The sequence below is a fragment of the Oryctolagus cuniculus genome, chromosome 5, assembly GCF_051225735.1.
Source record: "Oryctolagus cuniculus isolate XC-2025 breed Fujian yellow rabbit chromosome 5, ASM5122573v1, whole genome shotgun sequence".
NCBI classification, from domain to species: Eukaryota; Metazoa; Chordata; class Mammalia; order Lagomorpha; family Leporidae; genus Oryctolagus; species Oryctolagus cuniculus.
Window position 1 is genome coordinate 158,926,638 of NC_142871.1, and position 144,179 is coordinate 159,070,816.

General features: G+C 45.1%; 1 protein-coding gene, 1 long non-coding RNA gene, 1 other non-coding gene and 1 pseudogene across 11 annotated transcripts; 1 reads left to right on the plus strand and 3 right to left on the minus strand.

Moving 5' to 3' along the window:
- Nucleotides 1-33,536: 33,536 nt before the first annotated feature.
- Nucleotides 33,537-33,640, minus strand: LOC127493312 (U6 spliceosomal RNA). The gene has a single exon (XR_007923371.2). It is a non-coding gene; the product is annotated as a U6 spliceosomal RNA (small nuclear RNA).
- A 2,364-nt stretch (nt 33,641-36,004) lies between these two features.
- On the plus strand, nt 36,005-106,368 carry ADTRP (androgen dependent TFPI regulating protein). Of its 9 annotated transcripts, XM_017344905.4 has the most exons (8): nt 36,005-36,168; nt 36,798-37,030; nt 52,371-52,505; nt 54,340-54,441; nt 85,174-85,289; nt 97,705-97,856; nt 100,208-100,386; nt 105,136-106,368. In XM_017344905.4, the coding sequence occupies exons 2-7, from the start codon at nt 36,887-36,889 to the stop codon at nt 100,291-100,293; spliced, it is 735 nt and encodes a 244-aa protein (XP_017200394.2). In that variant the 5' UTR covers nt 36,005-36,168; nt 36,798-36,886; the 3' UTR covers nt 100,294-100,386; nt 105,136-106,368. The 9 variants fall into 9 exon arrangements, with proteins under 9 accessions (XP_017200394.2, XP_002714223.2, XP_089189510.1 ...); XM_002714177.6 differs by lacking the exon at nt 100,208-100,386; XM_070074407.2 differs by lacking the exons at nt 36,005-36,168; nt 36,798-37,030 and adding an exon at nt 48,953-49,138.
- LOC108177308 (large ribosomal subunit protein eL31 pseudogene) lies at nt 45,343-46,297 on the minus strand (annotated as a pseudogene).
- Nucleotides 70,112-76,547, minus strand: LOC149126826 (uncharacterized). The gene is made up of 3 exons (XR_016234279.1): nt 76,129-76,547; nt 71,173-71,254; nt 70,112-70,935 (listed from the first exon to the last, which is right to left on the minus strand). It is a non-coding gene; the product is annotated as an uncharacterized LOC149126826 (long non-coding RNA).
- Nucleotides 106,369-144,179: the final 37,811 nt, after the last annotated feature.

Below are 144,179 nucleotides of genomic sequence, written 5' to 3' on the forward strand. Positions count from 1 at the left end.
TTTAGAGACTGCATTAGCAAATCTCAAGATGATCATGAGTCTAAGAAGCATGGAAGCCCTATGCAGAATCTGCAAGCATCTAACATTATCTTTTGCAAATAATGCTCATCATATGACATTTAAATATATAAGCAAATACGTTTTTACTTTAAAAAATAAATTCTGTATTAGAGTACACCCTTCCTTACTTAAGGTTTCACTTTGTGGGTCTTCAGTTACCCAGAGCCAACTGTGCTCTGAAAATATTAAGTGGGAACATTCCAGAAATTAAAAATTCTTTAGTTTTAAATTATAGCATGAAGAAATCTTGCACTGTCCTGCTCTGCCACTTCTTGGCCATAAATCATCCCTTTGTTCCATGTGTCAATGCCATATATGCTACCTGCCTGGTATTCACTTAGTAGCTGTCTTTGTTATTATGATCGTCACACATCGAGGTACTCCTGCTCAAGTAACTCGTTTTACTCAATAACGGCCCCAGCGTGCCAGAGCAGTGGTGTGAACAATTCAGATCTGCCAAAGAGAAGCCATGCGTTTCTCCCTTTAGGTGAAAAAGGGGAAGTTTACCATGGGTACGTTTGTAGAAGGAGAAAAGTATTTTCTTTTTCATAGTGCTCTCTGTGGTTTCAGACACCCACGGGGTTGAGGAACACATACCTAGCAGATCTGGGGTTCTGGAACACATTTCCAGCAGGTAAGAGAGGACTGCTACACCCAGCAGATGAGACACACTGTTGTGTCTTACCCCACTGAAGTGTCCCGATTCCCATAGAGAGTGCTCAACTCCTGTCTTCCAGGAGTTCCTTGTAGGAAGCGTTCTCCTTGAACTGAATGGTCACCCTGGTGATCCCAGCTTGCCCAGGACCAGCAAGCACATAGTAGGCATTTGGCAGCTACTTGTTGAATGGATGAGCACAGGGTTAGAAGGGCCGGGACAGGCAGGTTAATTGGATTTCCCTGGTCCCCCCCAGCTGTCCCTATCTCCCACCTCACATGCACATACCTGCTACCATGTGAATTGCTCCAGATTCTGCAAAGCTTCAGACCAAAAGCCTAGTAAATATTTCCTAAATACAAACCACACAGGCTGCGTCCATTCAGCCTAGTACTTGAGAGCATTGCTGTCTGTAGTGAGAGTCAGCAGTTGTTAAGAAATGGGTCTCGAGTGGAAACTATTTGTAAAGGGAACAAAGGCAAAGCGTGTCATGTTTGCCAATGACATCCTGGAGAACCAGTGGGTATTAAAAGAGGGATCGCAAAGAGGCCTGATTTTATAATGTGCTTTTTTTTTTCTCAAGTGCACAAATACACACACCAAAATCAAGCAAGTCACTTTGAAGGGAAACCTTTCTGGCAGAAATAATTACTCCATACTTACTGCTGCTGGAGTTGTGGCCCAACAGGAAAATGGGGAGTAAAGGCAAGGAGGTTGAGCTGCTAGGAGGAAACCAATGGGCACTGAGCAATTTACAAAGAGCTCAGTTTGCTCTACCTGGAGAGGGGAGTGTGTGTTATAAAATATTACATTTAATTAACACTTGAAGAGGGGAATGAAACGGCTCACACCAGTGATTCCAGGCAGCTTTTGTATGAAACAGATGAAGGGGAAAGAAATCTGATTAAACACTGGCCTTAAGTACAGTTTCCTTGGATTTCCTCTTTCCTCCTTACCATATAATAACATGGCTTAAAATTAGTTCTGACAGCTAATCAGAATGAGTGGCTCTTTCTTTTCCTGGAGTGGTTAACAGAACTGTGCATTGTGCCAACCACCACACTGCTGAATGGACGTAGGAAGCAAGAACTGATTCGTTATTTCATTGCAGGCCGTTCTGTATCTCGCTTTAGTTGAATCAGTGGGATGTTGCTGTCCCGGGGCCTGTTCTGCATCTGGGGGAAGCTCCTCCTGCTCCCCTTACTGGTCCTGATGCCCCCCGTCCCTTGCCTATGCCTCCTGCTCACCAGTACCACTGCTCCTGATAGTGCATTGGAAACATGTACTGCAAAGATGGAGTGTTGAACTAAATTTAGGCAGTTGAGTGAGAAACCAGGAAGCAGCTCAAGACAGAGATATAAAATCAAATCAAAGTCTCTCTTTAAAAGGGGAGCTGAGGACCCAGGAGATTGAGTATGGGACAAGCATCTGTGTGTAACAGGCAGAAATGAGGAAAAGTCACCCAGGTGACTCGGGTGCCCCCTCCCCAAGGGCTGTCATTTCCTTGGCTGAAGGATGCTTGTTTGCCTCCCCAGGGGTTTTGTTTTTTTGCTCTGGAATGCAAGAGAGTGTTGCTGAAACGGATGTGACAGAAGGGAGTGGAGGCAAAGAGGTTTCAGATTTCTCAGTTGAAAGACGTACAGAATGGTAGAACAACTGCTTCACTATTTAAAAATAACAGCAATAGCAAAGGTGACCAAAGAGGTAGCATCTGGGCCAAATACAGCACACAGGATTCCGAAACCTGTTCTAAGATACACTGTGTTTAAAATCCCAAGTATTTGGCCAGCCCCGTGGCTCACTTGGTTGATCCTCCACCTGCAGTGCCGGCATCTCATATGGGCACCGGGTTCTGGTCCCGGTTGCTCCTCTTCCAGTCCAACTCTCTGGTGTGGCCCGGGAGGGCAAGTGGAGGATGGCCCAAGTGCTTGGGCCCTGCACCCGCATGGGAGACCAGGAGGAAGCACCTGGCTCCTGGTTTCGGATTGGTGTAGCTCTGGCCATGGTGGCCATTCCATTTCCAACAGAAAGGAAGACCTTTCTCTCTGTCTCTTTCTCACTGTCTAACTATGCCTGCCAAATAAAAAGAAAAATCCCAAGTATTCTTGAGTCGACAGCTCTCAACACGTCCTTCTCTGAGAGGAGCTAGGAGAAGGGGTTCAGGGCTTAACAGTGAAAGCTAGCAAGCTGAGGCCTAAGCTGTGGGCAGACCTTGTAATGCAGGAGGAGCCAGTCCATGCCAATGAGCTGGGCAGCTTTGTCATGCCCAATCGGTTCTTGGCTGGGCTCCTGAAAAGAGTCCCTATAAGGTTGCCCTGTGAGCGAGGGGTAGGTTCAAGCCCTGTTTCTTTGGCCTTCCAGATGAAAACAAGCCCTTGACACAAGAGTGAGAAGACTTCCTTTAGTTTTGAAATGTTGTTAACTCATCCATTGATTCGTTTGAAAGGCAGAGTGACAGAGAGAGGAGACAGCTCTTTCATCTGCTGGTTTACTCCCCAAATGGCTGCAACAGCCAGGGATGGGCCCGGCTGAAGCCAGTGTCTAGGAATTTCACCCGAGTCTCCCATGTGGGTGGCAGGGGCTCAATGCTTGGGCCATCACCTGTTTCCCCCTAGGCCTTGAGTAGGAAGCTGGATTGGAAGCAGAGTAGCTGAGGCAAGCTGTCACTCTAATAAGGAATGCCAGCACATCAAGTGGTGGCTCAACCCACTGTGCCACAACACTGACCTGCAGAATGAGACATTTTTGGCACAAGTGTCCTGGCATCTCAGGGCTATGTTTTGCTGTATCTATGCAATAAAGTCAAGGAAAAAAAGAAAATCCAAGCCTTCAAAATCACCTTAAAACATGCAACAGGGTGTACTTTAGCTAGATGAATATATGTTCTGCCTTCTCTTAGAGTTGTAGGGAAATACCCATAGTGAAAAACATATTTTAATAATTTTAAAGCGTGCAACTCTGTGACACCAGTAACATTGGACAAGCATTACCACAGCCTGGCTCTAGAATGTTTCCATCACCCTCAAAGGGAACTTGGATGCACTAGCAGTCACTGACTCTTCCCAGCACTCCGTGGCTGCTGACTGCCACTGGTCTGCTGTCTGTCTCAATGGATTTCTGGGCATGAAATCATATGGTATGCATCCTTTGTGTCTCACTTCTTTCACTTAGCATAATGTTTTAAAGCCTTATTGATATTGTGGCTTGCATCACTTCTTTTTATGGATGAATACTATTTTGATGTATATAGATGTTCTGTTTTGATTATCAACATATCAGTCACTGGACTTCTGGGTTGTTTCTACCTCTTGGACATTGCAGGTAGTGTTGTTACAACTATTTGTGTATAATTTTTTTCTGAACACCTGTTTTCTATTCTTTTTGGTGTATGCCTAGGTAGTGGAATTGCTGGTCATGTGTTAACTTTATGTCTGACTTATGAATGGACTCTCAGACTGTTTCCCACAGAGGTTCTGCCATTCGACATCCTCAGCAAAGACATAGCAGGCTTCACGTTTTTCTATATCCTCACCCACACCTGCTATTTTAGTTTTATTGTTACTGCCAGCCTAGTAGATATGACGTGATGTCTCATTGTGAGTTCAGTTTGAATGTTCCTAGTGACAGAGGGTGCTGGGAATATTTGTATGTGCTTGTTGGTCATTTGTATGCCTTCTTTGGAGAAATGGCTTTTCAAATCCTTTGCCGATTCTTACATTTGAACTGTTTTGATTTTTTTGTTGTTGAGTAGTGAGACTTTTTTATACATTGTAGGTATTAGGCTCTTATTGGAATAATCTCTCCGATTCTGTGGGTCATCTATTTATTGTCCTGCTTTTAAAGAGAAGGCTATCAGGAAAGGGATGCCAGATAGTGTGGTATCAACCTCAGAAGTTTTGAGGGGCGGGGCTGGTGTTGTGGTGCAGAGAGTTAAGCCCCCATTTGTGACAGCAGCTCCCACATTAGTGCCGGTTCAGGTCCTGGCTGCTTCACTTCTGACCCAGTTCCCCGCTAATGCACCTGGGAAAGTAGCAGAAGGTGGTTCAAGTTGTTGGTCCCCTGCCACCCATGTGGGAGACCAGGATGGTGTTCCAGGCTCCTGGCCATTTGGGGATTGAACCAGTGGTTGGAATATCTTACTCTCTGTGTGTGTCTCTCTCTGTAACTCTGCCTTTCAAACAAATAAAATAAATAAATCTTTAAAAAACAAAGTTGGAGGGGGTGCGGAGGGACCTCTATATGGGTGCATCTGGGGCCTTCCTGGCTATAGACCTGAGCATCAGCAGAGGGCTTGAAAGCCTGGGGCCAGCACACAGTGGAACCAGAGTAGCACAACGAGGATCTCCTCTATAATTTTGGGTTCTCCTATTTTTTGTTTGTAAGAAAAGGGGACTTTTAGTGCTTTCAAAAAGTTTGAAAGCTGTTATTATATCCTGCTGCTTCACAAAAGAAAACCCCAAAGCTCTTATAACCTCTTGTAAAACAGGTTTCAGTAAAAGCAAACCAGTTCTAAGCTTCATGGATAGAAAGCTGGTGTTGCATTGACACACACACGCTCAGGTGTACATGCTCACACACACACACACACACACACACACTTGTACACCTTCCCAGCATCTCACAATTCCTGCAGCTTCCTACTCCATGTGGGCAATGCCAGCTCTGAAGACAGTTGCCTCTGAACTCCCACTCACCAAAAAAAAAAAATTGTAGCTCCCACCAGGGACCACACCCTCCTCTTGCCCCCAGCAGACGCCAGTCATCAGTCAGGTGTACTGCCTGCTCATCTTTGACAGTGACTCCGCCACCAGCCTGAAAGAAGCCAAGTCAGCAAAACGAGTTACCAGCAAGCCACAAGGGAAACGGGCTGTTTGTCGGGAGCAGCAATCACAATGGTTGTTCCGAGGAAGCCACATGAGGTGAAGCCAGATCTCAAGAGACACAGCTTGCAGGTGCCTATCCTCCCCCTGCCTGGTGACTGGCTTGGATGGAGAGGTGGCTGTATGGCCAGGTGAAGGGGCAATGGGGCCACTTCCAGGCAGGGCAGGGCAGGTCTCAGCAGGTGCGGATCTGAACTCAGATTTTCCCCCAGCGCACCAGAAATCAAGTGCGGTCCCGGGCAACCTGCGATTGCCTGGTCAGGAGATTCGCACAGCAGGGCTGACTTCCACGCGGTCCGTCTCAGGTGTCTGAGGTTCATCACTTGTCCCCAAGGTGAGGGGCTTTGAGGTAGGTGCTTGGGGAGCTGGATTTGTGTAGCTTCTTAGAATCAAAACTTGCTTTCCTGAACATAAATGGTTTCTCTGATGCAGTTCCAGTTCCTAGTATGAAATCACATGAAGGGGGTTGATGCTATTAACTGGTCAGAGATAAGGAAAGGATGCTGGGGAGATCTCCTGCCCACTGGATTAGTTGGGACCCAACAACACAATCCCTTTTTAGCCTCCATTCTTAGTTTTCTCCGACTTAACATTAGTTGGGACATCTTACTCCCTTTTGATCTGGAAAGTTACCCTACTGACTTTGGGTAGTTATCACCAAACTCCTAGGGTGCATGGTGCTTCCTGGCCAGTGTAGGCCCTGACTGTGACAAATGAGGCCGCTCAGTTTGCAGATAGAAACTGCAGAGCCAGCAGGTGTCGGCAGAGTGGGTTCTCCAAGCCTTTTCCAACGGTCTGCCCCGGTACCACTCACTCTTCTCTAATCAAGCTTCCCTATCCTCGACTTCCAACCACTGAAGTCACTAGTAGATTAGCCAAGCACTGTGGGGCTGTTGTTGCCAGAAAGACCCTGATAAAATCCACACGGCTCCACAGGCTCAGTTGCTGTGTGTCCTCTCTCTGGAAGACCTGGCTAACATGAGTCCAATGAGGGCCAAGTCAGAGCAAGCCGGCTAGGTCCTGCCTCCTGCTGTCTTGGTGCACACCCATACCGGCTGTGCCCAAGCTGCCCTCCCAGATAAGCAGTAGCAGTTCCCAGGCACTTGTCATGTACACACCTGTGCGTGAGCCCTGCAATGCTGAACACTGGAATGTTGAGGAAGTGCTCCTTTGCCCCATCTTTCTGTCTTTCAAAGCCCAAGAGTCTGGCTGTAATGTGTTCCCTTCTTTCCCATCAAGGGAAGTCTTCCCTACCAGCTGAGAAAGAATAAAAGTCAGGGGAGCTTGCTACGGCTCAGCCTGTGTGACTTCCCAGCCTCTCGGATATTTTTCCTGTCATGGTGCCTAGTCTCTTGCTGGCACATGATCCTGCCAGGAAGGGAAGAAGGGAGGGAAGTGGGAAGGGCATTGTGGTATAGCACATTAAGCCCCTGCTCGCAAAGCCAGCATCTCTTATCAGAGCACTAGCTTGAGTCTCAGCTCCACTTCCAATCCAGCTCCTGCAATGCACCTGGGAAGGTAATGGCAGACAGCCCAAGTATTGGGGCCCCTGCCACACACAGGGTACTAGAACTCACTGATGAAGTTCTAGCTCCTATCAGCCTGCACCAGCACTGGCTGTTGAGGCCAACTGGGGAGTGAATCACTGGATGAAGGTTTCTCTCTCTCTCTCTCTCTCTCTCTCCAATAAATAAATCAATCTTTAAAAAAAAGAAGAAAGGAATCCTCAGTGCACTTAAAGTTGACGAGGAAAACCCTGGCTGCTCTGCCAATCCATTCAATCATCCTGACGTCTATCTACTACATCCTTAGCAATTCTTTCGATTCTCCATCCTCCAGGGATAGAATCAGCCAAGAGATATCTGGCAGACACTGAAGACAATGCTAAAGGCATAAGAGAGAGGGGAGCTGATGTTTTGTGGGCCCGTGGCTGCCCCAGAAGAAAGGAGGCAGCAGGGGAGATGGAGAAGCAGCCAATGGCGAGGACAAGATGCTGACTGGAAGCATCTCCAGCGTGAGTTTTCAAGGAGTGCCCTTGCTGCTAGAGCTTCCTCTTGCAGTGAAGCAGCTAATCTCAGGGATCCTGGGTGAGAAATCCCACAGATTAGACGTAGAGTGATCTCCGGGACATCGAGGGCCATCAGGATTTCAATGAGTAGCAAATAACGGATTTACACTCGAGTGCATGCCTGAGATGAGACCAGGAAATGCCTTTGTCACATCCTAGGGGTCTCATCAAAGCCCTACCTGCAACTCTCACCTCTTGTGACGTATGCTTTAGGCAGCATTTAGAGTGCTCACAGCGTGCAACAGTGTGCGCCATGTTCAATATCATGCAAATATGCTTGCTAAATTAACTGCAGTTTGCTAAAATAATTTATATAAGAAAAGCAAAGAAAATTAATCCATAAACTGTACTTTGGAAAATTATATTTACTAAATAAAAGTTTTTAAAAAAATTTTCAGACCAGTTATCCTGATTGATTTTTCAAGGTCATGCATCGACACAAAGAAATGAAAATCTTGAAAGTTATAAAATTTCCATAGGACTTTATGAAGATACTCTATCTGAAATATTGTATTTCTATTTTAACAACACCTATCGCTCTCTATATCAATGAGTATGTCCAGAGTCCTACCTTGAGAAGTGTGCCCAGTATTCAGACTGGAGTTACAGACAGCCTTGGTATGACCAGGATCTGCAGAGTTGGCTCAACTATTTGGGGTATATTTGCTAGAACTTAAGAGCTTTCTAGGAAATAAATTGCCTAAGACCATCCCTCTCACCCAAATTAAATAATTTACCTGGAGCAACTAGCAAAACATACACTTGGATGTCATATTATACATATTTTACCGTATTATACCTGTACTTCTATTAAATATTTATTTATTTTATTTGAAAGTTAGAGGGAGGGAGGGAGGGAGGGAGAGAGAGAGAGAGAGAGAGAGTTCTTCCATCTGCTGGTTTAATCCCTGGATGGCTGCAATGGTCATGGCTGGGCCAGGCAGAAGACAGGAGCCAGGAGTTTCATCCAGATCTCCCAGTTGGGTAGAAGGGGTCCAAACATTTGGGAATCTTCCATTGCTTTTCCCAGGCCACTAGCAGGGAGCTGCATTGGAAGTGGAACAGCTGGGACTCAAACCAGTATGCATATGGGATACTGGCATCACGGGTGTTGGTTTTACCTATTATGTTGCAATGCTGGCCCTATATTTGTGCTCTCTTGTTGCCCTAGGTGTAAGGCTACCTTGGAATCAAGAGTCACAGCTGACCAAGTCTTATCATTAAGCATGAATTAAGATACCCGATTTAAACACTTTTTTAGTTGAGAGAGCAAAAACCACACATCTGTTTGTGAAACAGGGAGGCATCTGATTCTAAAAGTGTAATTTCTGAAGAATATTTATATATATCCAAAGTAAGTTTCCTCTTTGAGATGGAAAAGGGAAACCAAAATTAAATGTTTAGTTGCATGGATAGGAACCCAGGGTTGCCTGTGCACAGCCTAAGCCGCCCTCACACAGTTTCCCTCTCCATTCTCCCAATTCTGTGACAAAGTCATGTTGCTGCTCGGTGGTCACCATGTAATAAATCTGGATTGTTCTATCCAATGCTGATGTTACTCTGAAGACTACCTGTTCCCATTCCTCCAGTACTGCTGGGGTTGTGACCAAAGCCTGACCTTTGGGCTGCCCCCTCTCCGACCACTGCTCAGAGGCGTGACCTTTGTCACAGAACTAAGAGGAATGGGCAATGAAAGGAGGGGGTGTGTTGTTGTGTGTGTGGGCAACCACAACCCCGGGTATCTACCTGTGAGCGGGAGGTCTTACTACCAATTCTGGTTCTTGACCTTTCCCCAGATCTACTGAAGCAGAATATCTTGGAGAAGGATCAGGAAACTTGTTTTTAAGAAGATCTCCAAGTAGTCTTATGGACAATGAAGTTTGGTAACCATAGCCAGGAAGTTGGCAAATAAATTGGTTCATAAAAGAAGAGACCCAAGGCTTTGACCTCGGTCTCCTACATGTGCTTATCTCAGAACTGTGACTCTAGTCCCTACCATTGTCCTCCAAAAAAAAAACACCAACGGCAAGGAAATGACTGTCTACAAATGATCAAATGCAAAACAACAGAAAAATCTAAGTAATAAATACTAGCATGCTGCTTTCAACCCTCCTCAGTGACTCAAAGACACTCAAGATGATGTTACTTACACAGCCAGTGTAATTCAGGTAACCAATACTATTGGCATGCATACATTCAACATGGATACTGATGTAGGCCAAATGAATCACAGATGTGAGAATAGCAAAGTAAAGCAAAATAAATTAAAATGGAAGGTAACAGTGGGGTTCTTTTTCAAAATATAGAAAATATGCTTAAAGGGTGGGTTGATAGTAATGACAAATAAATATACAATGAAGAAGTCTTCATAAAGTGCATGCAAAACATATCATATGAAAAAATTATTCATGGGTTTCAAAACTATTTTGCATTAAGATAAACTTATCTTTTAATTCTGTTTTCCCACAAACTTTGAAAATTTAAAAAAAAAAACATTTTTTCTTAAAACATATTAAACTCTCTATTGCCATGGTTAAGCAAAAGCTCTGAGTTAGTCTGCCTGACTCTGACCTTGTCTGCTACTTCTTAATGATAATTTTAAAAAAAATTAAATTTATTTAAAAGGCATAGTAACAGAGAGAGGGAGAGACAGAGAGTTCTCCCATCTGCTGGTTCACTCCCCAAATGGCTGCAACAGCGGGAGCTGGGCCAGACAAAGCCAGGAGCCAGGAGCTTCATCAAGGTCTCCTACACAGGTGCAGGGATCCAATTACTTGGGCCATTCTCCACTGCTTTCCCAGGCACATTAGCAGGGAGCTAGATCAAAAGTAGAGCAGCCAAAACTTGAACTGGCACCCAATGGGGTTCCGGCCTCTCAAGCCGCAGTTTTATCTGCTATGACACAATGCTGGCCCCTTAAATTTTTTTTTAATTTATTTGAAGGTGGAGGGGCAGAAAGGGAGAAAAAGAAAGTTTTCATCTGGCTTGCTCCCAGAATGCCTACAATGTCCCTGGAGATCTGGCCAGTCCAAAGCTAGAAGCTAGGAACTAAATTCAGATCTCCCACATAGGTGGTAAGAATCCAATTACTTGAACCATCCCAACTGCCTTCCATGGTCTGTGCTAACAAGGAGTTGAAGTCAGGAGCCAGGGATGGGTAGTGAATCTAGGTAGGCATCTTAATCAAAAAAGCAATGTCTGCCCCTCCACAAAGTTTTGGAATTTCCCTGTTTGTGGGTGACGCAGTGCAAAACTTTTTGCCGATAAGTATACATAATCATCAGTGTTTGGAAACCAAAGCTCTATATTATTCCTTCAGGATCTTGAGAGTTGGGATCAATTTTAAAATTAAAAAAAAAATGACAATATGGTATGGTCAAATGTCTTGAAGATTGTAACTTAACAAAGGAAATCCCTAATTGGAAGGAATCCATTTCTAGTGGTGAGTTTCAGGCACTCGCGTTGGCAAGTAGAAAAGGTTTTTCTGGGAGAAGTATATCTGATAAAATCCATGGGCTGGAGTTGCTGTGTAGTGGGTAAAGCCACTGCCTGGACCCTGGCATCCCATATGGGAGCCGATTCGAGTCCTCGCTGCTCCACTTCTGATCCTGCTTCCTGCTAATGTCCTGAGAAAAGCAGCAGAAGATGCCCTAGGTCCTTAGATCTCTATACCCATGTTGGAGACCTAGAAGAACCTCCTGGCTCCCGGCTTTGGCCTGGCCCAGCCTTAACCATTGCAGCCATCTGGGGAGTGAATCAGCAGAGGAAAAATCTCCCCCCGCCCCTTTCTCTGTAACTCTTTCAAAAAAAAAAAAAAAAAACAAATAAATCTTAAAAATTAATTAATTAATCAAAAAAGAAACTTCTAGTAGTTCTTAGCCACACCCCTGGGCGTAATCAGGAATTCAAGAAGGCATGATTTTTGGTGATGTCAGCAGTTGCTTTTCACTATTCCATGGGATTTAAAATACAGTCAAGTTGGTTATTGGTGAGTTCTGCAAGTGATTTGAGTATGAGTGTCTTGTTTGTGTGTGTGTGTGTGTGTGCGTGTGTGTTTTAAAGATTTATTTATTGATTTGAAAGAGTTACAGAAAGAAGGAGAGATGGGGGGAGGAGGGACAGAGAGAGAGAGAGAAAGAGAGAGATCTCCCATCTGTTGAGTTCACTCCCTAGATGACTGCAATGGCCAGGGCTGGGCCATGTCGAAGCTAGGAGCCAAGAGCTTCATCCAGGTGTCCCGTGTGGGTGGCAGGGACCCAAACACTTGGGCCATCTTCTGCTGTTTTTCCCAGGCCATTAGCAGGAAGCGGGATCAGAAGTGGAGCAGCCAGGTCTTGAACCAGTGCCCATTTGGGATGTTGGCAGCGCCAGCAGCAGCTTTACCCACTACATTACAACGTTGACCTGAGTGTTTTTTGTATTCATAATTTTGTCGAGGTTTTACACAATGTACTTCAGTTATAAGGCTCAACCTTGTGGCCTCATCACTTTCTTCATTTTTATGAAGCCATTATTTATATTTTGCTCAGGAAAGAAAACTTAGTTCTTGAATTGTCACTGTATTTCTTGACCTTTTATTCTACACTGCAGCTAGCACTTGTCTAACTCTCACTTCCAAAAATGCCAAATAAATTTTGGAAAGGGATCCTCTTGGGGTGAATAGTTATCCTTCTTTGTCTAGAACTTTCTTGGTTTTAGAATCAAAATTCCAACATCCCAGGAAACAATTCAATCCCAGACAGACCAGGAAGATTGGCCATCCTCACTATTGGGTATTGTACTACCCAATACAGCAGTCACTGGGCACATGGGGCTATTTATACATAATTAAATTAAAATGGAATAAAATAGAGAATTCAGTTTCTCAGTTGCACTGGCCACATTTCAAGGGCTCCGTGACTACATCGGTCTAGTGACTCCCCGACTGGACAACAGGAGAGAGAAATTTCCAGGAGTGCAGAAAGTTCTGTTGGATAGTGCTGAGCCAGAGGGTAGTTCCTGCACTTGCCTAGGACTAGCATCCGTTCAGTGTTGAGCAAGCTCACGTGATGGCTGCCACGTCAGTCAACACACAGAGTAAGCTCGGTCAGCAAAGACTCAGCAAAACCTTTTTCTTTTTCCCAGACAACATTTCCTGATGCAGCAGGCTCGTGGGTCTGTGCTCGATCTTCTCGGATCTCAGGAATTTATGATCGGTTGTTGGCGTTTAGTGGAAACGAGGGTATCACAGAGGAAAGGTTGAACATAACATCAGGAAAGATGAGTTGGCCTCTCTTAAATTGTGTCCAAAGGCATAGGGTGGTCACACTAGTTTTGTTCCCACGTATAGCCCTTCCCTGCATGCAAAGTCCCTCAGAGAGCTGCATCTACCTGAGTCAGAGCTGGGGGAAGACATGCACGGGGAAAACCGCCTTTGGAATGGGCAGCTTGTCCGTCCGTGGCATCCCTGTCCCCAGCATCAGGGGGACGGAGGCTGCAAAGGACCAAGGGTCACAGAGAGGACAGCACCTTGGCAACCTCTCTCCTCCCAGGGCGAAGGCGGATCAGAAGCAGTAGCAGGGACTGACTGATTCCTGCGGAAAGATCTAGTCGTGGACACAGGGATTTAATCAATCCAGAAAATGCTACTGAATGCCAGCTGCCGTCCTGCCTCAAGCCTTTCTGTCCAGTGGTGAATCTAGATTCTAGTTCGTTGATGTTAAAAGTACGATGTAAGAAGTGATTTGTGAAAGTGGTGATGATGACTAACATTTATTAAGAACTTCCTGGAAAGCAAGCTCTATTCTAAATGCTTTACAGGAAGACATACAAGATAATACTTAGGGAATACAGGTGCTGGAAGGGTGCTCAGGTAGATACACAACATTCTCCAAGAAATTTAGCATCTGAACAAAGCAAAAGCCTCTTATAAGCTATTTGGAGAATTAGCACATTACACAGGTTTAGATAATGGATTTTTTAAAATACAACTTCTTAATTTGGAGAAGTTTTAGACTTGCGGAACAGTTACAAAGATAGTACAGACAGTCCCCATGGGATGACAGACTTCTGAGTCAGATGACAACGGCTTCAGGTCTCAGATCTGCCGTCTGTTCACTGTGTGTCCTTGAACAAGTTATTGAACTGCTTATTTCTCCAGATGTGGATCCCTCAATTGTGCAATGGCCTAAGAGTATTTGCTTTCCAGGGCCGAGAACAGAAAGGAAAATGAATATATGTAAAGTGCTTGACACATGGCTGGGCCATGAACATGCTTAATAAATATCAGAACTTATTTGTACGTATAACATATTTGTTTTACTAACTGAGTGCAAATCTTACATGACAATGATTTTAAATGGATGATATCTAATAATTACAATTTTAATTTTTCAAAGGACATATTCCATTTCCTTCCTGATCCTGCTCTTTTTCTCAGACAGTTGAGGGGGCTCTGAATGCCAACCATCATTACTCAGGTCCAGTTTGCACCTGACCAAATAGATCCATTATCCTTTTCGTCTCATGTCATCAACAAGTCTCTTCCCACCTCAAGAAATGGAAAGAGGGATAAAGTGGAGTTCTTACACTCATTGTCTTGTCTAGCTCGTGTCTGTAATGAAATTACCCTGGACCGGGTAGCTTAAACCACAGAAATCGTTTCTTACTCTCCTGCAGGCTGTGAAGCCCAAGGTGAAGCTGCCAACTGACTCAGGGTCTGGATGTGATGGAGAGAGAGGAGGCCAACTCTAGGGTGTCTCTCCTCAGAGGCACATCTACCCCATCGTGAGGGCTCCACCCTGGTGACCTGATCACCTCCTCTTGTTCCCAACCCCCAAACCATCACAATGGGGAGTAGGATTTCAACATATGAATTTGGAAGAGAAGGGCAGACACAGACATTCCGTTCATAGCACCATCCAGGGTGGGATGCTGAGGTGCTCTGTTCTTGGGGCTCATGTGGCACCCCTCAGAAGCTCTGGGAATAGGTTCAGGGGCTCCCTCTGCTGCGGGGCTGATTAGTGATCCACAGCCCAGGTTTCCATTGTCTCCTCGCTGAGTTGGGGATGGAGACAGAGGGGCAGAGGAACTGGGCTACCAAGCAATTTACACAGCACCCCCTTTGCTGCCTGTCCTGTGATCTCCAAAGTAATAAGAGGGGTAGTTCCCGCTTCCTGCCAAAATTCTCCAGGTCTCTGTGGCATCCATTTAGTTCACGCACAGTTCCCCCCAACATTGCCTAACATTCACTCCTACTAGCTAATTTTTGGAGAATCAAACATGTCTAACTAGAAAATATTTGGTCTATGAACTCAAAATGAGTTTTCTGGGGCTTGAACATTTGATAAAGAATTGAACGTGGTTGAGTTGTTCTGCAGTTCTTTCTTTTACCCAGAAGACACTAACAATTCTCATTTGGACTCCACTTAAGCAAGAACACCAGAGAAGACATCTGGAGCAGCAGTTAAAATAGCACCTGGGACACTCATATTCCATATTGGAGTGACTAGATTCAAGTCCTAACTCCGTTCTGAATTCGAACTTCTTCCTAGTGCACACCTGGAGGCAGCAGTTGATGGCTCAAGTAGTTAGGTACCTGCCACTCATGTGGGAGACACAGTTGGAGTGCTGGGCTCCTGGCTTTGGCCTAGCCCAGCACTTGCTGTTGTGGACATTTGAGGAGTCAATCAGCTGACGAAAGATCTCTGTCTGTCGATCTCTCTGTCTTCCAAATACAAACAAAACAGACCAAAGCAAAAGACAAAGACACCAACTCAACATTGTTTTTCTTCCTACCTCCCATTTATGGACTTGCCCTCCCAATGTGTGCTGAGCCTTTCTGCCTCTTTCTCTGAGAGTTGGTAACTCACAAACCTTGGATTAAGGTCAATTTCAGTTGCAATTTTCGTTTCCTAAAAAACTTAGCAGGGGATAGAGGGAAATTTTGGATCATTACAGTCAATGGAAAGCCCCAGATCATGAGTAAAGATTATTTCTTCCTTCCTTCCTTTTTTTTTTCTCTCTCTCTCTCTCTCTCTTTCTTTACTTCTAAAAATTTGGAAGCTAGTGTTGACTTTAAGGCAACTGTAAGATATGTTTGTAAATTTTTTCCCATACAATGCTTTCTGGGAAAAAAAAATCAGGTTCCTAGCAGTGGAGATCCAAGTGCCAACTTTAGCACTTTCACCGTGCTATTCACTGAGGATGCGCAGTGAATGTTGCTCCTGCATACTCACTTCCTAGTGATGGGAGACTTGTGGGCCATGTAGGCATTCTTAAGAGGTGGTGGCTATGATGGAAGCATTCTGCAGCACTTCCCATCAAAACACCTAATGCTTTTTCAACATTAATAACCTTCATAGGTACCAATCACAGCACCTCAATGTCTTATCTCATTCAGTCTACATAGCCATGTTATGAGGTTGAGTTAGGTCTTTTTAGTGTTCCCATTTTACATTTGTTCCTCAGCAAGACTCAGAGAAAATTTTACTAACTCACCTTCCTATGGTGGGAAGAAGTGCAGCTAGGATCTGAAGTAGGGAGTTCTGAAATTGAAGCTCACCCTGTTGGCCAATGTGAAAACGTTTTCCCTCATTTCATGTTGGAGTCCACCTTTTTTTTTTTTAAATTTTTTCCACCCTTCTTTGGAAACCAATATTTAACTGCAGGCCTGCAGCCTCCCTCAAATAACAGAAAACAATTTTATAGCCTTTGAAATCATCCAGCAACTTGCAAATATTTCCTTTCGTTCTCTTACTCTTCGCCACTTGTGCTAGACAGCAGGCCCAAGCAACAGCAGCACCAGGGCTGACAGACTTTGCAGTCTGATTCAATATTCTCTCTTACATTCTGAGCCTGTGTTCTTTCTGAAAGTGACAGCCAGAATGATGGAAACAGGAATGTGACCATGAACTCCACTAAAAACTAAGGATTGTGCAGAAACCATGGTTTCTATGTGACTACAACGGTGGGGAGGGTGCCCTTGGTAACAGAGTCCTGAGATGGTGTTGCTGGATGCAGTGGAGTAGATATTGCTTCTTAGAACAGGAAAAACTGTCAGCTCCTTAGCAACTCGGATAAGCTCATGGACAAAGAGGCTCAAAACAAGTGTCTGCCCTACATCCACTCCCTACATAGGTCTTTTCTAAGTGATTTTATCACAGCTACTTCTGAATTTTAGGAGATAGAGAAGTGGAAATGGCAGAACGCCATGTTAAAAAGTTTTGACAACTTTCAAGACAAAGTATACAGGGTCAGACTACCAGATTTGAAGACTGGGTGACAACTGCTCTCATCAGCTGATACTCAGCTCTCTACTCCTGTCCCAGAAGCTCACTGTCTAGAAAGCACTTGTATCGTCAGTAGTCTGAGCTTTAGAAGAAATCTACTTTTGTTGATGGCAAGAGACTAAGGCTGACATATTTTTATTTTCATGTGGGATTGATTTTGGGCACCAATAAAACAAATTAGAATCACTCAGTAGCTCAGAAGACCATGAACATTCTAGAGGAGATTGATGGAGCATGCTTAGTGACCATGAACGTGCCCCAACCACCCAGATAATGGGAAGCACTCTCAGATGAATCATTGCTATGCAAGAGTTAGACTTGCTTGCAGGCAGAAAATGCCAAGGAGGTCAACAGGTGTGACCTTCAACTTGAGCCATTTTGTAAACAAGTGTTGTATGAGGTTTCATTTCATTTTCATGCCGTGTGAGGATGGCATTTCTATTCACGGGGCAGTGAATGATTAACCAAAACACTTCCTTTTGAGCAAATGAGGGTGAACAACTCTGCAATGAACAATCTGGCATATATTTTTTTTTTCACAATAAGGGGATTTTTAAAAGCATAGCAACCTTTTCCTTGTTTTTTATGAAACATTGCCCTATATTTCAAGGCAGAAAGGCAAAATCTTTCTAAAGGTCATGTGACATCATTTCAGCAATGTAGGAATAAGAAGAAAACCAAAAAAAAAAAAAAACCAACAACAAAAGATGTATCTGATAATAATCTTTGGCAGTCTGTCTGAAAGCAGAATATAAGTATGCATTGTGCATGTTTGTGTGTGTGTGTGTGTGTGTGTGTATGTAATTCTGAAAGAATTTCACTTTGAAATTTAATAACTTTAATTCCTTAATAAAGGCCACTTGTTTGTCCGGGGCTAGAGGGAGTTATACAGGAAATCAAATCCTGCTCCTCCATGAGCACAAAGGTGGACAGATATAAAGATGCAAACAAAGCCTTTTCTCCTCTCTGGGAAAAGACCCGGAGCCTAAAAGAACAAGGTGAGACCCTGAAATGCTTCCATAAGGCTTCGTGGGAGAATACATCCCTTCCCCGCACAGGGTCATGCCCTGTTCTGAGCTGGGGATGCTGGATTCTTCTGGTGTCTAGAGGGCAATGGTCATCAACTAGAGAGAGCTTTCCCCAGAGGAGTTGTGGTGGTGTCTGAAGATCCTTTTCATCCTCACATTGACAGCCTTGGTGGTACCAGCTAAACCATACCAATGAAAATAGTCCCATGAAGGTTCACAAAACTAGATTCTCATCAGAACCATCATCTACAAAAGTCAGGCCAGGACCCATGTGTCAAACCCAAGCTGGGAGACTAATCGAAAAGTAAAAGATTTAAATAGGACTTAGAGTCAAGTAATATAATAGCTCAAATGCCCAGGAAAATTATAACTTTAATGAAAAAAAGACTGAGCTGACACCTACAAGAAATGAATTAGATACCTGGAGGATCCGATAAAGACTTCAAGACAGTTATTTTAAAAATGCATCAATGAGCAATTATGAATTTTCTTGAAGCATGTGAAAAAAAATAGCAGCAGAGAAGCTACAAAAATCCAATTGAAATTATAGAACTGAAAAATATAGTTACTGGATGAGCTCAACAGTAGAGTAGAGATGGGGGTAGAATCCAAGACCTTTAAGACAAAGCAATAGATCTTCCAGATGGACAGTAGAAAAAAGGATGGGGTTAGAAGACTGGTTGGAATAGTTGAAAAAAAAAAATGATGATTTAAAACTTCTCAAATTTGGTGAAAGACATAAATGTATACATTTAAGAAACTGAAAAATGTTCAACTACAAAATGTCTGTAGAAATCCATACCTCGTACACCAGAATTAAACTCCTGACAACAAACAGTGAAGTCTTGAAAGCAAAGAAAAACAAGACTCGAACCACAGCGAAAGATGAATTCGATCAAAAGCAGGATTCTCCTCTGAAACCATGGAGGTAGAAGGAAAGCGACACGTTGCAGAACAATGCCAGAAGCTCTGCCAGCAGTGAAATCTACGTCCTATAAAACTGTTATTCAGGAAGGAGAGGTAAAGAAAGGCGTCTTAGATACAGACAATTGTAAGGGACTTGGTGCTCCAAGACCTACCCTGGAAGACTAGCTAAAAGAAGAAATTCAAACTGAAAGACAGTGGTAAGAGAAGGAAACAAAAACTATCAGGGAAGACTCAAGAGTATCCTAATGACCGGCAATATCGCACCTATGATAGACTAACCCTTCTGAGTTCTGCAGGTCATGTTTGGTAATTAGAAAAAGCAGCACCATCTGAGACTAAGACCATGATATTTAAAAGGGAGAAAGGTAAAAGGGTTAAAATGAAAGGAGATCATATTCCACATGAAACGGTAAAATATGAATACCAATAGATGGTTAGAGCCCATGTTGTCATACTCAGAGAACCTGCTAAGAAAATGATACAAAGAGATGCAATCAAAATCACTATAGGTAGATCAAGATAGAATCTTAAAAAGTGTTCCAATAGCACACAAGAAGGTATAGAGGATGAGAGGTATAAGAGACAGGAAACAAATAGAAGACAAATAATTATATAGAAAATTTAAGCTCTAACATATCCACAACTACCTTAAAGAAAATGGCCTAAATGCACCTATTGAAAGGCACATATTGGCATTGTAATTAAAAAACAAAGCAAGAAAAACCCATGAGAGCCTGTCAGGCATGGAAAGCTAAAACACTGTCGCAGAAAGTATCAGAGACCCCAGCAGAAAGAAGTGGTCATCAAAGAAGGATGGACTTTACTCTGAAGGGAGGAGAGAACTCCCACTAGGCCCATAGCCTTGTCTGAATACTGATGGAGTTTGTGGATTCAAAAGGCTTCCACAGCCTAGGCAGCTCATGTCAAGAGCCTCGGGAGATCACTGACATCACACTTAAGAATGTTAATTGTTAAATTAACAAGAGGAGTCACTGTGTGCTAACTTTCCATGCGGGACCTCTGTCCTCAACGAGTTGGATTATGAGAGTTAATAGTAAAACTTGATCACAAAGATTTACTTCATTTTAATGTATTAAGTGGAGGACATTATCTATGTCTCACAAGCTGTAAGAATGTGTCAGTGCTCACAAAAGACACACTATTCTTGGGTTCTCTGCCAAATCCACTCTAAACAAATAAACAAACAAACAAACATACATACATAGATAGATATATGGATCAAACCTCAGAAAGGTTTACTTCTATTGAATTAAAAAGTACTTTCTTTACTCATTATAAAAACAATCCTGTTGGTGTTCTATTGCACAGTAGGGTAATAATAGTTAACAATAACATGCTGTACTTTTCTAAATAGCTAGAAGAAACACTTCTGAATGTTCACATTACAAAGAAACATTGGGGGTCAGCGCCATGGCACACTTGGCTAATCCTCTGCCTATGGTGCCAGCATCCCATATGGGCGCCGGATTCTGTCCCGGTTGCCCCTCTTCCAGTCCAGCTCTCTGCTGTGGCCCAGGAGGGCAGTGGAGGATGGCCCAAGTGCTTGGGCCCTGCACCCACGTGGGAGACCAGGAAGAGGCACTTGGCTCCTGGCTTCGTATCGGCGTGGCACCAGCCATAGCAGCCATTTCAGGGCTGAACCAACAGAAGGAAGACCTTTCTCTCTCTCTCTCTCTCTCACTGTCTAACTCTGTCAAATAAATTAAAAAATAAAAATAAAAAATAAAACCTTGAATAGATGAAGTGATGGATGTTAATTATCCTAATATCATTAAAATATATGCATTTATCAAAATAGTACATGTACCTCATAAGTATGTACAATTATTGTCAATAAATAAAAAAAGAAAATAAAAAAAACAAAGCAAAAAAAACAATAATCCATGACCTGACTAAATGCTGCATACTAGAAACTATCATTAATTTCAATGAAAAAGGAGAGATTGACAGCAAAAGGAATGAAAAAAATATGCTATTATTAATTTTTATAGAAACATGAGGAATTGTTATATTAATATCAGATAAAGTGGACTATCTGAACAAAGAGACAAAGAGGGACATTACATAATAATTCCTGGAACAATCCATCAAGATGATATAGTAATACTAAAGATGTATGCACCAAACAACAGAACTTCAAAATATATAAAGCAAAATTTGATAGAATAGAAAAGGGAAAAGAATAATTCTCTATTTATTGTTAGCAACTCCAATATCCCTCAACGAACTGATGATAAAAGTGCTAGATAAGAAATTAACAAAACACAGTGTAGTTCATGCATATGAGTATAGATGACACATATATTTCTCTATAGATTGCTAAAACAAAACAACCAAAGCTTGACCGCTGTTCTTTTTGTGATGAATTTTCCAGAAAAGCAGGAATTCACACAACACAAACGTGTTCTACTCCTCTGAAACTAGAATAATTTGAGAGACCAGCATTAAATATGCTTTTTAAGTTTGATGATTAATTCAGGATATAAAAATTTACATGAAATATCTCAGTACTTTTTTTTCAAAAGATTTATTTATTTATTTGAAAGTCAGAGCTACAGAAAGGCAGAGAGAGAGAAAGGTCTTCCATCCAGTGGTTCACTCCCCAAATGGCTGCAATGGCTGGAGCTGGGCCAATCCAAAGCCAGGAGCCTGGAGCTTCTTCTGGGTGTCCCATGTGGGCTCAGGGGCCCAAGGAGTTGGGCCATCTTCCACTGCTTTCCCAGGCCATCAGAGAGAGCTGGGTTGGAAGTTGAGTAGCCGGGATTAAAACTGGCACCCATATGGGATGCCAGCACTGCAGGCGGTGGCTTTACCACTACAGCACAGAACACATTCCCTGCATTCTTTTATAAGAAGCTTCATGATTTTCTGATGAGCATGTTATGTCAAAATAGGTTAAATCTGACATGGTCTAATAAAGAGATTTTTAATCTGATAGTTTCACTTTAATAACTTTATCAGACCTCACATAATCAAATTAATTCATGAAAGAGATTCACTTGAAAATTCTAGAACTTGAGTACAAAAAGGTATAATCAATAAATAATACAAGTATGCACTACTGCTTGTTAACAAGCCTAAGTTCTGGTCATTGCTCTTGCATGAGCCACTGTTTTACTTTGAATAAATTCCTCGGCCTTTCTGAGTTTTAATTTTCTCATCAGAAACACTAAGAGATGGAACTAGTTGATTTCAAACCATTCTTTCCTACTGTAACTCTTAAAACCATGGGAGTCAACTTCATGCTTCTAAATAAGAATTCTTTGGCCTTTCAACTGAAAATGGATCTTCAGAACTTCTGACATAGAATCTGAGTAGTCTGAGACCACCACAGAGCACTGTGTTCCAAAGCAAAGCAGGAGAGCAAAGAGGAAGACTGGTCTGAATCAGGTTTCCCAGGAGAGCAACAAAGTAGCAGGTGAAGAAAGTTGCCTTAGACAAAAAGGAAACAGAACAAAAGCCAGAAACAGGCGAGTTCCAGTTCCAGGGCCTTTCAGCATTGATTAAGCAGCTGAAAACCCACACATGTCCTCACCAAACACACATCAGACAGAAGACCCTCACCAACAGCTCTAGCTTTCAAAAAAGCAGGACAATTAGAGTGGCTCCTGGAAAAACAAGTAATCTTGGATGTAAAAGTAACCCAATGGGTGAAATATTTAACTCTCAGCTCTTAGCCACACATACAACAAATGGACACGTTTCCTGGAGATACAAAGTTCATTGGAAGGAAGCTCCTAGTTCCCCTGCTCTCAGCTTCAACCGGATACCACACACATTTAATTATTTCCAAAAGTATCCACCTGCTGTTGGAGAGCTGTTCTTCAAGTCAATGAAGGTGATATTGGTTCAGAGGCTCCAGGTATTTCAGGCAAATACAACCAGCATTAGGTGATGAGAATAGCAATTGTGGGGAGCAGCCCGGACTGGACTGAGTTACTGGAATTAAGACTTATTCTATGCATCTGCTCTCCCACAATATGGCGCTGGGAGAGAAGTAAACAGCTCCCGCACAGCTGCCTCCAGTTCAACCAATAAACTGTAGGACTTACTCCTGATTGGAGGAGAGCAGCATACTCGGCGTGTGGGCAGCCGAGTTAGGATTGGACTATAAAGGAGGAGAGAGACGGCATGCACCAGGAACATCTAAGGGGAACATCTAAGGGGAACACCTGTGCAGCCCCCGAGAAAGCCGGCCGGCGGTGTGCCGCTCCCCTGCGGAAGTGGGGAATGTGGCCAGGGGGAACCGCCCTTCCACGGAGGTGGAAGGGATAGTAGCCAACCCGGGAAGAACCAGCAGCAAACCCGGGGAGGGCCGAGCAGACGAAAGAACAGCGCAGGGTCCTGTGTCGTTCCTCCACGAAGAGGGGGAGCGACATAATGGTGCCGTGACTCGGATAGGAAACCTAGGAGGGAAAAACCGGGAAGAAGTGGGAAATTACCGGAGAGTTAGACTAGCAAAGAGCCTAGGGAAAAGCCGGACGAAAAGGGTGCCGGAAGAAGCTATTGAAAGCCTAGGCATAGATTCGGATACGGACTACGGGGGGAAGCTGGGAGAAATCTCTAAGGTCGAAAGCGAAAGTGAAAGCTAGAACAAACAGACTCGGATGCGGACTGTGGGGAGAGGCCAGGAGAAATGAGGGAGGAGTATTGTTGGAGGAAAGCTTGGGGAAACATACCGGGTAGAGAAAAATGTTAGGGAAATTGAAGCCGCGGGGGGCAGGCCGAGGCGGAAACGAAAGCCACTTTGGGATTCTCAAGTTAGCCCGGGAATAGGGGGCGAAAAGTTAAAACCAGAAGCGGAAACGTAAGCCTGGTTGGGATCCGTCTGATTAGCCCGGGGAGCAAAGGACGGGAAGCCAAACCGTGGGGCGGAGACGTAAGCTGGGTTGAATTCGCCAGGCTGGCCCGGGGAACTTGGATTGAATGCTAGTGGTGGAGACGCAAGCTACGCTGTGTGACTCGCGGAAGCCGCCGTGTGCAGAGAGAGCACGGGGCGTGAATAGATAGGGAACGCGGGGCTGGCGCGAGGCCGTGGTTCAGACGCGAAGGGGCATGGAGACCGTGGAGTGTGCGCGCAAAGCCGAGCCGCGCAGATGAGAGAGGCACGGGCTGAAGCGGCTCAGAGCCGGAAAGCCGCCGAGAAGCAGCCTCGGGGCGGGCACCGGAAAGCCGCGGGGATAAGAGAAACGGAAGTTTAGAAGTAAAATGAGAGAAATAGAGAAATAGGAATGCTGGAAGATAGAAGTAAAATGGGAGAAATAGGAATGCCCGGAGATAGAGAAATAGAGAAATAGAAAGGCCTCCCCTCAACACTGCAATGTGAGAGCTTGGATTCAGTCTGCCCGATTAGGGAGGCGGTGAGCACCTGCGGGCGGCTAGCAGCTTATGCGCCGCAGGTCACCGAAGACAGGCACAAATTAACATCAATAAGGCCTCCCCACAACACTGCAATGTGAGAGCTTGGATTCGGTCTGCCTGATTAAGTGAGGCGATGAGCACCTGCGGGCGGCTAGCAGCTTATGCGCCGCAGGTCACCGAAGACAGGCACGAATTAACATCAGTAAGGCCTCCCCACAATACAGCAATTAGGAGGCTTGGATTCGGTCTGCCTGATTAAGGCGGTAAGCGCCAGCAGGCGGCTCGACCAAAGTATGAGCCGCAGGTCACCGAACACAGGCACGCATCAGCGCCTAAAAACCTCCTCACAACATGGCGAAGAGAGGACCCGGATTCGGTTTGCCTGATTGATAGGACTTGTAAGAACCTGTGGCAACTCTAGCAAGTAGAGCAGAGTGTGTGCCGCGGGACACCGAAGACAGGCACGTATCAACGCCAAAAAATAAAAAGAAAGGGGGATCTGTGGGGAGCAGCCCGGACTGGACTGAGTTACTGGAATTAAGACTTATTCTATGCATCTGCTCTCCCACAATATGGCACTGGGAGAGAAGTAAACAGCTCCTGCACAGCTGCCTCCAGTTCAACCAATAAACTGTAGGACTTACTCCTGATTGGAGGAGAGCAGCGTACTCGGCGTGTGGGCAGCCGAGTTAGGATTGGCGGAGGAGGACTATAAAGGAGGAGAGAGACGGCATGCACCAGGAACATCTAAGGGGAACATCTAAGGGGAACACCTGTGCAGCCCCCGAGAAAGCCGGCCGGCGGTGTGCCGCTCCCCTGCGGAAGTGGGGAATGTGGCCAGGGGGAACCGCCCTTCCACGGAGGTGGAAGGGATAGTAGCCAACCCGGGAAGAACCAGCAGCAAACCCGGGGAGGGCCGAGCAGACGAAAGAACAGCACAGGGTCCTGTGTCGTTCCTCCACGAAGAGGGGGAGCGACAGCAATAATCAGGAAATTTCAGGGTAAGAAACCCCCTTGGTAGATACTAAGAATACCACAATACCAGAATTGATTCATGCAAGCCACAAATCCTTATTAACATCTGGACTTTACCTGTTACCCTGAATAGTGCTGAGGGCGCAGAGGCAAATCAGACAGCCTGGGAGAAGCTGAGATTCTGGTTGGCAGCATCAGCTGGGCTTGCAGCAGCAAAAGGTATCCCCTCAGCTGGAGGGTTGTTGATGGAACTTCTTTCCCATGGACGAGTGGGAAAAGCTGATCACGCCCATAAGGACTGTGGGGTATAGAATAGCTTTAAAGAGAATGAGCCATTCCAGAGAATTCTGTGCAGGTTAAGAGGGCAAGTGAAATAAGGAAGTCTTCCCAACTTGCCTTGTCTTGAAGATCAGAATTACTGCATTTTATTGGCTGTTAATTTAGCACTGGCAGCTGGAGAGTCTCCCTTGTGACACAATGAAGCCACCCTCCCACAGATTGTTCACAATAACCTCAAGGACTCTGTGCCCTACTAGTCCTATTTCCTTCTTACCAGTGTGCTACCTGCATCCTTGTCATGGAGCATCTTCCAACACTTCCCGCCATGGTTGGTGCCACGGAATGTGTGGGTAGGCTTGGAGCTTCCGGCCAGTCTCTTCAGATGTCAGGGCTCATCAGTTGCCCCTGGAGCTCCGTTGATATCCTGGCTTTGGGAGATTAGAGAGTCACCATTCGAGATTCCTTGAGCCCTGTTTCACAACTGGGGAAATTAACTCCCAGGGAGGCAGATGGTTGAGTAGCCCCAGGTCACGCAGGTGTACAGGCTCCTACTAGAGCCCAAGTCAGGAACTCTGGGCTCTTTGCACCTCAACCCTCAATGATTAGCTCAGGAACTGGTTATATCTCTACCAAGCAGAACTGTGATTCACGCTGGTGGCCATGACTGCCTTATTCAATGAGATTCCTTTAAACCTTATCTTCTACATGATGTCTGGAGTTCGCCATGGTTTACTCAATGCATTCGTCTTAAGCTCAATCTTCTGTATATTCAGAATGACAGAATGATGTGCAGGATAATGTAGGCTCCATTAGTACTTTATGCATACCTCTATTATAGTACTTATCACATCATGCAGTAATTTTTTGTTTACATATCTGTCTCCGCCACTTGCCTGTTAGTTTCTCCAGGGGTTAGGCTGTGTCTTACTCGCTTAGCATCCTACACCCTTCCCTGAAGACAACAGCTGAACATTTAGAACAAGGTAGGCTTTTCATGAATGAGCCAGCTTTATAGTAAAACTCAGCAGAGTTCTGTCTGATATCCACATATTCATTTATTCTACAGATGATTTTATCACTATTATTTATTTTTAACTGACAATAAAAATTGCATTTGTGGTGTGCAACAAAGTGCTTTGAAATATGAGAGGGGCTTCAAAAAGTTTATGGAATATAAGATAATGCAGATTTTTCATATACTTTTTGAAGCTCCCTTCCAAGTAGACATTGTATAATAGCTAAATCAACCTAATTAACATATGCATTACTTCTTTATGGTGATAACACTTAAGATCTAGTCTTTTAGCAATTTTCAAGTATACAATAGATTCTTATGAACTTCAGTCACTGTGTCATGTGATCTCTTGAATTTATTTAAAGGTTCACAGTCAAGTAGCAGAGACAAAATGCACACAAAACATTACAGCATGATATGATAAATACTATAATAGAATGTGCATAAACTCACTTAAAGTTCTTCCAATGTGTATCTAGATGGTATTTTCTTCATCCTTCATCCACCAATGGACACTTAGGTTTTTTTTTTTTTTTTTTTCACAACTTGGTTATGGTGAATAATGCTGAAATGAATGTGAGGGAGTAACTATCTCTTCAAAATACTGATTGCATTTTCTTGGGATTAAACAGCCAGTAGTGGGATTGCAAGATCACTAGAAACTCCATGCTGTTTTCCATAATGGCTGCCCCAATCTAAATTCCCACCAACAGATTTTAAGTTTACATTTTCTTTCTATCGTTACCAATGCTGGTTTTCTTTTGTCAATTTGAAAAAAGCCACTGCCAGGGGGCCGGTGCTTAAAGCCACTGCCTGCAGTGCCAGCATCCCATATGGACACCGGTTCAAGACCTAGCTGCTCCACTTCCAATCCAGCTCTCTACTATGGCCTGGAAAGACAGTGGAGGATGGCCCAAGTCCTTGGGCCCATGCACTTAAGTGGGAGACCTGGAAGAAGCTCCTGGCTTTGATATGGCATAGCTCTGGCCACTGTGGCCAAATGGGAAGTGAACCAGGGGGTGGAAGATCTCTCTCTTCCTCTTTCTATAACTCTGCCTTTCAAATAAACAAATAAATCTTAAAACAAAAACAAAAACAAAAAATCCCCCCCACCTCTCCTTCTCTGTGTAACTCTGATTTTCAAATAAATAAGTAAGTCTTTAAAGAAGAAAAAAAGCCACTCTGACAGGTATGAGTGATATCCCATTAATTTGCATTTTTCTGAGCGTTAGTGATGGTGAACTTTGTTTTTAAACTTTGTTTTCAAGCTTTGTTGGCCATTTGTATAAATTTTTTGAGAAGTGTTTCTTCAGGTCTTTTGCCCATTTTAGCTTCTACTTTTTAAAAATATTTATTTATTTATTTATTTATTTATTTTGAAAGTCAGAGTTACAGAGAGAGTTGAAGAGAGAGAGAGGGAGAGAGAGAGAATCTTCCATCTGCTGCTTCACTCCCCAGATGGCTGCAATGGCCAGCACTGGGTCAGGCGGAAGCCAGGAGCCTGGAGCATCATTCAGGTCTCCCAGTGGATGGCAGGGGCCCAAACGCTTGGGCTATCCTCCACTGCTTAATAGAGAGCTGGATCTGAAATAGGGCAGCCAGAACAGGAACTGGCACCCAGAAGGGTTGCCAGCATCACAGGCGGTGACTTTACCTGCTATACCACAATGCCGGGCCCTTTGCCCTCTTATTCAATAGGTATTTATTATGTATTTATTGTGTATCTAGCATTAAGCTCTTGGAATTCAAGTACACTGCCTAGGATCTCTGAGAGAGAACAGCATATGGAAAAGATTCATTCCCAGTGTCAATGTGGATTGCAGGGATGAGAGAGACACAAGGGGCTGTTCAATTTGCCCTGGTTGAGGAGAGAGGTTCGGGGAAGGGTTCCTGGGGCCAGGGGAGCCCTGAGCTGCATTTGTGGCTATGCAACAACCTTTTACAGATGTGTTCAGCAGAGGCCATCAGGGAGAGGAGACAGCAAGGGTGAAGGCACCGGGGTGCCAGGTGGGGACATGCAGCCCTGTCACGTTGCTGTGGTTACAAGAACATCCAGTACAAGGCTGGAGAGAGTAGCAAAGCTGCTGAGAGGCTGAGAGCGAGCAGTTGATTAGAAGTCCTGGAAGCTGGATGTGATGCCACAGGTGATTTTAGTGAAGTAAAAGACAAACTGGGCAGGGATGGGGTTTTCCAGAAAGAATAGCTCCCTGGCCTTAGGAACAAAAGCCTTAGCCTTTAGGATAACACTAGGATCAGGAAAATGTGTTTGGAGCCAGGCGCCACAGGCAATGAAGACCTGAACTAGGAAAGTTACAGAAGAAGTGGAGAGAAGGGGGCTGACTTGAGCCTGACTTGGGAGGTGAACTTGGCATGTTTTGGAAGTTCACTGGCTTTGGGAAGCAAAGAATAGAGAAGAGACAAGGCAACTTCCCAGGTGAATGATGGAGTAGGTGAGAAAGACAAGGTTTGGGGGAAGGTATTGAGTTCCTTTAGACATAGAGGTTTTGAGGTGAGCCTGGCTTATCCAGGAGATGTCCAGTTACAGATAGTCAGAGATACGTCTGAATCATGGAGGGATTGGGAAAGGACCTGGATTAGAGGTCTAAAATGTGTGGTCATAAATGTGAATGAAAACACAAGTGTGGGCATGCTGTGTGAGACTGGCAGTCAGCTGGACCAGCGCCAGAGAAGTCACAGCACACAAGCAGCTGGCGGAGAAAGGGGCTTGCTACAGTGGCTGGGAGGAAGAGAAGAGCATCTTGGGAATCTTGGGAGGACCAGTTTGGCTCACATACAACTTCCTCACGGGACTGACTCCCATCACCTCCAAGGCACCCCACTGCTAATATTGCTACCCCTCTAACAAGTCCACTGGGTTTGTCCTTACTAGAAGTTACCACAGTTGTAATCAGCATGTGACTTTGTGGCTGTTGAATATGGTTTCCCCATCTACAATAAAAATTCTATGCAGGTAGGGTTGTATCTATTTTTATTGCTCAGGAAATCCCAAACTGGCAAATAGTTGTTGCTCCATAAGTCTTTGTGAAATGAACGAACAGTGTTTCAGAGTCCCAGAATGCCACTTTGAGTGATCATGTTATCTGTGCAATGTTCAAATCAGAATAGGAAATGTGGCCAGCACCGCGGCTCACTAGGCCAATCCTCCACCTGCAGCGCTGGCACCCCAGGTTCTAGTCCCAGTTGGGGTGCCAGATTCTGTCCCGGTTGCCCCTCTTCCAGGCCAGCTCTCTGCTGTGACCGGGAGTGCAGTGGAGGATTGGCCCAAGTGCTTGGGCCCTGCACCCGCATGGGAGACCAGGAGAGGCACCTGGCTCCTGGCTTCAGATCAGCACGGTGCACCGGCCACAGCGCACCTGCCACAGTGGCCATTGTGGGGTGAACCAATGGAAAAGGAAGACCTTTCTCTCTGTCTCTCTCTCTCACTGTCCACTCTGCCTGTCAAAAAATTTAAAAAAAGAATAGGAAATGTGCTTATTTTTGCACTTTTAATTTTCCTGTGGAAAACAATTTTGTATCAAGTGCTTTTTAAAGTCAGTGAATGGTTCTCTCCTGTTCTCTTGGATATGACATGAGGTCTCCAAATACTTATAGAGAGGAAAAAGGCAAATAGACTTAATATATATTAATGTTTAATATTAGGTAACTAGTGGCCACATTCATCATTCCCCAAAGAAAAAGCCTGGTCTTGTGATAGAGGACAGCTGATGAAATTGTTTCATGAAAATGTATCTGGTTATTCAACCAGGAATACAAATTATGATGTGAATATGGTCACAGTGTAAAGTTTCTTCTTGGCAACATTTTAGTAGGCAGCTGTATAAGAATAGATATTGAACCAAGAAATCGTATAGTTTTTATATATAATCACTCATTTACATAGAAGAGAGAACTTCAAATAAGGTTGTGGAAACTAAAAGATAAAAATAAAATATAATCTATTTCTTGACACAAGCTCCATGAAGTTCAAGACACTTTTGTAAATGATGAAACTAGTCATTTAGACTATGCCTAAAGACTTGGGTGTCCTGAGAATTTAGCCATATCAATGCAGCAGTTTTTTCCCCATTATTCATGAAATGAAAATGGATTCTCTTTAAAGGTTGTTTTAACATTGGGAAACCACAAGAAGTCAGAAGGAACCAAATCAGAATACTTGTGCAGCTGCTTAATGATGCACCACTGAAAGTCTTGCAAAATTGCTCTTTTGAAGAGAGGACTAAGCAGGAGCATTGGCACCATGAAGAAAAACTATCCATTGAAGATTTCCTGGGTGTTTATTTTTTTGGCTGCACTTTTGCTCATCTTCTCAAAACATTCTCAATAATAATCAAATATTACTGTTCTTTGGCCCTCCAGAAAGTCAACAGAGTGCCTTGAGCATTCCCAAAAGCTATTGCCAAGACATTTGCTCTTGACCCATCTGCTTCTGCTTTGACTGGACCCCTCCCTCTTCTTGGTAACCATTGTTTGTTTTCACTGTGCTTTGTCTTAAGAATCACACTGGTAAGCAAATTTTTCATCACCTGTTACAATTCTTCCAAGAAATGTTTTTGAATTTCGATACCACTTGTTTAAAATTTCTGTTGAAAGTTCTGCTCTTGTCAGAAGCTGACCTGGTGGAACAATTTTGATACCCTTTGGGTAGAAAGTTTGCTCTATTGTAATTTGTCATTCAGAATTGTGCAAGCTGAGTCAATGGTATTAACTATTGTTTCTGCTGTTAATCATTGGTCCTCCTCAATTAAGGTGTCAACAGATGAAATTTTTCTTTCCAAATCAGTGTGGTTGGTCTGACACTGCAAACTCTATCTTCAACATCATTCCGTCCCTTTCTGAAATGAGCTATCTGAGGTGAGTGTTTAGCCTAACAGTTATGACTTTGGTTAAGACATCTGCATCCCACAGTCGTGTGCCTGAGTTCCAGCTCCTGCCTCCATCTTCCTGCTGTTGCAGACCCTGGGAGGCAGTGGTGACAGCTCAAGTAACTGAGTCCCTGCCACCCATGTGGGAGGCCTGGATTGAGTTCATGGCTCCCAGCTTAAGCCCCAAACAAGGACTGCTATGGGCATTTGGGAAATGAAGCTTGGGCAGGAGCGTTCTCTCTCTCTCTGTGTCTCTGTGTCTCTGTGCCTGTCTCTTTGTCTCTGTCTCTGTCTCTGTCTCTCTTTATCTTTGCCTCACATAAACAAATTTTTTAAAATGTGTTACCCATTTGTAAACTGCTTTGAGGCCTTGTTTCTATAAATTTTTTATGAAGTGTGAATGATTTAACCATTTTTCTATCCAAACTTCACCATCAATTTGCTGTTTATTCTTGTAGAATTCATCTTGCTCTGATAACAATCTTTTCAAACTTGTGTCTTACCCTTTTAGCCCTGCAAACTAGATGCTGTTCAGATATGTTAAAATAGTTGGTATGGAGCCAGCGCTGTGGCACAGCAGGTTAACACCCTGGCATGAAGTGCAGGCATCCCCTGGCCTGAAGCGCCGGCATCCCATGTGGACGCCGGTTCAAAACCCGGCTGCTCCACTTCCAATTCAGCTTTCTGCTATGGCCTGGGAAAGCAGTAGAAGATGGCCCAAGTCCTTTGGCCCCTGCACCTGTGTGAGAGACCTGGAATAAGCTCCTGGCTCCTGGCTTCGGATTGGTGCAGCTCTGGCCGTTGTGGCCAACTGGGGAGTGAACCATTGGATGGAAGACCTCTCTCTCTCTCTCTCTCTCTCTCTCTCTCTCTCTGCCTCTCCTCTCTCTGTGTAACTCTGACTTGCAAATAAATAAAATAGATATTTTTTAAAAAAACAGCTGGTACGTGATGATTATAGTGTTCTAACATTTTTTTAAAATTTTATTTAATGAATATAGATTTCCAAAGTACAGCTTTTGGATTACATTGGCTTCCCCCCGTCCAATGACTTCCCTCCCACCCGCAACCCTCCCCTTTCCCACTCTCTCTCCCCTTCCATTCTTATCAAGATTCATTTTCAATTTTGTTTATATACAGACGATCAGTTTAGTATACATTAAGTAAAGATTTCAACAGTTTGCACCCCCATAGAAACACAAAGTGAAAAATACTGTTTGAGTACTTGTTATAGCATTAAATCTCAATGTACAGCACATTAAGGACAGAGATCCTACATGAGGAGTAAGTGCACAGTGACTCCTGTTGTTGACTTTACAAATTGACACTCCTGTTTATGGCATCAGTAATCATCCTAGGCTCTTGTCATGAGTTTCCAAGGCTATGGAAGCCTTTTCAGTTCACCAACTCTTATCTTATTTAGACAAGGTCATAGTCAAAGTGGAGGTTCTCTCCTCCCTTCAGAGAAAGGTACCTCCTTCTTTGAAGACCTGTTCTTTCCACTGGGATCTCACTCACAGAGATCTTTCATTTAGGTGTTTGGGTTTGTTTTTTTTGTTGTTGTTGTTGTTTGTTTTTGTTTGTTTGTTTGTTTGTTTTTGCCAGAGTGTCTTGGCTTTCCATGCCTGAAATACTCTCATGGGCTTTTCAGCTGGATCTGAATGCCTTTAGGGCTGATTCTGAGGCCAGAGTGCTGTTTAGGACATCCGCCATTCTATGAGTCTGCTGAGTATCTCACTTCCCATGTTGGATCCCTCTCCCCTTTATTTATTCTATCGGTTAGTATTAGCAGGCACTAGACTTGTTTATGTGATCCCTTTGACTCTTAGTCCTTTCATTATGATCAATTGTGAACAGAAATTGATCACTTGGACTAGTGAGATGGCATTGGTACATGCCACCTTGATGGGATTGAATTGGAATTCCCTGGTATGTTTCTAACTCTACCATTTGGGGCAAGTCAGCTTGAGCATGTCCCAAATTGTACATCTCTTCCCGCTCTTATTCCCACTCTTATATTTAACAGGGATCACATTTCAGTTAAATTTCAACACTTAAGAATAACTGTGTATTAATTACAGAATTAAACCAGTAGTATTAAGTAGAATAGACAAAAAAAATATGGAACGCTTCACGAATTTGCGTGTCATCCTTGCGCAGGGGCCATGCTAATCTCTGTATCGTTCCAATTTTAGTATATGTGCTGCCGAAGCAAGCACTGTCCTAACATTTTGAAATCTATACTTAGTTTTTTCATAATACACGTTTTCTGTGAACATTTTGATGACCCCTCAGATCATATGTCATTATTTATTAAGAAGCTAACAATCGGATTGCAATTTCAAACTTTAAATCTCTCACTGAGAAATTTAAGCAATTATGTCAATGTTTACAAGAGACTTCTGTGGACATTGTGAAAAATGCAGGGAAAAAAAATGGGCAGTGAAAGGCCGTTGTCCAGGTTTGGCTGCACACAGTCCAGAGGTTCCGGTCCTTTTCTGCCCATCCTCTCCCACCTTTGTCCCCCTCCCTACCCAGCACCTGACTTAAACTCAATATTTTTGTCCAAAGGGATGTAGCCTCTGTATCTACAATGATGACTAACAGACATAGCACAATAACTCATATGTGCATCACGTTTCAAACCATATCTGATCCTTTTTTGAGAGACCTCTTTGTTGGAAAGGTAAGGGGATAAAAGACACCCAGAAAGGAGGTAGGAAATATTGAAAAGGGAGTTTGTGCATTGCAGAGCAAATATTGTTCTTTGAATTTAATAGTTCGGATGACAAAAGGCAGCTTTGCTTTCTATGGGTTGTTGAATGCATCCTTTTTTGCAACCTCAGCTTCTATCTTCTCATGTGAAAATGAAGAGGACAAAAGTACTAAACAGGGCTGACATAGTGGTTCAGTGGGCTAAGCCACTCCCTGTGACACTGGCATCCCAGATCACAGCACCAGTTCAAGTCCAGCTGCTCCACTTCCAATTCAGCTCCCTAACGATGCACCTGGGAAAGCAATGGAATATAGCCCCTGTCATCCACATGGGAAACCAGGGTGGAGTTCCAGACTCCTGGTTTTGGCCCAGTCTAACCCTGGACATCACAATCATTTGGGGAGTGAACCCACAGATAAAGGATCTCTTTCCTTCTCTCTGCCTAGCTCTGTGTCACTCTGCCTTTGAAGTAAATAAATAAAAAATAAATACTTTTTAAAAACTACTTATCACATAGAGGGGTTTAGAGTATTAATTGAATTAATATTTATAAAGCCCATAGAACACTGCCTGGCAAAAATAGTAAGCAGTGTAAAACTGTTAGATGCTTCTATTATTTGCAATTTAGCCAAGGCTGTTGAGTTTTGTACAGAGTTCTACATGACTTTCTTCAGTGGAATGGTTTATTATGATCTTTTTATGAGAATAAGTATCTCAATTTTTTATTCTAAGTTCTTGCTCCCACAGGGCTAAGAATTCAAAGCAGAAGCATAACTACAGTGCCCTAATGAGAGCAGGATTTACTTAAAAGAGAGTGAATATACCCTCCTGTGATGAATATACTGTGGACAGTCTCACACAGAGAGATAGCTGTCATGAGTGGGTCAGAACTGCCTATGAGGAGAGAGTGTGGGAGGAGGCCAAAGCAAGACCCAGAAGCATGGTCCAGAAGCCAAGAAGAAGAAAGGGTTACTCCCACATTATCAGTCCCTTTTCTGAGGTAGGGTGCAGTGTGCTCTAATTCAATATACAAACAAGGCGGAGTTTGTGTGAGGTTTAGTGTACATGAGGCTTTTTGGGAGTTTCATGGTGCTTCCATGTAAGCCTTAGCTTCCAGGTGGCCATTGTGGTGTCTCCTTCCTGGCCCTGGATGAGAGGGGTGCCTCATGGGAAAATGTACACCCTGGAAAGAGAGATGGAGTGGCAATGCAGGGCTATGCAGTAATGTTGAGAAAATATTCCAGTTCAACTGTTCAGAGCTCATCTTTCTTCCTAGTTCCCCCATATCAGTCTCAATCTTTGTGATCCCCCATCCCCCCAAATTCATAAACTGCAATCCTAACCCACAAGCTGATGGTATTAGAATGGGGGTTGGGGGAGATGATCAGGCCCTGAGGGCGTTAGATCGCATGTAGGTTTCACTGCCTTTTAAGATGGGATGGAGGGAGCTTTCACCATGGAAGACACCACAAGAAGCTGCCACCTGTGAACCAGGGAGTGAGCCCTCACCAGCACCCACACCTTGATCTTCCTGCCTCCAGCACTAAGAGAGGCATATGCCCATTGTTCTATAATTCCAGGGTGTTTTGTTACAGCAGCCCCAGCACACCAAGACACAATGGTGATGCAGGTCTTCAATGGCCAGCTCAAGTTTTCTCTCCTGGCTACAGCTCCTGACATTTGGAGGTTGTTGACTCCTAGGAGGTGAGTTTCTTTCTGTTTTTGTTGTGGGCCGCCACGTCCAGTCTTCAGTTCTTTGTCCCAGGACGTGAAAGCTCTGGCTAAATCGTCTGCAGCACCACCCTCAGCCTTACGTAACGGCATTGGGAGCATTTCTCTGAGGGATTTGCTCAACTCCCCCAGTCAGTTGCCCAGGGAAACCTGCAGCAGCTGATGTCACAAGGCATCACATTTCCAGCTCTCCCTCAAGTCCCTCTCCTGGTTGAGGCCAGGCCGGCCCTGCAATCATGTCGCCTCCCCTGAACGGCCGTGCCCAGGGCCTTACCCACTCCCAGCAATGTCTAAACTCAGGTATGTTGCGGTGGCGGCCACAGATCTCTTCCTTTCCTTTCCCCCCAGTGCACAGAGATGCCCGTTTCTCTAGGGCAGAGATACCCAATAAAAAGGAAAGAGAATAACTCTGGAGGATCAAAGGTTGTGTGAGATTGTACTAGGCCTGGGAGATTTCAGAAGCAAGATTACAACACCTCTCTTCATGCCCTAAACACACCCACAAATCTCCACCTCCTGCTTTATCAGCCTGCTTCTGATTGTCTCAAAAGATAGCATTGCTGCTTCCGGGTTCTGTCCAAATGAAAGGCCAAGAAAACAAGACCACGGCACTGTTTCACTGTGGTCTGTTGATAGCTACAGAATAAGGTCACTTAACCATGTGCCTGCCATGGGGCCCCAGTGAAATAGCGCAGAGTGTAGCTCTTGGGCCCCAGTCAAACAGGACAAAGTGTAGCTCTCTCTCCCTGGCCTCCACAAAGCATAAATGTTCCAGCATATGCAAATCTGCAGATTATCATTATCTAGAGGCAGGCAGCTGAAAACCAGCAATAATCCTGTCTCACAAGTATATCAGGAAAGGAGCCTACAGGAGAAGCAAAAGCCAGCCTGCGTTGGCACTCTCAACCCCAGAGGGGTGTGTTTTACAGCTCTCCAGCCTGCCAGAGGACTTCAACTGTGACTCAGACCCCAGAAGGCAGCTACGGGAGCCATCACCGTGGCCCGGACGGAGCCAGCCATGACGAAGACCTTTACGTGCGTGTACCACTTCCTCGTTATGAACTGGTATATTTTCCTCAATTATTACATCATACAGCAAGGAAAGAAATCCAAAGTCTTTCAAAGTGGTGGACAGTGGAAGTACTTGACGATCCTTAATCTGGTAAGTCCGTACAGCCCCACCAGGAACTGATCTGTTTGTGTGTCATATCAGTGCATCTACACATACCATCTTTTGAGTCTATCAACTACCAAATTCCACTCCATAATTTGTCTTCCTTCATTAATTGTTCACAAGTTTTTGGCTTTCTCCTTTAGTTAAAAAGTCGCTCTGAGAAATCCAGTTTGGAACTTATTTGTAACTACATTTTTGTGCTGACTCATTGTTAAATGGTCTCATCTTGGGACTTTTCTCAAAGGAGCCCAAACGGGAGATGAAGCTAATGATTTCACCATGGGACTGACTACAAATGCAGGAGGATTTTGAACTTTGCTTGGGGAAGTCTGTGAAGAGAAGGCAGAGTGGCATATGTTGTGTAGGAAGTGTAATTTCCAATGGAGGAATAATGCCATTTTACAGCACACACAGACTAACAGATTTGTCTAAGAAAAGCAAACACATTTTGCCACGTTCAGCTCCCACTTCAATTTTTTAATGCTCAGTCTCCATTTTAAAAGACAAATCGACCAACTAAATGGCAAGTACACTTTTTCAACAGTTTAAAAACTAATACCTTAATTCCTTCTTGTCCTCCTAACCTTGCTGACCCCATTGTGGTGAATGAAGTGTGAATGAATGGGAGAAGAACAGATTTTTAAAAAGATATCTTGGGGATATTTAAAAAGTATTTTTCAAAAGCTAAAAATGGGACATATTTGGGAGTGATAATTAATGTTTGAGGCTCTTGATTAAAATGTAGGGTGTCATATAAGCATCTGACTTCAAAAACTGGCCATTCTACTCCTTGGCAATGATAGTCCTTGTTTGGTGAGCAGAGACAAACATATCCAGAAAAGCTGCCACTCTGGAGTGCTTGGGAGGCAGAGGGGAGAGAATTCAAGGTAAGGAGGGCTTGGGGTGTTTCTTCCTCCTCACTTGCCATTTGCTGGCTTCTTGATTTTCGCCTGAGAGTGCTAACTAAGCACTGAGCACAGCACTAGTGCATTGTTAAGTACCAAGGTCACTGCATATCTGGATGATAGAATTTTACAAAAACATCAACAGAAAACAAAGCAGAAAACGCTTTTGTAGAATAGTACCATTGTACAAACCAAACCAAACAACAACAAAGATTTGTATCTCTGTTGGCTTTTTATTGAACATGGGCAACCAAAGAGAGAAATGTCTGTAGCCAGGATTGGTGTTCCAATCGAATCCAGATTTCAGTGTGGATATCTACAAAAAGATTTATCACCACCCCCTGTACACCCGTCTCTGGCATCTTAATTCAACTCATCGGTCATGACCCAGAGCCTTCCTTTTCCAACAGAAAAGACTCTATTATCAGCGTTGCTATCATTTCCTGGCGTGAATTCCAGTTTTGCCTCCAAGCCTAATATTAGCGCTTTCCTTTGCCAGGGTTGTCCTTTCCCCTGTCTTACTGCCCCTCCCATCCCAAGCTCTCATTAATTTGCAGCTAGACGACCTCATCCTCTCTTTACTTTCCTCCCAGTGTTTAATCCTTCCCTCTGCTACTCAGATTAACCTTCCCAAAGCACTGGTTTGCATTTTTTGCTTTGTTTTGTTTTTGTTTGTCTTTTTTTTTTTTCGGTATTCTGAACCTGCCCTTTTAAAGGTGTAGTTTGCTACTCAGGAAGCTACAATGGCTCCTTCCTGCCTTGCATAGCCAACCCTAGGACACCAACCTCAACGGTTTTATTTAAGAGCTCATCCCAGCGTCAGAACCCCTCTCCCTGGAAGGCCCATGTCATCAGTGCTGTTCCTGAGGCCTGCTGCTCTCTGAAAGACCCTCTGTCTTCACTACTTTGCTTCCTTCATAGACCACCTGAAATCCATATTCTCCCTAAAAATCTTCGCCAGTCGACTCCAGCCTAGATTTGCCTTCCCTTCCTCTGATGTTAGAGCAGCTGTCAGTCTCCTTTATGTACAGTGTAGTTTCCTAACATGTGACTCTTAACAACCCTGTCAAACTCTAGAGGGCCCCAGAACTGTCAACCCTAACTGATTCTACACTTCTGCGTTGTATTTGTCACAACAGCAAGTGCAGGGAACGCACAGAGCAGGACCTCGGGGACTTGGTGTGTTGACTTGTCCCTAGTCTTTTCTTCACTTCTGAGCAATGCCTTCCTCCTGGCCCTGGGAATGAGCAGAGAGGGACTTACCTGTCATGACTTTCTCTCTGTTCTCAGTGAGCAGTCATCTTGAAAGTGGAACAAGCAGTCGTTCCCTATGTGACCAGGTGGGTTGAATGTATTCCAGGGGATTGATTTAAGGATGGATTTCAAATATGCTATTTAAGGTGAAAAGTTGGGCCTTCACATTTGTTAACTGTTGAGGTCTCATGGGCTGACTAATGGCTAAGTTTCCTACTAATTAATTAGTGTTAACTAATGACTAATTAGTGAACAGCTGTGTTGATCCAGCCACAGAGGCCTCCTAGCTAGCTGCAGCACTCAGGTATTTATGAACCTCTGCTTGGTAAAATTAGCATCAAACACTGCTCACCAGGAAATTCGTTAGCCTCTCCTCAAACGGATTTAGGCCTCCCCCCTTTTAAAAAATATTTATTTATCCATTTGAAAGGCAGAGTCACAGAGAGTGAGGGAGAGACACATACAGAAAGAAGTCTTCCACCCACTGGTTCATTCCTCAAATGGCTGCAATGGCTGGGGCTGGGAAAGCCCAAAACCCAGAGCAAAATGGGCCCAAATACTTGGTCCATCCTCCACTGCTTTCCCATGAATATTAGCAGGGAGCTGGATCAGAAGTGGAGCAGCCAGGACTCGAACTCATGTGGGATTCCAGCAGCAGCTTAGTGTACTGTGCCATGACACCTGCCCTTAGATCCTCCTTTTAAGAGCAAAGCCCATCTTCATGCATCGGGAACCTTTGCTCCCCTCCCTCCTGAAGCTATTCAAGGGAACACGGAAAGGAGCTGTGTTGGGCAGCTCCCTGGACTTGGGGTGCCAAAAAACTTGATCAATGAGCAATTCCTGACTAAGAGAGAAAGGATGGAGACAGGAGGTGAGAGCCTCTGTCTAATGAAATACTAAACAGACCCCTGGGAAGAGGAAGCCAATGCCCTATTGGGAGGGAGAGGTGGTTATGTTTAGGAGCCCTGGACCCGCTCTCTGGGATGGGACCTCAGTTCCAGCACTTCCCACCTCTGTGACCCTGGGCTAGGTAGTTCTTTGTGTCTTCCATTCCATATCTATCAAATAGAAAAAAGAGCAGTATCCAGCCACAGGGTGGCGGCCACCAAGGGTATATGATCCAACAGGTGGAACGGCCACAGAATGGGGTCAGCATGGTGTGAGCAAACTCACCCGTGATGGATAGAGATGTGCAGCAGGGAGGGTGTCGTAGTAGAACATCAGAGCCTACACTGAGCACCAGGGTTGGTGGGTGAGGGATCCGGGCAGGTCACCCACCACCCTCAGGGCTTGTGACTATCTCTCTCCCCACACAGCATGCTCCCTCAGCTACAGATGTGGCTGCCCAGGTGGACAAGCTCCGGCAGTCAGAGCAGTCTCAAGGGGTAGAGTCTGCAGGTGCAATCAGAGACCTGCTGAATGGGGAAGGGGGAGCCCTTGAAGCTGACGTGGAGACCAAGCTGTGCACAGCCTCAGGTCGTTCTTATTAACTCAGGCCATCTAACACCTGTGTTCTCTCTGCTCCAGCCACTCCATTTCTACCCAGAGGCTGTCCCTGACCCTGGGGAGTACAAGATGTGGAGTGGGGAGCTAGGGGGTGCCTTCAGCTACCACAGTTTGCCATACAGAGTTTGTTCAGTTTGCTGGGGTTTGTTCTTTTTGAAAACAAGCTTTTGAGTGAGCCTGTGCTGACCTATATATCTCCTTCCTCTCTTATTCCCACTCCTATGTTTAACAGAGATCACTTTTCTGTTAATTTTTAAACACATAACAATGATTGTGTGTTGATTACAGAATTCAACCAGTGGTATTAAGGAGAGCAAACAGAGCAACAACAACAACAATAACAAAATACTAAAAGGAATAAAATAGTAAGTTGTTCCTTAACAGTCTAGGCAAGGGCTGATCATGTCATTGTCTCTCATAGTGTCCATTTCACTTCAATGGGTATCATTTTAGATGCTCATTTAGTTGCCATCGATCAGGGAGAACATATGATATTTGTCCCTTTTGGACTGGCTTATTTCACTCAGCATGATATTTTCCAGCTTCCTCCATTTTGTTGTAAATGCCCGGATTTCATTGTTTTTTACTGCTGTATAGTGTTCCATAGAGTACATATCCCATAGTTTCTTTATCCAGTCATCCGATGATGGACATTTAGGTTGCTTGGTCTTAGCTATTGTGAATTGAGCTGCAACAAATATTGAGGTGCAAATGGCTCTTTTTCTCTCCCCTTTAATTCCATTTGGGTAAATTCCAAGGAGTGGGATGGCTGGGTCCTGTGCTAGTGCTACATTCAGGTTTCTCAGGACTCTCCAAACTGTCTTCCATAGTGGCTTTACCAGTTTGCATTCCCACCAACAGTGGATTAGTGTCCCTTTTTCCCCACATACTCGCCAGCATCTGTTGTTGGTTGATTTCTGTATTTAAGCCAATCTAACCGGAGAGAGGTGAAACCTCATTGTAGTTTTGATCCGCATTTCCCTGATGGCTAGGGATCCTGAGCATTTTTTCATGTGTTTGTTGGCCATTTGGATTTCCTCTTTTAAAAAATGTCTGTTAAGGCCCTTGGCCCATTTTTTTTTAATTGGGTTGTTTGTTTTGATTCTGTGGTGTTTCTTGATCATTGGGTAGATTCTAGTTGTTAATCCTTTATCTGTTGTGTAGTTTGCGAATAACGTCTCCCATTCTGTTGGTTGCCTCTTCACTTTCCTGTTTCCTTTGCTGTAAAGAAACTTTTCAATTTGAGGTAATCCCATTTGTTTATTTTATCTTTTATTACCTGTGCCTCTGGGGTCTTCTCCAGGAATTCTTCGCCTGTTCCAATATCTTGGAGAGTTTCCCCTATGCTCTCAATTAGTTTCATGGTGTCGTGGCATATCTCTAGTTCTTTGATCCATGTTGAGTGGATTTTTGTATAAGGTGTAAGGTAGGGGTCTTGCCTCATACTTCAACATGTGGATATCCAGTTTTCCCAACACCATTTGTTGAAGAGACTGTCCTTGTTCCAGGGGTTGGTTTTAGGTCCTTTGTCAAATATGAGTTGGTTATAGATGTTTGGATTGATCTCCAGTGTTTCTATTCTGTTCCATTCGTCTATCCATCTGTTTTTGTAACAGTACCAGGTTGTTTTGATTATAACTGCCCTGTAGTATGTCTTGAAGTCTGGAATTGTGATGCCTCCAGCCTTGTTTTTATTGTAAAGGATTGCTTTAGCTATTCTCGGTCTCCTGTTTCTCCATATGAATTTCAGCATCCTTTTTTCTAGGTCTTTGAAGAATGACTTTGGTATTTTGATTGGTATTGCATTAAACTTGTAAATTGCTTTTGGGAGAATGGAGATTTTGATGATATTGATTCTTTCAATCCATGAGCATGGCAGGTTTTTCCTTTTGTGTGTGTGTGTGTGTGTGTGTGTGGTCTTCTATTTCTTTCTTTAGTGTATTGTAATTTTCATCATAGAGGTCTTTGACATCCTTGGTTAAATTTATTCCAAGGTACTTTATTGTTTTTGTAGCTATTGTGAATGGGATTGATCTTAGAAGTTCTTCCTCGGCCACGGCATTATCTGTGTATACAAAGGCTATTGATTTCTGAGCGTTGACTTTGTATCCTGCTGCTTTACCAAACTCTTCTGTGAGTTCCAATAGTCTGTTATAGGAATTTATTGGGTCCCCTATATATAGTATCATGTCATCTGCAAATAGGGATAGTTTAACTTCCTCCTTTCCCATTTGTATCCCTTTAATTTCTTTTTCTTGCCTGATGGCCCTGGCTAACACTTCTAGGACTATATTGAATAGCAATGGTGAGAGTGGGCATCCCTGTCTGGTGCCAGTTTTCAATGGAAATGCCTCCAACTTTTCCCCATTCAATATGATGCTGTCCATTGGTTTATCTTAAAGGTGGAACTAGAAATGTGCTAGGGGATTTCAACCCAATCTCATCAAGGAGGCATGTACCAATGCCAGCGCACTTGGTAAAGTGATAAGTATAAGTACACAACCGATCAAAAAGATAGGGTAAGTGTCGAAGAGATTTTACTAACAAGACCAGTGTAAGAAAATAATGAAGGATAGAATTAAAAGGGAGAGAATGATCCTGTGGGGGAAGCAGGACACACAGCAGACTCATAGAATAGCAAACACCCAAAACAGCACTCCGGCCTCAGAATCAACGCTGGGGGCATTCGGATCTGGCTAAAAGGCCCATGAGAGTCTCACAGGAATGGGAAGCCACAACACAGTGGCAAAAGCAATCTAAATGAAAGATCCTGGTGAACAAGACCCCAGCGGAAGGAACAGGCCATCAAGGAGGGAGGCGCCTTTCTCTGGAGAGAGGAAGGAACCTCCACTGTGATACGGCCTTGACTAAACAAGTTCAGAGTTGGTGAACTCAAGGGGCTTCCATAGCCTAGACAGCTCATGGCAAGAGCCTCAGGGGATTGCTGATGCCATAAATAAGAGTGCCAATTGTTAAATCAACAACGGGAGTCGCTGGGTACAGGCTCCCCACGTAGGATCTCTGTCCTTAATGTGTTTTACTATGAAACTTAAAAACAACACTACCAGTCGAACAATACCCTATACCTTGAGCAGTTGTGTGAGTGCAGTCTGTTGAAATCTTTACTTAGTATATACTAAGTTGATCTTCTGTATATGAAGGTAATTGAAAATGAAACTCAATGGGAGAGGGAGTGGGGGAGGGGAGGGCCCTGGGAGGGAGGGAGGTTGGGGGGGAAAGCCACAACAATACAAAAGTTGCACTTTGTAAATTCACATTTATTAAATAATAATAATAAAAAAAGGAAAACAAGCTTTTGGACTGGCGCTGTGGCTCACTAGGTTAATCCTCCGCCTGCGGTGCCGGCACCCTGGGTTCTAGTCCTGGTCGGGGCACCAGATTCTGTCCCAGTTGCTCCTCTACCAGTCCAGCTCTCTGCTGTGGCCCGGGAGTGTAGTGGAGGATGGCCCAGGTCCTTGGGCCCTGCACCTGCATGGGAGACCAGGAGGAAGCACCTGGCTCCTGGCTTCGGATTGGCATGGCACACTGGCCGCAACACGCTGGCGGTAGCGGCCACTTGGGGGGTGAACCAACGGAAAAAGGAAAACCTTTCTTTCTCTCTCTCTCTCTCTCTCTCACTGTCTAACTCTGCTTGTCAAAAAAATTTTTTAAATTAGAAAAAAAAAAGAAAACAAGCTTTCTTCCTAACCATGGTCAGAAATGATGTCTCCTAACAGGGATTTCCAGGGGGTCCCCGCTTCACTTCCCCTGTACCCCTTCACTGACAGAAACATGGCCTTCCCCTCCCTTCTCCATAAGGCTTCTCATGCCTTGAGTGGTTATGACATCATTCTCCTCAAGCTTTGTGATGACATCATGACATTATCAACAGAGTTCCCCAGGGGAAGAGAGGTCCCAGGAGCCCCTCCACTGGGCCAAACTCCAAGACAGTTTGAGGAGATGGGGCTCCTTTTGTGTCACTGCACCCACTTCAGGACTTGGGGACAAGCAGTCATCCATCCTGTCCATCATCAGGTTGACGTGTTCATATTCGTCTGTGGAATTCTCAGGCTCAACAAAGTCAGAAATACACTTGACTTCTTCTGCCTTACGCTTAAGCCCACAGAGTACAGCTCCCAGGTATCTGAAAGGAAAAGGGTTAATGAAACCACAGGGATAGGCATCACCAGTGTCCAAAATGAAACAGCTCTGATTGAGCCACCATGACAGGTGTAAGGCTGCCACAAAACGCACCAAACACCGGAGTTGGAGGAGAGGTTTATTGTCGGGTGGGGGAAGCCCAAAAGACTGAGGGAAGAGGGCAAGAGGGTAAGAGAGAGGAGGAGCACCTGAGAGAGAGAGAGATCAGCGAGAGCACCTGTTTGGGAACAGGTCCTCTTGAACCTTTCCCGGCGATCAGGCAGGGAAGTAGGAGCAGCAAATCCCATTAGGATGGGGGTGGGGCTGGGGGGCCACCTGGCTTCCAGCAATGGCGGCAGGGGCTAGAGCCTAGGATGGTGTCAGGGGTGTGGATCGCGCCATAGGTAAGACTGCATCATTTTACTAATAATAGGTTTTGGTGATTTTTTTGTTGTTACTGGTGTTTTTTTTTTTTTTTTCTGCAGTTTTACAACTTCAATCAGTTCTCATCCACATTAACTGTAGATTTTTGAAAGTAGTGACAGGTACATAGGTAACCAAAGAGTAGAGCTTGTTTGGTGAATCTTCACTCTCATTGCATTTTCTGGACAATCTCACGTGGATGCGGTATGGTGTTCCTTATTCCTTTGGCCTAGATGGCTTTGCTGAGCCTGGTATCAATGCACACATCTGGAGTTCCGATCTCCTTCATGGCAAACTTCCAGGTCTCTCTGAGTGCCCGAGGGGCATGCTTCCTGAAGCCCGCTCCCTGGATGCCTTTGTGAATGTTGGTGGTGCACCCCCCGGGTCACCATTTGGTTGATGGCAGAATGGCTATTCTTCTCGCCACCCTTCTTTGCAGTCACTGTCTTGTAGGGCCCAGTTGGAAAGGAAGTCTGGTAGCTTTTGTACACACAGTAGTGAGAGCAGGGCTTGAAGGCTGAGCTCTGCGTTCATCTGCTGTGTGATCCTGGGTGATCTACTCACTTTCCTGTGCATCAGTCTCCTTCTGGGTAGTGGCTACTGCAGGGAGGCACCCAGACCAGCTCAGCCTTCCCAGCCCCAGTGTACTCATTTCCCAGCTACTAGGAGGAACATGTTGGCTACTGATGGCTCATGGCTGATGTCCCCACCCCAGGAGGCCCTCAGAAGAGGGGAGCTGCCTCGCCAAGGGTTAGGCTTCTTGCTGGTTTTGCTGCATCCAGGTCTGGTTGATATGGGGTACGAAGGCCCTGCTCTGAGACACATTTGCAGAGCCAGCTCAGTTCCAGGACTCCTCCTGGAATAAGTGGATTCTGTGCAGCTGAACTGCTCTCAGCTCCCCCATCCCCCAATCTCCCTCCTCCCCTCCCTCCTCCTCCTCGTGGAAGCTCTGAGGACATTCCTCAATGCACATCTTGCAAGCACATTTTGGGAATGTCAGATTCTGTCCCTCAAACCTGATGGTCATTGTGTAAAATAGTAAACATAAAGACCGTAAACCTGCTACCTTCTCCTCATCTGCAACCTCATCTGGTTTACTCCCCCAAATGCCGGCAACAGCAAGTTCTGGACTAGGTAGAAGCCATGAGCTGGAAACTCCATTCTATGGCAGAGTCCCAATTACTCAGGCCATCTTCTGCTGCCTTCCCAGGCACCTTATCAGGAACCTGGATTGAAAGCAGACCAGCTAGGGCTCAAACTGGCCCTCTCATATGGGATGCCAGTGTTTCCAGGTGTGGCTTAGTCTGCTGCACCACAATGCCAGCCATGGGAAATGGGTGTCTTAACGTATGTGTTAACTTCCAGTCCAAACACCCACCCCTGGCCAGCCGCTCCAATATTTCTTCCTTCTAACCTGTCTCTTGATGTTCTTGGTCTCATTTTTTTCCTCCTCATTATTGCATATTTTATTCACATTATTTTCCCTCTGATCTTTAATTCACTCTTTTACTCTCTCTTAAGCTAAATGCACATGCATGATGACTAAAATAGTGTGAGGATACTACACAAAGTGCACAAAAAAGTGGAACTAAAATATTTACTTTCAAACAAATATTAAGATTTATTTATTTGAGAGACAGAGTTACCGAAAGGCAGAAAGGTAGAGGGAGAGACAGAGAGAGAGGTCTTCCATGTGCTGGTTCACTCCCCAAATGGCCGCAATAGCCAGAGCTGAGTCATTCTGAAGCCAGGAGCCAGGAGCTTCTTCTGGGTCTCTCAGTTGGGTGCAGAGGCCCAAGGAAATGGGCCGCCCTCCACTGCTTTCCCAGGCCATTATTAGAGAGCTAGATCAGAAGAGGAGCAATATGGGATGCTGCCGCCATAGGCAGAAGCTGAACCAACTATGCCACAGCACTGGCCCCTCCTGCAAACATTTTTCTAATCCACGTGAAGCTTTTTTGCAATACACATTCCCACACACTTTTCCATGAACCCTCCCCTATTACATGTGTCTGCCTTCAGCCTGTCCAAACAGTGCCGTGTGACATAAAAGGCTCATCACAGCTCATCCTCATCTGCCCTTTCATTCAGGAATAGTGTTCTCCATGCAGAAATTGCACTATGTGGAGGGAGAGGAATAAGAAAGTCCCATCCTGCCTGAATCAGGCTCAGAGACCTCAGCTGGGCGTTGGGTGAGTTGACTCATCCAGCGAGAGCCGTAACGTCTTGATCCAGAAATGTGTGGAATCTCCCTCTTTGGAATTACTTTTTAAATGGGAGAAATTCTCATTTCCTGGGGTAGTTTAAGAGGGCTGTGACAAAAGGCAGGGGAATAAACTTGATGGCTTAGAAAGGGTAAGGAGCCGTAATTTCAAGGTTTTTTTTTTTTTTTGGTGGCTCTGTAAAGACACATAGCTGTAAAAACCGTATGGTTCCTTAAATTGCATTAGTTATAAACATGTAAATTCAGCTCTGGTGCACGCAGGTGGTAATTTGTTAGCTAGCAACGGAAAGGAAAGACAGCTAACGGATTTAGAACTGTGTTCAGGAAAAGACTCAGAACACTCAACTGCCACAGAATTGGGGAAGAACCAGTAGAAAAGACAAACCAGAGAGCAGCAGCTGAGAAGTAAGCTTTGAACAAGAAGGTAGCCTGAAATCTGCTTCCTGGGGCAGCCAGAAAGGTGAGCATGGCTAGTGACAGGGGTTCTGCTGCAAGATTCTCCGGGGACGACCAGTTGTTGCTGTCACCGTCTAAGGTTACTGTGTGGCTCACTGGGCTGCAGCGACAAAGCACCACAGACCAGCTGGCTTAAACAACCGAGCTTGGTTCTCTCACAGTTCCAGGTGCTGGAGGTCTGTGGTTAAAACGTGGCAGGGTTGGTTTCATCCGAGACCTCTCTCTCTGACTTACAGACACCTGCCTTCTCCCTGTGTTGTCAGTGTTTGTTCTGTGTGTGCGTCCTCATCCCTTCCTACAAGGACATCAGTCCTGTTAGATTTGAGCCCATCTAATGGTCTCATTTAATATAATTCCCTCTTTAAAGAGCCTATCGCAGGGATCAGTGTTGTGACACAGTGGATAAACTGCTGCCTGCGATACTGGCATCATATATGGATACCAGTTCAAGTCCCAGCTGCTCCATTTCCAGTCTCTCTCCCTGCTAATGCACCTGGGAAAGCAGTGGAGCATGGCCTAAGTGCTTGGGCCCCTGCACCCACGTGGGAGACGCAGAAGGCGGCTCCTTGGCTCTTGGCTGTGGCCTGGCTCAGCCCTGGCCATTGTGGCTATTTGGAGAGAGTGAACCAGCAAATGGAAAATCTCTCTCTCTTTCTCTCTCTGACTTTCAAACTAAATAAATAAATCTTAAAAAAAAAAAAAAAAACAAACTTACCTTCAAATACAGTCACGTTGTGAGGCACTGAGTTCAGGACCTCAAAGTATAAATTTGTTTGGGCGGGGGGGGGGGGTGGGGGGGACACTAAACAGCTCCTATGTTTCCTCCTGTGTGTCCTTCCTGTGTGTCTTTGAACAACCCCACGTGTGCTGACCTTGGAGAATGGGCAGACCGCTCCCCGCTTGAATGGGCTGACCCTACCCTGCCTTTCACAGCCTCCCCATGGAGCCCAGGGCTCCTCCCCCTGCAATCCAGCCCCAAGGGCTCCTCTATGCCCAGCCCTTGCCTGTGTCTTTCTCCTGGCAACTCCCTAGCCCCTCCCTCTGAGCGTCTGTGTGGGGCTGCCCCACGTGGTCCTCAATGATACAGATATCGGTATGTCAGTGTTGAGTCACCGCAGCAGCGACCAGGCTGCCTCGCGCCCCTCGTCAGCATCTGAGATGGCCCAGGAAGCAGCGTGGGAGCCGCAGGTGGGCGAGGCGGGGCGAGGTGATCGGCAAATTCGCAGTGGGGAGCCCATTCCTGCTGATGGAGGAGAGCCCTGGAGGGTCTGAGTCATGGGCTCCTTGCCTCCATCTGATTTCCATCTCCTGCCACTGGGAGAGACAGAGAAAGTCAGGACGCGCCTGACTCATCCTGACTCCAGGAAGCTAAGGCCAAGTCACACGGACGTCACACGTGGGCAGAGACTGCCTCTCCCCGAGGAGGGAAGCCCTGGCACGTGCTCAGGGCGTGATTAACCGCTGCCCTAGTGGAACAGGGCAGGCCTTTTGCCCGGAGCCCAGGCTCAAAGCCTGCTTAGCCTAAGGAAAGCAGGGGCCTCTGTGGGCTGAGCTGTTGGGTTGAAATCTGGGGTGGGGTGAGAGCTGTTGGGGCGGGAGCAGAAATGGGAGGAAGTCTTCCTGACACCCTCATGCAAATGACTGTGCGTCCAAATCTGCAGGCCCCAGGGACTGGATGTCAAAAGCACCAACAGTAATGAGACTGCTGGTGGGGGGTGGAGAAGAGCGACCCCTGTTGGCATTTAACACTGTTGCCTGGCCCCTCCCTGAAATCCTCTCTTCCTGTGTGTGTGACACCGCCTCCTTTAAGCACCAGGATTTCTTGTCCGGCCCTGGTTTTCTGCCACCTGATCGTTCCGGGCCACCGTCTCTGCCCTTTCTCCTCCTGTCCCTTGCTTGAGAGCATGTCCCCAGCACCTGCTTCCCGCTACTGCTCTCGTCCCCCCGCCCCCATCTCTGCCCAGCAGCCTGACCCCACCACCAGGCTTCAGCCACCTCCATCTCCCCAGCTCCTCTTGTCTTGAGACTGCCAGGTCTGAACTTCCCAAAGGCAAGTTCATTTATGCAGGTGGTTCTCAACTTCAGCTGCCGAGAGTTAGAATCACCTGGGAGGAATTAAAAAATGCAAAAGCCTAAGCCACACTCCCAGACCCATTAAATTAGAATCTCTGGGAGTGGGAATCAGACATCCGTATTTTTTTAAACTGTTCTCAATTCTCCCACCTGGAGGTAACTGTATATTATTTATTAAAATTTATGTATTTATTTAAGAGGCAGAGAAACAGTGCAGGGTGGGGGAGTGAGAGAGCAGAGAGATCTTCCATCCTCTGAGTCACTCAAGTGCCCAAAAAGCAGGGGCTGGGCTGAGCTTGAAGCCAGGGACCGGGAACCCAGTCCAGGTCTCCATTATGGTGATTGTAAGGATCCAGGTACTCAGCCATCACCTGCTGCCTCCTAGAGTCTGCATTAGCAGGAAGCTGGAATCAGGAGCCGGGGTTGGGCATCAGTCCCACAGTGGGACCCCTGTGTCTCAGCTGGTAGGCCCAATGCCTGCCCCTAATGATCTCTCTTCAGATCTCCTACAGTGCTTTATCTGAACTGTTCTGAGGAACCAGGTAGTTGATAGAGAGAGACGTGTATGTATTCTCTTTAAATTCTGGCTCAAGGACCAAACTCTGCCTTTCAAATTGGCATTTAGCAGTTAATGAAACTTTAGGCAAGAATCCCCGTGCCTCTATCTCCTCATCTGGACAATGGTGCTGGGGTGGGGGTGGGGGATTCATCATAATCTGACCTCATGAAGTTGTTATGAGACTGAAAAGCTTCCTGGCACAAAACAAGCAATGAATAAATAGTTATTAGAGCACTGAGTAGTCAAGATTTTTGACAAATATATGTCTAATCCAGTGGTTCTTTGTCCTGTATAAGGATTGCTTGGAGAACTTATTTAAAAAAAAAAAAAAAAAAACCACCTTCCTGGACCCTCTTGCTAAACTCTTGTTTCCATAGTCTAGGGTGGGGCCAGGGTCCAGCTCCCATGATGCAATGCTTCTGGCCCTAGTACCCAGGTGGGAGTGGCACTGGCTGAATCTGCACACTCTCTACTCCTTCCCCCAAGCCCAGGGAGTGGCAGGAGCCCAACTCTGCTAGATCTCTCCTGGAGTCCATACCTCAGAGATTGTCCCCAGCAGCAATCCCTGGTCCAGAGCTTGCCTGATTCCTGCCCTAGAAGCAGAGTCTCAGTTGCCCTCTGGAATCCACTTGGAGTATTCAGTGGTTAATCAGGATCCTCTACAAGCCTAACTCAAAACCAAACCAACCCCTGTATGATTGGGACCCTCCAGGCCTTCAACCAGAAGCCTTGGAATTGTGCAAGACAGAAAGAATGGGCAAAGTTTGCCTTTGATGTCTTAGGAGTTGAGCATCCCCAATTCAAAAATCCAAAATCAGAAAAGCTCCAGTATTGGAAACTTTTTTTTAAACACCGTGCCACAGCAGAAAATTCCACACCTTTGTCAGATTGTGGTCAGAACACAGGTGCCATAAAAACATTTTGTCAAATTACCTTCAGGCCACGTGTATAAGGTGTATAGGAAACATAAGTGAATTTGGGGCTTAGATTTGGGCCCCATCTTCAAGAGTTCTCGTTGTGTATGTGCAGACATTTCAAATCCACAAAACCCAAGATCTGAAACACTCTGGTCCCCATTTAACCTGCACTTTCTTTAAAAGATACTGTTTCTCTTTGGGCTGGCCTCAGGGCTTTCCCGATACCCAATAGCTCACCAGTGTCCATGGCTTACTCTATCCCTAAGTGTTTCATTCACTTCCTCAGCCAGATTTTCTCTGTATGGCCCTGGGGCACCCTCTCTAAGCAAAGAGGGTCACTGGCTGCTCTCCCACAGAAGTAGGACACTGTCCTGCGCATTTCACCAGGAGAGCACAGAGCTCCACCGTGGATCCAACTTGAGATTTCAGCGCTGGGTATTTTTTTCTTAATTTTTCTTCCTAGGAGTCTGTCTGGTGTCCACCACCGTGTCTGGTTCTTTCCATTGTGCTATTTTTATTTTTTATTTTTATTTTTTGCTTCTTCCCACCTCTGTGCAGCCCAGGTATCTATCTCATTACAGTCTCCTTTTAAGCTGACTCTATTTTGCTTCCATTTCAGCTCAAGCCCATTACACTAAATACTGTACACATTATTATCCCCTAAACAAATTTCCTCAATCAGTTTTAGCCAGCAAGGTCAAGGCCCAATGAGCTGGAAGCCCAGTCCTTGAATTGGCTGTTAACCAAAACAACCCCACAGCCCCCTCCCTCTCAAATCAACATTGCTCCCTGAGGAATGGAGGTTTACATCAGTGAAGAATGTATTAATTAAAGCAAATGAAAATGCCCTCATTTGTTGTAATGAATTTAGCTCTTGCAGGCCATTTTCTTCGGGGTCGCCTGCCTGGATGATGTGCTGAAAAGAATCACAGGAAGAAAAAACATTAAGTTTGTAACTGCCTTCAGAGACCTGCTTTTCACCACTCTGGCTTTTCCTATATCGACGGTGAGTTAGCGAAACATGTACCCAATATAACAGACATGGACATATGGATGAACACTTCTCCCGGGCAGCAAGGCTATTTGGGAGCCCATTATTGTAAATCAGAGCAACTGCATGTGCGTAAATACCTTGTCTAACAACTGCATCACATTGTCCAGTGTCTTCAGGAAATAGAGCACAAGGCACATTACTGGTCAGCTTTACCACGAACATTTGTCTCTTGATTGAAGGTTTCTAGTGCTGCCTAATGGGAAGTTTGAAGGATCTTTCTGAATCAAAATACCCACCATATTTGCAGGTTCAACCAACCATAGGTCAAAAATAGTCAAGAAAAAATTAAAATGACAATAAAGCAAGTCTTGATTAGGTATTATAGGCAGCCTAGATATGAGTTAAAGTACTTGTACAATTAGACATTATATACTTTATTAGGTAATATACACAATACAGAGAAGGGTTAAGTATATGGGAAGATGTGAGTATGTTAAATGCCATTTATAATAGAGACGTGTGTATTTTCGTATCCATAGAGGGTCCTAGAATCCATCCCCATGGATACCAAGGGACAACTTGACAACTGGGACAACCTTGGTTCCATTATCATGTCAGCAATACAGAGCCCTGGGGAGACAGATGGTTAATTTTCCCTTAGATCCATCTTGTTTTATTTGCTACAACAAGCACATGTTACTTCTGCAAGTGGAAAGCCATCAAATACCAACATTATTTTAAAAAGAAGTGAGACCTTCCAAGTTGACACCTGGAAAAGGCCCTCAAGGAAGGAAAGGCCAGTGTTGTGTATACAGTAGGTGCCTCATCATTTCATGGAATGAATGGACATTAGAAGGAAGCAAACATATGCCAGCTTGTTTGCTGATGCTGTCCACATTTCTATGACATTATTCAGATTCTCATTCATAAGGTAGACTGGAGGCAAACTGAGATCAAGCAAGGAGTGCTGGCTATAATTAGGAATGACTACCTTCTTCCACCTGTCCTGGTCCTGCTTCCTGTAGTACCAAGACTTAAAAACCAAATGCAAAATGGAGCTCTCCAAACACTAATGAATTTTGAGACAGCAGAGCATGCACTAGCGTTCCAGGGATTCTCTTGCAGAATACCTCCACCTCCACCTCCACCCCCACAAAATCTTCTTGAGGCCAAGTTTTTAAAATATACAATGAAGTCTGTTAGTTTCTTAAGGCTTAGGAATTGAACATAGGAAACTTCAGAAAAGAGGAAGATCAGAAGATTAATAACCACCCATCCCTATCTTGCACTGACTTTGTAACACAGATACATTGACTAGACAGCCAAGGAGTGCGGGGGATGAGATCAATTCAAATTTCTGAGCAAAGGAGAGATCCAAGTCCCAGTTTAGCTCATGAATGACCCTGGGAGCTTGTCACTCCTCATCTGCTCTCCCAGCCTTAATGCTTGTCCTTGCCATGCCTACTTAGAGGATGGGCAAGGAACTTGTATGACTCAAGCTACTCCATGTGCCCAGTCCAGGACTCCTTATGAAAGCTTAGAGGAGAAAGAAGTCACTGGGTAAAGCTAATAACTTGCAAACTTGATTTCTGCTTATCTATATCTTTGCCTGCCATGGTAACAAATAATTGATGCCTACTCACTCATAGATGGAGGAATTCCCAGAGAGGATAGATAGAACAATTCTACAAGGAACATTTTTCCCTTTTCATTTTTGCTCTCATAACATTCAGGGACCTATCTTGAAAATGGGGCTGTAATTTTATTTTGCAGTGTCCCTGGTTGTCTTAGAAAGCTTGAATGAGAAGGAACCCTAATGAGGTTGTGTTTGTGTTTTATTTTCCAGTTTATATTTCTGTCATTCTGGACCATCTTTCTCTATAACCGAGAACTTGTTTACCCCAGATCGGCAGATGCCATCTTCCCGGTGTGGCTGAATCACGCAATGGTGAGTGAGAGGAAATCTAAGTCGATGGTCTCTGAACTGAAAACTCAAGAGGGATGTATTTATATTTCTGAACTTCTCAACCCCTAGCATCCAGTCCACTCCTCCTTCTTCATTCCATCACTGTTTATTTCAATAGTGTGCTAAGGGAACAAAATGAACAAAAAACAGTACTGTAATGCAGTGTCCACTGAGAATAAAGGAGGTGTCCAGGCAGGAGCCTGCCATAATGCTCAGGCATCATTGAGATGCCATGCAACAAGGAGGGTGGTGGGCCGGCGCCGTGGCTCACTTGGTTAATCCTCCACCTGTGGCGCTGGCATCCCATATGGGCGCCCATTCTAGTCCTGGTTGCTCCTCCTCCAGTCCAGCTCTCTGCTGTGGCCCGGGAGGATGGCCCAAGTGCTTGGGTCCCTGCACCCACGTGGGAGACCAGGAGGAAGCACCTGGCTCCTGACTTCGAATGGGTGCAGCTCCGGCTGCAGCAGCCATTTGGGGGATGAACCAGCAGAAGGAAGACCTTTCTCTCTGTCTCTCTCTCTCACTGTCTATAACTCTATCTGTATACAAAAAAAAAAAAAAAAAAGGTGGTAATTTTTTTTTGGAAGATATAGTCTTGGAAAAGTAGTGACTTTTGCTAACCACATGTAAGAAAATTCCAATCCAGAAACGGAATGAAGCAACTGTTAAAAAAAAAAAATCTAATCCCAACATTCAGAGAACATCTCATATTCTACCAGTACCAGACATCACAAATAACATAATTAGTCCATTTTTAGATATTTCTAAGAATATGAAGGTTGCTCCAAGAAGTTCATGGAAAAAGTGAATTAAAGTAAGTTTATTTTGGTGCCAAATTTTCTTAAACTCCATGAAAGTTTTTTTACCTTCTCTGCATTTTCCATGAGATTTTGAAGAGCCTTTATACATTTCCATTTGACTTTTCATTCATGCATGTGTATAGAGGTGTAAATAGTAAATACAGCCAGTCTGGCTATATGTTCTGAGGTATTTCGGTTACTGGAGCCTGAAAATAAGCAACGGTGACCCAGACAAGCAGGGCTGGAGCAAGTTTGTCCAGATCTCTGTGCACAAAGCAATAGTCCAAAGCCCCAGCTCCGCTTCTAACTACTTACAAATGTATTTCCACATTAGGAGTTTATAAGAAGATCTCAGATTCTGTGAAACAAATGATGTTAAAAACCAGGGGAGGGACAGGTGTTTAGCCTACTGGGTAAGCACCGGTTAATACGTTTGCTCTCCACATTGCATATCTAGATTGAACTTGCAGCTCTGGCTTCCTGCTAATGCTCACCCTGGGAGGCAGCAGGATTGGCTCAAGTAGTTGGGTTTCTGAAATCCATGGGGGAGACCTGAATTGAATTTCCAGCTCCCAGCTTCAGTCCCAGGCCGGTCCCAGACGTTGTGGGTATTTTAGGGGATGAACCAGCAGATGTAAGCTTTCTATCTCAGTCTGTCTCTTTCTGCTTCTCAAAGAAATAAATAAATAAATTGAAAATCGAGAAAATCATAAGCATATTAAGGCTTCTCAAGTTCATCACAGACAGGTTTCTACACCGTAATCCCTTTAGTGTCTTAAAATCCATGTGCTGGGGCTGGTGTTGTGGCATAGCCGGTAAAGCTGTCACCTGCAATCAGGCATCCCATCTGGGTTCTGGTTCACATCCCATTGTTAGACTTCCCATCCAGCTCCCTGCTAATGGCCTGGGAAAAGCAGTGGAAGATGGCCCAAGTGCTTGAGCCCCTGCAGCCATGTGGGGGACATAGATGAAGCTCCTGGCTTCAGCTGAGCCCAGCCCTGGCTGTTGCAGCCATCTGGGGAATGAATAGCTGATGGAAAAGCTCTCTCTCTCTCTCTCTCTCTCTCTCTAGCTCTGACTTTCAAAGAAACAAAAATAAACCTTTATATAGTATTAAAAAAAAAACTCACATGCTTATCAACATGGAAAATAACTCAGGCCACTAACACTGTCCCCACTCTGTGTTCCACCTCCCAGAAAATATAATTTCAGTTTAAATATTGTGTTTGGTGATATACTGAGTATTGACTGACCTAATTTAGCATTCAGGACCCAAACTATATATTAAATAAGCCCCATCCCCTCCTACCACCTTCTTGTCGAACAAATTCCTCATCTTTCCAATTTTCCATTACTACTGATCTGAGAAACCCACCTAAGGAATATTCCAGCTTTTTATTCATGGCACTTTACATTGTACAAAGCACATTCCTCAGGTCTGAGCTTATTTAATTTATACAACCATCTTTATTTTATTTTCTCTTATTTTCAATTTTATTTATTTATTTGAGAGACAGAGCTCCTATCTGCTGGATGACTCCCCAGATGCAAAGCCAAAGCCAGGAGCTGGGACCTGGGAACTCGAATCTAGGTCTCCCACATGGGTAGCAGGGAGCCAACCATTGGAGCCATCAGTTCTGCCTGCCAGGGTCCACATTAGCAGGAAATCATAGTCAAGAGCAGAGCCGGGCATTGAACTCAGGCACTCAGATACATGGGCATCTTAACTGGCAACCCAAACACCTGTCCCGCAGCCTTCTTAGGGAACTACTATAACCCTGATTTTTAAAGGTACAGTTAAAGAAAAAAAGTGACTTGTCTGGAACTACTCACCTTGCGCACAGCCCAGCCAGGACTGCAATCTGAGGCTGTTTCTTCTGCTGCAGTAAATCCAGAACTTGTGGCTCAAAAAGGGCTCCTAATTCCCCAGGCGCTCAGAAGGGTGTCCCTGTGCTTGATTAGCATAGCAAAGTGAGAATGCTCACTTTGAAAAAATCTGTAATACCCATCTGTATGCTAACAAGCCAAAACTCAAAGAAAGTGAAGTGATTTGAAACATTGAGCTAGATGTTATTAAAATCATAAAAAGGCAGAGTCATAGAAAGTCTTTTATTTGGGGCCAAGCACGTAGGCCACGTATCTTCTCAAGATTCTGTGAACTCATCTAATACTGTTCTTGTAATCACTGCAAGATCCCTCTCTGTCTGTGGTTCTGTTCTCTACATCGATGTGCAATTGGATTTCTTCCAAATAGTTAATGATGGTGATGCCCAGTATTTGTGACCTTGCTAAATAAACTCCATATGGATTTTTGGATGGCTTTGGAAGCAGGGAACGGGATAATGTATACCACAGCTATGAATTCATTAGCAAGGCAGGTGCTCTACAGTGGAGATCCTTAAATATTCTTGTGCCTTCCCTTGTCCCTTGCCCTTTGGTCAGTCCTGCAACCCGAATCCCTTAGAGAGAAGAGGCCAGTGTCAGAGGAAGTGGGGCAATATGATGAATAGGGAAGAGAAGTGGCAGTCTGCCCTGGGTCAGACATAGACTCTGTATTTTTCTTAATTTAATTGGAGAAACTCCCAACAGAGTCATCTCCAGGAACAACGTTGGTATCAGCAAAACTGGCTTTGGTTGACCCCCATGCAACCCTCCCTAAGCTTCCTGCTCCCCTATGTGTCTGCTCCAAATCTCACATCCTCATGACTCTCTCGCTCCTTTCTTCCAGAGTTTACCTCTTACTCAGTATAAGTTACGACATGTTCTGTCCATGCTATTAAATACCCCTGGTCTATGCTCTCCAGAAAGGCTCTTTGCCAAGTTCCTTTCCTTAAAATTTATTTTTTTCTTTTTTTAAAAAATTCATTTGAAAGGCAGTTACAGAGAGAAGAGGAAATGCACACAGGGGTGAGGAGAGAGGGAGAGGGAGAGAGAGAGAAGAGATCTTCCATCTACTGGTTCACTCCCTAAATGGCTGCAACAGCCAAGACTGGGCCAGGACGAAGCCAGGACCCCAGAGCCTCTCCCAGGGTTTCATTGTGACTGGCAAGGGCCCAGGCAACTTGGGCCATCTTCTGCTGCTTTCCCAGGCACACTAGCAGGGAGCTGGATTGGAAGTGGAACAGCTGGGTCTCAAACTGCTGCTTATATGGGATGCTGGCTTTGCAGTTAGAAGTTTAACATGCTATGTCACAATGCCAGCCCCCCTTTCCTTAAAATTTCTATTTAATTATTTTCACTTTATTTGAACAGCAGAGAGACAAAGACCGAGAGATCTGTCTGCAACAGCCAGGGCTGGGCCAGCCCAGAGCCCAGAGCAACTCAAGCTGGGTCTCCCACATGGGTGGCAAGTACCTGCACTGACAATGGTGCCTCCCACAGTATGCATAAGCAGGAAGCAGGATCAGAAGCAGAGGCAGGACTCAAACCAGGCACTCCCATATGGGACATGGGTGACCCAAGCAGCCACTCAATTACTGTGCCAAACATCCAGCTCTCTTTGCCAAATTCTCAGGTACTGTTGGGCACTCATATGGAAATGACTGTTCCTGAGTCAGTTTATGAACACTTCTCCCACTTTACCAGTGTTCTTCCATGGCCACCCAAAGGCATGAATACAATGGCAGGAGACCACTACTGTGGCAGTCGGAGTGATGATGGGCAGCCAGGCCGGACACTCAGGAATTATAGGTGACTATATGGGGCCAGCCCTGCTTTTTGAGGAGACTTGTTCCTACACTGCCCCTTTTTCTTTTGCACAATATGAGAACTATTGCCTGACAGCACCAGCGTTACGCTGTCCTGAACGGGTCTTCCATTTCACAGCATTCCTTAGGTTTGCTATTCTTGCTTTAGCTGTGGACTATTCTCCCTCTTGCCATTTGTAATGCAGCCCTGGGTTTTATGAGTAGCATTTGTCAGGTTCAGAAAAACCAGTCTCCCTGTGGATGGAATGTGGTCCTAGAAGCGTTACGACTCCCAAGTCTTTGGAATCCTTCCAGACCAGCCTTTCTACCTCACTGGACACTTGTCATGGCAACAGGGTGATTCTACTGGGTCTGACACAGACGCTCTGGGCTTCTCTTAATCAGTTACAGAAACTCCCGACTGTCTCCTCTTACTGTGTATTCACACCGAACAGTAACATCAGTGGGATGTTTGCATCCATCATGGGCAGGCTGCCTTCTTCAGTGACAGAAGCACTCCCACTGGGGCCTGGGTGCTTTCTTTAAAGTAGACCAACCTCACTGTTTAATGCTAAGCAGGTCTCCAATCTTCACAGAAGAGGAGAGGAAGAGCAAAGTATTCCTCCAGGTTTTGCCAGGAAAATATGAACTACTCAGGTCTTATCTAAATGCTTACTAAAGATAGAACAGGAGGAGACAGATTTAAATAGCAGAAAGAGGTCTCTCAGTAACCAAGAAAGCCATCAGATACTAACCAGCGGGAAGCTGAGAACTTGTTTCTCTGGAAATCAACCTAAGTTGTCGAGGTTGTGCCAAAGGAGAGGTGAAATAGTTCAGAGTTCCCCTGGGGTCCCTGTATGTTTGGAAATAGTCCACAGTTGTTAAGAATGTGTGCACAGCACTTGAAACTGTCGAGGAATGCAGATGATAAGTTATTACCACCCAAAATTAACAATTCCTGGCCACAGCCTGTCGTCCTCCCCTCCATCCACAATCATGGAGTTTCAGAACTGAAAAGCTCCCCTGATGTCAATGCAGGAATGAAAGCAATCTGCTATTGAGACAAGGCCTTTCTCTGTTCTTAAATTGGAAGATGCACCAAACACCACTACTTAATTGATCACTATGTTGTCACTTACTCACTTGGAAATAATTATTAAGCACCGCTGTGTGTGTGACACTGTGACTGATATTTGGCAAGGGTTCTGACATCTAGCAATCTTAAATGTGATTGCATCAAAGATACACATACAACCTTGAAATGGTAAGATAACAGTTGCACCAATGCAAGATAATAACGTGGATGGTGGTTTGTAGCTGTGTGTGGTCACTGACAAATAAATGACACACAGCGGGGGACTTCTGTCCCCATAGGTCCTGGCCTGGTTGTGACTTGCACACAGGGCATGGTTGGACCATCTGAGCTCCCTCCTCAGGGCATGCTGGGAAATCTGAAATCTCCAAGTCCTTTCCTCAGGGCTCGCAGGATGATTTTGGTCGTCACTAGAATTCAGACCCAGTCTCAGGTTTTTCTCTCCCACTCGGAAGCTTGATGTGAGATTGTTGGACTTCTGCAGAGAGGTGAGTGGGCGCCGAGGCACAGGGCAGGTGCACTGTGGGCGTGTCAGCTCCAGACGGCCACCCTTTGCCCCAAGATTTGCAGAGTCCCTCGCCCCAGCCCCACCTCTGGGTATCGGTCGCCCCCAGCATCTCAGAATACCTCAGTGGGAATACACATCTCTGTGAATCTGAGAAAATCTATGTCCCAGGGAAAGCACAAATGCCTGTAAAATCTGGTGTGCAAGTTTAGGAGGCTCCTGGACCCTCGCAATTCCATTTATGGGCCTCAGGGTAAAGAATGCATGACGCAACGGAGCAGGCACTCGACAAGGAGGCCCCTGATGACTTCCCATGCCGACTTCAAGTCGGAAGGACAAAATCAAGACTTCATTTTTTAAAAATCAATGTTATATTGTTAGAGCTGTTTTTGTCTGTCTGAGGCAACAAGGGAAATAAAAGTTTCCTAATATTGAGAAATTTAAAATAGAGATATTTCATGTTTCCTATGGTATTCATGTATAATCTAGCTAGTGTGTATAATAATTGATAAGCTATACAGTTGACTTCAACATAGGCAAGTAGTAAAAAGTATTTCTAGATTGCCTACTATGTACCAGGCCATAGGAACTGAGGACAGAGTAATAACAGACCATCAAAACCACCCTGACCTGGGAGCATACATACATCCTACACTTGATCTTAGCCAAAAGGCCAAGAAGCAATCATACATACTTCCTAATGAGTAGAACTGGCAATAAGAACACAATGCATGAGTGATCAATGCCAGGTAGTGATATAACTAAATAGAAAGCAGAGTGAGGGACAGTGTAGTGTGTGTGTGTGTGTGTGTGTGTGTGTGTGTGTGTGTTTGGACATGGCTGTATATGTGTGGGAGTCAAAGTAACAGGTTTGGTAGGGTGTAGGCAACTAGGGTTATTCGGGAATGCCTCCATAAGCTGCTATGTTAACAGAAATTTGGGTAGAGTTGTGGAAATGGGCACAGTGATGGTAAAAGGACTCAGGCAGCAGAACAGGAAGACCAAGGACCCTGAGAGGAAACCTGGATTCGTCATGAAACAGCAAGAAGGCCAGTGTGGCCAGTTCTGAGTGAGTCAGAAGGAGATGGTAGGCTGTCGCTGGGATTCTGATTGTCTTGCGTGACTTGTAGGAAGTTAGGATTTTATTCTGAATATGATGGCGAACGGCGCCTTTCCAGAGAGGCCTTCAGATCTACAGCACATGCTTCATACAATATACGCATACATATGGTGAAAACAAAGAGGAAGCCGGAGTTCTAGCTGAGCCACAGGAAGCAGGGGACAGAGATGCTAAGGAGGTGAAAGATTCCAGGTCAGGAAATCAGTTGTGGTGTTTGGGCCTGTTCGTGTGAGCAGCACATTCGACCATGAAGTCAAGCTGGACACATCGTCCTAGGTTGGACAAGGAGATCTCTGGGCTGGTGACGTGAGTTTGATTGTTTTCATCATAAATGAAACAAGGTGCCCTAGGGGTAAGCTCTTCCAGGGCTGAGCCCCAGAAAATTCCAGCCTACAGTGGTGGGGAGGAAGGGGCGGGAACTCAACAGAGGAACTGAGGCAGAGAAAAAGCCGTGCTGTTTGCCTCCTGGAGGGAGTGTTTTCTGTTGAAGCCACTGAGAGGTTGAGGAAGGAGACCAGAGCCCGATCTTTCCACTGGAGGGGACAAATTGAACTCCCTGGGGACCTGGGCAACAGAGCAATTTCGAGGGTATGGCTGGGGGAGGAAGAGCCTTGGTTATGCCGTATCAGTTTCTTGTTGATGCTGTAACAAATAATGCAAACTCAGTGACTGAAGCAAAATAAATTTACGTATTTTCTTACAGTTCTGTTGGTCTGAAATTCAAAAACAGGTCGTAGGGGCTAAAATCCAGGCACCAGTATAGCCACACTCTTTATAGAGTCTCATGAGGAAACTCTGTGTCCTTGCCTCTTCCATTTATGGCCACTGCCTTCCCTGGCTCATGACCCCTCTCCCCTTCTTAGGCGCGTGTCCCTCCACCTCTGCTTCTGCTATCAAAGCCCTTCCATCTCTGATTCTGTCTACACATCCTCTCTGCCTCTGCCCTTCATGCCTCCCTCAAATGTGGGCCCTGGCATGACCCAGATGGCCCAAGAGAATCTTGACCTCTGAGGATCCTTAGCTGCTTCTGCAAAGTCCCTTCCTCCTTGTGAGGTAACGTGTTCACGGGTGCCAGGGATTAGCACCCAGACATTTTTAGGAACCAGTATTTGGCCTACCATGCTGTGTCATGATCGCATTATCTAGCACAACCTCAGTCTCCACATTGGGCTCCCTCCGGTCTGAAAAGCTCACCTAGCATGACAGATGACAGTTCTATTTGTCCCATTGCAAAAAAATAATGTAGCAATAATGGATGGACATTTGATACTGCTTGGGATGCCCATATCCCATATTGGAGTGCCCGCATTTAAATTCTAGCTCTTTCTGAGTCCAAGTTCCTACTATGTGCATCCTGGATGCACATGGGAGAGGCAGCAGGTAATGGCCCAAGTATGTGTGTTCCACCTGATTCGAGTTCTGGCTCCTGGTGCCACCCTAAAGGGATTCAGGTATTAAGCAGCACCTCTTTCAGAGACTGTGGAGAAAACCTAGACTCTGTGCTTTTGGTAGCTCTACATGCATGCATCTTAATATAAAGAATGGCTACATTTCCATGACCAACAAATCAATCTGACAGCAATGCTCATGGGAATCCTGTAATATGCTAAGCAAAGTTCAGGCTCCATGTGAGCTAATGGAATAAAAGACGAGATTCTCACCATGAAAGTCATCACAAACCTGGGAACCCTCCACAAGGTGCCACCAATGAGTACAGGCTAAGGCCCAACAAATGGTCCAAGCATAGTCAGGGAGAGGCCACTTCCCACTGCAGGGATCCAGAAAGGCTGATGGATGAGGGATTTGAACTAGGTTCCAAAGGATGGGCATTAAAGTCAGCAAGAGATTCTGAGGAAAGAAACCACGTGCCAGGGCAGAGAAATTGCCAGGCTTAAGGAAAGCTCAGGATACCATGGGTATCTAGGTCATTGTATTGGTTTGTTAGGGCTGCCATACAAAGTACCACAAACTGGGCAGCTTAAATCAATAAAACTGTATTTTCTTACAGTTATTGAGGCTAAAAATCTGAGATCAAGATGTTGGCAAGGGAATATTATCTCAGAAGGCCATAATGGAGACTCCATCCCATGTCTTTCTCTTAGATTCTGGTATTGCCTGTAATCTTTGGCTTACAGACCCATCACACCAACCCCTGCCTCTGCCATCACATGACATTCTCCCTGTTTGTGTGTCTGCCTTCTCATCATTTTCCCTGTGTGTATGTGAATCTGTGACCCCTTACAACATCAGGCATATTCGTTCAGGGTCCCCCTAGTCCAGTAGGACCTCATCTTCACTAATGACATCTGTGTTGATGTCTAAATAAGGTAGCATTCTTTGGTTCCAGGAAGGACTTGAATTTTGCATAGGACGATATTCAATTTGGCAAGAGCAGAGGTGTCTAAGGAAGAGAAAGTGGGAAGTAAGTGAAGAGAGTCACGTGGATTTGAATGTGAAGAGCCTGAATGCTAAGCATTGGTTTTCATTCTGTTGGCAGAAGAGACTGATGGAAGGTTTTGTGCATGGAATGTTCCCTCCCTTCGGAGTGCTAATAATTAGACCAGAGAGGAAAGATGGGACATTTAGGAGATGCCATCATACCTGGTGGTTTGGGATGGGAATCGCTTACATGACTGCCTAGAAATAGGAGACGCTCCCTCTAATTCCAAATTCTACATTTCTTTTTTAGGGTAAGTCTGGAAAGACATAATATATTATTTTTCCTCTATTAAGTTTTGTTTTCCAGGCCAAAGAAGAGTAAAAATCTATTTCCAACACATACTTAAAATACCCATCTGGGTTCTATTTTTTTAATGAGTGTGGTATTTGCAAGTTATTTATATTCTGTGTTGGTAGGGATCTCAGTCAGTGTTTGTATCAAATACTTATTCCTAATTTGCTTTCCTGTGTGTTGCTTCCTGGAGACATAAACATGAACCTGAAATCATGGGACTGACTCAAACTTCTCACCTTACAGAGAGGGAGACCGAGGTTCCAGTGGTTTATTCAACATGAGATGCTAGGGCGGGTAGAGATGCATTAGCTAAGACAGGGACTAGATGTTTCCAGGAGCAGACCCTGCTCAAGGCCTTGCCAAATATGAACTGAGCACCTGCACAGAGGTGGCATTGGAGTTATGCACCAAACCTAGCATTTACCTGAATATTATTTTTTAAAATTTATTTATTTTTTTATTTGAAAGGCAGAGTGACAGAGGTGAGGGGAAGGAACAAGAGAGAGAGAGAGAGAGAGAGATCGAGATCTTCATTCACTAGTTCAATCCCCGTAGGCTGCAACAGCAAGGTCTAGGCCATGCTAAAGCCAGGAACCCAGAACTCAATCTGGGTCTCCTATATGGCTGGCAGGGACCCAAACACGTGGGCCATCTTCTGCTGCCTTCTAAGCCCATTGACAGGGAGCTGGATTAGAAATGGAGTAGTCGGGACTCCAACGGGACGCTGGTGTCACAAACAGGGGCTTAACCCATTGTGCCACAATGCTGGCCCCTACTTGGATATTATTTCAGATTTAATTGCTACAGATTTATTGATGGATTGTTCCATTGTTTTGAAACACTTTTGGCCTTGGCTTTTTTTACTCCATTCATTTCTGAACCTAAGGTCAGCTGGAATCTTCTGGGAAACACTGCAAAGTTAAGCATGTACCTAAAACTCTGCAATGAAATCAGAAGCTAGCCTGGGAATAGGACTCAGTTACCTGAATAAGGACCATAAAGCCATCTTTGCCCCACAGGGTGTCTTAATATAAACAGAAAAGAGCCTGAGAATGAGTTTCTGAGGGTTACCAGCCCTTACAGGTTTTACACAGCGAGACTCAAGGAGTCACTGTGCATGCTTTCTCCGTCTCTGCAGAGCAGGGACCCGGATGAAGAAAGTGCCATATTTTTTCTTCTTTTAATACCAATTCAGAGAACTTCCAATAGCCTGCCTTTAGAATTCCATTATCCCATGATACTCTGGTGCTTCTCTCTCTCTCTCTCTTTCCCTCTCTCTCTTCTCTCCATCCTTCCCTTCCTCACTTCCTCTCTCATATAAATTTTCTAAAAAGAGGCAGCTGGGGTTGTCATTGTGGTGCAGAAGGTTGAGCTGCCCCTTGGAACACCAGCATACCATATCAGAGCACTGGTTTGAGTCCTGTCTGCTCTACTTCTGATCCAGCTTTCTGCTAATGCACCTGAGAAAGCAGTTCAAGTACTTGGGTCCGTGTCACTCATGTGGGAGACCAGGATGGAGTTCCTGGCTCCTGGCTTCCGCCTGACCCAGCCCTGGCTGTTGTGGCCATTTGGGGAGTGAACTAGCAGATGGCTTAGGTCACTGGATTCCTGTTACTCACAGGGGGACTTGATTGAGTTCCTGGCTCCCACCTCTGGTCCATTCCAACCCTGGCCATTGAAAGCACTTGGGGAGTGAGCTAGCCAGTAGGAGATCTCTCTTTCTCTGCCTCTCAAATTTTGTGAAAAGTTAAAATTTTGTTATCCCGTGATTCTTTGTTGCTTCTCAACTGACTGCTTTTTTAAGCGGAAGAGTGCTGCTAGAATATATATCCTAATTTCTAAATCAAGGTCAAGGGACTTTAGTGTTATCAAAAAAGTGTGGATGCCTTCTGAGAAGTTTCTAGGAATAAAAGTGATTGAAATCACTCAGTGCCCTTGAGGGCTTGTGAGTGGGCACCCCCTCCTGTGTGAGTCAGTCAATCCTCACTTCCATGGTAACCATGTGCAATACTCCAATGGGAAGAATGAGTATTGTGCTGGAGAACAACCAGGATGGATGAAACACACAGCAGAAGATCCTCAGCCTCTTTGAAATACCAGGAGAAAAAAATATAAATCTAAGTGGGTGGGGAAGATCTCAAGGCAGAAGTGAAAATGCCCAAGAGCTGCCTGGTGGGTGGATGGGAAAACCTTCTCCGACAGATTCAAGCTGCTGAGAGAGCCATTGTACTTCTAGTTGTTTCATGACCCTGCACGCACTCTGACAGCTGTGGGTTGCCATCCCTGCCTTCCACAGGGAGCTGCTGGCAGGCTCTCAACCAGCCCCCACATCTCTTGTCCCTGGTCTCTGTACCTACTCTGCTTACTGAGCGACCGCTTGTGTCTAATTGGGAATTTGAGTTCGTCCAACTCTTCCATCTCCTTCCCTCTGCCAGATCCTTGGGTTACCAGCCAATGGCATAATTCTGCAGGCCATTGGCTAGTAGTGTTCTTGATGGTGTAATTACACTTGCCAATGTGTTACGTGTTCCCTGGGTGGATTCTTAGTCCTCAGGTGCTTCCTGTCTTGAGTTTCTGAATTCTCAATTCTGCCCTTCATGTCCTTTTCCTAATGGAAGAGCCAAGTCCATGTAGATAGAAGGTCTTTGCCTTGCCATCTTCTTCAAAAATCTCACCAAAAGCCTTCCTGACCCTAGTGCCCGGATTTGAATACGTCATCCTAAAGTCCATGTATTGGAAACAAACCCCAGTGCAACAGCATTCAGAGGTTGGGCTTTGGAGAGGTGATTAGGTCCTGAGATCTGCCTTTGAGGATGGGTGAATGCTGTTATCACGGAGTGGGTTCCTGATTAAAGGATGCCCTACCACCTTCTGTGTGGCCTGACTCAGCAAGAAGGCTCTCACGAAACATGGGCTCTTTGGCCTTGGACTTCCCAGCCCTAGGAACTGTGAGAAGTAAGTCTCTGTTCTTTATAAAGATCTTCTCCAATTTGTAGTTCTGGTTTTTTTTTTTTTTGTAAGATTTATTTATTTATTTGAAAGGCAGATTATTGTGAGAGAGAGAGAAATAGAGAGAGAGAAGAGAGAAAGTCAGAGACAGAGAAATCTTCCATCCATTGGTTTATTCCCCACATGGCTGCAATGGTCAGAGCTGGGCCCATCCAAAGCCAGGAGCCAGGAGCTTCTTCCAGGTCTCCCACATGGGGGCCCACACACTTGGGCCATCTTCCACTGCTTTTCCCAGGTGCATTAGCAGGGAGCTGGATGGGAAGTGGAGCAGCTGGGACTCCAACTGGCACCCATATGGGATGCTGATGCCTTTATCCACTGCGCCACAGAACCAGCCTCTGTGGTTTTGTTTTTATGCTCGAAAGTGCCAAGTGTCTATGTGCAGTCTGTCAACAGTGGTTGGCAACTAAAACTGCCCCAGATGCCATTAGAACACCTCCATCAGTCAACTCTACAGACACGGGGGTGCACACTGCCTCTATCTGCTCCCGCAATCAATCGTATTAAGGCAGAATGAGAACCTGATGCTAAGAGGTCTATGGATCAAGGGCAGTAGGGTGTGCTTGAAAATGCTGCTTTTGGCCGGCGTTGTGGCTCACTAGGCTAATCCTCTACCTACGGCACCGGCACCCTGGATTCTAGTTCCTGTTGGGGTGCCAGATTCTGTCCCGGTTGCTCCTCTTCCAGTCCAGCTCTCTGCTGTGGTCCAGGAAGGCAATGGAGGATGGCCCAAGTGCTTGGACCCTGCACCCTCATGGGAGACCAGGAGGAAGCATCTGGCTCCTGGCTTTGGATCGGTGCAGCGCACCAGCTGTGGTGGCCATTGGGGGGGGGGGGGTGAACCAACAGAAAAAGGAAGACCTTTCTCTCTGTCTCTCTCTCTTACTGTTTAACTCTGCCTGTCAAAAAATGCTGCTTTTGCTGTTGTCTTAGGACATATGATTCTAACAAGTAAGAATCGGATGAGATTTCCTTTTTTTTTACCCATGTCATGCTTAGCAATGAATCTTCTTTTGTAGCAATTACTGGAAGAGATATTAAAATACTTAACCTATCAAATCATATTTAATAAAGATCTTTTGTCTCCAATTGGCACAGGGAGTTTAGTTTAAGGCTTATATATGGGAACATTTTAATTAATATGCATACTTTTCCTGACATATTTTAAAATAATACTTCACTAACTGAATGTCAGAGTCAGTAGCATTAGAATATAATTATGATCACAGAAACTATAAAGGTGGCAAAGAAGGTTGCTTAAGAAATGCCTGTTGAATGGTATTTGATAACAGGAATATTGAGATGCATGGCCATCAGTAATGACATTTAGTTTTAGAGACTTTTTTTTTGAGGCAGTAACTTTCAGGGCATGACACAGATAGTCCACTCACCTCCAGGTACACAATGATCAAGAAATGGACCAGGTAGTGGAACAAATTCTATCTCCACAAATGCCCATTCACATCTGTTCCATGTCCACTTGAGCTTAAAAAGTTGAAAGGGAAGAGTTGCTAGGAATAAGGTGTTGGATCTTCATATCTGAAAGCCATGTTGGAATGAGTGGAAGCAAGATTTCTTAGGTCTGTGTCTACATGCAAAAATGATTAACCTAAGCTATTGTCCTTTAAAAAATTTTATCTATTTACATGAGAGGCATAGTTACAGAAAGAGAGAGGGAGACACAGAGAGAGAGATTATCCATCCTCTCATTCACTCCCCAAATGGCTGCAATTGTCATAGCTGAGCCAAACCGAAGCCAGGAGCCAGGAGCTTTCTTGGGGTCTCCCACAAGGTTGCAGGGGCCCAATCACTTGGGCCATCTTCTACTGCTTCCCCAGGCCATCAGCAGAGAGCTGGATTGGAAGCAGAGCAGTGAAGACCCAAACCAGCACCTGTATGAGAATGCTGGCACTGCAGGTGGATGCTTAACCTACTAGTCACAGCACTGGCCCCAGCTATTCTGCTTTTAAAAAAGTATTTTAATTGTACATAGTACAAGTTAGTGTATGACCATTAGATACGTGTATTAAATGTGTGCTTATCAAATCAGGTTAGTTAGAATTCCCTTTTCCTGAACTTTTTTTTTTCTAGTTTTTGTTAACAATCAACAATGATACATGCTTATGGGATGCAATATGACATCTCAACAAGTGCACACAAAGTGTGCAGAACAAATCAAAGCAACCCACGTTTGCCTTTCCCCATCATCACTCCAGGCTAGGCGTCTCTATCACTTAGGCTCCCTTCCTCTATCTGTTCATAAAATGTATCCTAGGTCATTGTGAACAGTGTTGTAGAGCACTCCAACTGACTCCTACTAACCGTGGTTAGTATCCGTCATCCAACGTCCCTCTATTGCCACATTCCCTCACTGTTGACCTCATATATTTTCTACAAGTTTAGTTTTTATTTCATGAAAAGAATTGACTTAAGTACCAGTGAACCTTGATTCTGGTCCCATTTTTGTCTTTGATTTGCTGTGTTCTTTTGGAAAAGTTAATAAATCTCTCTGAGTATTGGGTTTCTTAAAATAGGCAAAGCATGTTTACCATCTGTCTCAGTCTATTTTATGTTGTTGTAACAAAACACTGGAGACTGGACAATTTATAAAGAAAGGAGATTTATTTTGGCTCACAGCTCTGGAAGCCCAAGCACATGGTGCGGGCATCTGCTCTGCTTTTGGTTAGGGCCTCGTGGTGGAAAAATGGAGGAGGAAGCAGCTGCCTGGGGCAGAGAGAAAAGGGGTGGGCGTGAACTTCTTCCATAGCCAACCCATCCCTGTGAGAGACTAACACCCCCCACCCAATCATCTCCTCTCAAAGACCCCACCTCCAACTCTGACACAAGGGGAAGCCAATGTCAACAGAAGTTTTGGTGGACACAAACCGTACCTAAAGCATAGAAATGTTATTAGGAGCAAATGAACTACTTGTGGGATATAATGACCTATGGTCAACTTGCACTTGAGGTCTTCCCTTCTCCCTTTTCTCCACATTGCAAGGCATAAGGCTGGGACCACACATAGTTCCCCCGCTCCAGATGGCTCCAGGCAAGAGCCAGCCAGTGAGAAGCTTCCTCATGAGGTGTGGAAGAGAAGGAATATCTGTTATTCCCTAGTGGCAGGTGAACTTGGACGTGCGGGAAGGTTGCAGGCATGAGGTTAGCAGCTGACAAGCCCCACAGTCACACATGCTGCTCTACGGGCAGCTGAGCTTGTAGGTAGTGCTCCATGGAGACTTCTGACATTTGCAGCAGCTTTCTGGAGAGCCTCTGTGAGTCACCCCTCTTTGACCAGAAGTTTCCCTGATTTTCACTGCCCTTCCTTTTCATAGTTGCCTAAGCCCCAACACCTTCCTCCACGGCATGCCTGGATGGACTTCTTTCCCCTGAGTGAACCCTAATGACCCATGACCATGAAATTCACACTTCCTCCTAAGTCACAACCTTTAGCATGAGGAGAAGTTGATGCCTTGGGTGGAAAGAAGGTGCTGATTGGCTTCCGCTTCTGGCCACTCAGTGAGACGGCAGCCTGAAAAAAGATCCTTCATTACAGTGTTGAATAAAATATTTAAAAATCTGATTCAGTGCTTGACTGCCTGGCAAAAATTAAGTGATAGAAATTACCAAACATTAAAATAGAAAATTTAATGAAAAAAGGTAAAATAAAGGCAATATTGCAAGATAATTGCTGATTATCAGAATTTATGAGAAATTAATCCTTAGATTCAAGAAATGCAAAAAAAAAAAAATTCCACAGAGGACTAACCATGGACAAAAACCAGGGTTATCAAGCCCCTTCATGACAAGACCAAAGTCCTAACAGCAGCCAGAGTCACAGGGTGGATTTCCTGAACAGAAATAACAATCAGTCCTCTATATTCTCTCGTTTTGCACCCCCAGATTCAACAAACTATGGATCTAAAATACCCAGGAAAAAATTGTGTCTCCACTGAACATATACAGACTTACTTTCTTTTTCATTATTCCCCAAACAATACAATGTAACAACTATGTCCATGCTCCCATATTGTCTTAGGCATTATAAGGCATCTAGAAATGATTTAAAAGCTGTGGGGATGTGTGTGGATTCTAGGCAAAATACTACACTGTTTTCTTTAAGGGACTTGATTGTCTACCGATTTGGGTGTCCACTGAGGTCCTATAATAAATTCCCTGGGAGCCCTAAGGGCCAGCTACTGGTAGATTCAGAGCTGATTTGTCAAGAGCAAGGAGACATGGGCCAGGGGATGGACTGATGGCCTCCGGATGCTGAAGGGAACAGCCGTGAACCTGTTTACTCACCAATGCATCTTCTACGACTGGAGCCCAATGAAGGCATTCAGTGTGTCAGACGCACTGGGGCAGGCTTTACCACCTGCAGACCCACACTTAAGGAAAAACTCAAGGGAATTCTGCAGAGTGAACGAACAAGGTCTCAGAAGGGAGGTTCCCAGTACCAGGAACAGGGGCAGGCAAGGTGTCCAGAAAGGATCTCCCATATCAGGTGAAAACTGAGTGTAAATTGGGAGGGGGGTGATTGGCAGGAAGACATTCCAAGGCTCTTTCGGATCACTGGTAGGGAGAGCCTGGCTGTTACCAATAAATACAGAGGTTATAATTTCTAAAATAACAACAATCATAACAAAAATAAAGTGTATGATTCCCATACCGTTAGGGGAAAAAAAAGAATGGGAATCGGAATTCACGGTCAAGGCTATTCTAAGACTCAAAGGAAGACATAGGATCTGGATAATATGGAAGTGACTTATAGCGAAAAGGCCTTTTGTGTAGTCTGTCTTTGCTTCCTGGCTGGAAGCATGTCTACTGCTGTTGAAGGCACAGATCTCCACATTAGGTAACTACGCCCAGACTGAGCAATTTCAGCTGTTAATGTAGTCAGACTTGGGGAGGGCTATAGGGATGGGCAGATCCACTTAAGAGGAAAATGCAAAGTTTGTAAAAAAAAAAATACTCATTTTTAAAGATATAGGTATCAGCAAAAAAAAGAGAGAGAGAGAGAGGGAGGGAGGGAGAGGGAGAGAGAGAAAAGGGCTAATGATGAAGTAATCCATTTTGTGTATCTTCTTATTCAGGACAAGTGTCCTGTTCCCTAAGGCTTATTCCACAGGGTGCTATTTAGTGATACCAAGTTTTGATTGTGGATGAATTCGGTGGAGTGTTCTTTCTGGATCCTAGCAGCTGTCCCTAGAGGAACTGCCCTGAGGGTCTGGGCAATTAAGAAAAAGCTCTTGATCATCACGTCATCACCCAAGCGATCAAGCTGCCTGGCTTCCATGTAAGGCAATGTAGCAATTAGGCACACATTTGTATTTATTTATATTTTAGTGCATAGTCTTTATTTAATTTGTATATTATTAAAGCATTAGGGCTGGATTTCAATGTGCCTAGATAGTTTGATTTGCTTTTTATTAATGTCAGCATAGGAGTTCTGCACACAACCCTACAGAACCCCCTGGGCCTACTCATGAGGGCAAGGGTGAAATCCAACGGGATTTCCCCATTGCCAGATTTAACCAGAAACCAAATTCTCAGATCTCCCCCAAAGTCTGCAACAGCTGAGTAAAGCCCCATGTGGAGACTGTGGGTCTAGGTGCTACTCCCTACTTCCCTCCTGCACCTCCGCCAATCTCTGCAATGCTTGCAAATGAGATTGGGTCACTTGTTCCTTTAGCTGAGGCCCTCTAGAAACAGAAAGGCAATCTGTGCCTGCTTGCTTGCTTTGCTGAGTCCTTGTCTGATCAAGTCTGAGCAGATGAGAGTAAAGAAGCAGAAAGGACAGCTCTTCTCTCTTCCACCTGGAGCGGAGGTGAACCCAAGTCCTAACTTCCTTGCCCTGAGTACTGCCCCAATGCTCCTAGGGGTTTTCAAAGGGTGGGATGGGGTTCTCCAAGTAGGGGTTGCCTTCAGGGCAGACACTAACACGGACGTTGCATGGAAAAGAAACAAGCATGAAAGAACACAAGAGTATTCCTTAGACCTGGACAATCATCCGTTCTGATTCTACCTTTCCTCTTTCGCTGCTCACAACTATGTCCACATTGCCAAGTTGAGGGCTCCTGTTTTTGCCCAGTCTGATCTCTCATAGTGTGGGATACAGGAGACTCTTCCCTCTACACAGTGGCTCACCTGGGCCTCCTCCACACCAATGTTCTTTTCCCAGAGGTCACCACGGTTCATCTTCATGGCGTTCATCCTCTCCATGTGCTGTCTGCAGCTCAGATCTCTGGTGAGGTTCAGATCTTCCTGTGTAGCTACCTGCCTGACTTTGCTGTTACAGACGCCACTGTAGGCAGGTCGCAGGCATCTTTAAGTCACCAGATTTGGAACTGAGCACATCATACGGTCACACCTGTCCACGATGTCTCCGCCTCAGGGAATGGCACCACCATCCTCCTAACTGCTCAAGACAAAAACCAGCATTGGCCTTGCTATCCTCCCCAATTTCACCATCCCTGTATCCATTCTTGAGTTAATCTTGCCCATTTTGCCTCCAAAATCTAGAGCGGATCTGTTTGCCTTCCAGCTCCACTGCCAACACTGGTGGCCACATTCACCTCTCGACTAAACCATACAATACCCCCAAACTTGTCTTCCTGCTTCCATTCCTAACTTTCTCCAAACAGCAGCAAAATAAATTGAAAAAGATTATCCCTCGCCTAAGCCTCTAAAGTGGCTGTCCATTTCACCTGAAATAAAGCTGAACTCACACCTTTGGCCCAACAGGACTGATACACCTAGCTGATCAGGTTCAATGCTGCAGACTCAAGTCAAACCTCTCTCCCCCTGGCACATTATTCCAGCTGTTCTGGGATCCCCTCTGTTCCTGCAGTTCTTGAGGCTCTTCCCTACACCAGGGCCTTTGCACATGCTGCTTCTCTTGCCTGGAATGTCTCCATCTGCTCTTCCTTGGCTCTTTCTTGTCCTCTAGGACCCAGCTCATAGATGACCTTCTCAGAATAGCTTTCCCTGATTGCCCTCTACAGGGTCCGTCCCTCTGCTTGTATTCTGATGTGCAAATTCCTGTTTGTCTTCATGGCACATACCATGACTGGTATCTGTGTATCTTCTTACTTGTTTATAGAAAATCCCATCTATTAGACTGTAGGGTCTGCAAAGTGGGGGGATATATTTGTTTATCTATCAGTGTTTAGCACCGCACCCAGTGCCTCACACCAACACGTATGGCATATGGCTGACACCTAGAGAATCATTGAGGGATTGATTCCCCTCTACTCTAGTAGCTTCTCCATGACCTTGATTGACACCAGAGTTTCTCCTCCTTTGGAACAGAGTTAGATGTGCTGGGGCCCAGAGGAAACACAAGCAGAGGGAAAGTCATGTATCAGCTCCCAGGGTCTGGTTGACACTACGTGCTTTGAAACTTTGAGATGTCCTTTCCTACAGGAAGTTATAAGTGAAGAAGCTTCTAGAGTTAGCTGTGACCTTGAAATACTTATAAGCCTTGCTTGTTACCTTGGAGACAGGGTGATACATTGCTAACTGTTTCAGTTCAAAGAGATGCATAGAGTGTATTTTGCTGAACATCTGTTTTGTTGAAGGAGAAACAAAGTGTGTAGGGGTGTGGGCTGTGTGGCTCAAAGATAAATGCCTTCCGGTAGAACTTTCCATGGCTTACACGTTGCTCTGTTACCTCCACTGTGAGGTGTCCACTGGAGAACTGTTCGTTTATGTGGCCAAAGAGAGTTCAAAAAGCCTTAGAGTCAGGAAAGATGGGTGGCAGAGACTCAGGTGAAGATGAAGAATAATGAAGTAATCGTGGAGGTAACTGATTGGAAGAGAGATGGTTGAGGAAAAGAGGAGAAACAGCTGAATAGGAAACAACCTCCAGCCATCTCTGTGAAAGGCCCATTTCCCTCCTCTCTGTTATTGCTGGGCTAGCGTTGGTCCTGGGAGAGATGCTTGCAATACCTAACCAAGGGCTTCCATTGCTGGCCAGCTGGGCTGGTTGTGAGGCTCACCAGTGGTGTGTGTGAAAACGGTGTGGAACTACGCAAATAGAAGTTCTTTGCTGCTTGCCATGGGACCTACCATGTTAACAGTTCAACAGTAATCAAGGATCCTTTTATTTTGAGGGCAGAATTAAAAAAAAAAAAAAAAGAAATAATGAGCCTGAACATGGCAGGGGAATTTTCAACATTTCACTTCCCCAAATAGGAGCAGATTTTACCAGTGAAAATTCAGATTTGCAAGCTAAAACATGCATACATACACACACACGCACGCACACGGACACAAAACAGAACAAAAAAAAAACCCTTGTGCTTTTGTTTTTCTTCCCTTTGAGTTTTGAAACAAAAAAGTACACGACCGTTTCAGAGGGGTGTCCCAGAGAGGTGAGTCTGGGGTATCTCCTAACAGAAAATGGCCAGGGAAAAAAAGCTCATGTATTTTGGTGCCTCTCTCTAAACACATGTAGGAACTCCTGAAAGCCACATTTCATTGTTCTGTGGTGAGAAGGAATTTTGTGACCTTTGGAGAAATTCTGTTCTTGTTTTTCATGAAAAGACCAGGAGAAGGACATGAACCAAATTTCCTAGCAGTAGTGAGATGGTCTCAGAGCCCCAGGCTTGCGTTCTCAGGAGCACAGAGGGTTTGGAGCAAGCGGACATGTCCCCAGCTTGTCCTGTGTGTAAGTTCCCAAACTGTACACTTTTACAAGCTTGCTAAGATGTTCGCTCACCTCTGGTGTGGCTGGCCTGGCAGTGGCATCCATGGAGACAGCTGAGCACCAAACTTCTCCCCCTCAGCTCCCAGGTCAGCCTGAAAGTGATGCTGGGTCTGCCCTCTTCTTGTCTCTCTTGAAATATTCTCTTTTCCTCTTGCTTCCAGACTTTCTAGCCACTCCTGCCAATTACCTTTGCAAATCGCTCTTCTTTTGCCCGCCATTTAAATCAGGGATTTTTCAATCGAGAATGATTTTGCTCCCCAGGGAATATTTGGCAATGATTGGATGCAGGGTTGTTTGTCACACTGGCAGCTGGGAGGGGATGTGCTACTGGCACCTGGTGGGTAGAAGCCAAGGACGCTGCTAACTGTCCTGTAATGTACTTGACCGTGCTCCAACACAAAGAATAGTCTATGCTAAAATGTCAACAGTGCAGAGTTTCTCGAAACCCTGACATCAGCTGTGGTTCCACAGTGTTACTCCCTGAACTTTTATTCTAGACCTCACTCCCTGTTGGGGTTCTCTCCTCTGCTTCCACTTTAAGAAGTTGTATCTACTCTCTGATGGTTCCCTAACCTCTGTTTCCAGCTGAGTTTCTTTTCTGAGTGCCAAATTCATCTATCTGGACTTCCTCAGTTTGATAGTCTAGGGAGAGCCCTGTTGGATTTTGAGATTCCCAACAAGGAAAAAAATACTCATAATTTAGAAAAAGCAGTCTGTGACAGTTATCTGCTTTTAATAAAACACAGATTTCTTACTTAACCTACTTTTAATAAAAAGGGATTGAAATGAACTTTGTTTTGAAATTACAGAACAATTCAGTGGAACACCCTCAGATAATCAGCTAAGGTTTGGAATGTCCCAGAAGCCGCTGAAGAGAAGAAAGTTGAGCCTTTCAGGACAGAGAGAAAGATCTGGACCTTGTGCGTCTTGCAAAATGGAAGTAGCTTTTTGAGTTACACAAGGACTGGCTCTCTTTCATTCCGGGCTTCAAGGTTTCAACCCAGTGCTGACACTTGTCTGACACTTTCAGAGCCACCCCTACCTACTGCCTTAATGCCTGGTCCTGGGGTGACAATGTAGGGTTACAGTAATATAAGTGGAAATCTGTTCGTATTTCTTTGAGCTCCAAGTTCTTATAAATGCTTCAATCGCCTGGAAAGCTAAAACAGGCTGCTCCTTGTGAGATACTTGAACAAAAGCATTTCCCAGGATTACCACTGCTCTTGACTCTAGGGCCCACTCTCAGGAAGCCCTTTGTCTTCTGACAACACACCCACAGGGAGCTCCTATGTGCTCCCCACCACATTTGCACATACACACACACACACACACACACACAGCCTGATCCTTAATCAAATATTTTTGTGCATTCAGGAAAATCACCAGTCAGGGCCAGCATTGTGGTGTAGGGGCTTAAGCTGGCATCACCTATGAGCAGCCTGTTGGCTCCATTTCCAGTTCAGCTCCCTGCTAGTGCACCTGGGAAAGCAGAGCAAGATGGCCCGAGTCCTTGGGCCCCTGCCACCCACGTGCGAGACCTGGATGGAGGCTCCAGGTTCCTGGCTTCAGCCTGGCCCCTGTTCCAGCCAGGGCAACCATTTGGGGACTGAACCAGCAGATGGAAGATTTCTCTCTGGCTCACCCTCTCTCGGTAACTCTGTCTTCCAAATATATTTTTAGAAAAATAAATAAATAAAGGAAAATCACCAGTCAACAGTCGTCATTCTTGCAGGGCAGATAGTAGGTCCCTTCCTAACGCCCTGCTGTGTCTGGGAAAGCCAAAGGCGGGAAGGAGAGAGGGCAGACACGGCTCCTTCATGGAGTCAATGCCCCGCAAGGGTTGCAGCTTTGCCTCGGAGCTTGTCTGTACGGGCGCATCTCAGAATCGCTGTGGTCTCCCAGGAAGAACAGCTGCCTGCACTTTCTGGCCCTCTATTGACACCGTGATGAGTTATCAGAGGAAGAGATGGCGCCCGAGACACAGGGCTTCAAAGCCCGATGGTTCCCCGCGCTTCTCAAACTTCTTCCTTATGGAAAAGAACAGTCTCCTTCCCCCAGCTGGGAGCAGCTTCCTAGAGGGCTGCCCATCTGTCTCTGTCTTTACGACAAGCTTCTGTGTGTGCCATGCGGAGCCAGGCAAGACACATGGAGGAGGGCTGGATTGCAGATTGATGAAGAGGAAGGAAAGGGTGGAGGGAAGATAAGAGTGAAGCTTGGGGCCCTTTCCACCTGGCCCAACCTCAGGACCGAGGCCACAGCCCCATGCGTCTCACAATGGACAAGGACAGTCTCTGCTGGCCGCGTCGCTTTAGCTTGTGACGGAGCTGCTGGCTCCTCTATGGCGGTGCCCTTTGTTGAGTTCACAGTTGAGTGCCATGGGACAGGTGGCAGGAGTCACACTTGCTCAAGGCTTCCTGCTAACACCCATCCCCCATCCCCATTTCCAAGATGTGGGATTCTTTCTGCAGTTGTGGGAAAGAAAAGGGAGCAGTTCCCCAATCCTGCTACCCGGGATACTGCCTGGCATACGGCTGCACTGACTTTTTAGCTGGTCTGGATTCGCTTCCCAGGCTTCCTCTTGTCTCCACTATGTTTCATATACTCATTAGTTAATGCCATTAATATTAAGTGGCTGGGGTAGGTGAAGCACTATTCTAGGCACCGGTGTGAAAACAGCGACAGCCCGAAGCTTTGAGTTGCTTCCGTCCCTGGAAGGCTTTGGTCCGTGTAAGGTGAATCCACTCGTGTGATGTCGAGATGGGAATGAGCGCAGGGGTTTCAGCTACTCCAAGGAGTGGGACTTGTTGTTTCTGAGCCCTGTCACGTGAGAAGGCCTAAAGGGATTATGTGTGGGGGCAGGGAGGACAAGTGAGCACTGATTCAGTGGTGAGGGGGGAACCGTGGTCTGCAGGTGGGAGAGCAGAGGAATTAGGAGGTAAGAGTGGGGGAGCAGCTCATGGAACTAAGACAGGACAGGTGGCCAGGTCACCAGGGCTTCTGCAGGCCACGTTACAGACTCAATCATACTATGCAACCAAACAGTCCAATCATGTATCAACCAGAGCCTGGAACTGGAGTCCTAAAAATTGATAGATTTGGCCGGCACCATGGCTCAATAGGCTAATCCTCTGCCTGCGGCGCCGGCACACCAGGTTCTAGTCCCAGTCGGAGCGCCGGATTCTGTCCGGTTGCTCCTCTTCCAGTCTAGCTCTCTGCTGTGGCCCGGGAGTGCAGTGGAGGATGGCCCAAGTCCTTGGGCCCTGCACCCCATGGGAGACCAGGATAAGCACCTGGGTCCTGGCTTCAGAACAGCGTGGTGCGCCAGTCGCAGCGGCCATTGGGGGGAGGGGGGTGAACCAACAGAAAAAGGAAGACCTTTCTCTCTGTCTCTTTTCTTCCTTGGCCCGAAAGACCATTCATTTCTGGTTCCAGGTCAGTAAAAACTATTCACTTTCCCCTTAACGATCTATTATGAGCTTTTGCAATTGTAAAGCAGGGTTGAGAGAATTTTACAGAGAACACCTGTTTCCCCCAGCACTTAGATTCCTCTGTAAATAGTTAACTATTTTTGCTTTATCATAAATGTATCCATCCAACCACTCATTAACGTATCTTGGTTTTGGAGCATTTGAGAGTAAATTGCAAACTTTATTACTCTTTGACCTAAATAAGACTGCTGGTTTTTAACTTCTGCTTGCAGGCTGGGCAACCTGTGGCAGCCCACCTAGGGAGACAGCGGAGATCAAAGAGCAGCCTGGCTCCTCCTGTGTGTGGCTTCTCTCTCCAGATCCCTCCTCCTCCCCAGGCATTGTAACATTGACTCTTTAATTACAGTGGAGCCTTGACTGTGCACTTGAATTCCTAGAAAGTGGGAGAGGGAATTTACACATCCAATTCTCTTTAAAAACATTATTATTTAAGACTGAAAAGACTCCTACAGGTAGCACAGATGGAAAAGTTTAAAATAAATAAGTCCCCTCCAGATAGAAACTTTAAAGCCTGCTTGTGCATTTCCGGATTTCCTTCTTTCAGATTTGCTGAAAGCCCAGCTGTGCCCTTAGCAGTGTAAGGGACACAGCAAATATAGCTGGGCTCTGCTGTTGGGCACAAAATACTCCAGGAAACGCGTCAAAGATCATCATCACCGTCCCTACCTGTAGGAGTTAGAGGCAGAGACTGAGGGAAGCGCTAAAGAGCGAGGTAGTTGTTAGGTGGCCAATGGGAGGCTGGCAAGCCAGTGGTCACCTTATGTGGATTCACAAAGCAACCGTTACTGTGTGTCTGTAGTACGTGGAGTTTTCCAGCTAAAGGAACATGATCCAGCTGTGTAATGACAAGGCTTCGAGCAGTGGCATTGCTTCCACTTCCGTGGTGGTTGTGTTTATGTTTCAAGTCTTAATTGATGTTTTGACCTTGTGTTGGTCCCCGAGGAGATTTTGTGGGGTGTAGTTTTTTAAATAAAAAGAAAAGACAAATCTAATGTACCGTTAGCCAGAAATCCTCCCTAACAGACCCCCAGAATGAGAATTGTGCTAAAGCGCTAAAATCCTATGAAAAAAGATATCGATATGTTAGCACCAGAAACAAACCACAGGCGTTATCTTAGAGACCTGGGGGATGGGACCTTGGTGCGGGAAGAGAGAAAATCAGGGGTTCGATTTTTAGGACCCAGTATCAGGACTCTCACCAGTGTTGCTTAAACAGAGGAAAGAAGGCGACGTGGAGGCCGGTGTGAATTAGGCACGTAGGTAAGCTCCCGGTTAGGACAGAGCCCCTGAAGGAGAAAGCCAGGGGCCGACTGGTCAGAGGGGCTGGACTCGGCCTTCTTAACCGGGGTTAGCGCAAACTCAACAGACAGCCCAAGAGGGAGATGGGATGGAGGAAACCAGCAAGCAGAGATGGTATTTTTAAATGTTATCATCTGGCTTTTTTTAAATGTGTGGGCCCACTGAATTTCTTTCTTTTTTTTTTTTTTATTTATTTGACAGATAGAGTTAGACAGTGAGAGACAGAGAGAAAGGTCTTCCTTCCGTTGGTTCACTCCCCAAATGGCTGCTACAGCTGGCACACTGCGCCGATCCAAAGCCAGGAGCCAGGTGCTTCCTCCTGGTCTCCCATGCAAGTGCAGGGACCCAAGCACTTGGGCCATCCTCCACTGCCCTCCCGGGCCACAGCAGAGAGCTGGACTGGAAGAGAAGCAACCAGGACTAGAACCCAGTGCCCATATGGGATGCTGGCACCGCAGGCGGAGGATTAACCAAGTGAGCCACGGCACCAGCCCCCCCTGAATTTCTTACACTGGAGAAAACTGAGTCCTCTTGCCCCACCCCCACTCCCACCCCCACCCTGCCCCTGAGACAGAGTGCTATCAGCCCCGCCCTCCATGTCATCTTTGGAGGCTTCCTGACCGGGAGGAGCTGTCTGCTGCACGGGCTATCCCTTCAACAACTCTTTCTCAAGAGCCAGGCAGAGTGCGTCCGCTTGTAAGTGTGAGCTCACATGCAGAGAAATCGTTTATAACAGCTATTTATCTGCTTTGAAAGAAGTACTTAAATCATTGTTATTTTCCATGTTCCACTCTTGGCAACTTGTGAGAATTTTCTATGGACGGCTACGTTTGCATACTTATCTACAGGGCTGTTTTCCAACCAGAGAATCTAAAGTGCAATTATTCTACTCATGCTTAAATCAATGTTTCCTGCTTATAGTCTGTCTTGCAGATGTTCAGATAGAAGCCAGCACCATAGGGAGACCAGGAGGGCAAGGTATCCCTGAGTAGAAAAGAGCAGCGCTCTCCTGATAACCAGTGCATTTGGGAGAGAGCTATTGGAAGGAAACTCTAATCAAATGATGACTTAATTGACAAGGAGAGATAGCTTCCCGCCGCCGTCCCCTCTGTTTATACATGCTATTGTTTCAGATCAAGATGTTTTGTTTACTGTGGAAGGAAATATTTTCCCCCCTCTGAGATAATTAATTTTTGTCAGCTTCACTGTGTATAAGGGAAACTGAGAAACTGTTAATTGAAATACAAAATGAGTCACTGTTTTCAGTAATTTTTGGCAGCATTCTAATTTGTGTCAATCCCAGCCTAATTATTAGAATTTTTGGAAGCAGAAAGCATATTTGATTTTTTTTTTCCTCTTCTTGAATTTTTTTTTCCTTCCTTCCTTTTGGTGGTTGTTTTTGAAATATATGCTGTCTGACATGGGTTATGTAAGTTCTGTCAGTGTGGAGTGAAGCCCCAGTACCTTTGAAATACTAAGAGGTTTATTGCATCATGCTTGCCTGTTACAGGAGTTCAATATTTAGAAAGCTCCCAGAATGCAGCCTTCACCTATTCCTCCCATCCACCCCCAGCCCCAACCAGAAAATGGAATTTTTTTAAAGACCTCTTAGCTAGTGTGAAGCCACAGTATATGGCCCATCACTAATGACATCATTGAAGTAAATTTCCCAGAAGCCATCCGGGAGAATTCATTTGGAAATCCAATTGAATGTCCCTGGCAGAGGGCAGCCTCCTCGGAGAAGTGGCCAGCCATGCATCCCCGAGTTGTTTGTTGTGAAAGCGCTCATCACCGTGAACTCATTTACTCCTAATGCGAACCCGCCGTCTGATTCCACAGGAATTCTCTTCCGAACGATCTTGAACGCAGAGAACGGGAGTGGCACAATGCGGGCAGGGTTAATAAAATCTACCGGATCGATGGCTGGTATAATGGGCCTGCTAATGGTGCTTAATAGAAGTTGGTTCATCCTGGCTGTGGCAGAGTGAAGTTGGCACAGTGGCTGGTAGACAAGTGGCTCCATCCCTCGCCTTCCGGGGTGGCCTCTGGACGGAGATGGCATCAGTGTGAGGCACTGACAGACAAAGCCAGGGCTGGGAGGGCTGCAGGGAGGGTGTGGCTCGTTCTCCAGTGGCTCCTGCAGACCACAGGCTAGGGGATATCCAAGCACATGGAGCCGTGGCTATCCCAGACCCCGGCCCTCACCCCACTGTGGTGGCCCAGTGAAATGAGCTGTCACAAGCATCGCCAGTGCTTTCTGGAGGGGCTCCTGGCCAAGAACTGCACCAGCACTGACTGCGGTCTTCATGGCCATGCCTTAGGAGGCCTGGCCCACCTACTGCCCCAGCTGGTAACCCAGGAAGCAAGTTTAGGGAGATGGCGCAACTAGCCCACTGTTCCATTCAGAAGTAGGGACCCTGAAACACCATGTTCCTTTATCAGAGGGAGAGACATTGGAGCAGCAGGTGACAATCAGAAGATAGAATGAGCAGGAGAGGAGACTGGGCCTGAAGTTCTTCCCAGTGTGTGTTGAATCGGTCACATATTCAAGATCAACTTCAGGCAAAAATGGGCAAAGGCTGTGATCGGTGTGCCGTGTCCTCCTCCCAGCCTTGTTACTGAAATGTGAGGGTCAAGACCATGGAGATGCCCGACTGCTCTGAGCTGTCCGGCGGCAGCCTTGGCTGGGGCCAGCAGGAGGCCTCTCCACGCAGGGATGCCCTATCCTCAAGGCTTTCCTTGCCACACAGCCCTGCACCATCAAACCTTGTCACACACCAGTTATGGAGGCTCGTCTTGTCCTCCTGACCTGGCCATTGATAGCTCAGCCTCCTGCATCTGCTCTCTGAGCCTAAGACTTCTGGGGCTGAGAACCGAAGGCTGCTAAGAGCTGGTGCCTGGAGTTCTAGCCACATAGCTGGGCATGGAATATGAGCAGAGGCCCCCTGGGCATTCCTACACCCGAGGATGTGTGTCACTGCACACATCAATGGTGCAGACACCATTCAGGATGCAATGATAGTACGATGGAGCTTGCAGGGAGAGCCTCTGGGTGTGAGAGGCTACCCAGAGCTGCAGCGAGTGTGGAGCAGGAATAGGGGAGGAAGGATAACTAGGAGTATAAAAAAATAGAAAGCACCAGCGCTGGTGGACAGTGCCAGGAAGCAGAGCGTAGCAGAAGGGCCTCAGAAGCGTTTCCAGTCCGTGAAAGCCGGTGCAAGGGGACGTCAGTGACGTCCCCCAGAAGACAGGGATGGGCCCCAGCAGTTCTCACATCTGCAAACACCACTATTCCTAAAGACTTCACTTCCTGACTGCGTCATTTTTTAAAAATCTGGTTTTCAGGGCTTGGAAGATGTGAGGAAACAGATGGTTATGATGCGGGGGTGATGCAGGGAAGGGGGTGGACATGGAGGGGCTCAGAAGGAGCCCACGCGTGTCCCATGGTGCCTCCACGTCAGCAGGTCTGAGCTCCGTGCCGTGGTGCTGAGCACAAGGTAGAAGGCAAAGATGGAGTGCGATGTGCTGTCTGGCCCCCCAGAGCTTGTGAACACGCATCCCAAGTGATAGACTACACGGCACGGGATAGACAGGCAATAGAATTGAGTGAGAGAAACTGGAAAGACTAAGATTCTCAGACAGGATCCTAGAAGGTTGCCTTGACTGCAAAGAATATAAAGGATTTGAACAGGGAGGGAAGAAAAGGCAGAGTCTGCAAGAAAACGAGGCGGAGATGGACATCTGGACATGGCAGTAGCAGGCTAAGCAGCAAGGAGACTGAAGAGCCTGGCTTTGTTCTAGTGGAGGGTGTGTGTGTGTGTGTGTGTGTGTGTGTGTGTTTATGTAGAACAGTGGGTAGTGTGTGAATAAGCTCGGGTACCTATATGTGAGTTTGCATGTGTGTGTGTGTGTGTGTGCATACACATATGTGTGAGGATGCAGGTATGTATATGTGAGTTTGTGTGTGTGAGTACATGTATGAAATATGTGCACTGTGTATGCTCAGGCACATGTGTAGGTGTGTTAGGAGAGTTCCAGACCAGAGAGGGTGATAGCATTTTGCAAAGATCCTTGGTAGCCAGCCAAAGGAATTCGAACCTTCACGGTAGACAATTGGGACCCCAGTAGGTCCTTAGGCATGGAAGCCAAGTTCTGAAAAATGTGTATGTAGCAGCATGTAGGAAGACAGCCTGGGGAGGGGAGAGAGGGCGCTGTGTACTGCAGGCAGCCAGGCTCCCCTTACGATGTCGCATCTTTTCTCCTCCCGCAGCACACTTCCATAGTGCCCCTCTCACTGCTCGAAATCGTCCTGAGGCCACATCACTACCCATCAAGGAAGGCGGGACTCACCTTGTTGGCTGCAGGTAGCCTTGCTTACATCAGCAGGTAAGAAGTGCCTGGAGAAGGTCACCATAAGCTTGTCATCCAGGACCCTCAGGAATATTCCAGAAAACAGACTCTTCTGTCAGAGTCCCTTTATCTTGTTTTAATGTGGATCTAACCATCCTTAAATTTCCGAGTAAGAAGGCATCTTATTGTTTGATTTTAATACTCACGGAAAGCTCGTGTGCAGAGGAACATACAGGTGTGTGCACACACACAGAACAAGTCACAGCTTCTCTCTTGCTCATCCTTGCACAGCTACACATGTTGCTTTCCCAAGAAAATGTTGATCTGCGGTTCCCTTTGCAATTAAAATGTTAGAATGGCTGAATGATCTAAGGCATCTAAATCTCTTCCATCTAAAAAGGGATTTGACAAGGGAAGCATGCTAAGTTGGTCCAGTCCCGTTGCCTGTATCATTATGGGCTTATTTGCATCAACATCTGGCATCGGAACTCCTAGAGGGCATTTGGACAACTGCCTGGGGGCCTGCAGAGCAGCCTAGCTGGAGGCGTGGGAGATGATTTCAGTAGCTGGCCTAGATTTCATCCTTCAACCGCCTGGCGACACTGACTCCCAGGAATGCCGCCCCGGGGGTCTGCAATCAGGGGAATGTGCTTGACTCTCCTCCCAGGGGCTGGGGACAGCCCTTCGCGCTCTCTGGCCTCCTCATCCAGCACCTCACTTTCGCTTCTGCTGAAACGGGCAAGGGAAGCCCAAGGTCTGCAGAATGGCAACTCATCAGCATTCTTTCTCTAGACCCCCATAGGCTGTTCATGTGTGACAATCTGGCTGGTCCCCAATCCCTGCTGCACGAGGGCTTTGTCAGGGATGCAAGCCGAGAGAGCAAACACGTGGGATCTAGCAATGCCTTTTCGATGGAGTTCACAGCCTTTGCCTTAGAGCAAAGGAACTCGGTGTCCAGAACTCAGATGCTGGTCCTCCCCTAGACCTTCCTTCCCTTTTGTGCTGTCTTCTGCCCCCACCCTTCTGCACGGCTCTTTTCCTGGGAGCCCAGAGTTTTTCCTGCTTTTCCTGTCTTGAAGGGAGTACTTGCTCAATGATCCTATCCCAAGCCTTCAGTGATCTAAGCTGTTCTGGGACCTCTTCATTTTAACAAAGGACGTTTTTAGAAAGCAAGGCTTCACTGTTGAAGCACTGTGTTGAGAAGGATTCTGAGGCTTTACCAAGATTACTAACCAGGGTCTTTCTTTGGTATGAGAATGGTCAGTGGTAGGATGTAAACTATGTGTATACCATAGCAGGCTTTTCCCAAAACACACATCCCTAAAGATAGAGCATCTGGGCCCTGGGTCAGGCATGAAGATATTTCTTTCTGCTGTATGTGTTGAGGAGTAGCATGGTTTGGGTAGGGGCGTGTTTTGTACAGGGATTAAGATGCTTAGGATGCCCACATTTCATATGGAATTCCTGGGTTCAAGTCCAGAATCCATTCTCAGTGCCTATGTCCTGCTAATGCATACCATCAGTGGCGATCAGTGGCAGCAGGTGATGGCTCAAGTAGTTGGGTCCCTGTGCCACCCATTGGAGACCTGGAGTTCCTGGCTTCTGGCTTTGGCTCAGCTCAGTTCTGGCTATGATGGATATCTGGAGAGTAAACTATGAATAGGAGATTCTCTCTCTCTCTCTCTCTCTCTCTCTCTCTCTCTCTCTTTCTCTCTCTCTCTCTCTCTCTCTCTCTCTCTCTCTCTCTGCCATCTGCCACCTCATGTTTGCCTTTCAAATAAATAAGAATAAATATTTATTTTTTAAAAAAGATAAGCAAGGTAGAAGCTAAGTATACACATGGATTTGTGTGCTCTGGATTTTTTTTTTTTTTGGTGGATTTAATCCACCATGCACTTCCTTGTTAAGTGTGATTTAGAGACATCATATACAAGTTAGCAGCCCTGACTTATTAACTTGTTCTACCTAAGGACTTGAAAGCTGGTCAGCAGTGCATTTATCTGACCCTTATTCTTTTTCTCTTTGGAAACCAAGAGGATAAGTGATTCATAAGCTCACAGCTACTATTGGGGGAAATTGCATTGACCATAAGCATGACAATCTGTGGCCAGAAGCATGGCTTCTCTGTACCTGAGGGTGTGTTCTGATGATGTGGGAAACTGGGAGGTTGGAGGAGGAGGGTCACGGTGGTGGGGGATGGGGACAGTGCATCCGATGCCCATGCAGCTATTCAGCAGCACCAGGCACTGTACTAAGATGCTGAGGACACAATGATGTACAAGAAACCTGCTGACCTTAGGGACTGTGTGCAAAAGAAGACCATGAAGAGATGGTGGGAAGACAGGGTGATAAGACTGCAATGGAGGGCAGCCTGGGGTGCTGTCAGTACACAGAGGTGTTCAGGCCTGGCTTCTTAAAGGGAAGGCTTATCTAAGATGGGACCCAAAGAATGATTAGACATAAGGCAAAAGGGATGTGGAAAACATCTTTAAGCAGAGAGAAGTGCATCTGCCAAGGGCTGGAGAAGCAGAGGCTATGGCTGCATTGGAGGATAGGGAAAAGCTAGGTCATGGATCAACATCAGTGAGTCAGGACTTTTAAGCCAAGTGCTTTTCTATGGAAAAGTTGTAAGCAGAGGGAAATGGTGCAGCTTATGGAATAAAGATCAACCAAAGCATGATTCTGGCCGAAGTGTGGACAAAGAGGAGCAAGATATGGAGACTGGTTGATGACATTTGTGGTGACTCAAGGGTTGATGATGTTAGCCAGTGGATGATAATATCAGTCAATTCACAAATCAAATCAGAGAGTGTGGTTGACAAAAGGTGACATCTATCACCTAGACCTGGAAAACTGAAGTTCCAAGTGGGTTAGCCATCAAGCCCAAGGTCAGTTAGTGGGGGTTGATGGTGGGAAGAACAAAGCTGGGACTTGAGCCAACTTAAGTTGAGATCTTCTGTTCCCAAATCCAGTTCTCTTTCCATTGTATCCACCTGACCAGGTATTTGTTCATCTCTCAGTTTATGCAAAGCCACCCTGCTCGGTCCTGGATGCATGGGAAGGCGAAATAGCTTGACCAAGTCTCTGCACTCTGAAACCTTTTACAACATTCTAGTTGTTCTCAGCTCTATACTCGGAACAGACATCATAGGTAATGGTAATGGGACAAGTAGAAGGAAGGGATGGAGTGCTGTCCCCAGCAGGACTGTGCACAGTGAGGACAGGAGGTGGCTCAGGATTTTGTCCTTGTTATAATTAATCAGTGTTGGGTCCACTAAGCCCCATCCTTTGCTAGAATAATTACACATGGATGAGGACCTTTTACATTGTTGCACTGGTGAGAGCTTTCTTTTTATTTATTTATTTATTTATTGACAAGCAGAGTGGACAGTGAGAGAGAGAGACAGAGAGAAAGGTCTTGCTTTGCCATTGGTTCACCCTCCAATGGCCACCGTGGCCGCCACACCGTGCTGATCCGAAGGCAGGAGCCAGGTGCTTCTCCTGGTCTCCCATGGGGTGCAGGGCCCAAGCACTTGGGCCATCCTCCACTGCACTCCCTGGCCACAGCAGAGAGCTGGCCTTGAAGAGGGGCAACCTGGACAGAATCCAGCGCCCCGACCAGGACTAGAACCCGATGTGCCGGCGCTGCAAGGCGGAGGATTAGCCTATTGAGCCACGGAGCCAGCTGGTGAGAGCTTTCTTATCTCTGCCACTTCTCTGGTTAGGGGAGCTCTGACTCTTGGCTGCCTGCATCTCTATCCTTATGCAATGTGTGGATGTCCAAGGGCCCTCATGGCCACAGATGGCCACCAGCAAGTTCCACAAACTGTGGCTATCCATGGAGATGTTTGAGGGCCATGTCTATGGGTCAGCTGTTGAGTGTGCCAATCTGAATGGTCAAATGGGGAAACGGCCCAGCAGGAGTGAGGTGAGGAACACCGGCCTGGGCCAGAGGGAGCAGGAGAAGCAAACCTGAGTGAGCTGAAAAGCTGCAGCTCTGACCTGGGGAAGCATCTCACAGCCGACACCACGTTACAAGGACCTAAAAATAGCCCCCGAGGCCGTGGGGACAGCCTTGCCTGTGGTGTTTGCTTTCTGTTATTTTTCAGCATGCAGAGTTGGAGGGCTGGTCCCCAAGTGGGAAAATCGAGTTTTGCAAAGTAGTAATGACTGCAAATCTTTCATTTCCTCTGGAGAGCTTTAGTCACCTATAAATACGGGTGCTCACTCACTCCTCCCTGCTGCCTAACCCCAAAACACCTCACCACGCTCTCTCCGAAGCAGTGGTGAGGAGAAGAAAAATAGAACTGTCCCTTAAGCTGCTTCTTATTCACTCTTTTATTGACCAAATGTTTCCCCTAACAGGGGGCTGTCCTGCTGGGAAAAGCAAAGTCATATAAGGCCAAGCCTCAACCTGTAGGAGGTTTATACTTAAGAGGTGGAAATGAGCCATGCATACAAACTGTAAGGACACAAGATGGAATGGAGTGAAATTGCAAGGAGCCACAGGATCACAGAGAAGGAGGAGCCTGAGCTGGGTGGGAAGGGTTTCATGGAAGCTGTGTGCTAGGCTCCAGCTTCAAGGACTGATGGGGTTGGCACTGCAAAACAATGGGAGAAAGTGAGCAAGAATAACACAGCCCCAAGACCAAGAGAGTGAAGAACTCGAGACAGCAATGCTCAGGAATTTCTCTTTAGCTGGGCCTATGGTGAAAGAGACTGGGATGAAATGACTTTGAAACCAGGCACTCATAGGGCCTCATGGATAGCACGCTAGAGGTGAGACACACACGGACAGTATGTCCCGAGGAACACAACCGAAGTTGAGCATATCGTAAGAGGAAAATGCGTGGAATGCGTCCACCCTACTGCTCAGCATCATAGTACACTGTAGGGCTGCACGGTTGACTGGCAGCTATGGTTTCTACTCACTACCTATCATTCTGCACCATCATAAAGTTAAAAACTCACCGAGGTGAACTAGAGGTTGTCTATCTAGAAAACAAGAGAATGTGTTTTTGCTGCTGTTTATTTCTACAGGGTTTGGGTAAGAGTGAGAAGTGTTAGTCACTAGGCCAGAGAATCATGCTTTAAAAAGTAGATCTTGACACTAGCACTTAAAATGAATTGGAGAGACGAGAGATGGAAGCAACATAAAACAAAATAATATAAAAATAAAAATTAGCAGAATATTAAGTTATCTGAGTTATTCACCATATCTTATTCCTCTTCATGGCTATTCCACAGTTCCAGGGATCTCCCACATCTGGGTTCTTGAAGCCCCGTTCTGTCTGGGTCTATACAGGAGGTCCAGTCTTCCAAAGCCTCTGCCTCCAGAGTTCCAGTAACCCATGGGGCCTCACACACACCTGTGTTGCACACCATGCTACCCACGGCATACACTGTCCTGAGCACTGCTCTCCCCCACAAATGGCAAAGCTACCATCCCCAGCCTCCCGTGCCCAGTGCCTCCACCTGGCACAGCATGAAAGTTTAGCATTGCCTTCCCTCTGTCAAGGATGCCACTGCCCATTGGCCCTCTCTGTTGATAGAAGTAGAACACCACCACTGGCCACAGCAACAACCCCAGCTGGGCTGGAACACACTAGCCCCCTGCCTTTGGTAGACCAGAAACCTGCCGATGTAGTTGGCAGTCTGTGCTAGTGTGTAAGCTGGTGCCCACTAAGGGTGAGTGTCCCACAGAAATGCCCTTATGTCTAGTCTTCGGGAAGATGCTTGTGACGTCACCTCCCAATCGCAGTTCCTTGGAGCTAAGAAAGAGGGTTCTTTTTGCTATGTTCTGCTCATTTGAGTGAGGTCTCCCAACAAAGCTTCCTGGGCCCCTATACATAACAATATTTTAAAACTCATGCACCATTTACACACACACGCACACGCACACACACACACACACACATATGTCCCCACACACCTGACTCCAATGATACATTAAGAACTGCCCAAGGTGGGTGAGGCTGGCTGTGTGATGAAGGGGTTAAGCTGCCACTGGTGACAACAGCATCCCACAAGGGGGTGCTGGCTCAAAGCCCAGTTGCTCTGCTTCTGATCCAGCTCCCTGCTGATGTGCCTTGGAGGGCAACAGAAGATGGCTCAAGGAGACCCTAATGGAGTTCCAGACACATGGCTCCTACCTGGCCCAGCCCTGGCTGTTGCAGCCATGTGGGGGAGTGAACTATGGGAGAGAAGATCTTTGTCTGTCTTGACCTCTCTCTCTGTCACTCTACCTTTAAGTATTTATTTGAAAGGCAGAGTTACAGAGAAACGGGGATGGGGGGTGTCTTCCATCCGATGGTTCACTCCCCAAATGGCCACAATGGCTGGAGCTGAGCCAATCCAAAGCCAAGAACCAGGAGCTTCTTCCAGGTCTCCCATGCAGGTGCAGGAGCCCAAGGACTTGGACCATCTTCCACTGCTTTCCCAGGCCATAGAGAGAGCCAGATCAAAAGTAGAGCAGCTGGGACTCGAACTGGCGCCCATATGGGATGCCAGCCTGGGGCCTTTAACCCAATGTGCCACAGCACTAGCCCCCATAAAATAAATCTTTAATAAGAAAAAAGAACCGGGGATGGTGTTGAGTTCCAGGGCTAGCCACCTTGTGATAGTCAACAACAGCATACCCTTCTCCCACCTATGTTACAGTGAGTTCCCTCCCAGGGCCACTGTTGCTGTCTCCTGAATTATGACCTTGAGCTGGGACCATGCAGGTCATCTGTAACTGTATTACCCAGAATCTCAGTGGGGAGAAAGGTGAAGATAGACCTGATGGTGCTATACAATGCATCCTTCTTATCAACATTTGGGTTCGAGCCCCGTTGCGGTATAAACTGAAGAGGGGTGGAGGTGAACACTAGGAGAGGGGAGTGTTATCTACACTTCCCATTCTTCCTGCTCACCCGCAGGCCTGTAACAGAAATTAGAGAAATCAGCAGTCTGAAAGGGATAACAGCTTTGCAGTCACAAGTGGGAGACAGCTGGGACTCATCATTAAATAACAGAATAGGTTTGGCGGATTAATTGACATACAGTGGGTAAATACAAAGTAAAAATCATTAAAACAATTGTTATAAATACTTCTAATTATTTTAAGTGCATGGTCTGCAAACATGTTGATTCTATGAAGATGAATTATGAAAGAAATAATTTGGGGTAAAATTTTAAAAAGTCACTTTAAAATCCAATACATGGCTAGGTCCAATTCCAAAAAAACTCTGTTCTAATTGGTTCAGGGTATATCCTGAGCACTGGGAATTTTTGGTCCCCAAGACAATTCTAGTCTTCAGCTAAGATTAGGAACCCCCTGCCTAGAGGAACTTCCATCTGGAACCTTAGACCTGGCAGCTCCAAGGGGGACAGGGAGGCTGCGGGGACCCAGGTGGTTGAGCCCTGCTGGCCAGAAGCAAGAAGCCCAGTCCCCTGAGGGAGGAGGAGGCCTCACACAGGAAGCGGATGGTTCAGAAAGGGGCTGGGCAGCAGTTTCCAGCGCCATGACTGGGGCGTCGCCAGGACTCTCATCATTGCTGGTGTTTTCACCATCCAGGCAAACTATTTGCCCAACACTCTTGTTTCACAGTTTCTCACCACGCCTTTTATTTGCTTTATTCTGCTGGGCTGGCAATACAGAGATGAGGTTAACACTTTAACAATTACCTGCCAAAAGCTTCCCTCTAACCCACAGGTGTTCTGTATTTCCCCACTACTAAGACACGGAAGGCCTGAATTTCCTTTCGATGCTTCGAGATTTAGAATGAGAAGACTCTAAGAGGTTTTGGGGGCTACTAGGGGGTGCCTGCCTGGCATGGCTCACACAGACCCACCCCACAGGTGACTCAGGAAGGGCCTTTAACACTGCTCCCAGGAAGGAGAGGAGGGCGGGCTGATTTGATAGCGTTAACAAAGCGAGCATCAGACAAACCAAACTTGGAAGGCTACAGGGCACACGTCCCAGTCTTCCAAGGCTGCTGGCCTTGGTGGCTTAGGCAGCAGAGAGCCATCTGCAGCAGCTGCAGTGAGCAGGAGTTAAAGAGCTTCACCACGGAAAGCCATTCACATAAAGATAGAGAGCCGGCTGTGCTGGGGCACTTGGGAGACCGATGCACCCGATGGAGACCATCCCTGTCCTTGCAGAGCTGCCAGGCTAGTGGGGAAAACAACCCCATAAGCAACAAGGGCACAGCAGCAAGTGACATAAGAACTTCACTGAATGCTGCCTGGGTGGACGATCTTCCGGAAATCTTGTTTAGAAAAATGGACTTTAAAGCTGAGGCTTGAAGCGTGAGTATGATTCCTTCAGCACAGGGCAAGCAGAGGCTGTTCCCGGAAACAGAAAACTCAGCAGCATTCCAAGTGAAGACAACAGCAGGGCTGAAGGCTCAGAAACTGCACAGTTCTGTGCATTTGAGAACCAGGAAGGGGGTAGGCATTTGGCCTGCTGGTCAGAAACCACTTGGGACACTCCTGTGTGGGGGTGTCTGGGTTCAAGTCCCAGCTCTGCTCCTAATTCTAGCTTCCTGCTAACGCACACTTTAGGAGGACGCAGATGTTGGGGGAAGCAGTTGGGTCGGTGCCACCCACATGGGAGACTTGGGTTGAGTAGCTGTTACCCGGCTTTTGTCTGGATTTATCTATCCCTCTCAGGCATTTGGGGAGTAAACCAGTATATGGGAATGCGCGCTCTCTCTCTCTCTGCCTCTCATATAAATAAACAATTATAATTTTAAAAAGAAACAAAGGGATCCCATATAGAGTGTAGGGTGAGCAGGGCAAGGCTGGGTAGGGTAGATTCAGAAGCTTGGATGTTTTTCTGACACGGTGGAGATCCGTTGAAAGAGTGGTGCCATGAGCAGATAATGCATTTAGAAAGATTGCTGGGTTACTGGTGGCTTGCAGCAGGTGCAGTGGATTGAAGGGAGCAAGGAAGCCCAGCTGGGAGATGATGACAGGAAGCCTAGCCTGGAATAAAACAGGTGCACTGGAAAAAATTTAAGAGGAACGGTGGATATGGTTTCATGGGCTGGAGCATGAGGGTGAGAGAGAGAGTAGAGCTGATATTGATGGAGGCAGGAGATGTATCACATTTTCCATCTTCCTCCAGCCCACTGTGTTTACTGCCTCTCTCTCTCTCACTCTCTCTCTCTCTCTCTACTCACACAGGCCATATAGAAGTCATGCCAACTGACAGTGAGCCTGTCTCCTCTCTCACACCTCTCTGCATACTCGTGCCTCATGCCCTGTTTGAATTTCCATGACTTTTTCCGCTGTCAGTTAGCACTCTATGGCTTCCTTTGCACACTCTCTGTGAAGATACACAGTTGTGTAGCTGGCCTCAGGAACCTTGCTTTATGAGCTTTGTACTGAAGGAAACAAAACCGCAGCAAACACTGATGTTCCAGGCCTCGAGGACAGGGCTGGGGGTTGGGGGAAGACGTCCTTATATGTAGACCATCCCATAGACATGTGCCATAGTATTAGAAAGCCCTAATGTTCAGATATAAAGGTAACAAAGTGGACTAATTACAGCAAGCTGACTGTACTGTATTCCAATCTTGCTGACCCCAAGCCGCTAGCTCTGGCCCCTTGGGGATATTTATTTCCTACCCCTTATAAATCTCTGCCCAGTCATGAGAAGCCATCATACAGGCAAGAAGCCCCTGGTTATCCCCAAACACACGCATGGGATGCACAGCGTAAGGATTTCTAGTATTGGAAGAAGAGCATTGATAAGGCTTCTTTTTGTTGTAGTCACCTCATTACAAGTCTGAGAAAAGCATCTAGATGGGCTTGGGAGAGCAGCACAGCCAGCACAAGGGCCCAAATGCTGGCCCTTGACTTGGTCAACTTTGAGACTGATGCCGCCTTACATTTTTTTTCAAATTATGGTAAAGTTCACAAAGCACAGAGTTTACCAACTTAGTCATTGTTAAGTGTACAGTTCAACAGTATCAAGTACCTCTGTATTGTGCAGTCATCATCACCATTGATCTCTAGAAACTTCCCTTCCCAACAGGAGCTCTGGGCCCATTAAACACTCATGCCCCATTCTCCTCCCCCCAGACTCTGACAGCTGCTGTTCTACTTTCCATCCCTATGAACTTGATACTAAATTCCCCACGTGAATGGAATCCTACAGTATTTGTCCTGTGATGAACTTCTTTGACTCAATGTAAAGCCCTCAAGGTTCATCCATGTGGTAGCATTACCAGAATTACGTTCCTCTTTTATTTTTATAAGTAAAATATGATTATAATTTTAAAAATAAACAAAAGGATCCCATAGGGAGTGGACAGTGGGCAGGACAGGTCTGGGTAGGCTGCCTTCAGGAGCTCAGATGTTTTTCTGACAAGGTGGAGATCTGTTGAAAGAGCAGTGTGAAAGGCAGCATTCATTTATTGTTTTCTGATTTTTTTTTTCACAGTAACCAGCCTAGTGGGTGAGGGGTGGTATCTCAAAGGAGTTTTGATTTGCATCTATTGAGTCACTAGCAAATTGAGCATCCTTTGGTATGTTTATTGGCCATTTGTGTATCTGCTCTATAGAAAGTCTGTTTAAATTCTTTATCTACTTGTAACTCATTGTTCAGGGGTTTCATTGACTTATAGAAGTTCTTTCTATATGCTGGGTATTAGTCCTCTGTTAGGTCTTTGATTTGCAAATGTTATTTCCCATTGCACACTGTTGGATGTGTTTGTTGCTTTTGCCTTTCCACATTTCTGGTTGTACTCTTGGGGACATAGAGATCATCTATGAAATTTTACACCCTGGGGCCTTCTTTGACTCATTTTATCCTGGCCCTTAATTTTAGCCCTGTCTCTTCTACAAAACATCAAACAGACTTAAATTATTTGAAATGGTTGAGATCACACTTGAGTTTCTGAAAATTTAGTTAAGCACACAATTAAGTTCTTCTTAAGTCATTTGGCAACTTGGAGTATCCAAATATGAATTTTGCTGCTTCGGAAGCATAACCCAGCTTATGTGGTTATGGGGATCGGCAAGCTCCAAGAAAGCTTTCTGGGAACACCTTCTCTGCACCACCTCTCAGAGGAGATGGAAGCGTTTGAACTCCTGTCAAATGATTGCAATGTGCCAGGCCTTGTCCCACATAGCTGACATAGAACATACATATGTAGTAAATACACGTTAACTCCTGTAACCCTTCCAACAGCTTTATAAGATGTGTGCTGATGGATCTCCACCTTAAATAGTAGGGGAGGGGAACCAAAAGGTTGAATTAATGTCTGAATGCAGCATAGCTAATGGGTGGCAGTGCTAGACTTAGAATCGCAGAAGCTTGGTTCCAACTCTGCACTGTTAACCAATTATGAACTATAGCTGATGCATCAGCTTCCCCATATTTAATTTTTAAGTTATTTTGGATGTTGGCATCTTCAGTGCAGTTGGTTTCCAGCAAGCTGCCTATTTAGGCTCCACTCAAACATCCCAGATCCTCTCCTAGCATTTCTTTCCCTTCACGTGACTTTAGTGAAATGGCTTCTGGTCCACATATGAGCAAGATTGGAACCTCTCTGTAAATTCATCCATTGCTACTACTTAACACTCTATCCATGACTATATGCAGAGCTAAAATTAGAGCTAACAATTAAACCCCAGGCATATCATAGTAGTATAGCAATAAGGCTCCATCTTTGCCCCTCCCAACTCAGTAGACTTGGCGAGCTATGGAAAGCTGCGCCTGACTCTTAGACACACATGAAAACAAACCCACTTCTCTGAGAGCCAGCAAGTAGTGCCATCTTAGGTTCAATGTCTCAGCAATGATACATCTTGGGGAAAGGACTCATTCCCATTCTCGCTCACTCTCTTTGGCTAACGATGTGCTCTGTGTTCTCCTATATTCTTTTGCCAATACTGAATTTTAATGGATTAGGTAAAACAGCCCAGCCCAGCCCAACCCATGAAGCAAGATGCCTTATTGGATCAAGAAAATTTGTCTGGAAAAAATAGCAACCACAGGTCTTTGGCTACTTCAGTTGTTGACAAAACCCCCTCATATCTTTTTTTTTCTTTAATTAAGATTTTATTTATTTACTTGAGAGGCAGAGTTACAGGCAGAGAGAGGGAGAGACAGAAAGAAAGGTCTTCCATCCGCTGGTCCATTCACAAATGGCCGCAACAGCCAGAGTCAAGTCGATCTGAAGCCAGGAGCTTCTTCCAGGTCTCCCACACAGGTGCAGAGACCCAAGCATTTGGGCCATCTTTTGCTTTCCCAGGCCATAGCTGGATCAAAAGAGGAGCAGCTGGGACTGGAACCGGTGCTCATATGGGATGTTTAACCTACTACGCTACAATGCTGGCCCCGCCCCTCATACGTGTTTTAGCACCTGCCTGAGCTATGACATCCCATCAATGCTGAGAAGATGTCTGTTGCTGCCCCTGCAATAGCCTGACCTTTGTGGCTTGTTGTTTTCTACAGGGTCCTGTGGATCTACTCTGAGACGGGCAAGTGGGTGTATCCTGTGTTTGCCAAACTCAGCCCAGTCGGTCTCGCAGTCTTCTTCTCTCTCAGCTTTGTTTTGAGCGCCGGCATCTACCTCTTTGGAGAAAAGCTCAACCACTGGAAGTGGGGTCAGTGTGTTTCTCTCTCATCCCCAGAGGACCCCCCCCCCCTTTTTTTTTTACCTTTTATCCACTCCTCCTGCAAACAGAAGGAAAAACTAGTCCAGCACAGAAGGCTATGGAACTTGGTAGATGGGACTAAAGTAGGCAAAGGAAAAGCCTAGGGGCATGGGCACTCTTACAGGCCTCTGCCACATTCTCTGCCTTCCTCCCTAAAACAACACCTCTTTCACTTTAAAGCTACAAACCATCTGTTTCAAAAGCTCAGAACCCAGAGAATAAGGTAGTACCATCCCTAGCTTGAAAGAGTGGGATCGTGGTTTCCCCGCTAAAGCTGTTCACATATGCGATTCCCTGTGGGAAAGCAGTGGTCCAGATGCCTCTTAGCTCTTACCCATTGCATTGCTGGACGAGGTCAACAGCACATTGCTGGACGAGTTCTCCTCTCTCTCCTGTTAGGTTGTTTCTCAACCTTCAGTGATGCAGGTTGAGAATCCCTGATCTAGACATCTGAATCCCAAAACTCTTTGAATGCTGACATGATACTCGAAGAATTTTGGAATTTAGATTTCAAGATTAGGGATGCTCAACGGGCAAAGTCTACGCAAATATTCCAAAGTCCAAAAAACTCCAAAACCTGAAACACTCTGACCACAAACATTTCAGATGAGGGATATTCGACCTGTATGAGGTACTAGAGATTAGAGTTCTCATTTAGAGAGTCTTGGGCACTGTGGATGCATCAGTAAGCTAAGCTTTCAAATCATAGGGGGACAGCAGCCTGTTGCTTCTTTGTTATGTTGATTTTACATGGAAGATTTTATTCTCTTCCCCACTTCCCCTACCCCCCAGAATATTTTTGTGTGTCTGTGTGGGAAAAGTAACTACCAGAAAGTCAGTTTGCCAAATACTCATGACTTTTTTCCCCACCTAAGGAGAAGTGCAAGAACCCCACCCTGATTCTGGATGGGTCACATACAGCCCCCACATCCCCCGCCCACGGGCCGTTCTATCAAATAGCAGTAGCACAAGTGGCACCTTCCTCCTAATTTATGAGCTGGTATGAGACACAAGCCTGTGTACCGTGGAGTCCGAACTCTAGAGGGTTCTGGCCCAGTGTGAGGAGATCAAGACCCTGGAGAAATAAGCAGGCAACTTGAATCTGTTGTGTGTTTTCTGGTCCTGGAGAATTTGACTGGTTAAGAAAGTCTCAAGGCGATATCCTCTTTGAAAGTGAACACTTAAAAAATTGAATAATCAAAATTATTCCCCAAATCATGATTCCAAATCACAGGAAATTATCCAGCAAAAAAAAAAATGGTGTTGACATTTCAGAGGTGTTGACATCTGATTCTAGCTAGTTTTGGCACCTTAAAGTTTTGGGTAAAGATTTCTGATGCTTTCCCCAAATCTATATTTAAAAAAAATGAAACCAAGGTATTTGAAATTTGTCAGATGTAAGAAGTTCAGGAAAAACTTGCTTACTCAGAGTTAGCAATCATTTTTAAAATCAGTTAATTGACTTCAGTAATGATTAATTTTTAAATTGTTATTCTATAGTGAATTCTAAACAGTCATTGAATTAAAAATATTTTTCCACTATACTTATTACTATTGAAATCACTATTTCCAATACAAAACTCTTCTTAAGCAGCCTCATTGGTTAGCAGCTATGTCCAATTTTCTACTAGAATTAAGTCCCAATGAGCAAATAAACTGGCACCAACAGATGGATCCTCACTTATGTTGCATGTGTGTGAATGTTCATGTGAGTAACAGACGCTGTTGTAAGTGACTGCGTCTCTCTCTCTCTCTCAGAATGGGTATCAGAATAGTTCATAAATGTGTTACATCCTGAACAGTTCCTTATTAACTAAAAAATGTCTGAGTAAGAATTGAAAGTGAAGCTACAGCCAACAAAATTGCCATGGCCCTGACCACAAAACAAAACAGAGCCACCTGCGTGAACACGTGACCCCATGTTCTTTTCTGTATACAGCACTCCAAGGCTTCCCCAAAGTGCACGCCCCGGGAACGGCTCGCAGGGGCCCCGGAACGGCTCGCAGGGGCCCCGGGAATGGCTCGCAGGGGCTCGAGAGCCAGTCCTTGCCTTGGCGGTTGCCTTCCTCCTGCTCAATGTGTTCTTCAGCAGTGTCAGACTGCTCGTCTCCCCTCCACGTCGATGTTCCTTATGTTAATACCGCAGAGCCCCAGACTTGGTCTAGCTCACACCGACCCTGCATTTCCGCACACCTCTCTCGCCACAAGCCCTGGGCTCATGCAGGAAAGTGGTGTCAGGCCGTCTCCTCCTCCCTTCTCTGCCATGTCAGCGCTTAATTTTCTTTTTCTCTTGATGATAGGACGCAAGGATGCTGACCCCAGGACACAAGTCCCCCAGGAAGAGAAAACCAACTTAAAGGAGACAGCAGACCCAGAAAGGGACTAACCCCCTGCAGGCTGACGTGGCAGAGTCTCTGATATGTGGGGGCAGCTGCAGAGACAGCCAGCTTACCCACGGCTGGAGGGACACACGCCAGAGGTCAGGGCCCGAGACCACAGATCCTCTTTCTCCTAAAGACAGTTTATAAGCTAAGAATTCAGGGCTGGCCGAGTGACGTGGTGATGGTGCCTTGGACAGAATAATATCAATTTATGTCTTTAATTTTTAAATATTACTTAACATTATTTTCCAAAGGCCAGATTTATTTTTAAATTCATTTTTCTACATTTCTATTTCCATAGAATAATTCCATGTATTTAAGGGGCAGAGTTTGGTAATTCAGTACTTGTGTTCCACGTGTAATGATCAGATCACAGTGAGTAGCATTTCACTCTCCTTTGTCATTCCTTTGTGCTCAGAAGCTCTATCTCTGGTTAAATGTAGAATAAATGGGTGAAGGCCAGCTCCGCGGCTCAATAGGCTAATCCTCCGCCTTGCGGCGCCAGCACACCAGGTTCTAGTCCCGGTCGGGGCGCTGGATTCTGTCCTGGTTGCCCCTCTTCCAGGCCAGCTCTCTGCTGTGGCCAGGGAGTGCAGTGCTTGATTGGGCCCTGCACCCCATGGGAGACCAGGAGAAGCACCTGGCTCCTGCCATCGAATCAGCGCGGTGCGCCTGCCGCGACGGCCATTGGAGGGTGAACCAACGGCAAAGGAAGACCTTTCTCCCTGTCTCTCTCTCACTGTCCACTCTGCCTGTCAAAAAAAAAAAAAATAAAAAAAAAAATAAATGGGTGTAAGCTATAGTCCCCCCACGGTGCTGTGGAATACCAGACTGCCCTGCCTGCTGTGCCATGTGCCTCTGTCCTCTCTGTCTCCCTGCTTCCCAGCCCTTAGTGAGCACTGCTCTACTCTGCACTTCATAGACCAGGTTTTGTAAAAGGAGACTTCTATTGTGGAAGTCGCTTGGAGGCCCTGGAGTCCAAGCCCCTCGGTTTTAGCCTTGAAGACATTTGTGATAAGATCCTTCTGTCTCGCCTAGTATCCTTGATGCTTTCACAGCAAAGGAATGCTAGCCTTAATGGCTTTTGTGACTACTTTAAAATTAACTTTGTGTGAGTGAAGTTGAACGCACTTCCCTTTGATCATTGTGTACAGCCCTTGCCTATTTTCCTACTGGACTATGGTCTTTTGACTTTTTGTTTGCTAAACTCTTTAATGGAGCCAATAAGCTCTCACTATAATATAAATTTAAAAAAGTGTTGTCTCAAAAAAGTAATAAAGAAAATGCTTTTCAAAATAAAAATGGAAGAATTGTATCATGGGGCTGGCATGGGAGACCTGGATGGAGTTCCAGGCCCCTGGCCTCAGTCTGATTCAAACTTGGCTTTTGCAGCCATGTGGGGATCTATGTCTCTGCCTCTCTGTCTCCACTGTCTTCTCTCACCTCCCCCTTTCTGCTTTTCCAATAAAATAAATAAAAATTTAAAAAAATTTATCGTGAGATGACTCATATGCTACTCTAAAGCATGGTCCCAGTGGGGCAATGCTTAATCAAAAACAAAAATACAGCTTCCTTTTACTGTTCTTATCTTCTAACTTTACCACTCTGTGCTCAAAGATAGTCCACTTGGGAGTCTGGGAGCTCCCTTCACCCAGCCTCTGCTCACCCAGTTTCCTCCTGCCAGTGCTCAGCTCCGTCTTCTTGCTGGAACTGCTGTGCTGTGGATTTATGCTCATCAGTCCTCAATCCCCTTCCCTGTAGCCCCTGGCTTCCCCCCAGCCAACTGTCTTCCCACCCTTCTCCAGAGAAGTCCATTGAAACTAGATCAATGCTCTGAGAAATTTTACTTGAAAGCCTAGGAGTAGCTTTTATGGTGTAGACACATAGGTGTAAGTCCTTGAGAATGCTATTTTTATTAACTATTTATGTATATTATTTTATATATCTTGTTGTAAATATTGCAATAATAGAGTATACAATAATATATAATATTCACAGTAAGGTTGATTAAAACAATGGTTTCTTTGCCAGGCCAGGAGAAAATGTTTAAATTTTGCACAGGTGAAGGTTAACCATTTGGCCTAAAATATCCCAAGCCCTTGGAACTATGTGACAGGATAAATGTTGGACTAAGATAAGTAGGAGGGGCTCTAACTCCTGAGTTGCCAAGTGGGAGACTTCCAATGGAAAAATGCCCTTGAATTGAGGGTAACAGTTTGGACAGACAACATTATTTCTCGATCAGAGTTTGAAATCCATTTTGTGGATTCAGATTGAACAAGATACTCTCACTCAACAGTTTCCTTATGTCCAATCACCCACTATAGAAACATGGTCAGAGACAGATTCTGAAGACTCAAAGAAACCTAGAAACTGCTCCACTCCCTGAGAACTTTAAAGACCCACCCCTCCCCTGCCTTCTAGAAACAAAAAAGAAAAACACGATTTCTGAGTTCTCATGCCATTTACGCCTCTACAGAAAAGCAATGACTGCTGATGCTCCGCACAGGGACCTCTGCAGCCTGCTGGTGGGGGTGTGGGGGTTTCCTGGGGGCTCTGGGGCTGAGTGGTTTTGAACGAAGGAACTCTCGGATGAAGCAGGAGGAGCCACCTGCTCCTCCCCTGATGGAACTCCCCAGCACCACCTCTGCTCCTCGCTAAACCTTTGTATTCCTCTGCATTTATTAAACAGAGGGAGTCGCCATTGTCAGCACCCAACAGAGCGAGTGAGGCTATGATTGCCCTCGGGCTCAATGGGCTGGGGGTTGGTAAGCAACATGGACCAAGGAAACTTTAAAAACCCTCCTCATATCCTCAGACTGACCACACGAGGCTCACATCTGAGAGTTTATGTTGACCAGACTCTTGCACGGGAGGGAATTGGCAGTTGTTCAATTGCAAAGTTTATTAAGAGCTCAAGGTACACCCTGCAGAAAAGAGAAGGTAGCGTGCTTTCAGATCTAACATAGAGAAAGTCTAACTGGGGTGGACAGAATTCACGTGAAAAATGGAAAGTGGAAGTAGAAATGAAAGCAATACGCAACCTACAAAACTAGGTAGAGGGGCAGGCGCTGTGGCGCAGCGGGTTAAAGCCCCGACCTGAGGCGTCGGCATTCCATATGGATGCCAGTTCTAGTCCCGGCTGCTCCTCTTCCGATCCAGCTCTCTGTTGTGGCCTAGAATAGCAATAGAAGATGGCCCGAGTCCTTGGGCCCCTGCACCCACGTGGAGGCTCTTGGCTCCTGGCTTCGGATCAGTGCAGCTCTGGCCATTACAGCCATCTAGGGAGTGGGCCAGCAGATGAACGACCTCTCTCTCTCTCTCTTTCTCTCTCTCTCTCTCTCTTTCTCTCTCTGTAACTCTGTTTTCCAAATAAATAAAATAAATCTTTTAAAAAATACTAGGTAGAACTAGGTGCTGCTGGAGTGACTGGCAGAGTTTCCACTGCTGAGGGAAGCAAGAGGAGCAAGAAGAAGGGGGAGTTCTGATCTCAGAGACGTTGAGAGGGTGGAGACAGGGATGGTCTCAGGGCTGTGTGACCAAGGAGACCGCTGTCCTAGAATCTGCTGCCTTTGACCTTCATGCAGAATGACCTCATTGTGGTTAAGGGACCCCATAGAGCTTCAGGTCACCAGTCATACTGTGGCAAGGGCTGTTCCAGCAGGGTGAAGGTAGAAGGTATTTAATTCTACTGCCACTTAAAGAATGGATGGAGGTAGCAGGGTTTGATGGGTGAAGCATGGGATTAAGGGGCATGATACTGCTATTGTTATAGTAGACTGGAGCCGCCAACAGACTTCCAGAATAAAGGAAAAGACAGTAGGTGAGCGAAGTTTCCAGAGCTGGATAGGAGGGCTGGTGTTGTGGAGCAGCTGGTTACGCTGCTGCTTGCAACACTGGCATCCCATGTCGCAGCACCAGGTCAAGGCCTGGATGCTCCACCTGTGATCCAGCTCTCTGCTAATGTGCCCGGGAATGCAGTGGAAGATGGCCCAAGTACTTGGGTCCCTGTCACCCATGTGAGAGACCACGATGGTGTTCCTGGCTCCTGGCTTGGAAGTGGTCCAGTCAGTCCTGTCTGTTGCAATTATTTGGGGAGTGAACCAACAAGCAGAATATCTCTTTCTCTCTCTGTCACTCTGCTTTACAAATAAATAAATGGATAAGTCTTTTTTCAAATCAGATTCACAGTATTTGGCAATATTTAGGAATAATAAGGTCTAAATAAAATTTTATAAATTGTAAAGCTCATATACAGATCTATACAAGGCTATATATGGATGTATGGAGGTTGGTAGAAATGGAAGTCGTTCCATAAAAATACTATAATAAAGCATAATACTATACTTTCAGTAGAAAGAAGCCTTTACTGAATTTACTAAAAACTATCCCATATGCTACTGCTTTCCTAAATGGGCTGACACAATGCTTTGATCAGAGGTAACAGAATAACCCTAATTAGATGAACACTCAATCTTCTGTTTCCTCACTAATCTGATGTGGTCTCTCTGTCTCCATCTCTGAAGTTTCAAAGTTTCACCGTGGATTGTACACACTCTGCAAACACTTGCCAGAAGCAATAGTAATCCGTGCCTCCAGTTAGACACGCACAGCTACATGGAGGCAAAGAGCACCAGTGGTCAGTTGGCTACTCTGAGCCTAGTGGAGAGAGATAGAACTGCTTCCACCCATGCACTAGTGGAAGCTATTTTATCCAAGTCTGCTAGACTTGGAAAAGCCTTTGCTTGACTTCTCATTGCTCCAAGTCAGGATGAATCTCTAGCCACACAAAATACCTGTTTTGGAACCCTGACGCCTGAGGTTTCTCTCTGTTCTTGCTCACACAGGTGACATGATGCAGCCACGGAAGAAGAGGAAGTGATCCCATACATTTTCCAAGAATCAAGGAGGAAGATAACACAAGAGTTTTGTTTTGTTTTGTTTTTCCTCCTCTCTCCTTTTCTTTTAACTTTCTGGTTGGGGGAAGTAGGAAGATAGAAATGTGCAGGGAGTGATATTTAAATTTCGTAAGAGGAGTATGGAAGTAGCTTCATTTGAGGACACTTGACTTTTTGGAAAGGTGACTACATGTGCCCAGATCAACTTCTTCTGTCTCAGAATTTGTTACCTTGATCTGACCTGCATGCAGGATGATCTCTGGTGAAAATAGGGCCAGATGTCAAGTTCACATAAATTTAGCATTGCCGAGTATTGGGAGAGAGAGAGAAAGAGAGAGACAGACCAACCTCACTTTACGGAGAACCTAGATGAGATGTCACCTGTGTGAGGCCAAAGCTAGCGTCAAAACTATGATGGCTCCCATTGCCCAGATCTGACTGCTAGTCCTGGGCCATTTTTAAAGCACCCCAAACTTCCTAGAAAAATAAACATTTTGGTAACCTAGGTATGCTTATGAACTTATCACCTAATTTTTTCCCTCAACCTAGAAATGTAGAGAGATAGAGATTACCAAAGGTATCTGTCTACCTGGAATGATAGCAAGTGAATCAGAGCTATAAGAAAATAAATTACCAAAAATAATGGGAAACATTTCCCTGTTGGGAGCAGGGATTCATACATGTTGAATGTGGTGACATTGACAAAATCTCTTTCATGGGAATGTTCATTAATTCATCCAATAAATGTCGTACGTTGTACCTGGGAAAGAGTCTAGATGGAAAACGATGGACTTCTGAAGACTGTCGAGATTTTGCGAGGTTGAACAAAGCTGATTATTAGGTGATTAGCAAGGATTCATGACTCCTCCTTTGATTTTCCCTAGTTAGGATTATTTTTGGGGGGAGAGGCTTTTTTAAAAATTATAAGTGGCTCTCAGTTTGTGTGTGGGGTATGTGTGTGTGTGTGTGTGTGCAACTTGTTGAAATGCTTGCTTAGTATAGAGTTGGGCTTCTGTGTACAAATTTAATCGAAAATGAATCTTAATGGAGAATGGAACTGGGAAGGGGAGAGGGAGAAGGAAGAGGGGTAGGAGTGTGGGTACAGTGCGAAGAATAACTATATTCCTGAAGTTGTGCTTATGAGACTTGTATTCCTTAAGAAATAATTAATTTAAAAAATTATAAGTGGCATGTGTCTACTGTGGGTAAATGTGTTTTTTTTTTAGATTTTTTTTGAGAGTCAGAGTTATGGAGAGAGAGAGAGAAAGAGAGAGAGAGAGGGAGTTTTTCATCCACTGGTTCACTCACCAGATGGCCACAACAGTAAGGGCTGGGCCAGACCAAAGCCGGGAACCTGGAGCTTCTTCTGGGTCTCCCACATGGGTGGCAGAAAGCCAACCACTTGGGCCATTTTCAGCTGCTTTTCCCAGGCCATTAGTAGGCAGCTGGATTGAAAGTGGAGCAGATGCTGGCGGCGCGGCTCACTAGGCTAATCCTCCGCCTTGCGGCGCCGGCACACCGGGTTCTCGTCCCAGTAGGGGCGCCGGATTCTGTCCCGGTTGCCCCTCTTCCAGGCCAGCTCTCTGCTGTGGCCAGGGAGTGCAGTGGAGGATGGCCCAAGTGCTTGGGCCCTGCACCCCATGGGAGACCAGGAGAAGCACCTGGCTCCTGCCATCGGATCAGCGCGGTGCGCCGGCCGCAGCGGCCATTGGAGGGTGAACCAACGGCAAAGGAAGACCTTTCTCTCTGTCTCTCTCTCTCACTGTCCACTCTGCCTGTCAAAAATAAAAATAAAAATAAATTTAAAAAAAGTGGAGCAGATAGGACTTGAGCAGGTGCTCAGGTAAGATGCTGGTGTTGCAGATGGTGGCTTAACCTGCTACGCCATGACGCCAGCCCCAGGTTAATGTGTTTGAGTCTACTAAGGTGTCACCAAGATCCTGCAGGTTGGGGTATAGACACAGGAGTCTGTTGTCCTTGGACTTCCCAGTTGAACACTATATGGGAGGAATTTGGTAAGAATGGACCCCAAGAACAATCTAAAAGCGTAGAATATCCCACTAAGGCAAGCATCCCAAGGAAAGACTGGAACAGGCACCAAGAAAGCTGCTCCCTCCCTACTGCTTTTCTGCTGCTCTGTGGATGTGAGCTCAGGTCTCCTTTGGACTGAGCTGGGAACGCCACCCTCTTTCCCACACCTGCTGCAGCCTCTGGGCTGCTCGAGCACCGGGTCCCAGCAGGGGCCCAGAAGCAGCTGTCAGTGGAAATTCCCCAAATATGAAGCCCGCAGGGGATCGCCCAAATTTTCCACACCCCAAAGATGACTGGGCTGCATACTTCTCACAGTCCTAGTAAGCGCGTGGCTGGGCTGGGCCTGCAGGTTTCTATTTGTGGCTTCAGCGTCCCCAGAACCAAATTAAACCCTGATTGCGGCATGCCTGGCCACTGTACACTATCTGTTCCAACACTAGAAATCCTCAGAGCCAGTTCCCGTTGAGCACAGAGGTGAGCTCTCAGTGCTTCCTGCAGCTTGGGAAGGGGTGAGCAACAGGACAGCTACACTGAACTCTGATTAAGCATTCGCTAAGAGTTCATAGACCTCAGGGCTGCGTTAGGCCCTTACTAGATAAAAATGGCACCAACAGAAACCAAATGGTGATACCAGCAATACGGTGTATTTGTACAGGGTCACAAAATTTACAATCACTCTCACTCATTTCAGCCTCACAGAAACTTTGTAAATAGAAACTATTCTATGTTGTCCCTTTAAGAATGAATTGCTGAGAGTGCTGTGCTGGTACGCGTTTAACAACCCACTCTGGGCAGAGGCATTTCGAGCCCTGATTAATAGTCGGTGCGAGTTTTCATGGTGTAAACACTCCCTCCACGGCTTTCTTCAAACTCCTAACATTTCACTGAATGCGGAGTTGGAAAGAGACCTGCACTACCCCTTGGTTCTCGAGAACCTGTCTGGACTGGTTCCAGCACAGGTCCAGGTTCAGAGCAGAGACATGACAAGCCCACAGTCACGCAGGTGCATAATTCCTAAGCCCGCCTTCCTGCCTCTTGATTATAGAGCAGTCACTGGCCATCGAAAGCTTTTATTAAAAAAACAAAACCCAAGAATATAGTTACATCTTGGATGGCTAAAAGAAAAAAAAAAAAACTGGATAAAAGAAGAGACTCAGGGGACGCCAGGCAGCTGGAAATGTCCTCATCCAGGCAGAGAGAGGAGCACGCACGTGGCCTCCTGCTTATGTCCCCAGGTCGCTGTCACACGTGGGAACACAGTTTAGAATGTGTGCCGAGGACTTGCCATGTTGCCTAAACGACACAGTCACCCGTCCTCTCCCTAAAAGGGTCCTACGTTCCCCAGGCTATGTCCAGCTCCCCTGCACCTACTCGCTTGCAGCACTTGTCATAACAGGAAGCCCGTTGCATAGACTCCAATCCCCAAACACGTTGCGCCTGCTCATGGGGCGCAGGAAGGGGCTGAGGGAGCAGTCGGGGAGGCCAGGCCTCGCTGACCCCTGAGCGCGCCCAGCCCCTCACCCAAACCCCGCTTCAGAAACCAGAATCCTTACAGGCAGTCTTGTTTTTCTTTCCCATGCAGTTGGTGGTGTCTTTCTTTTTTTTTTTAATAAAGCATTTGAGTAGGCTGCAGGCAGTCAGAACTGTTTATTTATAGCTGTGGATTTTCAATGCTGTATAAATTAGAAATCGTTGCTGAATGAGGCCTGCGCCCACTCACACATGCAGGGCCGCTATCTGGGAGTCCTTTCATACGGTTTGACTGTACACAGTCTAAAATGGGAGAAAATGACACGCTCCGAGTCAAATGACGGAGTCACAGCTAAACGGCAAAGCAGAAAACCAGCAATTATTTTTCCTCAGCACAATATGGGGAGTGCGACAGGTGCAATTATCCAATATTATTTAACAGCACCAGTTTGTGGTGTAGGGAGAAAATAAAGGTTTCTGTGTCTTGGAGAGGGGAAGAAAAAAAAAATGAGAAAGAACCTGCCTTACAGCTCCTGTTGCTGAGGATTAAACTGTGTTATGTAAATTGAAACCAACCAGGATTCTAAAAAAAGGGAAAGGAAAACCACCTGGCTGGCTCACCCCCCACCCCCCAGGCTTGGGGCAGCAGCAGCGCCATCAGGGCCAAGTGCAAGGCCCCCAGCCCGAACTTCCCCCTCCAGGAGGAAGGCTGCAGGTCCAGTGTGCATTGGCTGAGCTTCTGTCCCCTTAGAGGGACATGGCCTCCGCCCCACCGCCGTTGGCTCTCACTCCCTCCGCTGAAAAAGGCAGAGGGCCAGGAGGAGGGGGAGCAGCAGTATTTCCATGAGCTTGCTGGCTGTGTCTCCCCCCGTGGGCCCCTGGCACAGGGCTGCTCCTACTGCTAAGCTTTGCGTGCACACCACCCACCTGGAAAGAGCCCTCATCTTCCAGCTCCCGTGGAGCCAGTCATCCTCTGTGGCTACCCCGCCTCGGGAGCACAGCCCCAGCTCGCTCTGCCTCCTCTGCAGTGCCTATCGGATCCAGGCGGAACTGGCTCGCTCCCTTCTTCCTGTGCCCTCTCCCTGGCTCCGGGTTCCCAGTGCTATCAGGTGCAGTAGAGAATATCAGCTTCAGACCCAGAGCAGAGCTGAGTTCAGATTCTGACTCCACAGCTTGCCATCTGTATTGAGCTTGAGGGAAATGATGTATTTATTTCAGTTTGGCTCCTCTGGACAGGCAGATAACAACATCATGATTAAATAAAAGGATGTGAAGTGGCGGATACAAGTACCTGCTACCCAAGGTCTCCCAACCCACCCTGACTGATGGCAAACTCCCGAGACCAGAGACCGTTTATACCGTCTATATCCCCCACAAAGCCAGCTTTGTGCCACGGTGGGGTCAACTAGAGCCTGCATGCCCTTGAAGAGTGGACAAGGGAGACTCGGCTGTGACATCCGCCTCTGTGCCTCCAGCCGGATTGTCCAGCTTGTACTATGGGAACCTAGACTTGCATTATGGCAGGGGAGAGAAGTTAGTGTTGGGGTGTCACTACACTTTTTTAAAGACAGATTTATTTAAAAGACAAAGTGACAGAGAGAGAGAGAGAGGGAGAGGGAGGTCTTCCATTTGCTGATTTACTCCCCAAATGGCCACAATGGCCAGAACTGGGCTGATCTGAAGCCAGGAGCCAGGAGCTTCCTCTGGGTCTCCCATGCAGGTGCAGGGGACCAAGCACTTGGGCCATCTTCTGCTGCCTTCCCAAGCCATCAGCAGGGAGTTGGATCAGAAGTGGAACAGCCGGAACTAGAACTGGCACCCATAAGGGAAGCCAGCTCTCAGGTGATGGCTTTACCCACTATGCCATGGTGTCAGCCCCTTGTCACTACTCTTGAGAAGAGAGGAGACAGCGATGAAAAAAATTGGATTCCATCGGCTCCCAAAGAGGCAGTGTTGAGTGTCCCTAGGATCCGTTCTCACCCAAACATCATGTAATGAAACCAGTCACAGAGATCCTGAAGTGTTGAGGAAAGATAGGCATCTAATTAGGGCAGCACAGTGTGTATCTCGTTGAGGGCCAGGAGCATGCTTTATTCACCCTAGTGTCTCCCGTCCTGAGCAGAGCACATCATATACAGTAGGCTTTGTCCACGTATTTGATACCCAGACACATTTCAGCAACATGCTCAGCGTCTTACAGTGGCATCAGAATTCAAATCCAGAGCCATCTGGCGTGCATGCCCCAACAGTTCCTGCTCTGTCGATGTCTTCCTCTACTGACGCCTTCAGAAAGACGTTTTATATCATGACCCAGCAGAAACGCACGCACACAAACAGCACACATGGGAAACCAAAGTTTCATGAAATCATATTTGTTTCTAATTTGTGTGATGGACCCTTTTGTCTCCTGTGATATTGTTTCCTATTCCATTATTTAAAATGCCATATATTGCGACCATTAAATTGATTTCTTAATCGAATAATAGCATCATTAAGAAATAATGGGTTTCTTAATGCAATAATAATAGGGTCCAACTTCATTCAGCACGTAGAACAACCCTGCACTCAACCACGCTGTAGGATCACACGTTCATGCAGCAGATAACTATAAAGTGCTTAGCATGTGCACATCCTCGGCCGTGTGTATGCAGTGGCCTAAGGGAGGGGACAGGCACCGGCCGTCACCGTGTTACGCCCTGGGCAGGCAGAACAGTGCCCCGTCTTCCCGGCTCCCTCTGTCAGCACCTGTTCCTCTAGCCTCAGTTCCTCTGAGATGCTGACAGGAAGAGAAGAATGATGGTTTCCACGGTAAGAGCTTACCAAACCTTCCGCTGAGGCTTAACTCTGGCCTGAGCATATATATTTGGTTACACTTTAGGGATTTATTTGCACTCAACACTAAATTTTATTAAGATTTGAATGATGAGGTCAGATGATGTGGAGTTAGGAAAACAAATCCTGAATGACTCTTACCTTGCTGGGAAACTGCTACTTGATTTTGAAAACGCTCCATCGAGACGGGCTTTACTCCAAAGGAAGAATTTTCCAACTCTACTCCAAAATGCAATTATATTGTCATCTGACGTACGTATATTAACTCAACTTTGCCCATTTTTAACCTGGAGCGGTTAAATCAAATTCTCTTCATTGTAAAACAGGTCGTATTGGCACTGCCAGTATTTTCCTCAGCCGGGGTCTTCCTGCCATAATGACCCTTTATTGTCCTCATAGGTCACCAAGCTGACAGGAGGAAGTTGAGGGAGCTGTGGGCCACCAATTCAGGGCTAAAAGGAAAGAACTGTTGCAAAATGTCCTTCCAACTCACAGATGAACTTCTCTCCGCTCACTTAGAGCCATTTAGGCCCTGAGCATGTGAGACAGGGCTTGCTTGCATGACTACACAGGAGTGCCCCCCTACCCAAGGAAGATATGTTGTAAGACTCCCGGTAGATACTGAAACTAAGGGTAATACTGAACCCTATACATGCTATGCATTTTCCCTATGCAAAATCACCTATGATGGGATTTAGCTCATAAATAACACACAGTAAGAGCTTAACGATGACTATTAACTAAACAGAACAACTTTAACAATATACTATAATAAGAGCTTTTCAAAACTATGAATTATTTATTTCTGGAATTTTCCACTTAATGTTTTTAGATCATGCTTGACCACAGATAACAGAAAGCAAAAATGTGGATAAGGGGAGGACTATAGTGATAGGGTGTTTCAAAAACTTCATGAAGAAATGGAATTAAAAGATAAATTTATTTTTGTGCAAAGATTTATTTGAAGTTCATGCATCATTTCGTTGTAATAAGCATTTTTCATGACCTTCTTGAAGAAGTCTCATATGCCTGGATTTCAGTTTTCTTTCACTACAAGTTTCATTTTATAATTCATTTGCCGTGAGCTTTTTGGAGTCCTCTCCTCATTGACCTATCTATCCATTGCAGTAGACTCAGTTACAACAGTGTGCAGGGGCTGGTGGTGTGGCACAGCTGGTTAAGCTGCAGTTCATGACAACAGCGTCCCATATCTGAGCACTGGTTTGGGTCCTGGCTCCCCCACTTCTGATCCAGCTCTCTGCTAATGTGCCAGGGAAGGTGGCAGAAGATGGGCCAAGTGCTTGGGCCCCTCTACCCACGTGGGAGAACTGGATGAAGTTCCTGGTTCCTAGCTTCAGCCTGGCCCAGACCTGGACATTGTGGTCATTTAGGGAGTGAACAAACAAATGGAAAATCGATCGATATCCATCTGTCTATCTACCTACCTACCTATCTACCTATCTATCTTTGATGTTCTGACTTTCAAAAAAATCTTAAATAAAAAAGAAAAAACACAATGTGCACATGAATTGTTATTCTGTCAGTCTTTATTGAGGAAGAGGAAGGAATTTAAAACACATTTCCAGGGGGTTTCCAAGAAAAAAGCCAATGAAACTCTAAGTTCTTTGTGTGTGAGTGTGTTATGTATATTACTGGGGGGTGTGCTTATGAAAGAGCCCAAAAGGCAGCCAGACCATCTTCTTTGGTAGGATGATGGAGGCACCAAGACTGGGTGGCTCTCTGATGTTTTTCTTCCTGCCTTCCTGCCACTCATCGTGCCACCTCCTAACTCAACACCTGTTACTTCACTTCATCCCTCTCATGGTCACCTCCAAGACCCTTTAAGTGCCAGTGGCCTGGATTCCTAGCAGAGACTACCATTATATCAGGGTGCTTATCTAGTATCTAAATAAACCCAATTCACATCTAGGTAAAATGTTTTTTACTAAATTGAATTATGCTTTAATATAAATTCATTATAGTTACAATGACCTGGAAGTAGAATAACAATTACTATTAGTATTTGTTTCCTAGAGTTAATAAAGCAAAATACCCTCTAATATTAAAGTGGCTTGAAAACAACAGAAATTTATCCTCTACTTCTTCAGCAGTCTGAAGTCAAGGTAGTAGGCAGGGCCATGTTCTTATCAAAGACTTTAAGGAAGAATCCTTGCTTCTGATGGTTACAGGTATTTGTGGATTGTGGCAGCATGACTCCAACCTCTTCTTCCTACACATGGTTTTCTCTCTGCACATTTCTGTGCCGTTTATCTCACTAGAAATCTGGAATCTGTCTGGATCTCCTCCTCCTTTCCCAAGAAAGACACCAGTCATTGAATTCAGGGCCTGCCCCAAGTCAGGATCCATAGCTAATCATATCTGCAAAGACCCTGTTTCCAAATAAGATCACATTCTGAGGTTCCAGACGGACGTCATATCAGGGTGGGAGAGACACTATTGTTGAACTCAATACATTATCCCCACCTAACAAACCAAGGGATTGAGGACCAGAGGTCAGTGGATGACAACCCCAACTGTTAACTCTTTCCATTTGTGTGACCTACTAATAGGGCATTTGCTGCTCACTATCTCCAGATCTTAACCCAATTCAGAGAGACGGATATCATTATCCCAAGGTTAAGGGCAAAGACTGGAGGCTCAGTGAGGCAGTGAGTGTTTCTAGAAGAAGAATTATCCATGAAGGTTGGAACCGAAAGCTCAGTTTGCCTCTGACTATGCCCCCGTTCCTGCAGACCACATGACATCCACCAAACCCTGTTTCTCTTTCCTGCACCAGATCTGGAACACCAGCCCTTCTTTCTGGCTCCTAAAAGTCAAAACATTTTCATTTCACACCTTCTGAGGCAATGTAGGAAGGGTGCGATTTCAGGTGAAACTGCATTTGCACGGACATACTGTCTTTTCTGAGTCCTAGCAACTGAAACAGGCATCAAGTAGGTTAAATGGGCATTGAGAGAACCTTGAAGGGGAGTGCAAGGAGCTGCTAAGGGATGGCAATGGTTTTACTGCGCTCCTAGAAATGCGTGTGTTGGGAACTGAGCCCCAGAAGTCCTATGTGGATGGTGTTCGGCAGCAGGATTTTTGGGAAGGAATTAGGATTAGGTGACTGCAGGGACTCCATATTGGCATTTGTGGGTTGTAAGACAAGGAAGAGAGAGTGAAGTTAGCATACTTGCTCTGTCTCACTGTGTGATGGCCACACACATGTTACAATGCCACACAAGGCCCAGAACTGGCGCCCTGCACTTGGACTTCCCAGCGTTCAGAACTGTGATCTAAGTAAGTTTATAAGCTTTATAAATTACCCAGTCTCACTGTTTTGTTGTAGCAACAGAAAATAGACTAAGACAGGGATATATGGCAGAACTATTCAGTATTTGTTACCTGAGAGTTTATAAAAAAAAATACCTACACCTAGATTGCTCCTCCAAAGGTTATGAGTCCATTTGGGCTATAAAGTGGATTAAAAGCGCTTCAAGGCCATTCCAAACTGCAGCCAAGATTGTAAATCACCTTGATTTCTGCTGTTTGAGAACTCCCCTTGGATATGGCAGCAACTGAGGTCTTTGTGTCGTTTTGAACAATGCCTAGGAGAGCTGATGCCTTCTTTCCTAGCTGCCTTAAGCAGTCATTTCCCAGTTACCTCTGTTTCTTGCTGCTCTAAAAGAATACCTGAGACTAGGTAGTTTATTTATATTTTTTAAAAAGATTTATTTATTTATTTGAAAGTCATATCTAGAGAGAGGAGAGAGACAATGAGAGAGAGGGAGAGGGAGAGAGATCTTCCACCCTCTGGTTCACTCCCCAAATGCCCTCAATGGCCAAGACTGGGCCAGGCTAAAGCCAAGGGCCAGGAACTCCATCTGGGTTCAGGGGCCCAAGCAGTTAGGCCATCCTCTGCTACTTTCCCAAGCACATTAATAGGGAACTGAATCAGAAGTGGAGCAGCTGGGACTCAAACCAGCATTCCTATGGGGTGCTGGCACCACAGGTAGCGTGTGGCACAATGCTGACCCCAACTAGGTAATTTATAAAGAACAGAAATTTTTTTTTGACAGGTAGAGTAGACAGTGAGAGAGAGAGACAAAGAGAAAGATCTTCCTTTTTCCATTGGTTCACCCCACAATGGCCGTCGCGGCCAGTGCACCATGCTGATCTGAAGCCAGGAGCCAGGTGCTTCTCCTACCCTCCCATGTGGGTGCAGGGCCCAAGCACTTGGGCCATCCTCCACTGCACTCCTGGGCCACATCAGAGAGCTAGACTGAAAGAGGAGTACCCGGGACAGAATCCAGCACCCTGACAGGGACTAGAACCCGGGGTGCTGGTGCTGCAGGCGGAAGATTAGCCTATTGAGCCGCGGCACCGGCCTAAAGAACAGAAATTTAATTCTTACAGTTCTGGCAGACAGGAACCCAAGACTGGAGCCCACATCTAATGAGGTCATTCTTGCTGTGTCGTCCATGGTGCAGTGCAGAAGTACAAGAAAGCATATACAGCGACTGAGAAAACAAGAGTCACGTTCACGAACAAGCCCAAACTTTTTATAATAATTTTAACCTAATATAAAGAGTATTCATGTATGTCATAGATAACATTCTAAGAAGATAACGATACTTCCACCTTCCTTCCTTTATTTTTTTTCTTCTAATTTTTTACAGTAACATACTTTCAGTTTTCTTTATGATCACAGGCCTAATGCTCATCTTGATAAAGAGTTCCACAAGTGAGAAGCAGAAAGACCAATGCTTCACAGAAATGTAGATAAGCGTTATGAAATAAACAAATTACAAGATATAAATTTCACTCACATACATTAAGGCCTTTTTTTTGTATTCTGTGTATTAGGTACCACAAATCAGAGAAAACATGACATTTGTCATTTTGGTTCTAGTTTATTTCACTAAGCATAATAGTTTCCAGTTGTATTTATTTTCTTGAAAAGACAGAATTTTATCCTTTTTTATGGCTGAGTAGAATTGTACCATGTATATATTCCACATTTTCTCTTGTTTAAGGTTTTATTTGTTTATTTGAAAAGTAGAGCTACAGAGAGAGAGAATAAGAGAGGGGAAAGAGAGAGACAAAGAGAGGGTTCAACAGGCAGGTTCCTTTTGGGTTCACTACTCTAATGGCCACAACATTCAGGTATGGAAGCCAGGAACCAGGTGCTTCAGTGAGGTCTCCCACATGGATGGCAGAAGCCCAAGGACTTGGGGCACCCTCCATTGCTTTTCCAGGTGCATTAATAGGAAATGGATCAGAAGTGGAGCAGCCAGGACTCAAACCATCTCCCATATGGAATGCTGGCACATCAGGCAGCGGCTTTATCCACCACTCCACAGCAACTGCCCTATTAATCCATTTTTTTAAATTTGTTTGAAAGCAGAGATACAGAGAGAGAAGGAGAGAAAGTGAGATCTTGCAACCACTGGTTCACTCTCCAAATGGCCTTAATGGCCAGGGCTGTACCTGGCTCAAGCCAGAAGCCTGGAGTTTCTTCCAGGTCTCCCACATGGCCCAGGAGCCCAGGGACTTGGGCCATCTTCCACTGCTTTCTCAGGTACATTAACAGGGAGCTGGAATAGAAGTGGAAAAGCCAGAATTGAACTGGTGCCCATGTGGGATGCTGGCACTGTAGGCCGCTGCTTAATCTGCTGTGCCACAGGCTGGATATTTATCCATTCATGAAGACAGAACCCTCGTGACCTAATAGCCTCTTGAAGTTCCCACCCCCAACACTGCTGCACTGGGAATTAAGTTTCCAACAGGTGCACTTTGGTACCATAGTACTAGCTGCTTAGCAAACTTGGGGGCATGACTGACTCAACAGTAGGGGTGACTTTGAGGCAGAGTGTGGGGCAGGCTCCTGTCGTGACCTGGAGGTGTCTGAGTGTTGGTGGAACAGATAAAGTCCCCAAAACTGAAATGCAACCCTGAGATTGAAGATTGAAGAAGGAAGTTCCATATAAGAATGAAAGACTTTATTAGGGCAGTTTACACACAGGACTCCAGCCTGGGCTTGATGGGCAGTCTGGGCACAGCTGTCATAAGGCATTTTCTGCACAAAATGGCAAAATAAGCGAGCTTTGATCCATTTACAAATTAGTAGGGAGCCAACGCTTGGAACTTGTGCTACATCACCCCTTTCTCTTCCTTAGGAGTCCCCTGCTGGGCATCGTGCTAGGCATCTTGACCTTATCTGAAAGGCTTGTGACAGCACGGACACTGCACTGGGTGGCTGGAGAGTGATGCCACTCAGAGTGGTAGATGGTCAGCTCCTTCAGAGAGAGAGAGAGCAAACTGGAGGGATGAGACTCAAGGTGCTGTGACTGTGGTCCGTTGCTGCCTGGAGGCCTTGGCAGGGTTCTGGTCAGGCTTTCTCATGTCTACCTGTAGACCCCAACTCGCCTGGTGGCAGGACCCGGACTGCTGGAGAGCAGTGCATGTCCTTGTGGGAATTATGCCAGCAGCTGGCTTTCAGACTAAAACTGCAATGTGGGCTCTCCAACCTGCAGATTTCGGACTGGCCAGTCCCTAGCACAACGTGGGCCGATTCCTTACAGGAACTCTCTGTCTACAAGTACACACATCCTATTGGTGCTGCCTCCCTGCAAAGCTCTGGCTAGCACACTCCTCTCTCTGCTTCCCCGGGCCTCACTTCCTTCCTCTCAGTCTGCCTCCAGCTCAGCTCTGCGCCCGCCCTCACTCATTTGCCTCCCTCTGCATCGCTTGCCTGCAGTCCCTGTGACTCATAAGCCTATAATAATCTTGCAGCTTCCTCTTGCCAAAATCTCTCCTCTCTTCATTCAAGACTCTCCTGAAATCCTACATCATCTAATCAAGGAAACAGCAGTCTGTCCACCCTCAGATGAACCCATTCAGTGGAAAAGATTTCAGGAAGAAAACCCTGATGTGTGAGTGTTGCTTTGAGAACGAATTTTTGAGACTGTTCTACATGTGACAGGGAGAGGAACTGGCACTCTGAAATACTCTGCCCTAGAGACTGGATCCAAGGGGCCCGATCTGGGCTGCAGAGGTTTGTGTTGGGCACAGCTTCATCGTGGATAGTGATGCTAACAAGGCCATTGTCTTGGGCATGGCTTCCTGAATGAGCTGCTGAAGCCACTATTTTTTTTTTGAAGAGCTACAGATTTTACAGGCCATCTCTCAATGCCATCCTTCCCATGTGACATTGTTTACCAGGGCACTTGGATAAGAAGATGTGGAGGAGTCACGGGAAATCCATAAGCATGTTCCCTCTAGGCTGTGGGTCACTCTTGAAAGCAAGATCCAGCATTATGCAAGCTCAGTGTAGATGTTTGATACTAAAGAATTCACAGTAAGGGTCCCAGTCACTGATCCTGTATCCCAAAAATACACTGTGCTTACCTGAAGGCTTCTAGATATGGAGGCTCTCTCAGTAGTTGGAATGAAAAGCGTAGCATGGCCAAACCATCAAAGTTACTACAAAAGACCTGCAAGGGTCTCGTCACTGTGGAGGGCGGGGACTGCAGTGACACTATCCTCCTCTTCCTATCACATCATGGTGCACCCTGTGGTGTGGCTGTAATTGCCATTAAGCCACACTCCCAGTAGACACGGAAGAGCAAGGAATATGCTGACTTAAAGCTCCACTAAGGAAGACCCTGAATGGCTTGAAGAGAGGGTGATATGCAATGAAGAAAGAAAGCTCAAAGTATTAGCTCACACTCTGAGGCTACTAAAATGTCAGAGTGAAAGACTGTGCGCTTTACAGGCACTCTGAATTCAATTAGTTTCGTTTCCGCAGCATTTACAGTCTTGGGTGACTCATTCAACCTTTCAGAGCTGGTTTCTTCATATATAAATTGGAGGTACAATACATACTTTAAAGTTACTGTGAGGATGGATAGTGATAATAATGGACCTGGAACATTTAGCCGAGTGTCGACACTCAATAAACATCCATTTCTTCCTCTGCTCTCTTAACTCAAAGTCTCTATTAATCCAATGAAAGACTTTATAGGTTATAATTTGTGAGCCCAGTAGATTCAGTGTTAAATTACAGAGCACAAGGGAGCTGATGGTGGAACCAGGAATCAAAAGATGTTAATGCGAGGGAAACTCATCTCTTGTTGGCATGATTTCACAAATCAAGAGGGTCCCAAGGCCCATGTTGAAATACCCATTCCCTGACTTGAAGTTAAAACGAAAAATAAAAATGAAGGAAGACAATAAAAATTATCTATAGAATACACTCCAGAAATCCTAAGTCTTTTTAACCCCTTAAGTTTCTGTAAGGCATTAAAATGTCACCGCATAGCACAACCTCAGTAGGCATTACCTGAAGGGAAGCCTCCTTCTTCTTCCCATCCAGCACCAGGGAACAAATCCCAAGCAGCCCTTGCATTACAGAGCACAGAGATGAATTCATGCTGCAGTTAACAGACAGTCAGGCCCTGCTCAATACTTGGGGATGGCTTGTTGAAAGCACAGTGGCTGAGTTTCAATCCCTTCATCCTGTAACAGCATGACCTGGCAGGGTGCCCCTACGGTTGTCAAGTAAACGCAATGGAGAGGAGGGGAAAACACACACATTCACACACACACACACATACACATTCACACACATACACATTCACACACATACACATATTCATTAACACACACATACACATTCACACACACACACATTCACATACACATACACATATACACACAAATACACATAAACACACACATACACATTCACACACATATACATACACACATACACATTCACACACACATACACATTCACACAGATACATATTCACACACATACACACACATTCACACACATACACACACATTCACACACACATACACACACGCACACACATTCACATACACATAAACATTCACACACATACACACACACATACACACACACATACACACACATTCACACACATACACACACATTCACACACATACACACACATTCACACACACATACACATTCACACACACATACACACACGCACACACATTCACATACACATAAACATTCACACATACACACACATTCACACACATACACACACATTCACACACACATACACACACGCACACACATTCACATACACATAAACATTCACACACACATACACATTCACACACACATACACACATTCACACACATACACATTAACACACACATACACACACGCACACACATTCACATACACATAAACATTCACACACACATACACATTCACACACACATACACACATTCACACACATACACATTAACACACACATACACACACGCACACACATTCACATACACATACACATTCACACACACACATACACACACACACATGCACATTCACACACACATACACATACACACATGCACATTCACACAATACACACATTCACACACATACACATTCACACACATACACACATTCACACACACATACACATTCACACACATACACACATTCACACACACATACACATTCACACACATACATACATATTCACACACATACACACACATTCACACACATACACATATTCATTAACACACACATACACATTCACACACATACACACGCACACACATTCACATACACATATACACACATACACACACATACACATTCACACACACATATACATGCACACATACACATTCACACACACATACACATTCACACACACATACACATACACACACACACACATACACATTCACACGTACATATCCGGATCTCTGTCTCTGTATATTTTTCAACCTTATGGTTTTCAACTGCATTTTTTCTTTATTATCTCATGTTTGATTCTAAGCCTACCATTTATTGGGAAGATGAGAGCCCTCTGGTGGTTAAATTGACTCTTCTCTTGCAGGGATAGTAAAGCAAACGTGTTTGGGAAGTCCTATCTCTCTATGTCTTATCTCAATTAGCAATTCCCTACATGAACGCCATCTTTTCTCCCGTTGAGTCCCCTCACCCTTGAGTGCAGAGATGATGAGATAGTGCATTTTCAATATCTTTGATGCTCAGAGTACATTTAGGCAAATATTTAATTTACCTTCTCAAAAGATAGAACACATTTTTATAAGCTTAATTTTCAGATATTCATCTAACATACACTTACTGGACATCCTTAACAAGTCAGACACCATATTAAGTACTGTAAGAGATTCAAAGAAATCTAAAATGTTATCTCCAATTCCAAGAAGCTTAGGATAAAATGTGGGAAAAAAAAGCTTTGACTTTTTAAAATGTTTCCTACACAACTTAATTATAACAAATACACACATGGGCAAAAAGCTGAGAATCCATACATCCGTGTTCTTACTGGAGGTATGCTCCCAGACTCCCTGTCTTCCAGCCACTCAGTGCCACCTCAGGACTCTGAGCACATTTGAAACCCTCCTTCTCTTGCTCTCCAATACAGTGACTCACCACGTCTTCCCTGCCTAATTTAAGACTCCGTTATTTTCTGTTATTACAATATACTTCTTAAAGATACATTTTTAATTTTTTTATTTGACAGGTAGAGTTATAGACAGAGAGAGAGAGAGAGAGAGAGAGAGACAGAGAGAAAGGTCTTCCTTCCGTTGGTTCACTCCCCAAATGGTCACTATGGTCAGCACTGCGCTGACCCGAAGCCAGGAGCCAGGTGCTTCTTCCTGGTCTCCCATGCGGGTGCAGGGGCCCAAGCACTTGGGCCATCTTCCACTGCCCTCCCGGGCCACAGCAGAGAGCTGGACTGGAAGAGGAGCAACCGGAACTAGAACCCGGCGACCATATGGGATGCCGGCGCCACAAGGCGGAGGATTAACCAAGCGAGCCATGGCGCCGGCCCCCTAAAGATACATTTTAAAATTATTTTTAGTGGTTATACATGCACATGCTATACAATTCAAAATATACAGTAGTGAATTCGTAAAAGTTAAGTCCCTCTCACTCCCCCTGCACTGTAATCCCCCAGTTTCCCTCTACATAAGAACAATCCCCAATCCCTTGGTCATATTTCTAGATACTCTGTTCCTGGACAAGAATATATATGATGTTATGCTGCTTGATGCCCTGCTTTTACATCTTTCAGTAGAAGTTGCAAAAAAATTTTATACACTGTAAAAAGGATTCTTTCTTTTAAAAAAAAAAAAGAGATGCATAGAATTCTATTACATGTATATTACCATAATTTATTTAATCAGGTTTCTATTAATGGAAATTCAGGTGGTTTTCAATCCTTTGCTATTACAAGTTGAGGTTGCAACAAACATCTTTCTACATCATTTTGCATGTACTTAAAATAGATTCCTGGAAGTGGAATTATTACATCAAACTATTACATCAATGTGTGTGTGTGTATTTATATATATATACATATATATAGAAAGAGATACATTTTTCTTACACACACACACACACACACATATATATATATATATATTTACTTTTGGTCATTATTGCCAAATTACTCATCCTAGAGGTTTCTAATGTTTGCCATCACTGATAAAATATAAGGCTGTTTTTCTAAACTCTCAACTCTATAACTTTGTGTCTCACCTTTACCAACCTTTGTGGTATAAATGGCATCTCGATACAGTATTAACTTATGTTATTCTGAGGGAGGTAGAAGATCTTTCCACGTTGAAGATGTATATTATTTTATATTGGTTTGTTTGCTGTCTAGGAACAGACTTTCAAAATCTTTTGTCCATTTCTCTGATTTGATTTTTCTTATTGAACTCTCGGAGCTGTAGGCAGCCAGCCCCCAGGATGGTCCCAGATGACCTGGGACTCACACTCACATAATCTCCTCTCATACTGCACCATGATTGGCTCACACAGCTAGTGAAATAGGATAAAAATGACAATGTACCATTTCCAAGATGAGCTCATGAAAGATATCGGGCCTGTGTCTTCGTGGCTCTTTCTAAACCACTTGTTCTGGGTGAGGCATGTCCAGTGGACAGGGAATAGAGGCCTTTCCCCAAAGTACTTGGATGACCTCGGATGCAAGTCCTCCGACCCCAGGAAGCCTTTGGATGATAATAATCCCTGTCCAACGTCCCCATGGCAGCTCTCCTGAGGGTCCTAATCTAGAACCATCCACTAAGCTGCTCCCAGATTCCTGACTCCTAGAAAGAGTGAGATAATAAAATTTACTGCTCCAAATTGCTAAGTTCCAGAGTAATATTTTTCATGTTAATTGATGATACAGAGTTCTTATTATATTAAGAAAACCAAGCCTTTCCCTTGAGCTTCTTCATATAAGTTTCAAATATTTTCCAAGTTTGTTCAATGCCTACTAGTCTTCTTTGTGATTTCTTTTCTTTTTTTCCTTTCTTATTTTCTTGTTGCCATGTAGAATTTTAAAGAAAAATTTTACATCATAAAACATAAATCTAATATTACTTCTATTCTTGAAAAAACATTGAAAAATTTCCAAATCTCATTTTCTTCCATTTCCCATAATAAAGGGCTAGGATCTTTGGGTCAACCTCCCTGCTAAAATCAACTAAACATAATGGATAATATTTTTAGATTTATTTATTTATCTGGAAGGCAGAGTTACAGGAGTGGAGGAGATTGGGGAGTTGGAGACAGAGAAGTCCCATCTTTTGGTTCACTCCCCAAAAAGCTGCAAATAGGGCGGTGCCAGGCAGAAGCCAGGACCCAGGAACACCATTCTGGTCCCCTACATGGGTGGCAGGGGCCCCATTATTTGGGCCATCTTCTACAGTCTTCCCGGGGGTATTAGCAAGGCACTGGATCAGAAGCAGGGAAGCCAGGACTCAAGCAGTACTCTGCCACAGGATGCCAGTGTTCTAAGTGGTGGCTCAAGCCACTTCTAACCCCAGGCTCCTCTGTTCTGATTTCTTTCACCGTAGCTTAGTGGAACTTGCTACAAAATTCCACGTAAATCATATTACATAAGATGTACATAGGGTGACTGCTTTCTTTACTTTGGCCTGAACATGATGTTCTTGCGGTTCATCCCTATCTTAACATCTATGTCTCATCATTTCTATTGCTTTTAGTATATGCGAGCATATCACTATCTGTTTATCCATTTCCTTGCTAGACACTTGGGCCAAATTCAGTTTGAGTCATTATAAATAGAGCTGCTATGAACTTTCCTGTCCAAGTCCCTTGACAAGTATTTTTCTTTTGTTGGGGAAATACTTGGAAGGGGAACCCCACCAGTGGACCGATCCACACAAATGGCTGCACTATTGGATTTGAAGCTCTTTGAAAACAGGGACCAAGTTTGGCTCAATGGGTTATTCCCAGTGTTTCACATTATAAAGAGCATATGGGAGGCATTAACTATTGATGTATTGATTCTATGTACTGATGAAAAAATATCCTTTAAAAGTGACATAAGTGAAGTTGGCATGTATCATATGGTTAAAGCACCAGTTAGGATGCTTGAGGCCGGTGCCGAGGCTCACTAGGCTAATCCTCTGCCTGTGGCGCCGGAACCCCGGGTTCTAGTCCCAGTCGGGGTGCCGGATTCTGTCCTGGTTGCTCCTCTTCCAGTCCAGCTCTCTGCTGTGGCCCAGAAAGGCAGTGGAGGATGGACCAAGTCCTTGGGCCCTGTACCCGCATGGGAGACCAGGAGGAAGCACCTGGCTCCTGGCTCCAGATCGGCCCGCCAGCCATAGTGCCCATTTGTGTGGGTGAACCAATGGAAGGAAGACCTTTCTCTGTCTCTCTCTCTCACTGTCTAACTCTGCCTGTCAAAAAAAAAAAAAAAAAAAAAGACATAAGCCAACACATTTTTCAATTCAATTTGTCTTTCATTATACTATGTTCCTTTTTCAAGGATACAATCACCTTATTCAAAAATCCTTTTTTAAATAGATTTTCAAGTTATATTAAATTTTGGAGTAATGTGGGATACTTATACCTCTTAAAGAGGTACAATGCAACCCTTCAACACCATTACATAGCCTTAATCAACTACACTAGTCCTGTGCCTTTCCATTTCCTTACCTTTTTGTGTGTTTTTGGAGCCTACAAACTCCTCTGTTCAATTCTTTTCACAGAATATTAGGGGCTGGCGCTGTGGCGTAGCAGGTAAAGCTGCCGCCTGCAGTGCCGGCATCCCATATGGGTGCCGGTTCGAGTCCCAGCTGCTCCACTTCCGATCCAGCTCTTTGCTGTGGCCCAGGAAAGTCCTTGGGCCCCTGCATCCATGAGGGAGACCAGGAAGAAGCACCTGGCTCCTGGCTTCGGATCGGTGCAGCTCTGGCCGTTGCAGCCAACTGGGGAGTGAACCAGTGGATGGAAGACCTCTCTCTCTCTGATTCTCCTTCTCTCTGTGTGTAACTCTGTCTTTCAAATAAAAATAAATGAATCTTTAAAAATGTATATATATACAGAATAGTATACACCATCATGAGCCATAATCACCCCATTGTGCTGCAAAATGGCAGAACCCACTGCATTCATTACACTGCGTTTTAATGCCCATTATCTAGTCACCTCTCATCCCCTTTCACGCACCCTTCCCGGCCTCCAGCAATCACTACTTTAAATTCGGATTGAATACACATTTACACACACATTCTTGCAAAAATAACAATTGTATATAAATATATATAATTTTTTAGCTTTCCTATAGCAGGAAGAATATGAAGTATTTGTTTCTGTGTCTGGCAGATTTCTCTTAACACAATCTCGAGTTCCACACGGGTAGCTGCAAATGTCAGGATTTCACTCTTATAGGACAGAATAATATTCCATTGTGTATATATACCATATTTTCTTTGTATATTCATCCATCGATGGATATTTAGTTGACCATATCATGCAAAAAACATGGGAGTGCACATATCTCTTTTTTTAAAGATTTATTTATTTATTTATTTGAAAGTCAGAGTTACACAGAGAGAAGGAAAGGCAGAGAGACAGAGAAAGAGAGGTCTTCCATCCACTGGTTCACTCCCCAACTGGCCACAACAGCCAGAGCTGCGCCGATCTGAAGCCAGGAGCCAGGCGCTTCTTCCTGGTCTCCCTCGTGGGTGCAGAGGCCACACATATCTCTTTCATGTGCTGGTTTAATTCCCTTTGCATACATGCCCTGAAGCAGGATAGCAGAGTTATATGGTTGATCTATGGTTAGCTTTCAAGTAATCGTCACACTGTTACCCAGAACAGCTATACTAATTTGCATTCCCACCAACAGCATGTAAGTTTTTCCTTTTCTCCAGCATTTGTTATCTTTGTCTTGTTGATAATAACCATTCTACTGGAGTGAGATTATACTTCATTGTGGCTGTGACTTGCATTCCCCTGAAGGTAATGATAGTAAGCATTTTTTCACGTATTGTTGGCCTTCTACTTTTCTTCTCTTAAGAAATGGCTGGGGGCCAGCGCTGTGGTGAGTGGGTTAAAGCCTGACCTGAAGCGCCAGCATCCCATATGGGCGCCGGTTCTAGTCCCAGCTGCTCCACTTCCCATCCAGCTCTCTGCTGTGGTCTGGAAAAGCAGTAGAAGATGGCCCAAGTCTTGGGCCCCTGTACCCACGTGGAGAGACCCACAGGAAGCTCCTGGCTCCTGGCTTTGGATCGGCGCAGCTCCGGCAGTTGCAGCCATATGGGGAGTGAACCAGCGGATGGAAGACCTCTCTCTCTGTTTCTACCTCTCTTTGTAATTCTGTCTTTCAAATAAAATAAAATAAATCTTTTAAAAAAAGAAGTAATGGCTGTTCAGATCATTGGTCCATTTTGTAACTCTATTTGTTGTTATTTTGTTTTCAGGTTTTTTGACTTCCTTATATATTCTAGACACTAATCTTTTGTCAGATCAGAAGTCCTGTTGATGGTTTTATAAAATTATGTCCCATGGAGAAGGCCAAATGATATTTAAAACTACGATAGTAACAATAATAAAAATACTGCTTAAAATGTTAACATGTATTAAAGCCGGTCGGTGCCGCGGCTCACTAGGCTAATCCTCTGCCTTGCGGTGCCGGCACACTGGGTTCTAGTCCCGGTCAGGGTGCTGGATTCTGTCCCGGTTGCCCCTCTTCCAGGCCAGCTCTCTGCTGTGGCCAGGGAGTACAGTGGAGGATGGCCCAAGTGCTTGGGCCCTGCACCCCATGGGAGACCAGGAAAAGCACCTGGCTCCTGGCTCCTGCCATCAGATCAGCGCGGTGCACCGGCCTCAGCGTGCCGGCCTCGGTGGCCATTGGAGGGTGAACCAACAGCAAAGGAAGACCTTTCTCTCTGTCTCTCTCTCTCACGGTCCACTCTGCCTGTCAAAAAAAAAATAAAAAATAAATTAAAAAAAATAAAAATGTTAACATGTATTAAAGCCTAACAGTCAGAAACAACTTAAGGTGATTATCACAGTCATTCTTTTTTTTTTTTTTTTTTACCTGAAAGGCAGAGTTACAGAGAGGCAAAGACAGAGAGAGAGAGGTCTTCCATCTGATGGTTCATTCCCCAAATGTCCACATGGAGCTGGGCTGATCCAAAGTCAGGAGCCAGGAGCCTGCTTCAGGTCTTCCACACGGGTACAGGGGCCCAAGCACCGGGCCACCTTCTACTTTTTTTCCCAGGCCATAGCAGAGAGCTGGATCAGAAGTGGAGCATAAGGGACTCAAACTGCCGCCCATATGGGATGCTGGCACTGCAGACGGCAGCTTTACCCATCATGCCACGGAGTCAGCCCCACACATTCATTCTTTGTATTCCACGTAGTGCAATACAAGGATAAGTCTTCTAGAAGTTAATTGTTTCATGTCACACAACTAAAAGTTGGTGTGCCTGTCATGGATTTGAAGAAGGAATGTTGGCTTATTATTGATCTTTAAAGCTTTTCATTCATTCATTTATATTTATTTGAAGGACACAGAGAGAGAGGGACAGAGAGGGGGACAGAGACAGAGCTCTTACATCAGCTGGTTCACTTCCCAAGTGCTTGCAACAGCCATGACTGGGCCAGACCAAAGCCAGGAGTCTAGCACTCAGTCTGGGTCCCCCATGTGGGTGGCAGGGACCCAAATACTTGAATCCTCATCTGATGCCTCCAAGGGTGTGCATCAGCAGGAAGCTGGAATCAGACACAGCGTGGGAACTCCAATCCAGGGTTCTAATTTGGGACACAGGAGTCCCGAGCAGCATCTTAACTGTTATACCAAATGCCTGCCCATGGTTTAATTGTTCAAAATGTACTACTTTTGAAAAGTTATCAGTCTAAGTTTTTCCCACACAAAGCATGAAAATGACAATATCTATATCGCCTATATATTACAAGGATCAAATGTGACCATTCATTTTATTGATTTATTTACTTATTTTGAAAGAGAGAGAGAGATCTTTCATCTGCTGGTTCACTCCCCAGATGGCCACAATGGTCAGAGCTGGGCCAGGGCGAAGCCAGGAACCAGGAGCTCCATCTGGGACTCCCACATAGGTGTCAGGGACCCATGGTCATTCTTTACTGTTTCTCCCTATCTATTAGCAGGGAGCTGGACAGCAAGTGGAACAGCCTGGACTTGAACCAGCACCCATATGGGATGCCAATGTCACAGGCAGCGGCTTTACCCATCAGGCCACAACACTTGTCTCATGACCGTTTATTTTAATTCATTGTGTAACAGAGGAAAGCACCATGCCAGGTAAGAGCCATGACCATCGTCATCATCATCGTTGTCATTATTATCTGACTGCTTACTGTGTGGCCTTAGCCAGGTTACTGCTGGGCATGTTAAAGGAGGGTAATAGTACCTGAGTGTTGTGAAGTAGAGGATATGATGTGTATGAAGCCTGCCCCATAGTTGGCACTGAATACATTCTCAGTGCAGAGCTGCCGCTGTAGGTAGGAGGGCTTCCAACTGGGCTTCAGGCTTCCCTGTCAGCCAGACCAATACTTTGACTAAAACAACCAATTAGCAAGTCCATTAGAGAAGTCTCTTATCAATTACCATGGGTTCCAGGCATCAGCCAAAGTTACAGCAAATATCAGTGGCCCTTGTTCTCTTATGGAACTTGAAGAAGGTAGTTTAAAAATTGCAGCTCTGACTTTCTAGTGATGTGAGTAAAGTGAATCATGTGTATAAATTGGTGATCGTTTTATCCAAACATAAAGTGCTTTGCTTATAGCCATGTTCATATTTATGTAAACCATGGAATATAATCTAAACTTTGTCTAACTGATTTTTTTCATCTTTTGAGCCTTGAAATACTGAAGTTTTATTACCCTTAACTAGAAGCATCCTTTTACAGGAAATTTTAAAGTTACAAGTTGTCACTAAATCATAAACCAAGCCTGCAATTGCGGACTGAAAGCACGCAGGCACAGCTCTCTGATTGGAAGGGAACCAGAAGGGGTGGATCGCCAGGCTGGCGCATCAGACCCAGCATCAGCTGATAACGCAACCCTTTCTTCAAGCCAACCCATTGCCTCTGAAACACAAGGCTCAACGACTACTGAGATACCAATGGATGGAAAATTTCTCTCTGTGTGTCTCTCATTCTATCTCTGTCACTCTGCTTTTTAAATACACAACCAAATAGATCTTTAATAAATTAATTAATTAAATAAATAAAACACAGAGACCATTCTACATAAAGGATCCCTAGGCCCCACGGATCATATGTAAGTTGACCTAATGGCTCTGTGCTTAGATGACCAAAATAAACAGATCTGCCATCAGGTGAGCTCAAAACGTCAAAGTGCAAATCCAAGAGTGCAGCCGCAAGGACTGAATATCAGATGCCGCAGCTCTGCCCCTCTTTCCCATCCTAACCCCAAGGTCCCTGGGATGTCTCTGATGGACACATTGGTTTGGTTTGGGTTGCTTTGGTTTTTACCTGTGCTTTGCAATGATTGATTTTCTTATTTTTTTTTTATTTGTCAGGTAGAGTTATAGACAGTGAGAGAGACAGCGAGAAAGGTCTTCCTTCCGTTGGTTCACGCCTCAAATGGCTGCAACAGCTGGCGCTACACCGATCCAAAGCCAGGAGCCAGGTGCTTTCTCCTGGTCTCCCATGCGGGTGCAGGGACCCAAGCACTTGGGCCATCCTCCACTGCCCTCCCGGGCCACAGCAGAGAGCTGGACTGGAAGAGGAGCAACCGGGACTAGAACCCGATGCCCATATGGGATGCCGGCGCCTCAGGCAGAGGATTAACCAAGTGAGCCACGGCGCTGGCCCTGCAATGATTTTCAAAGATGACACTCTCCACTGGATGGGTTCTCCATTCTGCACGTTCTGCAATAGGAATGTGGGAGGTCTGATAAAATATGAGGGTTTTTTTTTTCTTTTTAAGTTCATGGAAAATATGTATTAAGAGAAAAAGGCAAAGATTTCAAAAATGTTTGAACCAAAGAAAACTTACTTTTTAATTTCATTTTCTTCTGGGCTTTCTGAAGTCTCCTGATACATAGAGACCACCACTGTGGTCATCGCAGGAGAGCAGGTGCACACTGACCCATCAGGACAAGTGTTCCGAGATTCCGACTCCTGATGCATTAGCACGGAAGCACCTTTCCTGGAGACACCCACGTTAGTAGACATTTGTTCCTTAAATGGTTTGGGACAGAACCAGAAACTGGTTGACTTCTGAGCTGCACTGAAGACAGGTCCTTTAAACCTAAATACACGTTTCAAAGTCCCAGGAAATGGTCACTCCTCTGAGCCCTCTCATGTCCTGACTCAGCTGATCCACTGACAGTCTTTTCCTTCTTTGCAGATTCAGATGTTCTTTCCCATTAATTTATTGGGATAAAGGTGCATTTATTTATTTACTTATTGGAACTGCAGCACGCAGAATGACACCAAGAATTACAACAGCTCTGAGTCAGCCTCAGGCACTTGCATACATAATGAATATGAAGGAACATGCAGGTAGAGAATCAATTAAAACAGAACACTACGTTGAAAGTATTAGTCACAGTCCATAAGGCACTTTTACATATATGATGTATAACAGCCCAAGTTCTGGATGGCAAACAGCAGAAGCCATTTCTGGTTCATTGCAACAGAAATCAGAGTATTAGAAGAAGAGTGGCTAGAATTTCTAGGGACACCAGGGCATGGGGGACAATCAGGAACTAAGGGAAGAGGCTGTTCTGTGTGGCACAGCCTGAGACACGCCGCAGTCACATCAGGTTGAAAGCCATTGCAGCTCCTGCTGCCCTAACGTCTAACACCCCCTGAGTCTTGGTGCCCCTCCCTTTAGGTGCAGAGCTCCAGGCAATGGGCACAACCAATTGACAGGTCTGTGTCCCAGTGTTAGAAAGAACATCCCCTTCCTCACCCCTCGCTTCCTGTGGTGCAGCAAGGGCCACTGCACTAATTCTAGGCTGTGCGTAAGAAACCACCACAAGTTTAAGGTTTTGAAAACAAGACATAGAGGTATAAAAGGGGTGAGGCTATCAAGAGCATCTACAAATTACAACGATCTTTGGGTCTAAGAATATGTAAGTAAACGCTTAATACATTTTTTCTTTTTTTTTAAAGATTTTATTTATTTATTTGAGAAGTAGAGTTACAGACAGTGAGAGGGAGAGAGAGAGAGAGAGGTCTTCTATCCACTGATTCACTCCCCAGATAGCTGCAACAGCCGGAGCTGCGCCGATCCGAAGCCAGGATCCATTTGCTTCTTCCAGGTCTCCTACACGGGTGCAGGGGCCCAAGGACTTGGACCATCTTCTACTGCTTTCCCAGACCACAGCAAAGAGCTGGATTAGAAGAAGAGCAGCTGGGACTAGAACCAGCGCCCCTATGGGATGCCGGCGCCTCAGGCGGAGGATTAACCTACTGCGCCGCAGGGCCGGCCCCCTTAATACATTTTTGAATCTATGCTTGAGTATGAAAAAATGTGGAATGAAAGGCTTTTTTCAGAATATTGTATTCAAATGTATCTGAACATATAAATGATGTATTTCCCCTATGTGAACATATAAATAATGTATGTCATATGTAATAAGCAACTGTGAAATTATTTGACAATCCTGGCCCTGCTAATACCCAGCGGGGTAACCTTAGAAATGTGATTTAGCCTGTCCAGTTTTCTCAGCTGCAAAAAATGTTAGAATATTGGATTTCTAAAAGCCCTTCCAACTTTAAAATCCACTCATGCTTAGCCCAGATAACACGCTGTTGTGAGTGTTAGAGCAATGCAAGTCTTCCTCGCTCATCTTTAGGTGGGAGGGGTTAGTTCGTATTAATCACCAGCAGCCATGCACTTGCTTGCATTTTGGATTGATTGAACTAAGAATGTTATCCAGTGCTTTTGGCTATTTGGGGATATTTGGGATAATTGTACTATAAAACTATTCACCATAGCCATATATCTACATACCTGGAAATACATATGCACACATACACACACACACACACACACACACACAGCAGAAACACCAAGTGTGGTAACCAGGTTAACAGAGAGTATTTGAGTGATCAGAGGCCTGCAAGAGGAGAGAATAGAAGAAATACTACACTGCCCAATTTTCACCAACTGGCATTATTTTTTATTTATTCGTGTGTATCACTACTAATTACGACAATCGTCTCCCACAGTGAGAACACTGCTCGACCCTGAGCCCACGCTTTATTTCTTTTTTAAAACAGTTTTCCTTTATTTTCTCCCGTAGGCTGTTAATTAATTGCCATGACAGGTAAGTAAGCCCCGAACGTGTGATCCAAGTGGGCTGTCCCTGCCCCTTACTTGTTAGCACACTCCCGACTCAGCAAAGCAGCAGGTCCCTGCACACAGCCCCCTCTCCTCCCTTCTCCCAGCCCCCTCTCCATGTGTGGTGCAGAAGCAACACAAGCTTGTATCAAGCTCACCATGTCATTGCTTTCATCATCGCCCTGAAAAGTTTCCCAAGCTTTGGAAAGGCAAAATTATACTCTAAGCTGCTCCCTATTCGCTGTGCTTAGTGCGATGCAAATAGACTTAAGTGGGGTAGAAATACAACGGCAAAGCTGTGAGATGGATTTCATACCCTACACAGGAAAATTAATCTAAAGAGGAAAACTCAAACTTCCTTCTCTCCCCCAAATCCCAGGGAGATGGTGAAAATGGATTAAGTACCAGGGAGATGTTTTCACATTTTTAAATCTGTGTCTCTCTCTTCCTCCCCTCACCCTCAGTAACTGGCCTCTGGCAAAAAAGAATGAGCCATGGTGATAGAAAATTGCCTAAGACCCTGGCTGGCTTCAGACAACTTTGCTACTGGTACAGTGGAAAACTCTGCTTAGCTTTCCATGAGGCTTCTTTTCCATCTACAGAATCCCCAGGCAGTAAACACCGCAAACCTACAAGGTAAATCCTGACTTGTGTTAAATAAATGCATGAGCTAATAAATAATGTTCATAGCATAAGTGAGCAGCGCCATGGAGGTAGTTTAACAAGAAACATTTTCTTAGGGAAAAACCAATAATATTTTCTTTCCTAGGGAAAATACATGTCCTCTGTTGCATCCTTAACTACTGTCCTGACTCCGCCCATGTCTTAGAAATGCTCTAAGTGAAAAAGCTGCCCAGACTTCATCCAATGCACTCTGCTAGTGAGTCAGTTACCAAGCTATTCTCTCAGCCTCAAAGCCATCCTTCTGCGACCCGCTTTGTGAGTCTGGGGCTCATTCTGTAGACCCCATTCCTTGTCAGCCAGCTCCTTACAAACTTGTCTCTTCCAACACACAGGTAACCCCCAAAATTTGTGGAAAATGAAATCACAATGAGTTTCAGGACCGACGCTGTGGCATGATGGGTAAAGTTGTCACCTGTGGCATCAGTATCTCATATGAGTCTCAATTTCTGTTCCAGCTCTTCCACTTCTGATTCAGTTCCCTGCTGATGTGCCTGGGAAAGCAGTGGAGGATGGCCCAAGTGCTTGGGCCCCTGCACCCACTTGGGAGACCCTGAAGAAGCTCCTGGCTTCTGCCTTCAGATGGGTCCAGTCCTGGCCTTTGTGGCCATTTGGGGAGTGAACCAGCAGATGGAAAAATCTATTTTTACTTCTCTCTCTCTCTCTCTCTCTCTCTCTCTATAACCCTGCCTTTCAAATAAAATAAATACCTCTTTTAAAAAAAAGATAGCTGCTTTTGGTGTAAAAAGTTTGTGAAATACATATCCATGTAAACTCTTCAATAAGTTCATGGAAATGAATATTATGAAGAAACTATATGTGGATTTCAAACATTTTTGTACAAAAATGCTTGTCTTTTAATTCCATTTTTCTTTTTTTAAAGATAGATTATTTATTTCAAAGTCAGATTTACACAGAGAGAGGAGAGGCAGAGAGAGAGAGAGAGAGAGAGAGAGAGAGATCTTCCATCTGATGGTTCACTCCCCTAATAGCCGCAACGGCTGGAGCTAGGTTGATCCAAAGCCAGGAGCCAGGAGCCTCCTCCAGGTCTCCCACACAGGTGCAGGGACCCAAGCACCTGGGCCACCTTATACTGCTTTCCCAGGCCACAGTAGAGAGCTGGATAGGAAATGAAGCAGCCAGGACTCGAACCGGCACCATATAGGATGCTGGCACTGCAGGAGGCAGCTTTACCGGCTACACCACAGCGCTGGCCCCAAATTCCACTTTTCTATGAAATGTTTGAAGTATCCTCGTACGGGGTGATTGGGAAAGACTGGATGGTTGGGGAGTGAAAAGGGGCTCAGCCTTGTTTGCTTACCGTGGCTATCGGCGTCACCCAGCTTGCTCCTAAACTTGGCCGTGACGATGGTCAAGCAGCAGAAGGTGATTCCAGTCTAGTTTTCCAACACTAGTGCCCTCTCAGAAATACCAGAAAGCTGGCCTGGCGCCGCGGCTCACTAGGCTAATACTCCGCCTTGCGGCGCCGGCACACCGGGTTCTAGTCCTGGTCGGGGCGCCGGATTCTGTCCCTGTTGCCCCTCTTCCAGTCCAGCTCTCTGCTGTGGCCAGGGAGTGCAGTGGAGGATGGCCCAGGTGCTTGGGCCCTGCACCCCATGGGAGACCAGGAAAAGCACCTGGCTCCTGGCTCCTGGCTCCTGCCATCGGATCAGCACGGTGCGCCTGCCGCAGCGCGCTGGCTGCGCGGCGGCCATTGGAGGGTGAACCAATGGCAAGGGAAGACCTTTCTCTCTGTCTCTCTCTCTCTCACTGTCCACTCTGCCTGTCAAAAATAAAATAAAATAAAAATAAAAAAAAAAAGAAATACCAGAAAGCCGGTGCCCTCTCCCTGAGGGCCCAGGGTCCAGATCAGTGGGACTCTCCCTCTAAGCTCAAAGACAGCAGCACTGAGAAAGGATGCCCTCCCCCGAGGTGTGGGGTCCAATCCCCAGGGAGCCTTCTCCACGCTTCTGTGCCTTAGTAGTACCCGTGTCACCCCTTCCTTCCCTCCAACCACAGGAGAGGTCGCTGTTTCTGGAATTCTGCCTATTCTCCATTAAATACGCATGTGTATTGAGTGATCTCTGGTCAAAGAATGAGCGAACCCTGACACCGAGAAATGTACACCAGAGTTAAGCCCCCAAAACAGATTCTTAAAGATGGACTTTGGGGATTGTTTCAGTTACCCCTTTGATCCTGAGTGCAGTGCTGACAAATAAACTTCTAGTGATCAACGGCACGTGGTGGTTCTACAGTTAGATTACTGCCTGTGCTTGATGTTGAAGTGCTTACCAAATCAAGAGCCTTGGGAGGCCTAAGGCACTGCCCGACTTGACTATTATGGCGGTAACCATGATGACACTCTTCAGAACGGTACAACTTCTCCAGGGTGCCCTAGAGCTCTTACAGAGAGAAAACCTCACATCTTCCCATTCTCAGCCCAAGTCGTAGTGAGATAAGCAGGAAGCTTCCAGGCCAGTCTTAAAATAATCACTTATTTCTCTTGCTTGCTTGTGGAATATAAGACATAAAAGTTAATTGTGCACATTCGGAATTTAAAATTCTTTTAGGCTTTGAAGGCCAAGCAGCAAAATTGATGAGATTATGTAGGTATTCACACAACAAAAGGTAAAACAAGTTTTCTCACAATTTGTATTAAAGCAATTCAAAATGTAATATACTCAACTATATAATTCAGTATAATTTTTTGTAATACACATCTACTAATAAAGAGAATGGAATTTTGTGGAGAGATTACTTAATTCAGGTTCAAAGTCAAATTGTTTGCCAATATAATCTTCAATGCTGATTTTAATGAACTTTTATGTATTCAATCGAAACTTTTAAATGATATCTTTTTAGATTGATAAGTATTGCCAAATATTAACCTTAACTTGAGAGCATATCATTTCATGTTCATTAGAAAACATTTATGGAATTCTACAGATGCTTCTCATACATGTGTTTTAATATATTGCAAATTTATCAGTTTCAATGGGAGCTTTGTAGAAATCTTCAATTGTACAGTTAAATAGGTTCTGAAGTATTGAAACTTCCTGTCGCCTTGAGTTCTGAAAAACATTACTGAAACTTTAGTTTGAGCTTGGTGATGTAGTGACAGCAAACTTAATAAGGGAGAGAATCTTACTTTTTTTTAACTCAGAAAATATACAATGGAACTTGACATTAATTGCAGTTCAAAAACAACACTAGTTTTCAAAGTAATTTTACCGTAGTTAAGTTTCCCATCTATAAGTGCCATTTGCTTTGTAATTTTAGGTTGAATTCATTAATAAACATTGTTAAACTTTTAACAAAGACTAATTTCCAGTGCCATTCAGTGTTTGATAATAGTGGCTCCAGACATTCTTTTCTTTCAGAAAAATTCAGTCTCAGCCCTCAGCTCAAAATATTTATTACAATAAAATTTGACCACGTTAAATCATAAAACTGTCATGAATAAGCAAAGTTATAATATTATGTATATTTCTGAAAAAAGTTTGTGAAACTAACAATAGTTGCCTGTAATAACAACTGAAGAAAACCATCGACACCGCTGGTTTAATAACACAATATTCCAGTATTGCTTACAAGGTACCTACAAATAAAAATAGGCTTTAAAATTTTACATTTTTACAAGCTTTGTAAAACTTTTCCTGCTTCACATACATTTTTCCTGCCTTCAGTTGTAACACATCATAGCAGATTCCACTTCAGGTCATACTGAGTCAGAGTTTCCCCAACTTTCTGCACTTCTGCTCACCTCCATTTGTCTCACCCAGATTACTCATGGAGGCTAATTCTTTACTACAAACTTGTTGAGCATCGACTCCTTGAATGAACAATTAAGTAGCATCATAAACATCTGCCAACGCATCGAGAGCGGAAGAAAACCACTCAGCATCATCCACTTTGTTTCTAAATGGACTATCGCTGTTTCTCTTCATGATCTGAGCTCTGCAAGCAACTGTTCCTGCTGAAAAGCTAATAGTTTATTTTCTCCAGACACATTGCTTTGGCTGCTGTGATAAAGCATGATTTAATGAACTCACCATCAGTAAATGACTTTTCTTGCTCGCTTGGCTAACAAATGAGACAGTTGGAAACTACAGTGTCATTGCAAAATAAACCCAATGTTTGCCCTTTTATTTAATAACAAAATAATCAGCCCCTCACCGTGCCTTAAAAGCACACATGCAAAGTCCATTTTCCCCATGTTTTCTTGTCATGACATGATTGTATGAACTTGTGATAAAAAAAAATTTCACAATATAATGATATGCATGGTACTCAAATGCAGTTGAGTCGTGACTGCATCACCTTAATTTGTAGTGAGCTGAGCATCATTTTGCTAGGGAGGAAAGCACTACATGCGGTCTCCATTACAATTCCCCAACTCTGCCAGCACAGTATGAAGGCATCCACTGATTGCAAGTGACACAATAAATGTGGCTGGGGTCCAATAAAATATCATTTGTTGACATTGTTCATAAAATGTTCATGCGTCATCATATGTTATTTTCCTTTTGATTTGCCCAATCATTTAAAGATGTGAAAGCCATTCTTAGTTCAGGGCCATCAGACAGATGGTGGGCTAGATCTGGCCATGGGCCATAACGTGCCCAGCCCTTTATCAATACAATAAAACTCCAGATCTAAGGGCTAAGAAGCTGACTTGAATCATAAAGCAGTGGCTAATTATGGCCTCTCACCTAATTTCAATCCAAACAAGTTCACAGATCCAGATTCTCTTTGACTGAGGGCAGACCGAGCACCCTTGAGGAAGGAACTTGCCCGTGGAGCATGCTTGTGAAAGCTACAGCCTTTCTCTGAAGGACATGCACCGTTTATTGGAGCAATTTGCCTTGAGGAACAGGTAATACTAAATATGCCAGGGATTAGCGGAAAGCATCATGCAGAAAACTAAACCCAGATCAACTTTCACGTGTTTTCATTGCTCATAGTTTTAAAGACCCTCACTCTTGGCAAAGACCCCGTGATACTGAGCGGTGTTTTCAATGAGTTTGTTTCTGTTACTAACAGCCCTCATGGCGGACCACGCATGTCATCCACCCGGCTGGTCTCTGCCCTCCTCCTTCTTTTCCTGCACCTGTGAGCTCACAGCATTGTCCATTTATAGGACCATTTCTGAAATAGCAACCGAGGTGAGACGCAACCCTAGCAGCCAAGCAATAAATATTTATTCTCATGTGCCTAAAAATAGCACATCTGGAATGACATCATAGGAAAAATCCAGATAAGACAGTACTAGCCCTGGCATGAAGTCACTGGTAGACACACTTCCACACTCTGTGTCACAAACATTTAAATACAGAAAGATTCTCCCGAATCTCTTAATCTTTATTCTCTCCAAAACACAATTCCAAGGAATTAAGATTTTATATTCAGTGTCCAGATGTACTTTTTCCATTTAAAGAGGAATAAATTGAACTATAAGCAGTTAAGTGGTATCCTGTTGTTTTCAGCTCAATTGAAAACTTAGAACTCCGTTAATTTCTTTTTTTTTTTTTTTTTTTTTTTTTTTTGACAGGCAGAGTGGACAGTGAGAGAGACAGAGAGAAAGGTCTTCCTTTTTGCCGTTGGTTCACCCTCCATTGGCCACCGCGGCCGGCGCATCACACTGATCCAAAGGCAGGAGCCAGGTGTTTCTCCTGGTCTCCCACGTGGGTGCAGGGCCCAAGGACTTGGGCCATCCTCCACTGCACTCCCGGGCCACAGCAGAGAGCTGGCCTGGAAGAGGGGCAACCGGGACAGAATCCAGCGCCCCGACCGGGACTAGAACCCGGTGTGCTGGCGCCGCAAGGCGGAGGATTAGCCTAGTGAGCCGCGGCGCGGGCCCCATTAATTTCTTAAAGAGATCATACAACTGCTCCTGAGGGGAAAGGCTGAAGAAGGAGGAATAGGGAAAGGAGCAGCCACTATTGTCCCAGCAGCACCCACCCCTCCCTCACGCCCCTCTGAGCTGCGTGTGATGCTCTTACTCTGCCCACCACCCTTTCCTATGCCCTCAAAGCAAGTAGGGAACTGCAGGAGTGACCTTCAAGGCGCCCAAAAGCAACCTAGTTGATGCCCCTCCAGTTATCTGCATAATCTATCCTAAGAGTTTTGCCAATCTGAGGGAAGTCAGGGATTTAAAGAATGACATCAATAATGTACTAAGCAAACTGCAAATGGTGTGGCAGTTAAATACTAGTTAAAACTTTCCAGCCGGCGCTGTGGTTCACTTGGCTAATCCTCCGTCTGCAGCACCGGCACCCTGGATTCTAGCCCCGGTTGGGGTGCCAGATTCTGTCCCGGTTGCTCCTCTTCCAGTCCAGCTCTCTGCTGTGGCCTGGGAAGGCAGTGGAGGGTGGTCCAAGTGCTTGGGCCCTGCATCTGCATGGGAGACCAGGAGGAAGCACCTGGCTCTTGGCTTCAGATCGATGCAGCGCACCGGCCGTGGTGGCCATTTGGGGAGTGAACCAACAGAAGGAAGACCTTTCTCTCTCTCTCACTGCCTAACTCTGCCTGTCAAAAAAAAAAAAAAAAAACTGTCCATAGGCAAATCAAAGTCCAAAAGATATCTACAAGTGGACCAAGGAAATTAATTAGGACACCTATATCCAAATTATAGTAATTCCGCCTTAATCCACAGTTTTACTGTCTAATTTTAGTTGCTAATCTTTTACTGTGACTAATTTAAAAACATACAGGACTTGGTGCTATCTGTGGCTTCAGGCATCCATTGGAGGTTTTGAAAGATACTCTGGTGGGTATAAGGGGACTGCTGTAATGTGTCAGATGAGAGAAAGTTGACACATGTTCTAAAGTTTCGGCAGCTTCATTTACTGAAGATTCAGTGTCAGTCATTCAATGGCAATCGCCGTCATAGATGTGATCTTCTGTAAACTCACCCAGCCTGTCAAGAGAGCTTTGCTGTGTGTTCTCAGCATCCTTTGCTGAATCCCACTGCAATGCTCCGCACACAGTGTTGCAATTGCCAATCTTCCCTGCTGTTTGAAAGCCCCATGAGGGCAGAGACTTTGTTTCTTTTTCTTTTTCTCTTTCTTTAATCCACAAATCTAGCATAATACATGACCCATGCAGCAGCTTAACGTCAACCTCAAAGTGGACCATAACTATAAAACTCAACACCATTCACACCGAACCAAAATGAACTAACTTAAAGATTGCAGTGCTATTCATATTGTGATAAGAGGGAGTTATATGCGGTAGTGTAATATTTAAAAACAGGGGCCGGCGCCGCAGCTCACTAGGCTAATCCTCCGCCTAGCGGCGCTGGCACACCAGGTTCTAGTCCCGGTCGGGGCGCCAGATTCTGTCCCGGTTGCCCCTCTTCCAGGTCAGCTCTCTGCTGTGGCCAGGGAGTGCAGTGGAGGATGGCCCAAGTGCTTGGGCCCTGCACCCCATGGGAGACCTGCCATCGGATCAGCGCGGTGCGCCGGCCGCAGTGCGCCAGCCGCGGCGGCCATTGGAGGGTGAACCAACGACAAAAGGAAGACCTTTCTCTCTGTCTCTCTCTCTCACTGTCCACTCTGCCTGTCAAAAAAAAAAAATTAAAAAAAAATATTTAAAGACAGGTGCTCTGCAATTATACTGCTAGGGTCAAATCCTGCTTCTGCCAATTACTGCCTGAGCAGACTTGGTCAGTTTCCTTAGGCCTTTCTATACCTCAGTTTCCTCATCGATAAAATGGGAATATAATAAGCACCTACTTCGTAGAGCTTCGGGGAGGACTAAATGAGGTACCACACATATGATACTTAAAGCAGGACTAGCACAATGTAACTACTCAATATATTTTAATTATACTAGTACTAAATAATACTAGTACTAAAATGATGAAAATGATGATGATCAATTCAAAATGAAAATTTTAAGACAGTGATAAACTGATCATTCTTGCAACATATAAAATGGACAAATGACTCACATACAAAATACATAAATGACTTCAAATTTTAACTTAAAAAACAAAACTTGAGAAAAATATATAAAAGTAAATCACTGAAATTGAAACTCAAATAGCCAACAAACATTGCAATCCAAGCTCATTTTGGAAAATATAAGGTAAAATGCCTCAAATCAGTGAACAGTTTGGATCATAAGCAGTAAGGAATTTTACTGGGTTGCACAAGCCAGCAGCAAATTCATCATGTGACCCAAAACCTGGTTCCCCAGGCGGCAAAGAATTCTAAGTTGGGTAGAGTTGGTCCTGAGAGAAATCCTTTACATTTATTAGGTTTGAGGGCAGCTCAGGAAGCATCATGCATGTTCAGCTGAGTAATCATGTGAATCACGTGTGTTCCGTGTGCACCAGAAGGTGCATATTTACCAGAAGGGGGTTGACTTTCTATGTTAGAAAGGTGATACCAATGGCTCTGCTGCTGCCTATGTGCAGAATCCTGACCCAGGCTTCAGTCGGGCTGGGGCTTTGTGGCTTCTTACCAAGGAGAGGAGGCAGGAGAGGAGAGGAGGGCTTGGGTGTTCATCCGGGTAGTTGTGAATCTCTCCTACCTGCAAGGGCATACGGCTGATTCAAACTAGCATTAAAACGGTGCTGGGTCACGTTCCTTAAGGAGTGGTGTTATTCACGCCATGTCCTTCCAGAATGTTCACCCAGAGAAAATTGGATAAAAACCACAAACAAGATGTTTATTTTTCATCTTGTGTGTGCTCTTTGGTAAAGCAGTTGAGATGCACATTATAAAAGCATATCATTAAGCATCTATTGTAATTGAAGTTCATTCTCATCTAATTTTATTTATAAAATGCTTAATGCTTTCTACTTCTATTAACAAATATAAAAAAGAATTGCATGCTGTTTTCAGACTGATGGGTCTGTTTAGCATTAGGTAGATTTCTTGTCCTATATGTAAGAGGAAAAGTTTTATCCTGTGGACTAGAAACTAGGGACATTATTTATGAAATTCATACTTGCTTCTAATTTAATTATTATCCAAAGCAGAATACCTACCAATAGTCAATCTATATACACACATTTACCAAAGTAATAGTATATGTTTTAGCATATATCTCACTTCAAATAAAATTTGTAAATTTAGTTAAATAGTATATTATTATAAACTAGATCATAAGAAACTGCCTTGGCTCATTTTCTCATTTTTAACTTATTAAAAAGTGAATAAATTAATCTATTATATCTACATCATTTTAATGTCTTTCCAATATGTATTCTGAAACTCACCCCTCAGTAGTTTTAGTGATGTTTATTCCACATTTAATGCAAATGAAATGCAAGAAACATTTGATGACATTTCTTAATCTTATATTAACATATTTATTTGACATAGAAATGGAATTAGAATATTTTTGTCAGAAAAAAGTCTTATTTTGCTGAGAGTTTTGATAAAATGTGTTGGCTTTGTCAATATAGAAAGGATTTTTTTAATAAATCAAAAGAGATAAACCTACAGCTTCAAGATTTAATGAAAATGTATTTCACAACAAGTGATAAGATAAACATCTTTATTATTAATGAAATTTGAAATTTTCAATTTTCCAGCATTTATAGATGCTATTATTGTCCTGCAGTGTATCTTAGTGGCCCACCGCTGAATTTATTGTACCTTCTACTCCTAAGGACCATTGTTTTGAAACAGGACTTGCTCTCTCTCTGGTCCTCAGCCTTGTATAGGGCAGCCTGGCAGTGCTAGTGAGTCCCTGGGTAAATTCCTAACTCCTTGTCCTTGGTAGCACAGTTCTGGGAGGTATTCTACAGGTTACTCAGGAAGTGTTATTGGGCTCAGTTGCAGATAACCCACACTGTAACACCATTCTGTTTGTTTTGCTCTCTTCTCTATTTTCCAAGTGTACATCAGGTGTACTCTCTGCATTATCTTTCAGATAAACTTCTTGAACCCCAGACCTCATCTTAAGATCTGCTTTTAGGGGAAGACAAACTAAAACACCTGTGCATTGCAAACAAGTTCCCTTTAAGCGAAACAGTAACCAGGGTACTTAAGAGTTACTTTATAAGTCTTGGTGAGCCCTTTTTTGGTATACCTCCCAAAACTCAAGACTGCGAATAACTCTTATCGTTTATTAGGCAGTACCTCTTCTTCATATCAGGTGTTTTTAAACATTTTCATGAATTTGAAGAACTTCATATAGTTTGTAACAGAGATAGAACTAAAATATTTTTTGAAAAATTACTATGTGGTGTTTGGCATATAAGTTGGATGGAATTCAAAGAATTGGATGAAATCTCTGTAACACATGTTTCTAAGTTCCACTTATTTATTACCATGAAGTAGTACTTATTTATAGAA

Bases quoted from the DNA above. Each gene is read 5' to 3' on its own strand.
- ADTRP (XM_017344905.4), top strand. From the start codon at position 36,887: ATGACGAAGACCTTTACGTGCGTGTACCACTTCCTCGTTATGAACTGG. The intron at 54,442-85,173 runs GTGAGTGAGAGG...CTCCTCCCGCAG, and splicing joins TGTGGCTGAATCACGCAATG to CACACTTCCATAGTGCCCCT. The intron at 97,857-100,207 runs GTCAGTGTGTTT...TCTTGATGATAG, and splicing joins GCTCAACCACTGGAAGTGGG to GACGCAAGGATGCTGACCCC.